Genomic DNA, 144,179 nt, shown 5'->3' with positions numbered 1-144,179 from the left:
GTAATAAGGCATATTCTTAATTTCTTAGAAATCATGAAGTATATCATTGATATAATTAAAGGCAATATTGTTTTTAAATGGACAAAAAAAGGAAAGATAGCCTTTTAATCAGATGAAATCATCCATAGCCGATGCTCCAATATTTTCTTACCTAGATTTTAATAGAGATTTCAATATCCACTATTAAGCATCTGATATGATTTTGTCTTCCATCCTAATCTAATGTGAGGAGGAGAAAATAAAAATACCATTCACTTTCATGCGCATTCCATTGAAGAAGAATGAGATAAAATATTCTCCAATAGAAAATCAAGAATATTCTATGGTTATAGCCATAAATCAATTCTAGTTTTACATATTAAATCCCATTCTACCATTTATGTGTTAGACATAGCTATGAAAACCATTCCTACTCAATAGTAGATAGGGTTGAACAAAAGAGATACATAGATTGTTAAAGCCTAAGAATATGACATCTACATCAAGACAAATAAGTTCATAAAGGGGAGAGGATTGTATAAAGTAATGGTAGAAAACCAATTAGAAGACCTAGATCCACAAAACCTCGAATTCCCCCTAGTCTTCTTTGTTGACACCACAAATGAGTGGTTTTAAATATTATGTACTTTCTCACATGTAGAGAATGTCTTGCACACTTTTCTTCAAAATAAAAAAAAGTATTATCAAGTTGAAAGTGATCAAGTATACCATTTGGAGTGACGTCTCTACAAGAAAGGGATTGATGGAACTTTCCTAAGGTGTCTTGACAAGGAACAACAAGAGAATATACTCCAATGTTTCCATAATGAAGCCAATAGATGATATTTATCTTCCTTAGTAACAACCACCAAGATCCTAACAAATTATTATTATTGGCCAGGAATGTTCAAAGATGCAAATGAATGGGTCAAGAGTGTAAAAAATATCTACAATTTAAAGGAAAAGTTAAGCTTTTTGCACTTTTTTTGAAACTTGTGGTGATTGGAGAGCTATTTCAACAATGGAGCCTTGATTTTATCAATTTGATAAATCCAAACTTTAGTGCCAATTTCTCATATATCTTGGTAGCCATAGACTATTTCATGAAATGGATAGAAGAAATTATAGTGAAGCATCCAACCTTAGAAGTGGTTTGTAATTTCATCAAGGAGAACAATCAGGTAAGGTTCAATATTCCTCATAAATTGAGATTGACAATGATATGAATTTTTCTTCTCATGAATTATCTACATTTTTCTATGTAATTATGGTATCATCCTAGGCATGCATCTAATTATTAACCTCATGGTAATGGTCAAGATGAAGTTAGTAATAAGAACATCATTACCATTATTCGCAAGTTTCTTGAAGAAAACCAAAGAAGTTGGCATAAAAAGTTATATGATGCACTATGGGCAGAGAAGACTGTTGGAATCCAATAACACTGAGAGGGGGGGTGAATCAATGTTCTATCAGTATAATCAATTTTAACCTTATTAACAATGCACTTCAATAACTGGTAACCATCAAAGAATACAACATCAAATAGAAACAAATCAACCACAAGAGAATGCACCATAACACAGAGATTTATACATGGAAAACCTCAAAGAGGAAAAACCACAGTGGGATTGGTGACCCACAATATCTATCCACTGGCCAAATGAATAAATATTATAATAAGGTCCTCCACATGCAGGAAGACCAACATCCTAGAGAACACTACTCATCACAAAAGGAGCCTCACTGACTACAAACACCAAATATGGAGTTACAAACAAAATTTTGAACTCTGAGATTGCATCTACTATGCTAGATGAGTTCCAGTTAAAGCACAGTCTGTACCGGTTTACACTATGTCCTTCCTTATCGGTATCTTGCTTTGCTTCCTGAACCTTTAAACCAATATCCAAGACTGACTATAGAATATTACATTTGCATTTTGTTTATCAAGACTGCTCGCATAATATTACATCACTATAATTCATTACCTTGTCTATATCTTCAAAATAACCTAACCGGACTGATTTAAATACCCTTCCCAAACACAAACATAAATGCCTTATGTCAGATTACAATGATATTACAATTTATTTACATGTCAGCCTAAGAAAAAATAAATTAATTAAACTCCAAGACCGTTTCCTTTGATCGTTGCAATGTAGACCTGCCGGATCAATCTCCCATGTCGGCCTCATATACTGGTTCCTAGTTTGCCGGTTTCCTTTGTCTATTGATGCTGGTTTGCCAAACAATGTATACCGGTGAGTATCGGTTAAGTGACCAACCCAAAATGGTGTGTGTTTCCATCAATGACAACATAACTAAGCCAGATGAGTGTCAATTACCAACAATCTCCCCCTTTGGCATTGATGGAAACACTCATGTGAAAATGGATTGCTGAAGTGTTGTTCCGGTTCCCTACGAAAAAATCCAAAACTAACCTCAAAAATTGTTGGAAGATTGCCCCCCTTGAGCTATACATTACTTCTCATTTCCCAATCATTTTTCACATCAACCTCTCCCCCTTTGACAACAATGCTAAAGACTAGGGCAAAAAAAAGAAAGAATAAGAAATGAAATTTTGTACAAACCAAAATGTGAATACTGGATCTAGGTATACTTGAAAATATCTGGGTAGGCATTCTTCAAAAATCCTAAGTATGTTTTCCAACCTATCTTCAATGTGCTCAAAATGGATACAAAACCATTGAGAATATATGCATGAAGCTCTTCTTTTGATAGGTCTACCAAAGTAGGTTTATTCATTCTCTATACTTTCCCTCTTATGAAGTAACAAAGTGTTCAACTAGGGACTCACCAAAACTCTTAATTCCCTTGTACGCCGGATTATCCTATCCATGTCCTTCTCTAATCCATAAATCTCAGAATCTGTTATCAAAATCTGACCATCAATGATACTGGTCAGTGTCTGAGTACCATCAAAACTGTTAGCCAAATGTTCTAACTAGGCCTTTGCCACCTTCAATTTCACCTCAAGGTCCGCTGTTAGTTTGTCAGTGTTACTAAAGGACCAATATATATTTCTACACTCATTTAGAGCCTCATTAATCTTTTTATGTCATTTGTTAGCTTAGCCTTGTCAAATGAGATCATGTTGTCACAAGTGACCTTCTGGGCTGCATTGTACTGAAGAGTTTTAAACTCTTTGGAAATATGCTCTGTCAAAACTTTCAGTTTGCTTGATGGGCTTCCAATCTGATCTACATTATATTCTAGTGCAAGATACTATAAAACTGGAATGGCCTTCTCAATAACCTGGTTATCTTTAGTCCCTTGCTTCCTTAACTTCTAAGCTACAACATACATCAATTCAAAACTGCTCAGCTGCTCAATATTCTTCTATGGAATACCAAATTGATCGGATGAGTCAAGTGCCAACAATGAATGACTATCCAAAATATTCTTGGAGTATTCAACTCTTTACTTCCACTGGTGGTTTCACCACTTGGTGTATTAATCTTTTCAACCTTAACCTCTTCAATATGTATATTTGGTGTCTGAGGTTCAATATCCTCAACCTAATTATTTTTTGTATCCACATCAATAACCTCTATATCCAAAATGATTTATTCTAGTGTATCCTTCTTATCATGTACAGTTTCAATATTATCTTCCAGTATCTCTAAATTTGGTACAAGTGGTTCTACCGGAGGAATATCCTCTATTAATTTCTGATCCAAAACTGGTGTATCCATTCCCAATATACCTTTCCCCTTATCATCTACTAGGATGTATGGAGTGTTAGATTTTTGAGGGACTTCTGATGATGTAAAGAATCCAGGTTTATCTACAAATAATTTTACCCAAGCCTCATGAGTCTCCTTAACTATCTCATTTACTCTACCTACCATGAGACTCACATGTCGGTGTTTGCTCCAAAAAATTGTTTTATTTGCAAACTCTAAACACTGTTGCATCTCTTCATCAGTTATAGCACCATAAATAGTTAACAATTCCTGTACCTTTATATGTCTATCCTCTTCAACTGTAGATAACCTTCTAGCATCTGGTTTACCATACAAAGTCTGTCAGTATCTATTTTTCAATCTCTAAAAGTGCTTTCTTATATATATATAAGTACAACAAAACTAATTTCTCTATCTCCATTTGCTCCTTATCATCCATATGTACATATTAATGTTGTATAATTGCTCAAAATTCCATCTTTAGTTATTTGATCAATCAACTCAACAACTTAAAGAGGAGGAATGACTTCAATACTCTTACTAGATTCAAGAGCTATATCTACATCCGATTTATTCTTCTTGTCGGGAGTAGAAGTAGACTCCTTAATCAGTTTTTCCTCTTCTTTGTGGGCTTCCTCTTTGAAATTTTCTCAAGTGTTGCTGGAGGGGTAGCCTTCACTCTCTTCTTCTTTACTTCCTCACCCTTCTTCCTTGGTATCCTGAAGAAATTTTTGGGAATATATGAGGGCACAACATCAGTATCAGAACTGGATGTAACAGGGGCAATATAAGTCTCTAGTTTCTTCCTCTTTACTACACCCTTGTCAGTTGCTACTGCTGGTTAGGCTTGAACTGCTATCGGAGAAGATCCTTCAGCTAGTCCAATAATATGTTTGATTTCAGAAGACATCTTCTATATAGCTTCCCCAACCTTCTTGATCTTTCCTTCCCTTTTCTTCTTACTGAATCCAATTTCAACTTCATATTCTTTTTGCTTTGCAGTCCCAAAGGATTTCTCTACTTCATCAACTAGGGAATCAATAAGAGTCTTGGCATACAAGTCCAAGATCTCAACATCTACCTCATAGCCCATCTCTATGATCCAGATCTTCCATGGTTGCACTACCTCCATCAGTGTTTCATCCTTCTTTACTATAAAACAAATTTCACTTGAGTATATGTCTACAATATGCTTTATAACTCTTTCTCTCTTCTTCATTGATTTCTAGAATGATTTGAAAAAACCCCAAAGAATGGAGCCCCTATCCTATTCCATATTCCTTATAGCATCTTTGATTTTTTTTTTCTACCGGTATACCAAATGCCCATTGGGTCTTACTAGTTCCAAGTAACTCATTCAGAAAGAAACACATTAAATAGACAACAAGGTTGCCATACTGTAATCTTCCCTAGGTTTATTATCAATTCATCACACATCCATTGACATAGATCTAGCTTTTCATTCTCCTTAATCATTTTGTGAGCACATAAAATGCATGAACTAGAAACAGAGTTCAACCGATTTGATTGGGTTACCATGTAACCAATGATCATGCTTGCAAATTGATCTGCTTTGTCTTTGATAGTACTAATTCTCATTGACCGGCTGTCAGATGTTGCACCAGTTAACTTCTCCACCTCATTATTAGATATCTTCTTCCTTCCAGGGTTTGGATTGGTCTGGGGCAAACTGGTGATCACACAAATAGCCTCCTTGGTGATCTTGTGGGGCTGGTCTAGCCATATGAATTCGCCATGGACTCGGCTCAGTGCATACCAAATCAATTCATCTTCAAATTTTGACATCTCCAAAATGTCAGTAAAACCCCGATCCTTCAAAATTTGAAAATCCGGTTTCATCAACCCATCCTGGTTCAACAAAGTGCTAATATACATGTTCTTGATCTCAACAGAACCCAAATCCTCCAAAGTGCAATGAATATATGCACAAACATCTTTAACATACAAAAATCCTTCAGGAACCCTAGAAAATATATTGACTAAATTAAGGGGTCCAAAAAGTGGCGATCTGAAAAAAATAGCCTTCCTCACTCGCCTAAAAATGCGAAAATCCGTGTTGACTTTTTGCTTGGCCTGGGTGTCAGTACACCTTGGCCTGGTAATTAACTATGCAAATTGGATATCCGAGGATATCCAATTTTTATTTGTAATTTTAATTTAAAAAATATATTATATGTTACATATTATATAATATTATATTATATATTATAATATATATAATATAATACAATATGTATTATATAATATAATAATATATAATATATTATTATATTATATATGTTATTTAAAAATAATTTAAGTATAAAAATCGAATATCCAATTTTCTGAGACTTTTATATTTCGATAGTGACAGCTCGTGAGTCATTTTTAACTCACGGGTCACGCGATTTCATCAAAATCCGATGTCCGGTGCACCCAATATCTGGTGTTTTGGCAAAAAATTGCTAAAAAATAGATTGAGAGGTAAGAATTTTATCTTTTTCAATCATTTTCATTCATTTTTTATATTTTTTGTTAATGTTTATTTGATTTTTCATCGAAAATATGGTCTTTTCATATGAAAACTAGGTTTTTTAAAATCAAATACCTAATTGTTTAAATTTGGTAACTAAATTTAGTTGTTTACATTCAATTAGGTTAAAAATGGGGGATACCAATGAAAACCCTAACCAACCACAACTACAACAACCAAACCCTCATTTTCCAAACCCCCCCTCAATTTAGGATTTGATTACACAAAATTTGACTGAATTGAGGGGGATTCCAGAAGTATATCGTAGGATCCCTCGTCTAAACCCAATGTTTGATCCTCTCACGTCGATCATAAAAAGTATGGAAACCATGATTGAGGAGCACAATGCCACCCTTTTGTGGTGAGATTCTATGAGGGAAAAATATGCAGATGGCTTGTCATATAAGGATATCAAGGATCTCGAGATATCCAAAGCCGAAATCGCCTCATTGTTTGTCAATCCCCGTACTAGTCAGCCCATAGATCCCCAAAAAACAAAACTTTCTATTAAATGGTGCACAAATGATGGGATTGTGAAAATTTTTTGGGATCGTTGGTGGATGGTTTTCGACAAACCACCCAACAACAATCTTGATATCCCCTTCTATTTCATAAAAAAATTGTATGCTGAGTTTATTTTAAACAAACATGTGAACTACTTTGACATCCAACCTTTCCAGGGTGTAGGTTTAGGTATGCCCCAAAATAGACCTGGGGTAGTCAGAGTAGTCCAGGGCCCATATGTCCCCCATCCTCCTGTTGATCCCCCACCTGCAGTGCAACATCCTGATATCATTTGTGAGGCGGCTTCATGGACCATATTGGCTATTCACTCTTTGAGTATCATTTTGGTTTCTCAGACTACATCAGTAGCTCATCCTACTCTTGATGGTAGCGGTGCATCTGGTGTCGTTGACACACCATCCTCAACTCCACACATATGCATGCCCCATAGTTGTGTCATGTGTGGGCATGTATGCTTGGGTCCAGTTGGATAGCCCGTTGATCCTCCTGTGGATAGTGCAGATTATGAGGTGCATGAGATGCATGATGCACCAGATGTTATTACATAGACTAGAGGATACCCTGGGGAGTCCTCACATGCTAGAGGCGAGGAGGCACCATCATCATACATTGATAATGTAGTGGTAAGATTTGTATTTTCACAGTTCATGTTATATTTTAATTAAATATTTATAAATTAGATAATATTAAGTACTAATTTTTATTTACATTGTCTATTTAATAGTTGATGACCGAGGATGAGTTGAGATAGATTCAAGAGGGCACCTTGTCGTCCATTTCATTTGTCCTTGATAGCTTGATGGTACATATATTATTGCACCTAGTCATTTGTATTTTATTGTACATACATGCTCATCATTTATATTGGTATTAATTAGATTATGTAGTAACTTGCATGTATATCTTATTTTACTCTTGTAGGGCACAAGCAGCACGAGTGCGGGCAGTGTGATTTAGGATCTGGTAGTGCAATTGGAGACAAGGGAAAGGTAATTGAATGCAAATATGATTGAATGAATAATTTAAATAACTTATAGTGATTATACATGTCTAGACATAGATTGATAGTTTCATATACTTCTTGTGTATATATACAGAGAATTCTTGGCTTCACATCCTCGATGACTACACACAGTATACCTGAAGAAGAAGAAGAGATGCCTCGAGTAGAAGTGTGTTTATTTTATTTTTTGATTAGTAGATATAATTTGTTATTATTAGTGACAATTATATGCTAACTTGTATCAATGTCATGTTTCTGAACATATGTAGGTTGTGTATGAAAATATTCAAAGCATACCTCCTCTACCGAAGACATACATCAAGAGTCCTGCAAAGCTGAAGAGAAAATGTGGAGATGAGGTAAACATGAATAGTTTAATTATAGTTCATTTTTATGTTAACTTTTCGAATGTGAATTATATAATATAACTAATATTAATCATGGTTTGTTTTTCTTGCGCAGGATTCTTCAAAGCCGAGCAATGCGGCGAAGAGGATCGATTTTGATGATCCATCAACAACTTAGGATGTTATAGATAGTTTTGGGATTCTTACATGTCTAGTTGGCATGTATATTTTGTATATGGACATACATTCACATATTTAGACATACATTTTGTTTCAATTGGTGTTTATGCCATATTTGTGTATGGACATACAATTGTAATCATTTGACATTTTTTATATATACAAAAGTTGATATTCGATCATATAAATTGTTTCTCATCTGTGTGTGGTGTCATCATGGAAATCTTTAATCTTCATTCCAATAATTAACAATGGCTAATAATGGCTATTTAATGAACAATACAATTCATTTCATTTCATCGTGTGTTGTTTTTATAATGAACAATATAATTCATTTAATGAACAATACAATACAATTCATTTAATAAAAAATACAATTTATGAACAATACAATTTATTTAATCAACAATACAATACAATTCATTCAATGAACAATACAATTCATTTAATGAACAATACAATACAATTCATTTAATGAACAATACAATACAATTCATTTAATGAACAATACTTGATACAATTCATTATTACCCTATGCATGGTCCTATTTTTCCCCCCACCTCGGTCGAACGCTCAAGGTTTTATTAGGGCAGCAATTTTTTGGTTGGCGAAAAAATTGTCAGTCTCACTCAATCGAATGTTGTCGTGTGGCCGATTTCTCGTTCTGCTCATCGCGATGATGAACCGTTGGCTCCAACATGTCTAGTTAGGCATTATTATCCTACACATGCTCCTATTTTTCCCCCCCACTTGATCCAACGCTCGGGGTCATACCCTACCGGCATCGTCCCTTGAGTGCCCTAAGTGCTCAAAATTATCAAACTTTGACGGGCCCTAACTCGGAATCCATGGCACCTGTGAACAATCCATTTGAACCTACGGGGCCACGAGAGGGGTCCCTACAAAATCCTATCTCGGTTTCTCAATTTTCCCTATGGTTTTATTAGGGCAGCAATTTTTCGGTTGCCGAAAAAATCGTCAGTCTGACTCAATCGAATGTTGTCGCGTGGCCAATTTCTCGTTCTGCTTGTCACAATGACAAACCATCAACTCCAACATGTCTAGTTAGGCATTATTACCCTATGCATGCTCCTATTTTTCCCCCCACTCGATCCAACGCTCGAGGTCATACCCCACCGGCGTCGTCCCTTGAGCTCGCTAAGTGCTCAAAATTGTCAAACTTTGATGGGCCCTAACTCAGAATCTGTGGCACCTACAAACAATCTGTTTAAAACTATAGGGCCACGAGAAGGGTCCCTACAAAGCCTATCTTGTTTTTTCAAGTTTCCCTATGGTTTTATTAGGGCAGCAATTTTTATGCTGGCAAAAAAATCGTCAGTCTCACTCAATCGAATGTTGTTGCGTGGCCGATTTCTCATTTTTCTCAACGCGATGACAAACCGTTGGCTCCAACATGTCTAGTTAGGCATTATTACCCTATGCATGCTCCTATTTCCCCCCCCCACTCAATGCAATTCTCGGGGTCATACCCTACTGGCGTCGTCCCTTGAGTGCCCTAAGTGCTCAGAAATGTTAAACTTTGATGGGCCCTAACTCAAAATACATGGCACCTACGAATGATCCATTTGAACATACGGGGCCATGAGAGGGGTTGCTACAAAATCCTATCTCAGTTTTTCAATTTTCCCTACGGTTTTATTAGGGCAACAATTTTTCTGTTGGCAAAAAAATCGCCAGTCTAACTCAATCGAATGTTGTCGCATGGCCGATTTCTTGTTCTGCTCATCATGATGATGAACCATCGGCTCCAAAATGTCCAGTTAGGCATTATTACCCTACGCATGCTCCTATTTTTCCCCCCAACTCGATCCAATGCTCGGGGTCTTACCCTACTAGCGTTGTCCCTTAAGCACCTTAAGTGCTCAAAATTGTCAAATTTTGATGGGCCCTAACTTGGAATCCATGGCACCTGCGAATGATCCATTTGAACCTACGGGGCCACTAGAAGGGTCCCTAGAAAAGCCTATCTTTTTTTTTCAATTTTCCCTATAGTTTTATTAGGGCAGCAATTTTTTTGTTGGCAAAAAAATTGTCGGTCTCACTCAATCGAATGTTGTCGCATGGCCAATTTCTCGTTCTATTCATCGCGATGACAAGCCATTGGCTCCAAAATGTCCAGTTAGACATTATTACCCTACACATTCTCCTATTTTTCCCCCCACTCGATCCAACACTCGGGGTCATACCCTACCAACGTCGTCCCTTGAGCGCCTTAAGTGCTCAAAATTGTCAAACATTGATGGGCCCTAACTCAGAATTTGTGGCACCTGCAAATGATCCATTTGAACCTATGGGGCCATGAGAGGGGTCCCTACAAAATCCTATCTCAATTTTTCAATTTTCCCTACGATTTTATTAGGGCAGCAATTTTTTGATTGGCAAAAAAATCGTCAGTCTCACTCAATCGAATGTTGTCACGTGGCCGATTTCTTGTTCTTCTCATCGTGATGACAAACCATCAGCTCTGACATGTCTATTTAGGCATTATTACCCTACACATGCTCCTATTTTCCCCCCCCACTCAATTTAATGCTCGGGGTCATACCCTACCGGCATCGTCCCTTGAGCACCCTAAGTGCTCAAAATTGTCAAACTTTGACGGGCCCTATCTCAGAATCTGTGGCACCTGCAAACAATCCATTTGAACCTATGGGGCCATGAGAGGAGTCCCTACAAAAGCCTATCTCAGTTTTTCAATTTTCCCTACGGTTTTATTAGGGCAGCAATTTTTCGGTTGGCAAAAAAATCATTAGTCTCACTCAATCGAATGTTGTCACGTGGCCGATTTCTCATTCTGCTTGTCACGATGATGAACTGTTAGCTCTGACATGTCCAGTTAGGCATTATTACCTATGCATACTCCTATTTTTCCCCCTTATTCGATCCAACGCTCGGGGTCATACCCTACCAGCGTCGTCCCTTGAGCACTAAAATTATATATAAAGAAGCATTACACTGTAGACACATAATATTCATCAATATTTCCATGTATTGTATACACATAATTACCATTACACTTGCATGTGACATCCATGAAGGGATATGCAAACATGATTTTGTTTTTCATTATCAATACAACTACACCAATGTACTCATGTACAGATACATGGACATTCTCATCAATATAACTAAACCAATTCGCTCATGGACATTGTATATCATCATAACAATGTTACATCAATTCACATCCATATATCATCAATAAAGACCTGCATGAGCATAAAGGTTTTGCGATAATTATATCATCAAAAATTGTAAAACTCATCAAATGCATGATAATAAGTCGTGTTGCAAAAATACGTCCCTTCCGATTATATTGTGTACCCGCAATGTGCATGTAAAAACCACGTTGCCAAAAAAAACGTTCATTAATAGACCTGCATTTTCAAAGATATCCTTAATATACACGTAACAAACTTGATCATTAAGGTTTAATGATCATTGTTGGAAATGAAATACATGATTAAAAAAATAAGGCACCATTAAAGACCTACTCCTCAAGTGTTCCTGAAGGGTCATCTTTTTGTTTAAGAGTATCCAGTATTGCTTCATGATCAACATTAGTCACTGTCCATAGCTCTTTGGTCTTTAGTTTTGCTTGATGCTTCAACAACTTGACATCTATAGCTATAATAAGGTGTGAATACATTATAATGGTTTTGTGTTTCTCATAGTCTTCAAATGCAGGTATGCCATTCTTTCTAATCATGAATGTTCACAACCAAGTTCCCACAACAACAATTGAACCTGTAGGATATGTGAATCCATCATCATCTATCATTGGTTGTGTTAGCTTTTGTTTTCCCTGTACACATCATGCCAACCAATATTATGATCTCTCTTCATTCCCTTGCAGTGCAACAACTACAAAAACATGTCCTGGTTGTACAAGATCTGATAGACGATCATACTCAAGTGAACTTTCCATGTCATCATTTGACAAGGATATTGTTTGAGATAAAGGAGTTAGATAGTGGGGAACCCACGCATCAACCCACTCACTTGACTCGCACTGATCCCAATCACACCAAACACAACTCTGACAAAAACAAGCCAATGCTCATGTCCAAATGGTCCAGGTACTTGCATCTGAGTTGAGAAATGAATGCATCTTTGAAGAATCTTTAATTGTTTGACAATCCAATCTATCTCCCACTATTCCCTCCTCAACCAACCAAAAGAATCTGCTCACTGCTGAATCAAGAGTACCTCAATGTGACAATGCTGAACTACACCAATCAACAATAGAAGGTGCATCAGAGAAATTTGCACCTAAAATCCTCAATTGCTCCTTAGCTAGAGCTCTCTTCAAACATGCACCTGCTCCATCATTCTCTCCCTTCCCATGCCATGCCTCAAAAAAACACCAAATATGAGGTATACGCCTCTCCACATGCATTCTACTCAACCAATAAAACATACAGGCATTCTTGAATTGACCCATATAGTTATCTGACCATATTATATGTCGGTCAATTGCAATATCTTTCTCATGCAAGAACTCAAAAAAATTCTCGAAAGAATGTTGCACATACTCGGAGGAGTGTGATCTATAATCACTCATATAAAAATGATACTCCCTGATTATCTTCCTATCCTCTTCTGTACTATTAGGAGCATGTGTATATGTAATGTGAACAAAAATAGCAATTTGGATTGAATTGCAGTACTGACACTGTACCTCATTCTGTGGTTGCAATGTATAGTTCTTTGCAAAATCAACCACCGATACAATAGTGCCAATTGGGAAAGAGTTCTTACACATCCTGAACTATTGATCCAACCACTGAGACCTATGGGTGTGCCTTGCATACTTGTATAAAAGATTTTCCTTAAAATCCAAAATAAAATCAGCAATACTCACTTCTCTTGAGACTAATTTGCATCTAGAACCTTCACCTCCACTCTTCAAAGTATATTTCACTGTCTCGTATCTTTTTCTCTCAACATAAATATTTCCAAACTCATGTTTGCTGCCCTCATGAAAATATGAAACAAACTTTGACAACCCACCGCATTCTGAGCACTTCTCATTCAAACAATCATTTCTATAGAAATAGCAGCCATCATCTCTAGGGCATAAAAATAGATCTTGCAAGTCTCTTGATGATCTCGGAAATAGCATTGCACCACACTCCTGCAATATCTCATTAGTATGCATCATAGAATGAATATGACATAAAAGTTCATGGTGCATTGAAAACTCCACATGGTACTTGCAACAATAGGTATTGTGAATCTTAAGAGGAACACAATAAAATGGTTTCAAAGATTCAAAGGCCCTTTGTGATATTTGCAAAGTTGGATGTAATTCACAAAATTTTTTGTACAACATTGTTTGGCTTGATTCCAAGAAATGTTTGGGATGCTGTGTGGGGTCTTAGTTGCCAATTCTTAATTTCAAAATGTCCTTTACATTGGGTGACACTCTAGAATTAGAGTGCCAAAATTGTTGAATCTCTTCCTTCACATTGTTAGTCAACTTTCTATCAACACATGGAAGCCTCCCACCAAATGCCCATGTATCTTGTTGAAGTGGATCATCAAGTCTTTATCTTCGTGCAAGTGCTCTATCCAAAGTTTAATGATTTATGTTAAAATCAACACAAGTTTGTCTCATTTGACGAGCCTTCCTCAATTGATGGCTTACTAAGGAGGTTGTAATCACTCTTCGAGCGAATTTCTTATCTCTTTCTTTGGTATTCTTTCCAATAGAATTGAGAGCGTCAAATAGAGTTTTTGCAATAGTAGAATTTCTCTCCATCTTCTTGTTCATACGAATCTTCAATTTGTTTAGCAATGGCCTCATATTTATCATCTTTAGCAATTGAACAAAGAGTTGGCATTGCTCAGTCAATGTCTTATTGCTAAAATTTTGGTTGAAAAGTTGTGTAGCCCACAACTGAATGGTTCTTGTTCACCTCTTACCTTCAAGATTCGCAATAATGTTCTCATCGATTTCAAATAACCATTTTGGGGTTCTTGAAGGTCTTGGATTTGGAATTTGTCTTTCATCCATGAGAAGGTCTTCATTTCTAAAGTAATTAGGTGTTACATATGGTTCACTTGGTTGAGAAATTCCACATTCAATGTTAAAGTTTTTCACATTTTCACCTCCTATGTCAAAATTTTGCACATGTTGATAATTTTCATTATTTTCACTTTCAAAATCTACATTTTTATTTTTAAAAACTTGTGGCACATTTTCAAATTCAATTTCCTCTTTAGTTGAAGTAACATTAGCAATATTTAACATACCTTGTCTTCTCCTCCTATGACATTCTCTATCTCTTTCTCTATACACTTCAATTTGGTCATTTGAAAGTTTCCTTTTGCGTTTAGACTTCCGATGACTACTACTCCCCATTTCCCTCCACACATGCTCCTTCATGATTGATAATGTAAGTTTTCACTTTAAGAATCTCCCAAAAGCACAAATTTGTCTCTAGCTATCTGAAAACCTATGATCCTCGACAGAAAATAGAATATGCAAACTGTGGGCCGCTGGAATCTACAAAATGGCCCACAAACCCTTTTTTCTTGGTTTTTTGTACTAAAATCGAATATCCGATTTTAGTACAAAAATTTGTGGTCCCCAAAAAATTTCCCATTGCCGCCATTTATTTAGTAAACTGCCACATGGCAGAAATCTGATATTGGATTAAATTGGATATCATATTTTAGAGAGAGAGAGAGAGAAGGAGACAGAGAGAGGGAGAAAGAGAGAGAGAGAGAGAGAGAGAGAGAGAGAGAGAGAGAGAGAGAGAGGAGGAGGAGGAGAGGGAGAGAGAGAGAGAGGAGAGGGACAGAGGGAGAGAGAGAGAGAGAGAGGAGGAGAGAGATAGAGGAGAGGGAGAGAGAGGGTCATATGGTGTCTTGGGACACCATAGGACCCCTTAAGACACCAAGTCATGTCGTTAGGGGTCATATGGTGTCCATATGACCCCTAATGACACTATATTGGGTTGCTTTGGGTCATATTGTGTCCTAAGGGGTCATATTGTGGCCTACGACCCCTTAGGACACCATATGACCCCTAACGACATGATTTGGTGTCTTAAGGAGTCTTATGGTGTCGTTAGGGGTCATATGGTGTTGATAATGGTGTCATAATTGGTTGTATGGTGTCCCAAGACACCATATGACCCCTATGGACAACATAGGGCCCCTTAAGACACCAAATCATGTCGTTAGGGGTCATATGGTGTCCTAAGGGGTCATATGGTGTCCCATGAACCCTTATGACCTCTTAGGACACCATATGACCCCTAATGACACCATATTGGGTCACTTTGGGTAATATTGTGTCCTAAGGGGTCCTATGGTGTCCGAAGACACCATAGGACCCCTATGGACACCATATGACCCCTAGCGACACCATAGGACCCCTTAAGACACCAAATCATGTTGTTAGGGGTTATATTGTGTCCTACGACACCTTATGACACCATATGACCCCTAACGACATGATTTGGTGTCTTAAGGGGTCCTATGGTGTCATTAGGGGTCATATGGTGTCCATAGGGGTCATATGCTGTCTTGGGACACCATAGGACCCCTTAAGACACCAAATTGTGTCAATAGGGGTCATATTGTGTCTTAAGGGGTCATAAGACACAATATGACCCCTAACAACATGATTTGGTGTCTTAAGGGGTCCTATGGTGTTGTTAGGGGTCATATGGGGCCCATAAGGGTCATATGGTGTCTTGGGACACCATAAGACCCCTTAGGGCACAATATTACCCCTTAGGACACAATATGACCCAAAGCAACCCAATATGGTGTTATTAGGGGTCATATGGTGTCCTAAGAGGTCATAAAGGTTCATGATGTCTTAATATCTCTCTATCTCTCGCTCTCCCCTAATCTCATAAGGGTTCATGATGTCTTAATGTCATAAGGGTTCATGATGTCCTATGATGTCTTAATTTCTCTCTCTCCCCCTCTCCCCTAATCTCTCTCTCTCTCCCCTAATCTCTCTCTCCCTCTCCCTCTCTTTCTCTCCTTATCTCTCTCTCCCGTAATCTCTCTCTATCCTTCTCCCCTAATCTATCCATATATCTCTCTCTCTCCTAATCTCTCTCTATCTCTCTCCCTTCCCCCTCCCCATCTCTCTCCCTCTATCTCTGTCTCTGTCTTTGTCTCTTTGTCTCTGTCTCTGTCTCTCTCTATCTCTGTCTCTATCTCTGTCTCTCTCTCTCTCTCTCCGCTAACCTCTTTATCTCTCTCTACCTTCCCTCCCCTCCCTACCTCTCTCTCCATCTCTCTCTCCCTTTCCCCCCTCTCTCTCTCTTTGTCTTTGTCTCTCTCTCTCTCTCTCTCTCTCTCTCCCCTAAACTCTCTCTCCCCTTATCTCTCTCTGTCCCTCTCCCCTATTCTCTCCATCTCTCTCTCTTTCTCTCTATATGTATCTCTCTCCCTCTCCCTACCCATGTCTTCTTTCCCCTCTCTCTCTCTCTCTCTCTCTCTCTCTCTCTCTCTCTCTCTCTCTCTCTCTCTCTCTCTCTCTCTCTCTCTCTCTCTCTCTCTCTCTCTCTCTCTCTCTCTCTCTTCCTCTCTCTTTCTCCCTCTCTCCCTCTCCTTCTCTCTCTCTCTCTCTCTAAAATATGACTAATAAAATCCGATATTAGATTTTATTGGATATTGGATTTCTGCCAACGCCATTAATCTGGCAGTTTAGTAAATAAAAGGTAGCAATGGGAAAATTTTTGGGGACCACAAATTTATATATTAAAATCAGATATCCAATTTTTGTAGTCAAATTTTCAAATTTCAAATTTTGGCTCAGGAATGCTTTGGTATTTGGCTTGGAAGTGACAAGCCTGGAAAGTCAACTGAAAAAATGTGTTTTTCAGTATTCCTTGATTTTCCAGACTTTACATTGGTGGCTGACGACTTTTTTTGTAGCCAAAATTGATAAAACGAAAAGGGTTTTTTAAGGAAGTTCCCAGCTTTCCAACAATATAAGGCTTGTCTTATTTTGACTTTAATAAATAATTATTATTTATTTTCTAATTGAATTTTGACAATAGTCCTGATTGATATACTGATTGAAAAACACTCATAACTTTCAAACAGTATAACATTTTTTGAATCCGAAACATGTGTCACATCCTATGCTTCATCTAATATAGGGAAAAATTTTAAAAAATTAAATTTCATAAGGTTTTGACCAAGTTAAGGTGGTCAGACGTAGGAGTTTTTGAATTTCTGAAAAGTTGTAGTAAATGATTAAAAAAAATATGTGTCACATTCGGACATGAGTCTAATACTTATACTATAAATATTATAAAAAAATATTATGATTTAATTGTGTTAGGGTGGTCAGACATACGTCTACTTATTTTTTTCCTAAAATTTTAGTACCACTGCATTGAAATTTGAAATTTTCATCATATAGGATTTTTTTTTCCAAAAAACAACTAGTAGCTTAGAAACTACATTCAATTTTCTATACATTGTCTTCTTACATATTTTAAAAATAATGTTCACAACTTATTCAAATTTTCATGTGAAGTTGCATAACTCTGATTTTCTGAAATCTCATTGCCACTTAAGGGCCTGTTTTGGCACACCATGATCCTACACATACCCTGGATAGGATCAAGGAACACTAGACCAGGAGGGTAAAGTAATTGTCTGGTATAGAAAGGCCAAACATAGATAATTCAATGTTAATGATCTTGTTTTTCTTTGGGATAAATATAGGATAAATGAAAGGAGCTAAATGAAAACCATGACAAGTTCAACTCCTTATGGAAAGGGCCATTTCAAATCAGGAAATATTGTGGAGAAAACTCATTTTACTTAGCCTACATGGATTGTACATATATTCCCTTCCCTACAGTGGGCAACATTTGATGATTTGTAATCAATGAAGGTGATTGTTTTCCCCATTTATAAATAGGTTAATTAGGAGTTTTTTGGTTTGTTTATTAGTCACTCTTTTCATTTTGTGTCTTTTGTTTTGCATTCATCCTTTGTGGAATTATGTCTCCCATCCCTTATTTGTGACTCTATTTCCCATTGGGTAACATACTTATCTTTCAAGAGATTCTAGATTCATCTTGAATCCTTTGCAATCCTTATCCCTAGTTAGATCTAGTTGTTTCTATGATTTTTCTACCTATGTTCAACACCATTGTCTTGATCACTTGTGTCAATCGAATGAATTCCTAGAAGTCTCAAACATCTCAAATAATGCATCTATGTTCTAATAAGTCCCTGTAAAATCTTAATGCTTAGCCATTTTTGTGTTTAGTTAGACATTACATGTGGTTTCAACACCACCATCAAACTTCGATGGGATTCTCATAATGTGCTCGGAGCCCAATGAAGCCTTTGTTTTAGTCTAGCCCAATAGGGTTCTCAAAACTCTTGTGTGGTCCCAACGAGTCTTTCTTCTTTAAAGCTATTCAAACCAATCAAAGTTTTTTAATTTTCTAAAGTGATGAACATATGACGAGTTTCAAAAACTTGGTTAGAGGCCACCAAGGTTTTCAAAACTTGGTGTTTCTACAAAATATTTCTTTCATTATAAAGTTTTCAAAGAAAATGAGAGAAGAAAGAAGGAAAGTCTCTTTTAAGGAAATGAAGATTGGGAGTTTTAGAACTAGTGTTAGAGGCCGACAAGGTTTCCACAACTGAAGCAGTCACTAGTGAGGAGGGACCTCAAGGAGATCAGTTCAAAGTAGTCAACAAGAGTAAACACAATGGAAACACACAAACATGATGGAGGCAATGCAGAACAAATAGTTTTATTATATGAAATTTGATTACTTCCAATTAGTAACAACTAGGTTACAATGTACTGGCACACAGGCCTAGTAGAATAGGTCACAACCGGGACCTTGAATTGAAAGATCTATCTTCTAGGAATAGCCTATCTCTAATTGATCCAAATTGATCTTCTCTTGATTCTAATTGATTATATTCTAAAGCATGATTACAAATATATATCAATCCAAAGGATCTAGTCGACCCAAAAGGGATCAAAAACTAAAGAACAAGGTCGGTCTCCACCAAGAGATTCCTCCGAAAAATCCAAAGGATGAAATGTAGAAGGTCGGGCACACATCAAGAAACATCAAGATCAATGTCCAAGGCTCCACAAGCTTTAGAATGGGTTTCCATAGATCACCATAATAGGTCTTAGGCAACTGGTAACAAAGGAACAACCGATAACAAGAAACTGTCATGGAAACTACTGGGACTAATTAAAACTGAGTCAAGTTTATAGGCCCATTTCAAAAATTTGCCCTGCATTTCCGAATGATTAAAATAAGTCAGTTTGAATGGCCTAGTTAGCAAGGGGGTAAAATGGAGCCAGTTGATTTTCAGAGGGTAAGGCTCGGGATTCATGTCCCACACCTTTCATTTGGCCTAATCAGTGATGTGCAACTTTCAGAATTTAGTTTGGAGAAGTTTATGAGGTACCCATTTTGAGGGGTGAGCTGGAAGTGCATTTTAGGCACAAATGCAGATTTGATTGAGTAGCCTACTTTGAGTGATTATATATTTTGCCCTGTTGATCGTCATGAAGAAATTAAAAGTGGATTCAATTCTATGCATAAATTTGAGTGAGATTGCAAAATTTCAAGTCTTGACAAATCCATTTGTTCAGTTTTCATAGCCAATTCCGTTTGCAGTTTGTGTGTTTTGGCAAGTCCCTGTTTCAATAGCTAGTCGGAGCCCTGTTTCGCACAAGTGTAAAAGTTGCCACAGTGAGCATCATGTCAGAATGTTTATTCTGGGCTAATGTCAGTATAAATGATGAGCTACGTTTCAAATTTCAAGCCTTTATCAATCCGTTTGATCGGTTTTCAAAAGAGCTCATTTTGCCATCATTTTCAGTTATCCGCACTCCAGTGTTATATCAGTTAATGTAGCCGTTTTGGTGAGTGCACTGTTTGCATCCTGTCAGTCTGGTGATCAAACTGAGGATTCAAATATTTAATATGTACTTCAAGGTACCTATGCTTCAAATTTGAGGGCCTACAGAGGTCGTTTGATATTTTTGAGAAAGGCATCATGTGTTGCCAGGACATTGACTTCATCAGGTCTGCAGTGTCGACAAAGCCAGTTGGGCATTTTCGGAAATTATTATCTCTTCGCTCGGGACTCGTCTTGAGAAACTGCTTGGTAGAAGTAATCCTTGTATATCAGAGTATACGCCTGTTAGATGGCAAGCTCCAGAAAGGTGTTTTGACAAGTTTGAAAATTACGTCTTCGTGATTAAATGCGAAAATTGTGGCGTAATCGCCTGGAGGTTGCAAATTTCAGTTGGACGATCTGAAAATTATGCCGATCATTTCCAGAGGTATGTTTGAGGTTCATGAAGCATTTCAAAGGCCAGTTGCTTGAAATCAAAATTTTTTTTAGTCGAACCCACTTTGGGTCACGACCTGGCCTATGCCTGCGCAGTGTTATTTTATTGGCGACTTGGCCCTATGAGAATTTCCAGAATAATGTTGACATCCATGGATGGAGTACCATATTTGTATGTTTCCCACTAGAAGATAATGCAAAATGGGAATGCCTTTTGTAGTCAAAACAACCAAAGCATTTTACGTGTTCATGGTAAACATGCAAATACCAGTGCAATTTTGAAATGGGATGTGGCAAGTAATGGAAATTCATCACTACCGAAACTATTGGGCTTGTTATGGACTTTGAAAGGTAAGCCAATACCGAGATTCACCATCCCGATGATACCCATCTCAAGCATCGGCTCTTAGACTACATTATGGTGTTTTTTTTCCCTACGCTCTCAAGTGCCACGCTATGTATGGATTAGATATCTAATGTGATTTAGAAAGGTTCCTTCTAGAAATTGATATATCTGTTGTTCTTAGTTCATAGCATCCATCTCATTGTATTATTTAGTTTATGTCCGACGGTTTGAGGTAGCTGTACTTGAATGATCATGAACGCCATAGTTTTGATTCACATTTATCTCAATTCGATGAGAGTGTTGCTGTTTGCCAAAGTCTCATCGAAGCACCGATTCCACTATCTTACACTCGTCTAAAATCAAGGTTTATAACCCTCTATTAAATGAAAGTAACTCCCTCTGTGTAGTTCTCCCCTCACGTGCTGTGGCTAGTGAAGAAAGGGTTTCAGAAGACTCCCAAGGTAGACGTACGGTTGGAACATCTTCTCCCCTGTGGAGTGGCCATAAGGATTTTAAGCTTCAAGAAAATGCATGTGAAGTGCTGAGGTTAAGTGAAGTAGTGAATGTTTTAATTAAATGCATTAAGTGATTTTGGTTTCAAATCGCCCCCCCTCACATGGTCTCAGCAGCAACCAAGGACCTCCAAGGTGGATGTGTAGCTAGTAAGATTGCACAAAATTCCATTTAAATGCAAACCAGCGACCAAGTCTAGCATGGTGTATGAAATTCCCTGGCGGTGGATGTGTTTTCTAGGCGTTGAAAGCATGATCCAAAGCAAAGGCTTCCAATGGAAATTGGTACGCAAATTTTGGAGCTCCCTTCCACATCGTCCTCCCTTCACGTAGCATGGTGGAAGACTGAAGTTTTCAAAACTCAGCAAGGTGCTTGGTGTTGAATCCCTTTCGTGGAGCATGGTGGGAGAAGACAATGCAAAATGCATCCATGTACGTGGCTTTGGAGTGTAATAAAATTCTGAGTAATGCCCCTGCGTAGAAGCCTTTGGAGCAGCGTAGGAGACTGGGGAGGGACGTGGAAAGTAGCAAGGCATTGAAACTCCATCATCCTCCCTCTCTATCATAGCGTGGTGTATGGAGTTATCTAGTGGTGGCTCCTCCCTCACACTCCTCCTCCCTCTGCATGGCTTGGAATTAGAAGAACCTGCATGGTAATGGAGCTGAACTTGGTGGCAGTGTTAAAGTTTATTGCAACAAATGCAAACGCCATTGATTCCTCCAGATCCTTCAGTGTGGCATGTGAAGGAGGCAAACTCAGAAGCTTTCAACCAAATCGCATTGGCAAATGAGACTTCCAGGTAGTCACTCAGAGAAGGCTTTAAAATGAAGCTCCAGGCTTAATATCATTATCCCACATGCACTGGGAAGTCTTTTTTTTTAATGTTTATATTCAATGCTCCATAGTAATATAATGTCTAAGCCTTAAAGGCTTTTGACGGATGGTGCTTGATGGCACCCAAGGTGGGCCCATGCGCAAGCATGCTTTCCGAGGTGACAGAGGAGATGACTGAGCGACGGCTAGGTGGACCCCGCACAGGCATGCTTCTTGAGGCAGATAGGCAAAATTTTACAGAGGAAGGCCGGCTTAACGAGTGAGCAAGTTCGAGAGAGATCAATGGCTCGTGCTATTTCGTGAAAGGAAGATGCACGCGAGTTACACCCCATGAAGTTGCGAAAGCTAGGTGGTGGGTATAGTCAGATGTCCAGCAGGCGGGTCCCGGTGAGGTGGCAGTGACGTAGCACTGAGGTGGTATACACGTGGTAGCCAAGTGACAGATGAGCAAGCAAACATGTGGCAGTGATGAGGTGTCATCCCAGGTGGCATTTGGTCAACCCCATTGACCAATCAGAGGCTGCCACATGGCAAAGCGTCAGAGCACATCGGGGGTAAAAATTAAAATTAAAATTGTTTATTATATAGTTTAAACTATATTAATAAATGAAAAATTTAAATGATGGTGCACATTGGGTAATTAATTCGCCCAGGACTCAATTTTTGGCCAAGGTATAAAGTGTTATATATTTTCGGAAAGCTCTCGGAATGAGGAATTTGATTATGAAGTTAATTTTGACAAATGTGGGATATTTTGGAAGCAGTTTGGCCGGGAGAAAAATTCAGTTAGAGAGGAAACACTTGGCAATTGAGTTGCAGATTTGATTTGGTTCCCCCTCCTTTTTATTCCGAATTCTTCTCAGTTGTAAGGGTTCCAGAAATTTGGAGAATGGCTCCATTTTTTCATGGCTTCCAATTCTGAGTATTCTTCAAGATTGTACAGAGCAGGGCTATCCTTTCAGTAATGGAGTTCAATTCCTTGCTATAAGTGTTCTTAGTTGCAGATTCTTGTGTATGTAAGGCATGCACAAATTCACACAGAAGTTGTCTCTGGATTTGTATTTTCATTACATTCAAATCAAATCCTCAAGGAGGCTGAGATTTGTTATCTCAAGGAGGTAATTGTGATTGTTTGCAGGGATTCTTCAAGGAAGAATTTAAATTCTGTAATAGATCATGAATAATGCAATATAGTTTCTGGATTTGATATTTTCTATGAATGAGCTGAGTAATGCATTTATGCAAGGCATTAAATGCATGAATATTTAGTAATGAAGATGGATTTGTAGTATAAGCTTTCATTTATAGTTTAATGAGTGACTCTGTTGTCCTTGGATAAGGCACTGGTCTTGCAAGTTTGGGGATGTTTCTCAGATATACATTTTAAAAGACAAATCTATTTCCCTTTATGTTTAGGGGTGTGTTCTTCTCATTCCAAGCTCTGTTTTCTTTTATGATTTATACAAATCTAGCCAATCTATAGTGTGTTCCTAATTTGATGAGCTTGTGGAATGATTTGTTTTCTTATTGTTGATGCAGTCTTATGTTTGTGATTGTTGTATTTAATGCATCAAAAGGGTGTCCCCTCCTAGGTCTAGCAGAACCTGAAGTGCAGGAGGATCGTTAGGATCCTATGTTATGTTGTCCAAGCCCTGAGGTGTTTCATTGATTGAGATTGGCTATCTCATAGATAGATTTGCAGGTCTCTTGGGTTATCACTTTTGGTGAACAACAGAAATCGGTAACAATATCTTGCTGGAAGTGATCCAAAAGAGATGCGGTTTGAAAGAAAGAAAGATGATCAAGTCTTCAAGTAGAATCCAACTCCATAGGATTTGATGAGCCAAAATTAGGACATACAAAAAGGAACACTGAAACTGCAAACAAAAACAAAACAAATAAGAAAATGTTTTTGGTTTATGCAAGATTGTTGTGAACTGGGGATGCTCTTGCATCAAACATCTAGGGTTAATGAAAAAGTGAGCCTCTCACTTTGTTGGGGTAAGAGGGAAACCAAGGTGATCTACCTTTGCCTAAGAAATCCAAGATGAATCTTCAACTGGTCTGCTCTTCGACTTCACAAGATATTCTTCGTACTGACTATTCCAGGTACTATGCCTAGTCCTATTGTGCAAAATCTCTTCAATCTGATCTAGTTTTGTTAGACACAATGCACCATTGAGAGGGGGGTGAATCAGTGGTTGTCAATATTTTCCCTTTAACTACCTTATGTGTGTATACCGGTTATCAGATCTAACTTAATGCAGACTTACCGGTTAATAGGGAGACCAACACAAATCCATTCACACACAAGGAGACATCTCATAACACTAGCATATACGAGGAAAACCCAAGATGGAAAAAACCTCAGTGAGAAATGTTGTTGGAGTCTATTGCTCCAATCCAGCTTCACAATGAATCTCTAATTACAATGTTTAGGGCACCAACCCAAGGAGCACCAACCCCAGATTTTAGGGCACCAAACCAAGGAGCACCAACCCCTGATTTAGGGCACCATGATAACTTAATGATGAACGAATAGTACCAAACTGGTACTGAGAGGGGGGGGTTGAATCAGTATAGGCAAAAACCCAACCTTAAACTGGTTTGTCAACTAATACTTATGCAGTGATAGACAAACAGCAGCACCGGTCCTTCAACAGAGTTCAATTGGCAAAACCCAGTATAACTGAGACAAACAAAGACCGATTGACACTTATCTTCTCATATAATCTAACTGTTCATTCCCATTTCACCCTAATGCATGAACAAGAAATCTACCATCAAAGATGTACATATTATAGTCAGATCAACATGCATCACCACTTAATCAGAAAACAATCATAACATCACATGAAGAAAGCATCACAAATGACACACACATTTTTCACATGGAAACCCAACTGGGAAAAACCATGGTGGGGATGAATACCCACAAGCTATTTTTGAAGTCCGCTCTCTTAGAAGCCTTGTCTAGTTAAAGACAAATACAATAGATTATATTAGGAACCTATCCTGTTAGGGATCACTCGGTTAAGGGATAGCTACAATACCCGGTTAAGGGTTAAACCCTGTTAAGGGTACCTTGTTAGAGGATTTCAAGAACTCAATAGCTAAAGGATATCAATGACTTAGTAGCTTCAAGTTACCCTGTTAGAGGATTTTCAACAAGCTAGTTAAGGCTACCCTATTAGGGGATTTCACAATGGTTGAAGTGGTTAAAGATCAACAGGTATATCAATGACTTGATAATAGCACTCAATGCCAATACAGATCTGCTTAAGCTCCTCTTCACCTTCTGCACTTACACTATGCAGATATGACTTCTCTCCTCTGGTCTGGCAAGAATCATGTATCTCTTCTCTTAGATACACACACACAACTTTTGCCAACAACCTCTGAAAGAATCACAACATCGACCTTATAGGACAATAGATAGGTCGGTAGCATAAACCTTAAACCCTAAACCTGTTAGGTTAAGCAATTCAAATGGTTCAATCCTGACCATTGAACATACTACATTAAATGCAACAGATCTTGAATAAATCTCAAGACATTCTCAATCATTCAATATCCACCAATTTCATGGTGGCTGATAATCCATCACATGTTTTCACCGTTTACAAACTTCGCACATTCCCAAGGTATATAGGGATAGTCTTCTTCATGCAAGATCCTTCATGCACACAAGGCTAACATGGCAATGCAATCTATTCTTTGTTATATTGCTAACTCATCACACAAAGATCACCGATTGAGTCACACAGGCTTGAGGTACTCCAACTAGAAATCCTGAAGTGGAAACTACCTACCAACCGGTAGTCATACAATGCTTCCATGTGTTGGTTCCCATGACTACATGTCGGTTCACCTTGACATGTCGGTTCACCTTGAACAAATATACCAATTTTCTTTGGCATATATATCAGTTCTCACATATGCCGATTCTCTCTTCATATCACATATTGACATCAATGACAACATACAATATCATTATGTCCTCATACTGGTTCACATAATGCCAACAATCACCCCCTTTGGCATTAATGGCAATATACAAAGATATCTCTCTGCTAACTCATCTTCTCCCCAATTTCTACAGATATTTTCTCCGCTACACTTCTTCTCCCCCTTTGACAACAATGCCAAAGTGGAGGCACACACATCCCTATTCCATTATGCTGCTCCCCCTGAGGAGTAGCATCCTTCAACACATCAATCAACAAAAAAAATGACTATGCAATACCTGACTGATGTGGAACAAATACTTTTAATTTACCTCCTGAACAATTCACCTCTTAAATACACAAATGTAGTCTTTGGGAGAGGCTTGGTGAATATGTCTGCTAACTGCTCCTTACTTGAAACATGTTCCAGTGCAATCTCTTTATTTTGAACCTTTTCCCTCAAGAAATGATACTTAAGCTCAAAATGCTTGGTTCTAGAATGTAAAACCAGATTCTTTGAAATATTGATAACACTTGTATTATCACAGAATATACTTACCGGTTTAGATATAAGGATTTTGAAGCCATCTAACACATGCTTCATCCAGATTGTCTGAGTGTAGTTCATGAAAGCTGCAACATACTCCACTTCTGCTGTAGACTAAGAGATACAACTCTACTTCTTACTCATCCATGAGACCAGTCTACCACCGAGAAAGACTGTACCACCGATTGTGCTTTTCCGATCATCCACATTACCTACCCAATCAGCATCTGTGAATACTTTCAGGTTGAAATCATTGTTGTATGGGTACCACAATCCATAGTCAGTTGTTCCCTTTAGATACCTAAGAATCCACTTGAATGCAACCAAGTGGGATTCTCTTGGACTTTTCTGGAACCTTGCAGTAATGCCAACTGCATGTGCAATATCTGGTCTGCTATGCACTACATAATGCAACTTACCAATCATTGATCAGTATTCCTTCTCATCAACCAATGCAGAATCATCCTCTTTTGATAATTTGCAACCGGTCACCATCAATGTACCAACCGGTTTGCTATCTTCCATGCCAAAGGTCTTCAACACCTCTTTGACATATTTGGACTGAGTGATAAATATTCCATCTTTCATCTACTAGATCTGCAGCCCAATGAAGAACTTAATCTCCCCTATGAGTGACATCTCAAACTCTTCCTTCATCTCATCAGCAAACTCATGACTCATCTTGTCATCTCCACCAAAGATAATGTCATCAACAAAAACCTCATAGATCAAGATCTAATCTCCTTTAGATTTCAAGTAGATATTACTATCTTCACTTGTTCTCTCAAATCCAATCTTCATAAGATGGGAATGTAGATGTTCATACCATGCTCTAGGTGCTTGCTTTAGACCATATAAGGCTTTATGTAGCCTGCACACCATATCACTGTCTTCAGATAGGGAAAACACATCTGGTTGCTCTATATACACCTCCTGTTCAAGTACACCATTTAGAAATGCAGATTTTACATCCATTTGATATACCTTGAATCCTTTAAAAGCTGCATATGCAAGAAGCATACGAACTCCTTCTAATCTAGCTACAGGAGCAAAGGTTTCTCCATAGTCTTCTCCTTATTCTTGAGCATATCCTTTGCACACCAATCTGGCTTTGTTCCTAATCACTGTGCCATCCTCATTCAACTTGTTCCTGAACACCCATTTGGTGCCAATGACATTTTTATGCTCTGGTCTGGGTACCAAGGACCATGTACCATTTTTCTCTATCTGGTCAAGTTCCTCTTCCATTGCCTTGATCCAGTCTTCATCTTTATGAGCCTCTTTGAATGATTTAGTCTCAAATTCAGAGATCATACATGAGTTTTCTCTGATCTTTCTTCTTGTAAGGATTCCTAAATCCTTATCTCCTATGATCTACTTAGGATCATGATTCAGCTTGACATACTAAGGAATAGTCTTGACTGGTTCTTCTTGCTTTTCCTCTTCATCCTCATCTTCATCAGTATCAACATTCACTGGTTTAGGAACACTGTTACTAGTACTTGGTTGACTGACAACTAGTTCCCAGAAGGTTGCAACCAATTCATTTACAGCTTGTTCACTACTAGTTTCCTCTAGTTTCTTAGAGGTTTCATCAACTCTCACATTGATACTTTCCATAATTCTCTGAGTCCTATTGTTGAAACACTTGAGAGATTTACTCTTGGTGGAATAGCCTAGGAATATTCCCTCATCACATTTAGCTTCAAACTTGCCCTGATGTTCACTCCTCTTGATGTAACATTTGCTACCAAATACCCTAAAGTAGCTAACCATAGGTGTCTTACCTGTCCAATACTCATAAGGAGTTTTGTCCTTACCTTTCTTGATGAGTACTTGGATCATTGTGTAGACTGCAGTGCTTACCGCTTCTCTCCAAAAGGTATGAGCTACCTTTCCTTGAATAAACATGGTTCTAGCTGCTTCAACCACAGTTTGGTTATTCCTCTCTGCTAGGCCATTCTGCTGTGGAGTCCAGGGGGCAGATAGTTGCCTCTTGATGCCAAATTCTTCACAATACTTGTTGAATTCATTGGAAGTGAATTCCCCTCCTTGATCAGTTCTGAGGCACTTGATCCTTTTACCGCTTTCCTTCTCCACTAATGCTCTGAAAGCTTTGAACATCACAAAGGCTTCAGACTTGTCTTTCAAGAATGTGACCCACATCATTCTTGAGCAGTCATCAGTGAGAATCATGAAGTACCTATCACCCTGCACACTTCTAGTTTTCATAGGACCACACAAATTAGTATGCACAAGATCAAGCAAGTTGTAAGCAGTGAAAGATTTACCTTTAAAGGTTGGGGAAGACATTTTCCCCAATTGACACTCTCTGCATAAGGTATTATCCAGTTTGCTTAGCACCGACAACCCTCTAACTGCTTTGATCTTACTGGCCTTTACAATGTTATCAAAGTTTACATGGTAGAGTCTCCTATGCCATATCCAGCTATTATCAAATTTAGCCATAAGACATGTACTTATATTTGCATTCAGCTGAAATAGGTTACCTTTGGTCTGCATGCTGGTGGCCACCAATTCACCATCTTTTCCTTTGATTCTGCAAATTCCATTCTTGAATTCCAGAGTGAGGCCACTGTCATTTAGCTGGGCAACACTCAGAAGGTTGTGTCTGAGACCATCAACCCAATACACATTGTCAGCACTACTCTTTCCATTCAGAGAGATGGACCCTTTTCCTTTAACCATACATGGTGCATCATTGCCAAAATGAACCACACCACCATCATACTCTTCCAATGATAGAAACTTGCTTCGGTCACTAGTCACATGGTGAGAGCAACCACTGTCAATAATCCACTCATTGGAATTATCAAAGCGGGAGACAAGAGCCTTCTTGTCTAGCACATCTTCCTTTATAGCAACAAACATGATGTCTTCATTCTCTTCATCTTCTGATTCCTCATCTATGACACCTTCATCAACTGCAACAAAATAGTTTCTCCGGTTTCCTCCTTTGAATTTCCTGAATCTTTTTAGTTTATCCTTGTTGTCACTATTAGGACAGTTCATAGCAATATGTCCTATCCAGTTACATGAGAAAAATTTCAAAGGGAGCTTACCTCTGTATTTACCAGTTCCTTTTGGAAGTTTCCTAGCAAGAAGAGCTTCAAATTCCATCAGAAACTCCTCATCATCCATTACTCTGCTCTATCTTGGTTCACCACTAGTGCTTGCTTCTTTTCCTTTCCTAGATGGTATAGCAGAAGCTCTAAAAGCTGATTCAGTCTTTTGAACAGTGCCATCAAAACTATTTAGCTCATAGGCTATCAACTTTGCTATGATGGAGTCCAAGGATACCTTAGTCTTGTCTATTGATCTCAGCTCCTAAATAGCAGCAACCCTTATTGCATAGACCGACAATAGGGATCTCAGGACTTTGCTTACCACAGTGGAATCTTCCATTTTACCACCTGCACTCTTGATATCTCCAACAACAATTTTGATTCTAATACCATACTATTGAATAGTTTCACCTTCAACCATTCGCATGTCTTCAAACTTTCCTTTAAGGCTTTCTTCCTTAGCTTGTTTTACATGCTCATCACCTCCATAGATATTTTCAAGAGCATCCCATACCTCTTTGGGATTTACCTTATCTTGGACATCAATGAACTCAATATCAAATAAACTACTAATTAGGGCTTCCATGACTTGCCCATCCTCCTGTATCTCTCTCTTTTGATCATCGGTGAGAGTATCAGTAGGGGCAACATAGGGATTCTCAAAATAGCTCTAGTGTTGAGCACCCATTCTTCTGATGTATATCTTCATTCTGTCTTTCCATAAACTAAAATTTTCTTTGTTAAACTTTGGACCTTCCCTCTTCATCATTACAACAAGATCTTTCCCTCAAGCGGTTAAGCTTACAACACAGAGGACCTAGAGGATGCTTTGATACCAATTAATAACTTAATGATGAATGAATAGTACCAAATTGGTATAGAGAGGGGGGGGGTGAATCAATTCAGGCAAAAACCCAACCTTAAACCGGTTTGTCAACTAATACTTATGCACTGACAGACAAATAGCAGCATCAGTCCTTCAACAAAGTTCAACCGGAAAAACCTAGTATAACTGAGACAAACAAAGACCGGTTGACACTTATCTTCTCATATAATCTAACTCTTCATTCCCATTTCACCCTAATGCATGAACAGGAAATCTACCATCAAAGATGTACATATTACAGTAAGATCAACATGCATCACCACTTAATCAGAAAAAAATCATAACATCACATGAAGAAAGCATCACACATGACAAACACATTTTTCACGTGGAAACCCAACTGGGAAAAACCACGATGGGGATGAATACCCACAAGTTTTTTTTGAACTCTTTAGAAGTCCGCTCTATTAGAAGCCTTGTCCAGTTAAAGATAGATACAATAGGTTCTATTAGGAACCGATCCTATTAGGGATCACCTGGTTAAGGGATGGCTACAATACCCGGTTAAGGGTTAAACCCTGTTAAGGGTACCTTGTTAGAGGATTTCAAGAACTCAATAGCTAAAGGATATCAATGACTCAGTAGCTTCGAGTTACCCTGTTAGAGGATTTTCAACAAGCCGGTTAAGGCTACCCTATTGGGGGATTTCACAACTGTTGAAGTGGTTAAATATCAATAGGTATATCAATGACCTGATAATAGCACTCAATGCCAATGCAGATCCGCTTAAGCTCCTCTTCACCTTCTCCACTTACACTCTACAGATATGACATCTCTCCTCTGGTTTGGTAAGAATCACGTATCTCTTCTCTTAGATACACACACACAACTTTTGCCAACAACCTCTGAAAGAATCACGACATCGACCTTATAGGATAACAGATAGGTCTGTAGCATAAACCCTAAACCCTAAACCTGTTAGGTTAAGTAATTCAAATAATTCAATCTTGACCATTGAACATACTACATTAAATGCAATAGATCTTGAATAAATCTCAAGACATTCTCCATCATTCAATATCCACCGATTTCATGGCGGCTCATAATCCATCACGCATTTTCACCATTTACAAACTTCGCACATTCCCAAGGTAGATAGGGGTAGTCTTCTTCATGCAAGATCCTTCACGCGCACAAGGTTGACATGGCAACATGATTTGTTCTTTGTTATACTGCTAACTCATCACACAAAGATCACTGATTGAGTCACACAGGCTTGAGGTACTCCAACCAAAAATCCTGAAGTGGAAACTACCTACCAACCGATAGTCATACAATACTTCCATGTGCCGGTTCCTATGACTACATGTTAGTTCACCTTGACATGTCGGTTCACCTTGAACAAATATACCGCTTTACTTTGTCATATATATCGGTTCTCACATATGCCGATTCTCTCTTCATATCACATATTGACATCAATGACAACATACAATATCATTATGTCCTCATACCCATTCACATAAGGCCAACACACCAACCCAAGGTGCTACAACCCCTGCACCGAGCTCCAACTCAGTGAATACAAAACATAATCATTTACAAGTTAATAGCCTTGTTACAAATGGATTTGGTAACTCTTATTCAAAACTCTCTACTGGATCTTCTATCCAGTTCACTGCAGGTTCTCTTTCTCACCCTCACTACTACAACCTTATCTCTTGCTGCAACCTTATCGGTTCAACCTCTTCTCCTTCTCTACCAGTTCTTTCTTTGTCAGTTGTCTCACTTCTGGTTGTCTCACCTCTCAACTTCTCTACTTCTCTCCACCACCAGTCTTGATAACCTAGTCAAATATCTACCATCTGATTCCTGTTGGTCCTCAGATTCCCTTCTTTACAATCTGCTATGCCTCTTCTCTACTGGTTTAGTCACCACTAGTATACTTCTCTCATAGACTCACTTGTAGACTACCAGTTCCTCACTATTGCCAGTTGATTCTTTCAACTTAATTCTCTCTCACACTCAGTCTCTCTTTTGATACTTGTTGAGTACTTGACTGATCTCTTCTCAAATGCAACAACACTCTCTCATACAACAACACAAACAATATCTTTGGCTCAAATACATATGGCCATATTTTCCTGCCAAGACGTGATTTTGAAATTGGCACCATTAGGGTTTCTTCCACTGAACATGAGGCACATCAGATCCAATCAGATCTCATTTGACCTAATCTCCAAGACAACTATCTACACATCACTGCCATTAACTTTCCTTCCAATATACATTTTCTCTATTTAGCAAACATGACCCTATATATCGACTTGCATTTGTAAAACACCATAAATGTCTCAGTTGTTTTCTTTGACAAACAAGCACCAAGATCAGATCATCCTTCCTTGATCAACTCACCAACTTGCTCCTTCAATCTGCTTCGAGCCACGAACCTCCATTGCACATCTCATGAATCACCTAGCCAACATAAATGTCGACTTGTCACTATCTACCTTGTCGCCTGACACATCATTAACTCAACATGCCGACCTATGCATACATGCCATCTCATTACCATGTGGCATATATGTCGATGTCCATCATAGAAAAAACCTGTGTTGGCCTAGATAGGTTCACCGACCAATTCTATTACTGGGTTCATCTACCGACTCTCTAACCCTGCTAGTTATACCCTAACCGATCTTCCATTACCTTGCACTTGGATTCTCTTCTGGTGGAACACCTTTGTCAGTTGCCTTCATGTCTGCACTTTGCTAATCTATCGGTGTAACAACTTAACTAGTCACTAGACATGCCTACCCATAGCATGCTCATCCTCATTAGGTAGGAACACATCACTTAGCCTTTTTGATTCCTTACTGGTTCTCATGCTCACCAGTAGTCATTCTGATGAAACCACTACTAGTTGCACTCTCTCTGCAGCTGCTCCACTTTTCCCTCTTCATTATTAGTCGAGACATTATCACAGTTGGTTTGTCAAGGTGACAAACCCATCACTTCTTTACTCTTCTTTTTCTATCCCGTTGGCTTATCATGTCTTCTATGTCGGTCCAGTGCATATCTTTGAATTCATGCACTTGAGGCATTCTTTGATTTATCGGTAGATCCGATGTGAGCCTTCAATCACCTACCTTCTACTTCTATCTTATCTCACAGAACGAAGATGCATACTTTGCATAATAGGAGATAGCTCCACTTACTGGTGGGAGTGAATCCTTGTCATCTGCATCTTGAAATGCACTCTTGTGGCTTCCCTATTTATGCAACATGTCTTCAAACAGACACATGTGATCCAATTTAGGCGCACTCAGTATCAGTCATCTCTTCACATTGTGACTCCATCTTCATCCGGTGGAAGTCTTGCTACATAACATACAACTCTTACTGGTGGACTTCACATGCTTCACCTCCGGTGTTGGTGTGGTTCACGTAACATTCCAATTGGCAGCCACTCAAAGCCAACACATTACTTATCGGTCATCATACCATAATAGTCTCCAATGCATGCCAACACTGACTTGTGTACCAGTGACATGCAATACTTTACTGACATCAATATCACCAATACACTTCAATCTCCCACACCGGTTATGCAATATCGGTTGACATCAATGACAACACAATGCCAACAGGTTCCTTCCAAGGCAATTGTTTCTTAAGGTCTACAACACTATCCTCACTGAATTTTGGTTCATGGTACTCATAAAGATCTACAATGTTGAATATAGGTGAAATACTTAGACTATTCAGTAGCTTTAATTCATATGCATTTATAGAACTTTACTTCCTTAAAATCTTACAGGGTCCAAACATCTTCATTTGCAACTTATTATAAGTTCCAACCAAGAATCTCTCTTTTCTCAAGTATACCATCACCTCATTGCCAAATTCAAATTCCTTAGGTCTCCTCTTCTCATTTGCCTTCTCCTTATATTTTTTATTCATGTCCTCCAAATGTTGTTTAACCTGAATATGCAATGCTTCCATATGATCTGCAAACTCTTCTTCTTTTGAACTCTTCCAGTCTTCATTGCTAATGTCTCTCAATTCTACTATTCCTGTAGGATGCACTCTAGTAACAATCTCAAAAGGTGTTTTTCTGGTACTTCTATTCACTGAATTGTTATAGGAAAATTCTGCTTGTGCAAGGATCAAATCACAACTTCCAGGTTTATCTCTCACCAAACATCTCAACAAGTTTCCCAAACTCTGGTTAACTACTTCGGTATGTCCATTAGTTCATGGATGAAAAGTAGAACTAAAATTTAAATTTGTCTTCATCTTCTTCCAAAGTCTTCTCTAAAAATAGCCAACAAACTTAGTATCTATGTCTGAAACTATTCTCTTAGGTAATCCATGCAATCTCACCACTTCTTTGAAAAATAGGTCTGCTACATGCAGTGCATCTGATGTCTTCTTACAAGGTATGAAATGAGTCATCTTTAAAAATATATCCACTACCACAAATATAAAATCATTCCCTCTCAGTGTCTTAGGCAATCTAGGTACAAAATCCATGCTTATATCCTCCCAAGGTCTTACCAGTACTGTCAAAGGTTTATACAATCCCACATTCTTACTACTACCTTTTGAAACTTGCAAACTCTACAAATCTGCACATATCTCTTAACATCCTTATGAATCTGGGGCCAAAAGTACCACTCACAAAAACAACTATTTTATCAATGTCAAAATGTCCAACTAAACCTCCACTACGCTTCTCTTTGATTAGGTTCTCTCTCATGGAACTGTTAGGTATGCATAACTGAACTCCTTTGAATAACATCCCATCCTATAAGAAATAATCCAACCATTTGCTTCTATCAACCATAATAGGTTCTCTACATGCTTTCCAAGGTTCTGCAAAATCTGGGTCTTTATCATACAAGGTCTTCAAATCTTCAAAACCTAATACTGCCACTCTCATCTTTGTCAGCAAATTCCTTCTCCTAATCAATGCATCATCAACTTTATTAGATTTCCCACTTCTATGCTTCAACACAAAGGCATAACTCTGCAAGAATTCTACCCATCTCATATGTCTCTAATTCAACTTACTCTGATTGTTCAAATACTACAAAGCTTGATGATCTATGTACAACACAAACTCCTTAGGCAACAAGTAATGTCTCCATTTCTTCAAGGCTTGAACTATGGCATAAAATTCCTGATCATACACTGAATATCTCTTCCAAGCATCATTCAATTTCTCACTGAAATATGCTATTGCTCCCCCTTCTTGACTCAAAACTGCTCCTATTGCTGTTCTACTTGCATCATAATCCACTTGAAATACCTTATTGAATCTGATAAAGCCAACACAGGCTGCTTAATCACTTTCTATTTCAACAATTGAAAAAATTTGTTTGCTTTGGTGGTCCACTTGAATTCCTTCCGATCCCCTCTCATGGTCTCAGTCATAGGGTTACAAATTGAACTAAAATTTCTGATAAACTTCCAGTAAAAACTAGCCAATCCATGAAATGATCTTACCTCTACAATTCTTTTCGGTGTAGGCCACTCAACAATGGCTTTCACTTTCTCAGAGCCCATCTTCAAACCATCCTTAGATATCACAAAGCCCAAATAGACTAACTCATCCTTCATGAAAGTTCACTTCTTGATATTGATCAACAACTTTTCTTCTCTCAACCTTTGCAAAACTTGTCTTAACTACAACAAGTGCTCCTCTTTTGTTCTACTAAAAATCAGAATTTCATCCAAATACACAATAACAAACTTACCCAATAATTTCTTTAATACTTCATTCATCAGCCTCATGAAAGTACGCGGTGCATTAGTCAATCCAAAATGCATCACCAACCATCCATTTAGTCCTTCATTTGTCTTAAATGCTGTCTCCCACTCATCACCTTCTCTGATCTTGATCTGATGATATCCACTCTTCAAATCTATCTTTGTAAAGTTTTTTTCTCCACTCAAACAGTCCATTATGTCTTCCATCCTAGGAAAAAGAAACTGATATTTCACTATGATCTTGTTTATTTCTCTTGAATCGGTACACATCCTCCATTCTCCATTCTTCTTAGGTGCTAATAATGTTGGTACTGCACAAGGGCTCAGACTTTCCTTAATCAAACCTTTCTTCAATAGCTCATGCACTTGTCTATTTAGTTCTTCATTCTCTAATGGTGTCAACCGATGTGCAGCTTTGTTAGGGAAACTAGCTTCAGGGACCAAGTCCATGCAATGAATAATACTTCTAATAGGTGGAAATCCATCAGGTACATTATTTGAAATGATGTCCTCATATTCTGTCAACAAATATCTTATCTTTGTTGGGTGTTCTCCTTCCGGTTCCGGTCTCTCAGTCTTCTTAGGAATTAAGGCAAAACACACATTCTCATGTCTCAGTCCATCCATGAATTTCCTTCCATCTACTAAACAGATTATGATATTCATACAAACTTTATTCTTCAAAGGTTCCTCCAAAGGTAACAAGGTTTGCTTCATCCCATTGGCCACAATAGTGTATGTATTCTTCCTCCCATCATGTATTGCCTATCTATCAAACTGCCAAGGTCTTCCCAACAAAAGATGACAAATATCCATAGGCATAATATCACACAGAACTTCATCATGATAATTTCCAATTTTCAATTCTACCAAACATTGTTCACTTACTAATAGCTTATGTTCATCCTGAATCCATGCTATCTCATAAGGCTTAGGGTGTTTCAATCTCTCAAATTTAAACTTATTCACCATCTCTTCTGAAACAAGATTATCTGAACTACCACTATCAATAACAACTGTATAAAACTTACTGGATACCTTACATCTGGTCTTGAATAGGTTCTTCCTCTGCAAGGGTTCTTCATTTCCTCTGATATAACACAAAGCTCTCCTCATCATCAACAATTCTCCATCTTCTGGTTTATTGTCTGATTCAATGGGGTTTTCTTCCACTACTGTTTCTCTTCTGGTAGCCTCTATCTTCTTACATTAAAATGCATGGTGTCCTCCTCCACATTTAAAGTAGGTTCCTCTAAATTTCCTCTTGTCTTGTCTTCCAAAGTTCTCATTTTGGTAACCATTCGGTTCTCTCCTTTGGTAGAAATTTATATCATCCTTTTGGTATGAATTACCTTCTTTGCTCACTTCCTTGTCCTTGTTTTGATCTATACTGGTTTCTCTTCCTTCAGTATATCCTCTTCCTCCTTGAAATATTCCTCTAGTAAACCTTCCACCTCTACCTCTTTGTCTTTGCTCAGGTCTTTTGTTCAATTTCTCTTCAGCCTTTATTGCATACTAGTAAGCCTCTCCAACAATCTCCAATTTGATCATACTGAGTTCATCTTGTATAGACATCCGCAATCCATTCAAATATATTTCAATCTAATCAACTTCATCATCAACATGTTTGGATCTGATGTTCAACTTCTAAAATGCTTCAGAGTACTCCTTCACACTATATTCCTTCTATCTTAGATTCTGCAATTTCCAGAATAAATCCACTTGATAATTCATTGGGACAAACTTTGATTTTAACTTAGCAATCATCCTATCCCATGTCTTAATCTTTTCTTTACCTCTTCTCTATCTATCAACTCGCAAATTCTCCCACCAAAGAGATGCATGACCTTTCAACCGGGTATAGACATATTTCACCTTCCTGTCTTCTGTAGTGTTTACAAGTCCAAAATACTTCTCCATCTCCAAGATCCAATCCATCAATTCATCCAAATTGAACTTCCCATCATATTCTGGTGGGGTAAAATGAGGTTTATTGTTCACCCTACTCAAAACCCTTAAAAAACCTTTCTTCATCCGGATCAACTGCCAGTAGGTTCACTTGTTCTGTTGGGGCTTCTTCTCCTTCATCTTCACTTACATCTTCAATATGTCAGTCTTTTCTCTGGGTTGTCTCCATAGCTTCTAACTAGGCCGCTATTCCTTGCAACATCTCCATCACAATAGAGTTTGCATTCCCATGCGCTCCACCATTCCTAGTTCCTCTTTGCGCTATTGATTCATGATAGTCCTCTGCAATTGCAAGTAGGATCCACAATCCACCACCCTACAACAAAGTGTAGGACACGCAACCTCCAGAACAAAACTTGCCTCTGATACCACTTGAAGCAGTCACCGGTGAGGAGGGACCTCAAGGAGATCATTCCAAACCGGTCAGCAAGAGTAAACACAATGGAAACACACATACATGATGGAGGCAATGCAAAACAGATAGTTTTATTGTATGAAATTTTATTACATCCAACTAGTAACAACTAGGTTACAACATACCATGACACAGGCCTGGTAAAATAGGTCACAACCGGGACCTTGAATCAAAAGATCTATCTTCTAGGCATAGTCTATCTCTGATTGATCATAATTGATCTTCTCTTGATTCTAATTGATTATATTCTAAAGAATGAATATAAATATATATATCAATCCAAAGGATCTAGTCGCCCCAAAAGGGATCAAAACTCAAACAACAAGACCTAACGTGGAAAATGAATAAGGTCAACCTCCGCCAAGAGATTCCTCTAGAAAATCCGAAGGATGAAATGTAGAAGGTTGGCCACATGCCAAGAAACATCAAGATCAATGTGCAAGGCTCTGCAAGCTTTGAAATGGGTTCCTGTAGATCACCAGAATAGGTCTCAGGCAACTGGTAACAAAGGAACAACTGGTAACAAGAAACTATCATGGAAACCGGTAGCGATATCTTGCCAGAAAGTGATCCAAAAGAGATGTAGTTTGAGATCAAGAGAGATGATCAGGTCTTCAAGTATAATCCAACTCCACAGGATCCGGTGAGACAAAACCGGGACACATAGAAAGGAATACTGAAATTGCAAATAGAAAATAAAACAAAAAAGAAAATGTTTTTGTTTGATGCAAGATTGCTGTGAACGGAGGATGCTCCTGCATTAGACATTTGGCTTGATATACTGGTTCCTAGTTTACCCGTTTCCTTTGTCTATCGGTGTTGGTTTGTGAAACAATGTATATTGGTGAGTACTAGTTAAGTGACCAACTCAAAATGGTGTGTGTTTCCATCAATGACAAAACAACTAAGTTGGATCAGTGTCAATTGCCAACAAAGACAACTAAGAAGTGAGTGATTGGTATGTCTCCTTTTGAATTACTATATGGAACTCAAGCAAAACTACCAAATCCATTAGAGCTCTCATATTTACACCTTCATAATGTATTAGAAGACTACATGTTAACAGATTCATTAAAGAAAATTAATTTTGTATCTAACTATAATGGAAGAACAAAGAGAGATAGTGGTGGATAGGATCAAGGAACACTAGACCAGGGTAAAGTAATTGTCTGATATAAAAAGGCCAAACATAGATAGCTCAAAGCTAATGATCTTATTTTTCTTTGGGATAAATATAGGATATGAAAGGAGCCAAATGAAAACCATGACAAGTTCAACTCCTTATGGAAAGGGCCATTTCAAATCAAGAAATCTTGTGGAGAAAACTCATTTTACATAGCCTACATGGATGGTATGTATATTCCCTTCCCTATAGTTTGTTTTTTGGTTTGTTTATTAGTCATTCTTTTCATTTTGTGTCTTTTGTTTTGCATTCATCCTTTGTGGAATTATGTCTTCCATCCCTTATTTGTGACTCTATTTCCCATTGGATAACATACTTATCTTTCAAGAGATTCTAGATTCATCTTGAATCCTTTGCAATCCTTATTTCTAGTCAGAGCTAGTTGTTTCTATGATTTTTCTATGTATGTTCAAAACCATTGTCTTGCTCATTTTTGTCAATCAAATGAATTCCTAGAAGTCTCAAACAATGCATCTATGTTCTAATAAGTCCTTGTAAAATCTTAATGCTTAGCCATTTTTGTGTTTAGTTAGACATTACATGTGGTTTCAACACCACCATCAAACTTCGATGGGATTATCACAACATGCTCAGAGCCTAATGAAGCCCTTTTTATTAGTCTAGCCCAATAGGGTTCTCACAACTCTTTTGTGGTCCCAATGAGTCTTTCTTCTTTGAAGCTATTCAAAACAATCAGAATTTTTTTATTTTCTAAAGTGGTGAATATAAGACGAGTTTCAAAAACATGGTTAGAGGCCATCATAGTTTTCAAAATTTGGTGTTTCTACAAAATATTTCTTCATTAAAAGGTTTTCAAAGAAAATGAGAGAAGAAAGAAGGAAAGGCTCTTTTAAGGAAATGAAGATTGGGAGTTTTATAACCAATGTTAGAGGCCGATAAGTTTTCCACAACCTTGTAGGGTTTCATCAAGAAACTCAAAAGAAAAGGAAGAGACAACAAAAGAATAAATAAGAAAGGAAAAATAAGAAAGGCAAGTATTTAATGTAGGAAAATGAGAGATTGTAACAACCTTGTTGGTTAACGAAAAGGTTTTTACAACTTAGTTGGTAGTTGACAAATGATTAAAAGGTGATTTTCAAATGTTTTTAAAAGAGACTAGAGTAAGAAAATTCCCAGCAATCTAAAGTGATCAATGATTTTTGGCAACAACAATGAAGGGAAAAATGACAGTGTCGGGGGGGGGGGGGGGGGGGGGGTGAATCAAATTTCACTGGATCAAACAATTTAAGCACAACTTTATATCTAATCAATTGTAGTAGGAACAAGGATAAACACAATAACAACAACACACATAACACCAAGGTTTTGATGTGGAAAACCCAGTGAAGGGAAAAACCATGGTGGGAACCTACCCACAATAAAATGATACTCTATAGGACTATGTGTAAATATTACAATGGTGAATGCACATGCATTCAGGCACACTGCCTAGAGTTCACTACTCAAAAACAAGAAGGGCTACAACCCTGAGGAAGGCTCATTGCCTTACAAAGATCAGACAACAATCTAGATTACATGAACTGAAAGAATAGAATATCCAAATGCCTAATGACAGTTTCAGTTAAGCACATTTGTCCCCTCTCCAACACTCTCTACTCTACACCTAAAGATGAATTCACTTCTTAGCATATACACCACTCTCTAATAATGCAGACATAACACCGATCACCAAATTACATGAATATGACACCTATTTATACAAATCATCAACCTTGACTACAAGGTCGGCTCAACCCTTAAGACCTAATTAAAAAATTACATCACATGATACATAAATAAACCACTAGACCAATACAATGCAATGACAACATAGCATGGACCCAAATCAAATCCTTGAACACGCTACACCACCAAAAATCTCACCAAGATCATCCACAACACGCTACACCATAAAAATTTTTGCATAACATGGAGAACATCACCAGACCCATAAGATCCTCAATAACATGCATAATGATCAATATGGACCAGAAAAATAAATAAGAAATAATTAGGAAACACCGACAAGCATGTTAGAACCATCCACAATAGCTACACCAATACTGCTTAATCAAATCTTCATTGATCAACATGTCGATACTCAAGATCACTCAATAGAAACAATTGGGACTAGAAAGATAACTTACAGAGCACCAAATCATGAATCATCTTAATTGAAGATACACATGAACATTCCAAATAGTTTCCCAAATCCGCAACTCAAGATATAATCATTTTGGAGCAGGACAGATCAAATACCAGAATACTACAATATTGAACACTGAAAGACCAATCCTCATACTGAAATCTATAACTTGATCAAATCACCACATCGCATCATGAGACCAACATTGAATCAACTAGAGATACTTCATTACTGAAATCACAAATCCTCTCCATCACATATGCAACATACCAACTGAAACAACCAAATCAACTCTCTACAATACAGGAACACATGAATATGTTGACATCAATGATATCAACATATCCTAGAAGTAGAAATATCCAACAATATCCCCCTTTGGAATTGATGGGAACATATGAATGTGAAAAACAATTAATGCAAAGAAAGAAATCAATACCAGCAATCTCCCCTTGAGATCATGCACACAAAGATTCCAAGATAAGGCAGTTTTTCACATGCTTCTCTCCCCCTTTGACAACAATGCTAAAGACACATAAAAATCATGTATCTCTCCCACAAACACAAATCATTGAACCACATACTAACTACTCCTACTGAGTAGCATTACCCACTCATCAATCCGTATAAGAAGATAAGACTATGAAGTCCACCAGATTGATGCATCTTAATGCATCTAGTTCTGATCGGGAGGGGAAGAGACCCATAGCTTATCTCTCAGATATACAAATGTATTTGTAGGGAAAGGCTTAGTAAAATATCTCCAATTTGATCCTTTGTAGATACATACTCCAAATTTGAGTTCTTCCTCACTGACTTTCTCCCTTAAGAAATGAGACCTGATTGATATATGCTTTGTTTTAGAATGTAGTACCAGATTCTTGGAAATATTAATAGCACTTGAATTATCACAATATATAACAATAGGCTCATCATAGACAGTTATAATGTCCCTCAACATTCACTTCATCCAAACTACCCGAGTACAGTTGCTAGCAACAACAATGTATTTAGCTTCTGTAGTAGATAGAGAAATATCATCTTGCTTCTTACTTTCCCAAGAAACCAACTTCTTTCCCAAAAATAATGCACCACCGAAGGTACTCTTATGGTCATCAACATCACCTACCCAATCAACATCAATAAGCACATGACATGAAATCATCATTCTTCAGATACCGCAAACCATAGTCAACCGTCTCCATCAAGTATCTGAAAAATCCTCTTTACAACAGTGACATGATTTTCTTTAGGATCAACTTGAATTCTTGCACAAAGACAAACAACATTCATAATATCTGGTCTACTTCGAGTCAAGTATAGTAGTCCACCAGCCATAGATCTATACAAGGTATGATTAACTTTCAGAGATTCATCATGCTTAGACAACTTGCATCCAGTCAACATAGGAGTTCCAATAGGTTTGGAGTTATCTAACCCAAAAAATTTCAACAATCCCTTCACGTACTTAGATTGAGAAATAAAAATAACTTTACTAGTCTATGTAACCTGCAATCCTAAGAAGAATTTCATCTCACATAGCATAGACATCTCAAATTATTTTTGCATATCATTAGCAAACGTCATACTCAAATCATCATCTCCTCCAAAAATAATTTCATCAACAAAAACTTCAACAATCAAAATTTTATCATTATCAACCTCAAAGTATAAATTACTATCAGCAGTACCTTTACAAAATCCCATCTTCATCAAATACTTATCCAATCTAGCATACCAAGCTCTAGGGGCTTGTTTCAGTCCATACAATGCTTTCTTCAATCTGCATACCATGTCTCCTTCATCTGATAATGAAAAACCATCAGGTTGCTCAATGTAGACTTCCTCTTCCAAATCACCAGTCAAAAAGGCTGACCTCACATCCATCTGATATACCTTAAAATTCTTATAAGCGACATATGCAAGAAGTAATCTAACAGCTTCATTTCTAGATACCAAAAAAAAAGTCTCCTCATAATCAATTCCTTCCATCTGTGAGCATCCTTTACATACCAATCTTGCTTTGTTTCTAACCACTTCACTGACTTCATTCAATTTATTTCTGAATACCCATTTTGTACCATCACATTCTTGTCTTTTGGTCTCAGAACAAGTTCCTATGTATTGTTCTTCTCAATATGATTCAACTATTCTTCCATAGCTTTTATCCAATTCTCATCTTTACAAGCTTTAGAAACATCTTTAGGTTCAATATTGGAAATAAAAAATATCTCTTCAACAACAATCCTTCTCCTAGTCATCACACCTTTATTTTTATCACCAATAATCTGATTTTCTGAATGATTTAATCTCACATACCTCAAAGGCTTTTGATTATTCTGATTCTTAGGTTCTTGAACTTCTTCACCAGTAGCAACAATATCTGGATTCACTATCTCTACTAGATCATTCTGCTTTAGGCTCTTAGTATGCACTTTCTTTGAAATAACATCTTGATCATCAAACTCATATCCACATGCTCTGATCTGCTTTCCATGACATTCATCAACCTTCACATTCACACTTTCCACAATCTTTTTCAACCTCTCATTGTAACAGCAGCAGGCCTTGATCTTAGTAGAATAACCCAAGAAGATTCGTTCATCACATCTTGCATCAAACTCATCTCTTTTGATGGGTATGTGCAGGATCATGGTGTGCCAAAACAGGCCCTTAAGTGGCAATGAAATTTCAGAAAATCAGAGTTACGCAACTTGACATGAAAATTTGAATAAGTTGTGAACATTATTTTTAAAATATGTAAGAAGATAATATATAAAAAATTGAATTTAGTTTCTAAGCTACTAGTTGTTTTTTGGAAAAAAAAAATCCTATTTGATGAAAATTTAAAATTTCAATACAGTGGTACTAAAATTTTAGGAAAAAAATAAGAAGTAGACGTATGTCTGACCACCCTAATAACAATCAAATAATAATATTTTTTTATAATATTTATAATATAAGTATTAGACTCATGTCTGGATGTGACACATATTTTTTTTAAATTTTTTATAAAGTAAATAATTATTTATGAATTTTTTACTACAGCTTTTCAGAAATTCAGAAACTCGTACGTCTGACCACCTTAACTTGGTCAAAACCTTATGAAATTTAATTTTTTTAAATTTTTCCCTATAGTAGACGAATCATAGGATGTGACGCATGTTTCAGATTCAAAAAATGTTATACTGTTTGAAAGTTATGAGTGTTTTTCAATCAGTATATCAATCAGGACTATTGTCAAAATTCAATTAGAAAATAAATAATAATTATTTATTAAAGTCAAAATAAGACAAGCCTTATATTGTTGGAAAGTTGGGAACATCCTTAAAAAACCCTTTTCGTTTTATCAATTTTGGCTACAAAAAAAGTCGTCAGCCACTAGTGTAAAGTTTGGAAAGTCAAGGAATACTGAAAAACACATTTTTTCAGTTGACTTTCCAGGCTTGTCACTTCCAAGCCAAACACCAAAGCATTCCCGAGCCAAAATTTGAAATTTGAAAATTTGACTACAAAAATCAGATATCCGATTTTAATATATAAATTTGTGGTCCCCAAAACTTTTCTCGTTGCCGCCTTTTATTTACTGAACTGCCGCATTAATGGCGCTGGTAGAAATCCGATATCTGATAAAATTTGATATCGGATTTTATTAGTCATATTTTAGAGAGAGAGAGAGATAAGGAGAGGGAGAGAGGGAGAAAGAGAGAGGAGGAGAGAGAGAGAGAGAGAGAGAGAGAGAGAGAGAGAGAGAGAGAGAGAGAGAGAGAGAGAGATATTAGGGGAGAGGGAGAGAGAGAGGGAGAGAGAGGGAGAGAGAGAGAGAGAGAGAGAGAGAGAGAGATTAGGGGAGAGGGAGAGAGAGAGAGGGAGAGGGAGAGAGAGAGAGGGAGAGAGAGAGAGAGAGAGATTAGGGGAGAGAGAGAGAGGAGAGAGAGAGGGGGGAGAGAGAGAGGGAGTTTAGGGGGGAGAGAGAGAGATAGAGAGAGAGCGGGGGGAGTGCAGGGAGAGAGAGAGGGAGGGAGGGGGAGGGATAGAGAGATCTTAGGTGAGAGAGAGATGGGGAGGGGAAAGGGAAAGATGGGTAGGGGGAGAGAGAGAGAGAGAGAGAGAGAGAGAGAGAGAGAGAGAGAGTGAGAGAGAGATTAGGAGAGAGGGAGAGAGAGAGGGAGAGATTAGGGGAGAGAGAGAGGGAGAGATTAGAGGAGAGAGAGAGAGAGAGAGAGAGAGAGATTAGGGGAGAGAGAGAGAGAGAGAGAGAGAGAGAGAGAGAGAGAGAGATTAGGGGAGAGAGAGAGGAGGAGAGAGAGAGGGAGTTTAGGGGGGAGAGAGAGAGATAGAGAGAGAGAGAGAGCGGGGGGGAGTGCAGGGAGAGAGAGAGGGAGGGAGGGGGAGGGATAGAGAGATCTTAGGTGAGAGAGAGATGGGGAGGGGAAAGGGAGAGATGGGTAGGGGGAGAGAGAGAGAGAGAGAGAGAGAGAGAGAGAGAGAGAGAGAGATGGAGAGAGAGAGATGGAGAGAATAGGGGAGAGAGAGAGAGAGAGAGAGAGAGAGAGAGAGAGAGAGAGAGAGATAAATGGAGAGAATAGGGGAGAGGGATAGAGAGAGATTAGGGGAGAGAGAGAGAGAGAGAGAGGTGGGGGGAAAGGGAGAGAGAGAGGGAGGGAGGGAGGGAGGGGAGGGAAGGTAGATAGAGATAAAGAGATTAGTGGAGAGGGAGAGAGAGAGAGAGAAAGAGAGTGAGAGAGTGAGAGAGAGAGAGAGAGGGAGGGAGAGATATGGGGAGGGGGAAGGGAGAGAGAGATAGAGAGAGATTAGGGGAGAGAGAGATAGATGGAGAGATTAGGGGAGAGGGATAGAGAGAGATTAGGGGCGAGAGAGAGAGAAGGAGAGAAGGAGAGGGAGAGGCAGAGAGAGATTAGGGGAGAGAGAGAGAGATTAGGGGAGAAGGGGAGAGAGAGATTAAGACATCATAGGACATCATGAACCCTTATGACATTAAGACATCATGAACCCTTATGAGATTAGGGGAGAGAGAGAGATATTAAGACATCATGAACCCTTATGACCTCTTAGGACACCATATGACCCCTAATGACACCATATTGGGTCGCTTTGGGTCATATTGTGTCCTAAGGGGTCATATTGTGTCCTAAGGGGTCTTATAGTGTCCCAAGACACCATATGACCCCTATGGACACCATATGACCCCTAACGACACCATAGGACCCCTTAAGACACCAAATCATGTCATTAGGGGTCATATTGTGTCTTACAACCCCTTAGGACACAATATGACCCCTAACGACACAATTTGGTGTCTTAAGAGGTCCTATGGTGTCCCAAGACACCATATGACCCCTAACAACACCATAGGACCCCTTAAGACACCAAATCATGTCATTAGGGGTTATATGGTGTCCTAAGGGGTCATAGGACAAAATATGACCCCTAACGACATGATTTAGTGTCTTAAGGGGTCCTATGGTGTCGTTAGGGGTCATATGGTGTCCATAGGGGTCATATGGTGTCCATAGGGGTCATATGGTGTCTTCAGACACCATAGGGCCCCTTAGGACACAATATGACCCCTTAGGACACAATATTACTTAAAGCAACCCAATATGGTGTCATTAGGGGTCATATGGTGTCCTAAGAGGCCATAAGGGTTCATGGGACACCATATGACCCCTTAGGACACCATATGACCCCTAACGACATGATTTGGTGTCTTAAGGGGTCCTATGTTGTCCATAGGGGTCATATGGTTTATTCAAACACTATACGACCCATTATGACACTGTTATGGACACCATATGACCCCTTAAGACACCAAATCATGTCGTTAGGGGTCATATGGTGTCCTAAGGGGTCATAGGCCACAATATGACCCCTTAGGACACAAAATGACCCAAAGCGACCCAATATGGTGTCATTAGGGGTCATATGGACACCATATGACCCCTAACGACATGATTTGGTGTCTTAAGGGGTCCTATGGTATCCCAAGACACCATATGACCCCTATGGACACCATATGACCCCTTAAGACACCAAATCATGTCATCAGGGGTCATATAGTCTCTCTCTCTCTCCTCTCTCTCTCTCCCACTCTCCCACTCCTTCTCTCTCTCTCTCTCTCCCTCTCTCTCTCCCTCTCTCTCTCTCTCCCCTAATCTCTCTCTCCCTCTCTCTCCCTCTCTCTCTCTCCCTCTCTCCCTCTCCTTCTCTCTCTCTCTCTCTCTCCCTCCCTCTTCTCCTCTCTCTCTCTCTCCTTCTCTCTCTCTCTCTAAAATATGACTAATAAAATCTGATATCTGATTTAATCGGATATCAGATTTCTGCCATGTGGCAGTTTACTAAATAAATGGTGGCAATGAGAATTTTTTTGGGGACCACAAATTTTTGTACTAAAATCGGATATCCAATTTTAGTACAAAAAACCAGGAAAAAAGGGTTTGTGGTCCATTTTGTAGATTCCAACGGCCCACAGTCTGCATATTCCATTTTCTATTGAGGATCATGGGTTTTCAGACAACTAGAGACAAATTTGTGCTTTTGGGAGATTCTTAAAGTGAAAACTTACATTATCAATCATGAAGGAGCATGTGTGGAGGGAAATGGGAAGTAGTAGTCGTCGGAAGTCTAAATGCAAAAGAAAACTTTCAAATGACCAAATTGAAGTGTATAGAGAAAGAGATAGAGAATGTCATAGGAGGAGAAGACAAGGTATGTTAAATATTTCTAATGTTACTTCAACTGAAGGGGAAATTGAATTTGAAAATGTGCCACAAGTTATTGAAAATGAAAAATGTAGATTTTGAAAGTGATAATGAAAATGCTCAACATGTGGAAAATTTTGACATAGGAGGTGAAAATATGGAAAACTTTAACATTGAAGGTGGAATTGCTCAACCAAGTGAACCATATGTAACACCTAATTACTTTAGAAATGAAGACCCTCTCATAGATGAAAGACAAATTCCAAATCCAAGACCTTCAAGAACCCCCAAATGGTTATTTGAAATCGATGAGAACATTATTGTGAATCTTGAAGGCAAGAGGCCAACAAGAACCGTTTGGTTGTGGGCTACACAACTTTTCAACCAAAATTTTAGCAATAAGACATTGACCGAGCAATGCCAACTCTTTGTTCAATTGCTAAAGATGATAAAGATGAGACCATTGCTAAACAAATTGAAGATTTGTATGAACAAGAAGATGGAGAGAAATTCTATTATTGCAAAAAATCTATTTGACGCTCTCAATTCTATTGGAAAGAATACCAAAGAAAGAGATAAGAGAGCTGCTTGAAGAGTGATTATAACCTCCTTAGTAAGCCATCAATTAAGGAAGGCTCATCAAATGAGACAAACTTGTGTTGATTTTAACATAAACCATAAAACTTTGGATAGATAACTTGCACGAAGACAAAGACTTGACAATCCACTTCAACAAGATACATGGGAATTTGGTGGGAGGCTTCCACGTGTTGATAGAAAGTTGACTGACAATGTGAAGGAAGAGATTCAACAATTTTGGCACTCTAATTCTAGAGTATCACCCAATGTAAAGGATATCTTGAAATTAAGAATCGGCAATCAAGACCGCACACTGCATCCCAAACATTTCTTGGAATCAAGCCAAACAATGTTGTACAAATTTTTTTGTGAATTACATCCAACTTTGCAAATATCACAAAGGGCCTTTGAATCTTTGAAACCATTTTATTGTGTTCCTCTTAAGATTCACAATACCTGTTGTTGCAAGTACCATGTGGAGTTTTCAATGTACCATGAACTTTTATGTCATATTCGTTCTACAATGCATACTAATGAGATGTTGCATTAGTGTGGTGCAATGCTATTTCCGAGATCATCAAGAGACTTGCAAGATCTATTTTTATGCCCTACAGATGATGGCTGCTATTTTTATAGAAATGATTGTTTGAATGAGAAGTGCTTAGAATGCAGTGGGTTGTCAAAGTTTGTTTCATGTTTTCATGAGGGCAACGAACACGAGTTTGGAAATAATTATGTTGAGAAAAAAAGATATGAGACAGTGAAATATACTTTGAAGAGTGGAGGTGAAGGTTCTAGATGCAAATTAGTCTCAATCGAAGTGAGTATTGCTGATTTTATTTTGGATTTTAAGGAAAATCTTTTCTACAAGTACGCAAGGCACACCCATAGGTCTCAGTGGTTGGATCAATAGTTCAGGATGTGTAAGAACTCTTTCCCGATTGGCACTATTGTATTGGTGGTTGATTTTGTAGAGAACTATACATTTCAACCACATATGAGGTACAGTCTCAGTACTACAATTCAGTCTAGATTTGCTATTTTTGTTCACATTACATATAGACATGCTCTTGATAGTACAGAAGAGGACAAGAAGATAATCAGGGAGTATCAATTTTGTATGAGTGATGATAGATCACACTCCTCCGAGTATGTGCAACATTCTTTCGAGAATTTTTTTGAGTTATTGCATGAGAAAGATATTGCAATTGACCGACATATAATATGGTTAGATAACTATACGGGTCAATTCCAGAATGCCTGTATGTTTTATTAGTTGAGTAGAATGCATGTGGAGAGGTGTATACCTCATATTTGGTGTTTTTTTGAGGTGGGGAATGGGAAGGGAGAGCATGATGGAGCAGGTGCATGTTTGAAGAGAGCTCTAGTTAAGGAGCAATTAAGGATTTCAGGTGCAAATTTCTCTGATGCACGTTCTATTTTTGATTGGTGTAGTTCAGCATTGTCACATGGAGGTACTCTTGATTCAGCAGTGAGCAAATTCTTTTGGTTGGTTGAGGAGGGAACAGTGGGAAATAGATTGGATTGTCAAACAATTAAAGATTCTTCAAAGATGTATTCATTTCTCAGCTCAGATGCAAGTACATGGACCATTTGGACATGAACATTGGCTTATTTTTGTCAGAGTTATGTTTGGTATGATTGGGATCAGTGTGAGTCAAGTGAGTGGGTTGATACGTGGGTTCACCACTATCTAACTCCTTTATCTCAAACAATATTCTTGTCAAATGATGACATGGAAAGTTCACTTGAGTATGATCGTCTATCAGATCTTGTACAACCAGGACATGTTTTTGTAGTTGTTGCACTACAAGGTAATGAAGAGAGATTAGAATATTGGTTGGCACGATGTGTATAGGGAAAACAAAAGCTAACACAACCAGTGACAGATGATTATGGGTTCACATATCCTACAGGTTCAGTTGTTGTTGTGGGAATTTGGTTGCGAACATACATGATTAGAAAGAATGGCATACCTTCATTTGAAGAATATGAGAGACACAAAACCATTATAATGTATTCATACCTTATTATAGCTACAAATGTCAAGTTGTTGAAGCATCAAGAAAAACCAAAGACCAAAGAGCTATGGACAGTGACTACTACTGATCATGAAGCAATATTGGATACTCTTAAACAAAGAGATGACCCTTCAGGCACACTTGAGTAGTAGGTCTTTAATGGTGCCTTATTTTTTTTATCATGCATTTCATTTCAAACAATGATCATTAAACCTTAATGATCAAGTTTGTTACGTGTATATTAAGGATGTCTTGAAAATGCAGGTCTATTGATGAATGTTTTTTCTTGGCAACACAATTTTTGCATGCACATAGTAGGTAGATGATATGATCGGAAGGGACGTATTTTTTCAACACAACTTATTATCATGCATTTGATGAGTTTTACAATTTTTGATGATATAATTATCACAAAAACTTTATGCTCATGCAGGTCTTTATTGATGATATACAATAGTACATCACATTATGATTTTTGATGATATATAGGTTCATGCTAGATCATTCGCCATTGACAAGACCCTCTCTTGGTGATGGTACATATTCTTTTGTGCATTATTGAGATAAAATTTTGTGCATAAAAATTAAGTTAAGTGAATGTATTGCTATTTAGAAATGACCATATCTACCATCATCTTCAACCATGTAGAGAAATGCAGTGAGAAGGGCTTTAATCAACATGCATCTTTCTTCAAAGTTATGCTTGTATACTTTGCAGAGAAACTGGTAAGTTTCGTAATGATACAATCTTGCGCATCTTAAAAATGTTTGAAATGATCTATTTATAATTTGCCAAACTAATTTGTATTAAGTGTTATAATTTGTTTCTTGTAGCACATTCATTCCGCATAAAAAGGTTACTTATTTTGGTCTTCATTTATATGCAGGCATTGCTGTACGTAAGCTTTTCTCTCAGGACATGAGGATGTCTGATGTAGATGAAGTGGGATGTTGTATTTGTATATGGATGTGAATTTATGTAACATTGTTATGATGATATACAATGTCCATGAGAAAATTGGTTTTGTTATATTGATGATAATGTCCATGTATCTGTACATGAGTACATTAGTGTAGTTGTATTGATAATGAAAAAAAAATAATGTTTGCATATCCCTTCATGGATGTCACATGCAAGTGTAGTGGCAATTATGTGTATACAATACATGGAAATATTGATGATCATTATGCATCTACAGTGTAATGGTTGTTTATATATAATTTTAGCGCTCAAGGGACGATGCCGGTAGGGTATGACCCCGAGTGTTGGATCGAATGGGGGGGCAAAATAGGAGCATGTGTAGGGTAATAATGCCTAACTGGACATGTGGGAGCCAACGGTTCATCATCACAACAAGCAAAACAAGAAATCAACCACACGACAACATTCGATTGAGTGAGACTGACAATTTTTTTGCCAACCAAAAAATTGCTGCCCTAATAAAACCGTAGGGCAACTTGAAAAACTGAGATAGAATTTTGTAGGGACCCCTCTCATGGCCCCATAGGTTCAAATGGATTGTTCGTAGGTGCCATGGATTTTGAGTTAGGGCCCATCAAAGTTTGACAATTTTGAGCACTTAGGGCACTCAAGGGACGACACCGGTAGGGTATGACCCCGAGCTTTGAATCGAGTGGGCGGGAAAAATAGGAGCATGCATAGGGTAATAATGCCTAAATGGACATGTCAGAGCCCACGGTTCATCATCGCGATGAGCGAAATGAGAAATCGGCCACGCGACAACATTCAATTGAGTGAGACTAACGATTTTTTTGCCAACTGAAAAATTGCTACCCTAATAAAACCATAGGGAAACTTGAAAAACTAAGATAGGCTTTTTTAGGGACCCCTCTTGTGGCCCCATAGGTTCAAATGGATCATTTGCAGGTGCCACAGATTCTGAGTTATTGCCTGTCAAAGTTTGACAATTCTGAGCACTTAGGGTGCTCAAGGGATGACGCAGGTAGGGTATGACCCCGAGTGTTGGATTGAGTGGGGGGGGAAAATAGGAGCATGAATAGGGTAATAATGCCTAATTGGACATGTTAAAGCTAATGGTTCATCATCGCGACAAGCAGAATGAGAAATTGGCCACGCGACAACATTCGATTGAGTGAGACTAATGATTTTTTTGACAACAGAAAAATTGCTGCCCTAATTAAACCGTAGGGCAACTTGAAAAGCTGAGGTAGGCTTTTGTAGGGACCCCTCTCATGGACCCGTAGGTTCAAATGGATCATTCGTAGGTGCCATAGATTCTGAGTTAGGGCCCATCAAAGTTTGACAATTTTGAGCACTTAGGGCGCTCAAGGGACGATGTTGGTAGGGTATGACCCTGAACATTGGATCGAGTGGGGGGGAAAAATAGGAGCATGCGTAGGGTAATAATGCCTAACTAGACATTTCAGAGCCGACAATTCATCATTGCAACAAGCAGAACGAGAAATTGGCCACGCAACAACATTCGATTGAGTGAGACTAACGATTTTTTTTGCAACAGAAAAATTGCTGCCCTAATAAAACCATAGGGCAAATTGAAAAACCAAGATAGGATTTTCTAGGGACCCCTCTCATGGCCCTGTAGGTTCAAATGGATCATTTGTAGGTGCCACAGATTCTGAGTTAGGGTCCGTCAAAGTTTGACAATTTTGAGCACTTAGGGCACTCAAGGGACGACGCCGGTAGGGTATGACCCCAAGTATTGGATCGAGTGGGGGAGAAAAATAGGAGAATTCGTAGGGTAATAATGCCTAACTAGACATGTCAGAGCTGAAGGTTCATCATCATGATGAGAAGAACGAGAAATCGGCCATGTGACAACATTTGATTGAATGAGACTGATGATTTTTTCGTAACCAGAAAAATTGCTGCCCTAATAAAACCGTAGGGAAAATTGAAAAACTGAGATAGGATTTTGTAGGGACCCCTCTCGTGGCCCCGTAGGTTCAAACAGATCATTCACAGGTGCCATAGATTCTAAGTTAGTGCCCTTCAAAGTTTGACAATTTTGAGCACTTAGGGCGCTCAAGGGATGACGTCGGTAGGGTATGACCCCGAGCGTTGGATCGAGTGGGGGGGAAAAATAGGAGCATGGGTAGAGTAATAATGCCTAACTAGACATGTTGGAGCTGATGGTTCATCATCGCGATGAGTAGAATGAGAAATTGGCCATGCAATAACATTCGATTGAGTGACACTGACGATTATTTCGCCAACCAAAAAATTATTGCCCTAATAAAACCGTAGGGAAACTTGAAAAACTGAGATAGGCTTTTGTAGGGACCCCTCTTATGGCCCCATAAGTTTAAATAGATCCTTCATAGGTGCCACAGATTCTGAGTTAGGGCCCGTCAATGTTTGATAATTTTGAGCACTTAGGGCACTCAAGGGACAACGCCGGTAGGGTATGACACCGAGCATTGGATCGAGCGGGGGGGGGGGGGGAATAGGAGCATACGTAGGGTAATAATGCCTAATTGGACATGTCAGAGCTGATGGTTCATCATCGCTACGAGAAGAATGAGAAATCAGCCACGTGACAACATTCGATTGAGTGAGACTGACGATTTTTTCGCCAACTGAAAAATTGCTGCCCTAATAAAACCCCAAGCGTTCGACTGAGGTGGGGGGCAAATAGGACCATGCATAGGGTAATAATGAATTGTATCAAGTATTGTTCATTAAATGAATTGTATTGTTCATGAATTGTATTGTTCATTGAATGAATTGTATTGTATTGTTGATTAAATGAATTGTATTGTTCATTAAATGAATTGTATTGTATTGTTCATTAAATGAATTGTATTGTATTGTTCATTAAATGAATTATATTGTTCATTATAAAAACAACACTTACGATGAAATGAAATGAATTGTATTGTTCATGAAATAGCCATTATTAACCATTGTTAATTATTGGAATGAAGATTAAAGATTTCCATGATAACACCACGCACAAATGAGCAACAATTTATATGATCGAATATCAACTTTTGTATATATAAAAATGTCAAATGATTACAAATGTATGTCCATACACAAATATGGCATAAATGCCAACTGAAACAAAATGTATGTCTAAATACATGAATGTATGTCCATATACAAAATATACATGCCAACTAGACATGTAAGCATCCCAGAACTATCTATAACATCCTAAGCTGCTGATGGATCATCAAAATTGATCCTCTTCGCCGCATTGCTCGGCTCTGAAGGATCCTACACAAGAAAAACAAGCCATGATTAATATTAGTTATATTATATAATTCACATTCAAAAAGTTAACATAAAAATGAACTATAATTGAACTATTCATGTTTACCTCATCTCCACATTTTCTCTTCAGCACTACCAGATCCTAAATCACACTACCCCACACTCATGCTGCTTGTGCCCTACAAGAGTAAAATAAGATATACATGCAAGTTACTACATAATCTAATTATACCAATATAAATGATGAGCATGTATGTACAATAAAATACAAACGACTAGGTTCAATAATATATGTACTGTCAAGCTATCAAGGCCAAATGAAATGGCCGACAAGGTGCCCTCCTGAATCTATCTCAACTCATCCTCAGTCATCAATTGTTAAATAGACCATGTAAATAAAAATTAGTACTTAATATTATCTAATTTATAAATATTTAATTAAAATATAACATGATCTATAAAAATACAAATCTTACCACTACATCATCAATGTATGATGACGGTGCCTCCTTGCCTCTAGCATGTGAGGACTCCCCAGGGTATCCTCCAGTTTGTGTAATAACATTTGGTGCATCATGCATCTCATGCACCTCATAATCTGCATTGTCCACAGGAAGATCAACGGGCTATCCAACTAGACCCAAACATACGTGCCCACACATGACACAACTATGGGGCACGCATATGTGTGGAGCTGAGGATGATGTGTTAATGACACCAGATGCACTGCTACCATCAAGAGTAGGATGAGCTACTGACGTAGCCTAAGAAACCAAAAGGCTACTCAAAGAGTGAATAGCCGATATGGTCGGTGAAGCCGCCTCACAAATGATATTAGGATGTTGCACTACAGGTGGGGGATCAACAAAAGGAGGGGGGACATATGGGCCCTGGACTACTCTGACTGCCCCAGGTCTATTTTGGGGCATACCTAAACCTACACCCTAGAAAGGTTGGATGTCAAAGTAGTTCACATGTTTGTTTAAAACAAACTCAGCATACAATTTTTTTATGAAATAGAAGGGGATATCAAGATTGTTGTTGGGTGGTTTGTTGAAAACCATCCACCAACGATCCCAAATTTTTTTCACAATCCTATCATTTGTGCACCATTTAATAGAAAGTTTTGATTTTTTGGCATCTACGGGCTAACCAGTATGGGGATTGACAAACAATGAGGCGATTTCGGCTTTGGATATCTCGAGATCCTTGATATCCTTATACGACAAGCCATCTGCATATTTTTCCCTCATAGAATCTCACCACAAAAGGGTGACATTGTGCTCCTTAGTCATGGTTTCCATACTTTTTATGATCGACGTGAGAGGATCAAACATTGGGTTTAGACGAGGGATCCTACGATATACTTTTGCAATCCCCCTCAATTCATTCAAATTTTGTGCAATCAAATCTTGAATTGAGGGGGGGTTTGGTAAATGAGGGTTTGATTGTTGCAGTTGTGGTTGGTCAGGGTTTTCATTGTTATCCCCTATTTTTAACCTAATTGAATGTAAACAATTAAATTTAGTTAACAAATTTAAACAATTAGGTATTTGATTTAAAAAAACCTAGTTTTCATATGAAAAAACCATATTTTCAATGAAAAATCAAATAAACATTAACAAAAAATACAAAAAATGAATGAAAATGATTGAAAACCATAAAATTCTTACCTCTCAATCTATTTTTTAGCAATTTTTTGCCAAAACACCGGATATCGGGTGCACCGGATATCGGATTTTGATGAAATCGCGTGGACCGTGAGTTAAAAATGACTCACGGGTTGTCATTGTTGAAATATAGAAGTCTCAGAAAATCGGATATCTGATAAAATACGTATTGTTATATTATTATATTATATAATACGTATTGTATTATATTATATATATTATAATATATAATATAATACAATATTATATTATATTATATTATATATTATATAATATAATATAATATTATATTATATTATATTATATTATATATTATATAATATAATATAATATTGTATTATATAATACGTATTATATAATATATTATTATATTTAATAATACATATTGTATTATATTATATATATTATAATATATAATATAATATTATATATAATATAATATAATATAATATTTTATTATATTATACGTATTATATAATATATTATTGTATTATAATATAATATAATAATATATTATATAATACGTATTATATAATATGTAACATATAATATATTTTTTAAATTAAAATTACAAATAAAAATCGGATATCCAATTTGCATAGGTAATTACTAGGCCAAGGTGTACTGACACCTAGGCCAAGCAAAAAGTCAACACAGATTTTTGTGTTTTTAGGCAAGTGAGGAAGGCTATTTTTTTCACATCGCCACTTTTTGGCCCCACTTGATCCTGCACTAACCCTGATATAACATTTGCTTCCATAAATTCTGAAATGTCTAACTATAAGAACATGACCAAACCATAACTCATAAGGAGTCTTACCGGAATCACCTTTTATATGCACCCATTTGAATGTGTATATAATAGTGCTAACAAATTCTCTCCAAAAGGTCTTCAAAACATTCCCTTCAATCAACATAGTCCTAACAACATCCAAAATAGTTTTGTTCTTCCTTTCAACAACTCCATTCTACTGAGGGGTTCTAGGAGCAGATAACTGTCTTCTAATTCCATGCTTTTCACAAAATGAATCAAACTCAATGGATGTGGATTATGCTCCTCTGTCAGATATCAGACATTTCAGCTTCAATCATGTCTATGTCTCCACCTTAGCTTTTAATATCTTGAATTTCTCCAATGCTTTTGATTTCTCCCTTAGAAAAGTAACCCACATCATTCTAGAATAGTCATCAATCAACAACATAAAATATCCGTCACCCTGCGCACTTCTTACTCTTGTAGGACCACACAAATTAGTATGCACAAGATCTAATAGTCCATTAAATATATACTTCTTACTCTTGAATGAAATTATTATTTGCTTTCCCAATTGACATTCTTTACATACTGGATTAGAAGGTTTCACAATCTTAGGCAAATCTCTAACAACTTGAATATAAATTATCTTAATCATGCAATCAAAATTAACATGAACCATCCTTCTATGCCACAACCAAATTTCATCTATCTGAGCAATCAAACAAATTTTCTCACCAGCATTCAAATGAGAGATATTACCTTTAGTATTAGTTCCTGATGCAATCTCTATATAGGAGGCATTCAAAATCTTGCATTTACCATTCTTGAATTGCAAATCATATCCCTTATCAACCATCTCTCCAACACTCAAAAGATTATGCTTCAAACCTTCAACATATAACACATCATCAGTATTATGCTTACCATCAAGTGAAATAGAACCTCTACCACAAATTACACAAGCTTTATCATCTCCAAATATTACTATACCACCATCATACTTCTCCATATTCAAAAAATTACTTTTGTCACCTATCATATGATGTGAAAAACTATTTTCTATTACCCAGTCTTCTTTCTCTTCAATCTTAAAAGCCAAACCTTTCTCCTCAATAATGTAGCTTGTAGCATCCACTAGTACCAGATTATCTTCCTTGATAGCAATAAATACAAATTCATCTTCTGAATTCCCATTCTCAGACTCTTCATCTATAAAACCTTCATCAATAGCATACTAACATTTCTTCTAATATTTGTACTTCCAGGTAGGCTTATAAGGCTTATAATACTTGTCATACTTATCATATTTATCATGCTTATCAAATTTATCATGCTTATCATACTTTGACATTCTTTCTGGACACCTAGAAGAAAAATTTCCTATCTTATTACAAGAGAAACATTTCAAAAGTAACTTCCCATCATACTTACTGGCTCCTTGATGTAGGAGCATCCTCGGTTCATAGCAATCTTGCATCAACCAGAATATTTCCTTTTTGTTTTGCTTTCTGTTTGCACTTTCAACATTTCTTTCTGTGTGTCCCCGATTTGGCTCACCGGAACCCGTGGAGTTGGATTTTACTTAAAGACTTGATAATCTTCCTTATTTTCAAACCTTGGAACATTTGGATCATTTTCTGGCAAGTTATCGCTACCAGTTTCCAAGACAGTTTCCTATTACCGGTTGATAGTTATTGATTAACTGGACCTATTTGCATTCGTGATCTATTGGATCCCTTTTGTAGCTTGAAGAGCCCTGAGTGTTTATTTTGATGTTCCTTGGCATGTGGCCAACCTTTTCAGATGATCTACACTTCATCATTTTGATTTTTTGGAGGAAATTCCTTGGTGGAGGCCTACCTTGTTGGTTTTGCACGTTAGGTCTTGTTCTTTAGGTTTTGATCCCTCTTTGGGCCGACTGAATACCATTGGATCATATAAATCATTGTAATAGAGCATTAAAATGTAACCAAGAAGTTAGACTAAGCATAGAAGATAGATCTTTAGATTTGAGGTCCCGGTTGTGACCTATTTTATACTTTGAGCATGTTTTAGTAGGCCTGTGAACCAGTTTTTGTAACCCGGTTGTTACCTGTTGGTTGTAATCAATTTTCATGTTATAATGCAATTTGTTCTACATTTCCTCCATCATGTCCTTATGTTTCCATTGTGCTTACTTTTGCCGACCAGTCTAGATTGATCTCTTTGAGGTCCCTCCTAACGAGTGACTGCTTCAAGTGGTATCAGAGCAAGTTTTCATTCCAGAGGTTGCAATGTCCCAAGAATTTTGTTGTAGGGTGGTGGATTGTGGATCTGACCTACAACTACAGAGGAATGGCATAAAGATAGCATGAAGATGAACTAGGAATGGTGGAGCGTGTGAGAATGCAGACCCTGTTGTGATGTAAATGTTGCGAGGAATAGAAGCTCAGTTGGAAGTCATGGAGATAGTGTTGGAATTGTGGATGAATTGATTATGTGTTGCATTGATGTTTTGTCATTGATGTCAACACTAGCTGTTATGGATGGTTACCGACAGACAGGTTATCGGTAGAAAAAATTGTCTGCTGACACTTTCAACATGTTTGGATCAATGAAGTATATTTGATTTCATGTGTTATATGCTCCATGAGAATGTTTTGGTTAGTTGGTATTGGCTTGGCAATCAGATGTTATCATACACTCTGGTAAACCCTTACCGACACTGGTTTAAGGCTTAACCAGTAGATATTTCATTGAGGAATTGTGACATAATGCATAATTGGTGTTGGTGCAGCTTCTAGATGGATTTTCAGATGCTGAAGATGTCTGTTTATCATGCTTCAATTGCTTGAAGACGTTGCTTTGGCATGGTGGACCCATAATAGGTTCGGTACCTATCTAGGTTATGGACCGCTATCATACTAACGTGTACTCTACATGTTACTTGGATGTTTTGAGATGTTTTATGGATTTGTTATTATTGTTTTGGTCTTAATCCAACATGGCATATCATTGTAATAAGGAATTATGTAATGATTTGTTGTAATATGTTTAGGTGGCCAACCTAATTGGTTTAGGCCTTAGGGTTTGTATAAATAAGAGGTAGAAACTCTTTGTAAAGTATCATGGTTATTAAAAAGGTCATGGTCAAGGAATGTAATGTGCGAATATTGTAATATCACTCACATAGAGGAGTTGATTGATCATTGGTGATCGAATTGGATTCAGAAGATGATTTAGTCCTCCGACATTGAGCTTAACCGGGATTGTAATTAGGCATAGTAGATGCTATTTCCAACAGTTCACTCTAGTGGATTTTTGTCCACTTATCTTGAGAAGGTTGTAGCCTCTCTGTAGTCAGTGAGACTCTTTTGTAATGAACAGTACGCTCTAGGTAGTGTGCCTTCTTGCAAGTGCATGCCTCTCATTGTAACACATACTTTCTGTAGAAGTATCATCTAACTGTGGGTAGGTTCCCACCGTGGTTTTTCCCTTTCTATTTTTTCCACATACAAATAATGGTGTTATATGGTATGGTTGCTTTACATTGACTATCTGGTTAATTGTTAAGTTGTATTATTTACCTGTATATGTTCCTACCGGCATCTATTTATGCTTTACTGGTACTTGATTTGTTTAAGGTCATATTGTGGATGAAAAGTTATAATATGTCAACAACTGATTCACCCCCCCTCAGTTGTTCACCAGTTATGCTAACAATTGGTATTAGATATTTGGTCCTCTTTTGCAAAAGGTTAACCACTTGAGGTAGATCTTATGGGAACTAACGTAACTAATCCACCGACAACTATTTTCAGAAGAGAAATCACTGAGCTTGATGGAAAAAATTATGGGATATAGAAAATTTGAATGGAGACTCATCTTAGATGTTTGGGCAATGATATTTGGGAGATCACTGAGAAATGATACACACCTTATGATCCGACATCTGGCAATCCTGCTCCTACAGACTTGGATAAGAATATTGAAAATGATTACAGAGATAAAGAAGCCCTCCCATGTGCACTTACTGATCAGCAAATCATGGGATTGACTGACAAATCATCGGCTAAGGTTATGTGGGATAAATTGCAAACTCTGAATGAAGGTGACCCTACTGTCAAAATTTCTAAACTTGATGGTTACCGGGTAAGATATTAAAACTTGAAGATGGAAGATAATGAAAGAATTGTTGTGTTTATGAAAAGAGTAAATGAGATTGTTATGGGAATTCAATGTTGTGGAGGATTTCTAAGTGAAGATGAAATAGTTTCCAAAGTCTTGAGAGCCCTTCCACCGGCTTGCAAGATGAAGGTTGTTGGTATTATGGATGTGTTACATTAGTTTTTTCATTGATGTCAACACTTATCCTTCTAGCGATCTTTGGTTATATTGAACCAATACATTGTATTCACTAACAAGTTCAGTGACTTATGCACAGTCACTGGTATACCACTCACAGGCATGTTATATTGTTCACCAACACTAAGGATGACTTGTTATCATCTGGAGATCACTTGGTTATGTCAAAGACATGGTTTGGACACTCGGTTTTGGTATTTTGGTTATTGGTCTAATCAGGTTGACATATTGGTTGTTACCATAAAATTGGTCTAGGGTATGGATCGACATGCATTATCTATTCCAGATCAACATGACACGTTATGGAGATGATTTATCAATTGGATATTGTTGTAATTGTATTGAGCCCACATGATGCATCGCATCTTGACTTATTTGTAATTGATTTAATTGTAATATTCTTAATTAGCCAACCTACACATTTGGTCTTAGGTTTTGGTATATATGTAAGATCTCATTTGTGAGGTGACATATGATGGTATGTAAGGGTAATGGTATTGTAACATGGTATGAGCAAATATTGAAGATCATATGAGAAGACCATAGGGAAGATTTGAAGGTGATTATCTAAGCTTAACCGGTACTGAATCCAGCATTGGAGATGCTATTTTGTGCAGTACATCATCATTGGATTTAGCCATCCAATTATAGTTAGTGTGACTCCTATTTTGGGTTTGAGCAATGAGCTCTAGACGGTTGGCCTTTCTGCATGTGCAGAACCTCATTTGTGTACACATACTATCTGCAGTAGTGTCATCTGATTGTGGGTAAGGTTTCCCACTATGGTTTTTCCCCTTACAGGATTTCCACATACAAATCTCTGTGTTATGTGTTGTGGATGTTGTTTCTTTTTCTATTCCATGCATTAAGTTTCACCGGTATTAATATTAATTGCTAATCTGTCAACTGACATTAAGTTTGGTTTATTGGTATTATGTATCAAGTTTGATTAAGTTATATTTGGGTTGAAATTAATTGACAATTGATTCACCCCCCCTCTTAGTTGGCTCCGGGTCCTAACAATTGGTATCAGAGCTAAGTCGTCTTTTTGCAGAAGTTTAACAACTTGAGGAGATTTCACGACAACTAACTTTTTCAGGAAGGATAGTTTGAAACTTGATGGAACTAACTATGGTATATGGAAGATCAGAATGCAGACACATCTGAATTGCATTGGAAAAGACATATGGGATGTTACAAAGAATGACTATGTTGGTCCTACACCAAATCAATCTAATCGACCAACATTGGGTAAGGATCAAGAGAATGATTGCAAAGCAAGAGAAGCACTCTTGAGCGCCTTGTTAGATTAGCAAATTATGAGACTATTAGACCGATCTACTACTAAAGCTATTTGGGATAAATTGTAGACATTGAATGAAGGAGATACCATTGTCAAAATTGCAAAACTGGAATGCTTTCGGGTCAGGTATGAAAATCTGAAAATGGAAGAAGATGAAAGAATTTATGCTTTTATGGAAAGGGTAAATGAAATTGTTTTGGGAATACAATGTTGTGGAGGTTCCTTAAGTGAAGATGAAATTGTTTCTTAAGTTTTGCGAGCATTTCCACCAGCATACAAAATGAAAGTAACTGCTATTAATGAGTTGAGAACAATGCCTAATACATAAATATCTAGAGGTACCTTGGTTGGAAAACTTTTAGAATTTGAGCTTGAGGAATTTGGTCCTATTGCTACAATTAAGATAGATTTAGCCTTCAAAGCATCATCATCTGATAAATCTGATTGGAAAGCACTTTATTCAAGAGAACTTGAAGATATTAGGAAGGAAAATGAAGAACTAGAAGAGCTTGAAGTGCTATTTGTAAGGAAAATGCCAAAAGGTTCTATTGGAAGTAAGTATGAAGGTAAAGCACCATTTAAATGTTTTAATTGCAATAAAGTTGGTCATATGGCATCTATATGTCCTAATAGACATGCAAGATTAAGAGAAGAAGCTAAAAGAACATATAAGCCTAACCCTGAATATCAGAGATACAGATTTAAGAAGAATAGAGACAAATCATGTTACTATGCTGATGAAGGATTTACTGATGATTCTGATGAAGAACCAACAGACAATGGGTGGGATTTTGTTGCAATAATAGAAGATCAACCAACACCTACTATTCCACCGGTAGAGAAATCCCTAGTAGCTAAAATTGAAGAAAAGAATGAATGGATTATAGATTCTAGATGTTGACATCATATGACTAGTGATAAAAGTAAATTCTTATCTCTTCAGGAATACAATAGAAGTCTAGTAAGATTTAGGGATGACAAAGCTTGTTTGATCAGAGGAAAAGGCACTATATCTTTTGATGGTAAGCACAATACTGACAACGTTTATTATGTTGAAGGTTTGAAGCATAATATTTTGAGTGTTGGTCAATTAGTTGAAAAAGTATTTCAGTTACAATTCAAGAATGGTAAATGCAAAATCTTGAATAGAACTGGTTTGGAGATTGCAACCGGTAATCAGACTAGACGTAATATCTTTCATTTGAATAACAATGAAAAGACATGCTTGATTGTACATACTGATGAAAGTTGGTTATGGCATAAAAGACTCTATCATGTGAATTTTGATTGCATTATAAAGATTAGTTCAACTAAGGCAGTAAGGGATTTACCTAAGATTGTAAAACCTCATAATCCGATATGTAAGGAATGTCAAATGGGAAAGAAAGTTAAACAACTTTTAAGAGTATTTATGAGAAATCCAATAATGATCTTGATTTAATTCATATAGACTTATGTGGTCCGGCAAGAACTAGAAGTCTACAAGGAGATAGATACTTTATGCTAATCATTGATGATTATTCTAGAATGTGTTGGGTTACTTTTCTCAGGTAGAAATCAGAAAATTTTGGGAAATTCAAACTATTGAAGGCAATGGTAGAGAATGAAACTAGTAAGAAAATCAAATGTTTAAGATCAGATCAAGGAGGTGAATTTACATCTAAGGAGTTTAATACATTTTGTGATGTGAATAGAATTAAAAGACAACTATCAACACCCCGGACACCTCAGCAAAATAGAGTTGTGGAAAGAAAGAACATAACTATTCTGGATGCAGCTAGAAGCATGATATCAAAAGAAAATTTACCTCTTGTGTACTAGAGAGAAGCAGTGAATACAACAGTTTACACTTTCAGCAGAGTTCACATCAAAGGTGAAACCAGTAAGACCCCTTATGAATTATGGTTTGGTAATACTCCTACTCTTAAATATTTCAGAATATTTGGAAGAAAATGCTACATTAGGAGAGATAAGTATATTGGTAAATTTGATCTTAGAAGTGATGAAGGAATATTTCTTGGTTATTCATCTAAGAGCAAAGCATATAGATGTTTTAATAAAAGATTGCAGAAAATCATTGAGAGTGGAAATGTGAAGATAGATGAACATTTTAGAGGAAATTCAAGGTCTATGGTTTTGAACCGGCAGTTGAGATGATCATAAATGAACCTATACAGAGTGCACCAGTACAAAATGTGGATCCAGTCACACCGACATCATTAGAGAATTCCACTATGACTGAAGAACAACATCAAGTAAACACACCCAAGTATGTAAGACTAAATCACTCTAAAAGTCAGATAATTGGTAATAAATATCAAGGTGTTATGAAAAGAGGAAGACTGGAAAATGAAGAGGTATGTTTAATTTCTCTAATTGAACCAGCATCTGTTATTGAGGTATGTGAAGATAAATATTGGATTAAAGCTATGGAAGATGAATTGGAACAAATTGAAAAGAACAATACATGGACATTGGTTCCCTGACCTAAAGATAAAAATGTAATTGGAATTAAATGGGTATTCAGAAATAAACTTAATGAAGATGGTAAGGTAATCAGAAACAAAGAAATATTAGTGTGTAAACGATATTCACAGAAAGAGGGAATTGAATACAATGAAACCTTTGCACTGGTAGCTAGAATTGAGGCAGACAGATTATTTCTTGCATTTGCAGTACACACGAACTATAAACTATATCAAATGGATGTAAAATGTGCATTTCCTAATGGTGATCTTGAAGAAGAAGTTTACATTTAACAGCCAGATGGATTTTCATTGACAAATGATAAAGATATGGTTTGTAGATTAAAGAAAGCTTTATATGGATTATTTCAAGATTTCAGAGTAATCCTAGAGAAAATCATGAATCAACAGTGAAAAGGATTTTCCGGTATCTTCAAGGCACAACAAATATTGGCTTATGGTATCCTAAAGATGAAAATTTTGATTTATGTGCATACACTGATGCAAATTGGGTAGGAGATGTAGATGATAGAAAGATCAACACCAGCGGGGCATTCTTTCTTGGTAGCAGATTGATTTCATGGTTGAGAAAGAAACAGAGTTGTACATCATTATCAACAACAAAATCGAAATATGTTGTAGCAACAACTAATTGTACTTAGGTATTATGGATTAAGCAAATGTTGAAGGACATAAAGGTAAAATGTGAAGAACCTTTAATCATTTATTGTGATAATTCAGCAGCAATTGATATATCTAAGAATCTGGTATTTCACTCTAAAACTAAACATGTTTCTATCAAATATAATTTTCTAAAAGAGAATGTTGAAGCAAAAGAAGTGAGATTGGTTTATGTAAATACTAAAGAGTAGACTGTAGATATTTTTACTAAGCCTTTGCCTAAGGAAGCTTTTGAATATCTCAGAGAGCAGCTTGGGGTTATACCCTCACCGGTAGAGACTTAGACAGTTTATGATTGTCATAAAACCGATAGAATTAATAGAGAAATCTTTTTTCGGCTTTGATGGAGGAGAGCTACTTCTCAGGGGGAGTAGTTGGATATTATGTTGGTTGTATATTTTGGTATTTGTATTGCTTTGGCATTTGATGTCAAACTGGGAAACATAACTATTGAAAAACATACATTATCCTTTGGGGATAGATTATTCATATGCAGAGTGATATATACTCTCTGCATTTGTATTTTGATTTCTGGTATTGATCTATTTTGGAGATTGTTGGTTTTTATTTTTTGGCATTCTATTTTGGCACTTAGATGTTTTTCCATCTTGTGTTACCATCAATGCCAAAGGGGAGATTGTTGGTATTATGGATGTTTTCCATTGGTTTTTTCATTGATGTCAACACTTATCAACACTTATCCTTATGGAGATCTTTAGTTATGTTGAACCAGCACATTGTGTTCACTGACAAGTTCAGTGACTTATGCATAGTCATCGATATACCACTCATGGGCAGGTTATATTGTTCACCGGCACTAAGGATGACTTGTTATCATCTGGAGATCACTTGGTTATGTTGAAGACATGGTTTGGACCCTTGGTTTTGGTATTTTGGTTATTGGTCTAATCAGGTTGACATATTTGTTGCTACCGACAAATTGGTCTAGGTCATGGACTGACATGCATTATCTATTCCAGATCAACACGACACATTATGGAGATGATTTATTAATTAGATATTGTTGTAATTGTATTGAACTAACATGATGCATCGCATCTTGAATTATTTGTAATTGATTTAATTGTAATATTCTTAATTAGCCGACCTACACATTTGGTCTTAGGTTTTGGTATATATGTAAGATCTCATTTGTGAGATGACATATGATGATATGTAAGGGTAATGGTACTGTAACATGGTATGAGTGAATATTGAAGATAATATGAGCAGACCATAGGGAAGATTTGAAGGTGATTATCTGAGCTTAATCGGTACTGAATCCAGCATTGGAGATGCTATGTTGTGCAGTACATCATCATTGGATTTAAGCATCCAATTGTAGTCAGTGTGACTCCTATTTTGTGTTTGAGTAGTGATCTCTAGGCAGTTGGCCTTTCTGCATGTGTAGAACCCCATTTGTATACACATACTATCTACAGTAAGGTTTCCCACCATGGTTTTTCCCCTTATAGGGTTTCCATGTACAAATCTCCATGTTATGTGTTGTGGATGTTGTTTCTCTTTCTATTTCATGCATTAAGTTTCACCAGTATTAATATTAACTACTAATTTGTCAACCGACATTAAGTTTGGTTTACCAGTATTATGTATCAAGTTTGATTAAGTTATATTTGGGTTGAAATTAATTGACAACCGATTCACCCCCCTCTCAGTTGCCTCTAGGTCCTAATAATTGGTATCAGAGCTAAGTTCTCTTTTTCCAAAATTTAAACAACTTGACGAGATTTCATGGCAACTAAGTTTTTCAGGAAGGACAGTCCAAAATTTGATGGAACTAACTATGGTATATGGAAGATCAGAATGGAGACACATCTGAATTGCATTGGAAAAGACATATGGGATGTTATAAAGAATGGCTATGTTGGTCCTACACCGAATAAACCTAATCGACCAACATTGGGTAAGGATCAAGAGAATGATTGCAAAGCAAGAGAAGCACTCTTGAGCGCCTTGTCAGATCAGCATATTATGGGACTATCAGACCGATCTACTAATAAAGCTATTTGGGATAAATTCAAGACATTGAATAAAGGAGACACCACTGTCAAAATTGTAAAACTGGAATACTTCCGCATTAGATATGAAAATCTGAAAATGGAAGAAGATGAAAGAATTTATGCTTTTATAGAAAGGGTAAATGAAATTGTTTTGGGAATACAATGTTGTGGAGGTTCCTTAAGTGAAGATGAAATTGTTTCTAAAGTTTTGAGACCATTGCCACCGACATACAAAATGAAAGTAACTACTATTAATGAGTTGAGAACAATGCCTAATACATAAGTATCTAGAGATACCTTGGTTGGAAAACTTTCAACATTTGAGCTTGAGGAATTTGGTCCTATTGCTACAATTAAGATAGATTTAGTCTTCAAAGCATCATCATCTACAACATCATCATTATCATCTGATAAATTTGATTGGAAAGCACTTTATGCAAGAGAACTTGAAGATATTAGGAAGGAAAATGAAGAACTAGAAGAACTCGAAGCACTATTTGCAAGGAAAATGCCAAAAGGTCCTATTGAGAGTAAGTAAGAAGGTAAAGCAATATTTAAATGTTTTAACTACAATATAGTTAGTCATATGTCATTTAGATGTCTTGATAGACATGAAAGATTAAGAGAAGAAGCTAAAAGAACATATAAGCCTAACCTTGAATATCAGAGATACAAATTTAAGAAGAATAGAGACAAATCATGTTACTATGCTGATGAAGGAGTTACTGATGATTCTAATGAAGAACTGATAGACAATGGATGGGATTTTGTTGCAATAATAGAAGATCAACCGACACCTACTGTTCCAATGGTAGAGCAAGCCCTCGAAGCTAAAATTGAAGAAAATGATCAATGGATTATAGATTTTGGATGTTCACATTATATGACTGGTGATAAAAGTAAATTCTTATCTCTTCAGGAATACAATGGAGGTCTAGTAAGATTTGGGGATGACAAAGCTTGTTTGATGAGAGGAAAAGGCACTATATCTTTTGATGGTAAGCACAATACTGACAACATTTATTATGTTCAAGGTTTGAAGCATAATCTTTTGAGTGTTGGTCAATTAGTTGAAAAGGGATTCTAGTTACAATTCAAGAATGGTAAATGCAAAATCATGAATAGAACTCGTTTGGAGTTTGCAACCGATAATCAGACTACAGGTAATATCTTTCATTTGAATAACAATGAAAAGACATGCTTGATTGCACATATTGATGAAAGTTGGTTATGGCATAAAAGAATCTATCATGTGAATTTTAATTGCATTATAAAGACTAGTTCAACTAAGGCAGTAAGGGATTTACCTAAGATTGTAAAACCTCATAATCGGGTATGTAAGGAATGTCAAATGGGAAAGCAAGTTAAAAAAACTTTTAAGAGTATTTCTGAGAAATTCAATAATGCTCTTGATTTAATTCATATTGACTTGTGTGGTTCAGAAAGTACTAGAAGTCTACAGGGAGATAGATACTTTATGCTAATCATTGATGATTATTATAGAATGTGTTGGGTTACTTTTCTCAGGGAGAAATCAAAAGCTTTTGGGAAATTCAAACTATTCAAGGCAATGGTAGAGAATGAAACTAGTAAGAAAATCAAATGTTTAAGATCAGATCAAGGAGGTGAATTTACATCTAAGGAGTTTAATACATTTTGTGAAGTGAATGGAATTAAAAGACAACTATCAACACCCTAGACACCTCAGCAAAATGGAGTTGTGGAAAGAAAGAACAAAACTATTCTGGATGCAGCTAGAAGCATGATATCAAAAGCAAATCTACCTCATGTATATTGCAGAGAAGCAATGAATACAATGGTTTACACTTTCAACAGAGTTCACATCAAAGGTGAAACCAATAAGACCCCTTATGAATTATGGTTTGGTAGTACTCCTACTCTTAAATACTTTAGAATACTTGGAAGTAAATGCTACATTAGGAGAGATGAGTATATTGGTAAATTTGATCCTAGAAGTGATGAAGGAATATTTCTTGGTTATTCATCTAAGAGCAAAGCATATAGATGTTTTAATAAAAGATTGCAGAAAATCATTGAGAGTGAAAATGTGAAGATAGATGAACATTTTAGAGGAAATTCAAGGTCTATGGTTTTTGAACCGACAGTTGAGATGATCATAAATGAACCTATACAGAGTACACCAGTACAAAATTTGGATCCAGTCACATCGACATCATTAGAGAATTCCACTATGACTGAAGAACAACATCAAGTAAACACACCCAAGTATGTAAGACTAAATCACTCTGAAAGTCAGATAATTGGTAATAAATATCAAGGTGTTATGAAAAGAGGAAGATTGAAAAATGAAGAGGTATGTTTAATTTCTCATATTGAACCAGCATCTGTTATTGAGGCATGTGAAGATAAACATTGGATTAAAGCTATGGAAGATGAATTGGAACAAATTGAAAAGAACAATACATGGACATTGGTTCCCTGACCTAAAGATAAAAATGTAATTGGAACTAAATGGGTATTCAGAAATAAACTTAATGAAGATGGTAAGGTAATCAGAAACAAAGCAAGATTAGTGTGTAAAGGATATTCACAGAAAGAGGGAATTGACTACAATGAAACCTTTGCACCGGTAGCTAGAATTGAGGCATTTAGATTATTTCTTGCATTTCTAGCACACAAAAACTATAAAGTATATCAAATGGATGTAAAATATGTATTTATGAATGTTGATCTTGAAGAAGAAGTTTACATTGAACAACCAGATGGATTTTCATTGACAAATGATAAAGATATGGTTTGCAGATTAAGGAAAGCTTTATATGGACTGAAGCAAGCTCTTAGAGTTTGGTATGCTAGATTGGACAAAAATCTTTTGAAGCTTGGTTACACTAAAGGTAATGCAGACAACAACTTATATTTCAAAGTAACTAATGAAGACATCTTGGTTATTGAAGTTTTTGTTGATGACATCATTTTTGGGGGAGAAGATGGATTGTGTAAAGACTTTGCTAATAAGATGCAGGAAGAATTTGAAATGTCTTTGATTTGGGAGATAAAATTCTTCTTAGGATTGCAGATTTCATAGACTGACAAAGGTATATTCATATGTCAAACAAAGTACTTGAAGGAATTACTAAAGAAATTTGGTATGGAAAACTCTAAACCGGTAAGTACTCCTATGACTACAATTGATAAATTGTCATTGAAGGATGATTCAACTCTTGTTAATCTGCCAAGATACAAATCTATGATTGGAGGTTTACTGTATTTGACATAAACAAGACCTGATATAATGAATGTAGTTTGTATTGTTTCAAGATTTCAGAGTAATCCTTGAGAAAATCATGAATCAACAGTGAAAAGGATTTTCCAGTATGTACAAGGCACAACAAATCTTGGCTTATGGTATCCTAAAGATATTTTTTTAAATTTTTGTTCATACACCAATGCAAATTGGGTAGGAGATGTAGATGACAGAAAGAACACCACCGAAAGGCATTCTTTCTTGGTAGCAGATTGATTTCATGGTTGAGCAAGAAACAGAGTTGTACATCATTATCAATAGAAGAATCAAAATATCTTGCATCAGCAACTAATTGTACTAAGGTATTATGGATTAAGCAAATGTTGAAGGACATAAATGTAAAATGTGAAGAACCTATAATCATTTATTGTGATAATTCAACAATAATTGATGTATCTAAGAATCTGGCATTTCACTCTAAAACTAAACATGTTTCTATCAAATATAATATTTTGAAAGAGAATGTTGAAGCAAAAGAAGTGAGATTGGTTTATGTAAATACTAAAGAGTAGATTGTAGATATTTTTACTAAGCCTTTGCCTAAGGAAACTTTTGAATATCTCAGAGAGAAGCTTGGGGTTATATCCTCACCAGTAGAGACTTAGACAATTGATGATTGGCATCAAACCAACAGAATTAACAGAAAAACCTTTTTATGGCTTTGATGGAGGAGAGCTACTTCTCAAGGGGAGTAGTTGGATATTATGTTGGTTGTATATTTTGGTATTTGTATTGCTTTGGCATTTGATGTCAAAGGGGGAGAGATATCTATGGAAAAACATACATTATCCTTTGGGGAGAGATTATTCATTGGGGGAGTGATATATACTCTCTGCATTTGTATTTTGATTTCTGGTATTGATCTATTCTGAAGATTGTTGGTTTTTAGTTTTTGGCATTCTATTTTGGCACTTAGATGTTTTTCCATCTTGTGTTTCCATCAATGCCAAAGGGGGATATTGTTGGTATTATGGATGTGTTGCATTGGTTTTTTCATTGATGTCAACACTTATCAACACTTATCCTTCTAGAGATCTTTGGTTATGTTGAACCGACACATTGTGTTCACCGGCAAGTTTAGTGACTTATGCACAGTCATCGGTATACCACTCATCGGAAGGTTATATTATTCATCAGCACTAAGGATGACTTGTTATCATCTAGATATCACTTGGTTATGTCGAAGACATGGTTTGGACACTTGGTTTTGGTATTTTGGTTATTGGTCTAATTGGGTTGACATATTTGTTGTTACTGGCAAATTGGTCTAGGTTATGGACCGACATGCATTATCTATTCTAGATCAACACGACACGTTATGGAGATGATTTATTAATTGGATATTGTTGTAATTGTATTGAGCCGACATGATGGATTGCATCTTGACTTATTTGTAATTGATTTAATTGTAATATTCTTAATTAGCCGACCTACACATTTGGTCTTAGGTTTTGGTATATATTTAAGATCTCATTTGTGAGATGACATATAATGGTATGCAAGGGTAATGATATTGTAACATGGTATGACCGAATTTTGAAGATCATATGAGAAAACCATAGGGAAGATTTGAAGGTGATTATCTAAGCTCAACTGATACTGAATCTTGCATTGGAGATGCTATTTTGTGCAATACATCATCATTGGATTTAAGCATCCAATTGTAGTCAGTGTGACTCCTATTTTGTGTTTGAGTAGTGAGCTCTAGGCGGTTGGCCTTTCTACATGTGTAGAACCCCATTTGTATACACATACTATCTACAATAGTATCATCTAATTGTGGGTAAGGTTTCCCACCATGGTTTATCCCCTTACAGGGTTTCCACGTACAAATTTGTGTGTTATGTGTTGTGGATGTTGTTTCTCTTTTTGTTTCATGCATTAAGTTTCACTGGTATTAATATTAACTGCCAATCTATCAACCGACATTAAGTTTGGTTTACCAATATTATGTATCAAGTTTGATTAACCGGTATTATGTATCAAGTTTGATTAAGTTATAGTTGGGTTGAAATTAATTGAAAACTGATTCACCCCCCCTCTTAGTTGCCTCCGGGTCCTAACAAAGGTAATTGCAATTAATGAGTTAAGAACAATGACAAACACTTCAGTTAACAGAGGTATTCTGATTGAGAGATTATCTACTTTTGAGCTTGAAGAATTTGGATCTTCTAGAGTTGTAAAGTTTGAACCTGCTTTTTGTGCATCATCATCAACATCTATCGACATCTATCGGCAAGAGTGATTGGAGAGCCCTATATTGAAAAGAACTGGAAGACATGAGGAAAGAAGATGCAGAGCTTGAGCAACTTGAAGCCTTATTTGCTAGAAGAGTACCTAAAGGACCAACTGGAAGTAAGTATGAAGAAAAGCATCTTTTAAATATTTTGCATGTAATAAGATTGGTAATTTTGCAGCTAGATGTCCTGAAAGGAATGCAAGGTTTGAGGAAAGAGTTAAGAATTTTTTTAAGCCTAACCAGAATAGATATAGATTCAAGAAAAACAAAAATTGCTACATAGCAGATGAGGAAGGAGTAACAAATGACTCTGGAGATGAACCAATGGAAGACTCTTCTAGTATATTCAACAATGGAAAAAAATGGGTGTTCTATGCTTTGAAGGAAGATGAACCGAAACCGGCTATCAAAAATGAAGAAAATGCCTTGGAAGAAAAAGTTGAAGATAAAGATGGATGGGTAATTGATAGTGGATGCTCACACCATATGACTAGAGATAAAAGGAAATTTTTGTCCTTGCAAGAATACAATGGTGTTCAAGTCAGATTTGGAGATGACAAGGCATGTATGATCAAAGGTAGACTTATTATTTCTTTGGATGGCAAGCATAATACTGACAATGTCTATTATGTAGAAGGTTTGAAGCATAATATTTTGAGTGTTGGACAATTAGTTGATAAGGGTTTTCAACTTCAGTTTAAAGATAGAAAATACAAAATCATTAACAAGACTGGTTTGGAAATTGCAACCGATATTCAGACTGTAAGTAACATCTTTCACTTGAACAATGATAATAAGACATGTTTGATTTCTCATATTGATGAGAGTTGGCTATGGCATAAGAGATTGTGTGATGTTAATTTTGATTGCATTGTTAAGATCATTTCAACTAAGGAAGTTAGAGATATACCTAAGATTATGTCGCCTCATAATCCAGTATGTAAGGAATGTCAATTGCATAAGAAAATTAGAAGTTCTTTTAAGAGCATACATGATAAAGCTAATGATGTACTTGATTTCATTCACACTGACTTATGTGGTCCAACAAGGACTAGAAGCTTTCAAGGTGATAGGTATTTCATGTTAATTATTGATAACTATTATAGAATGATGTGGGTGACTTTTCTGGGGGAGAAGTCTAAAGCTTTTGCGAAATTGAAGATCTTTAAAGAAAAGGTTGAAACAAAAACTGGATTGAAAATTAAATGTCTAAGATCAGATCATGGCGGTGAGTTCACTTCTCATTAATTTAATAGTTATTGCAAGACAAATGGAATCAGGAGACAACTATCTACACCTAGGAATCAGCAAAATGGAGTAGTTTAAAGGAAGAATAGAACCATTTTGGATACAGCTAGATCCATGATAATGGAAGGCAAATTACCTCATATCTACTGGAGAGAAGAAGTGAGTACAACAATCTACATATTGAACAAAGTTCACATCAAAGGTGAAACTGGTAAGACCCCTTATGAATTATGGTTTGGACATACACCTACTATTAAGTATTTCAGAATTTTTGGAAGTAAATGCTATATTACAAGAGATGATTCAATTGGAAAGTTTGATCCTAGATGTGTTGAAGGAATATTTCTTGGTTACTCAATTCAAAGAAAATCATATAGATGCTATAACAAAAGATTGCAGAAAATTATGGAGAGTGCTAATCTGAAAGTAGATGAATAGTACAGAAATCATTCTATATCATATTACAAGGAACTAATAGTGGAAATGATCATAATAGAACCGATAATGCCTCAGCCAGTACAGGAAGCTGAAACAGTTACACCGACACAATCAAAACATTCAACTGTGACTGATGATCAGAGTGGTGAACCTAAAGTTCAAAAGACACCTAGGTATGTAAGATTAAATCATTCTGAAGATCAAATTATTGGAGATAGAAATAAGGGAGTTATTGTGTGTGTGAAAAGTGGAATAAGAAGCTATATTTGCAATACACAACACTTCAATTTAGTCATTATATGCATGGTTAGTCAGATATAAGCATTAATAAGAAAACCATGACAAATCGACCAATTGCCTTCTAAATGATACGAGTATAAGATTGCTCTCAGATTGTTATAAGCAATACCAGTGACTAGACTACACCAAGACGAAGGATTTAATCTATATGATATTAAGCTATATGGATGCAAGCAATAATGAATAATTCAAGCAAAAATCAATTCAAGCAATGATGGATGCAAATAATCTAAAAAAAAGCATAATATATCAATGACTCCAGAGCAAAATCAGTATAATAATGACATCTTCTCAAAAATCTTTGGGGTAAATTGGAATGAGAGCTGAAGACTGAATTTATAGAGAATCATAAGAGAGATGATGAAAAAGCTTAATTTAGAATTAATTGAGATAATTGAGAAATCGGGTTGAGTTAACCTTGAGATAGATTCCAATTATAGCTTAATTGAAATGCATTCAAATTAGAAGTTCAAGTTGCATTGGAAAATAATATTAAATTAATTCCATGCATTTGTGATAAAAATAGATAATTCTTTGTTTTATTCAAGAAAAAGATCTTTTTAATGCAACTGAACTTCTTTTTCTGAAAAGCTTTGAGTTCCAATTTAAGAGAATATTCAATAATTCAATTAATTGCTTTTCTGATTTCAAGTTCTCAATTTAGAAAAAGAAATAATATCTCAAGTTTGATTTCTCTCTCAATTCAATTATTTTTGTTTTATTTTCAATTCAACTCTTTGTTTTGTAATAAATTCTTCTTTTTATAGTAAATTAATTCTTTTTTGCATGATTGAATGGCAAATTTATTAATTAATTAAATATGCAAAGATATTTAATAAATTAAAAAAGGATAATTGATCAAAATGAATATTCTTGGAATAATTCAATTAATTAAATAAATATTTAATTAATATTGGGTAATTGATTTTGCCATGTGATATTTGATGATTAAAGAATTAATTATGTGCTCAAGATTGATTTAATTGCCTTTTGGTTAGGACCTTGGTGATGTTGTCGAGATTAGGGGCCCATGGTTTAGATGACCATTTTTAGGGTATTACATTTGCCCCTCTTTGAATTAATGTGTGAGCAACGTGTTGGTTCAAAGAATGTGTGATGTCTAGGAGATGCCAGTTCTGAACTTGATTGATCACGAACTAGATAAAGAGCAAGGTGTTAGCTTGATTCGAAGCGACAAAGCTAAATGAAGTCTGATTAAAGCAATACCAATCCCAAACTTGATTGAACTGAGGAATGATAGAAAACAAAGATACCGAACTTGAACTTGATTGATCAAGAAGCAGATCTTACTGATCTAGAACGTGATTGAACTTAGGTACAGTGAGTGATGATAAAAAAATATCGATCTTGAACTTGATTGATCAAGACATGATGAAGATAAATTGTTCAGCTTGATCAAGAAATGAATACTGAACACCTGCTTAGATTGAGTGTGATCAAAGATACTCTTTAAACTTTTGATTGAGTTTAAACAAATAATCAGCTTGATTTGAAGCAATGAAACTATTTAACATTAAGAGATTAATTCAGATGAAGACAAATATCAGCTTGATTTGAAGCGATGAAACTAATATGCCCCTAGCGATTGATTCGATTTAGATGATCGAGATATCTCAACTTGATGTGAAGCGATGAAGCTGAGATGCCCCTTAACAATAAGAATTGATTTTATTTTAATTGAAGAGATTTTTCTCAACTTTTGATGAAAATTTGAAAAATTTCTTGACATTTTGAAGAATGTGAAGTCATAAGGTCACAAGTATGCCCCCTCGGGAGCGAAATTGAAAGATAGCGAGGGTAGTTGATTTTAGGCAATTATGCAATGAGTAGTCATTTGAGCGCAAATTGATTTTGAAGAATATTGAAGATTTGGTAATGATTGAATTGATCACAAAGTTGACTGGTAGAATTGAAATTGATATTCAGCATTGATTGTTGAGAAATTGAGCACAACTTGAAGACAGAATAAGCATTTGATGAAAAGAGCGCTAAGTGGTCCAAATTGTGAAATTGACTAGCAAGATGATCTCAATTTTCGATTTCGATCCCGAAAATGGAATCAGAGCAGGCACATTAGCCAAGGGTGCAATTTTTGTGTCCATTGGAGCAAGTTGAAAAATTAGGTTTTTGGCTATATATAGGACAAAAGTGTCATTTTCAATTCATTTTAACCCTCCAAGTTTGAAAATTTGAAAAACCCTTCTACGAAGAAAATGGTGGTCCCTACTCATCAGCATCGATTTGAGCACCAGAGAAGACATAATCGACCCTGAAACTATGAGCCAGCGATAAGTGATCGATCTTAAGCCTGTTTATGTTTCCAATTTTGATTTTTTTTAATTCATTTTTCATGTTTTTCATGGGTTTTGGGTTGGGTGTCGCAGTTTATCGTGTGAGACAGGATCCTGTCTCGTACAAGAAACTAGCAAATTTTATTTTATCGTTTGAAGACATTAGATTTGTCGTACGGGATCCACCCTTGTGTCGTATGACAGGTCGGTTAGAAGACCATTTTGTCATGCTAAGTCCAATAAAGTATTGTTTGAGGCTATTTTTTTCATACGAGAGCCATTCCTGACTTGTACGAGATGCTACTTAACTGTGTTTTGTTGTTAAAAAAACAGTGACCATTTTTGAAAGTGTAAACATGAAATTTTGGTTTGTCATTTGACTTAGTTGGATTTGCGTGATGTTTAACTTCTCTTGTAGGCTCATTTGGAATGTTTTTTTATGCTTCATTGTTGGATTGTTGCAGGTGTGCTTACCTCCTGTGCTCTTTAGATGCGTATATCCTCCCACTATGGCTTTAGTTCATGATTTGTCTGAGGTTGAGCAGGCTCATATTGACATGTGTGGTTTTACTCATCTGATGAGGTTACCTGATATCCATGTGAATCATAGGATGCTCATGGCGTTGGTAGAGCAATTTCATTCAAAGCATAACACCTTTCATTTTCCAGTTGGGGAGTTGACTATCACTCCTGAGGATGTGTATAGGATCCTTCATATCCCTTGTGCCAAGGATAAGGTGGATTATGATACTGCATTGTTACCTAGGCTACAGGCTCTTAGGAATGTATTCAGGGATCCTGATATCTTGACTCATTCTATGAGTTGGGATATATTGATGGGCAGGTATAGTGAGGAGTATCCGCTGGCATGTGTCCTAGCAGGTTTCATTGGTTGCTTCCTGATGCCAGATAGAGGGCAATAGGGTTTTTAGAGTGGATGGCGCCGTATGCTGAAGAGGTTGATAGAGACCCATCAGAGACTAGGCTGGGGCTCTTGTTTATTGGCTCACATGTATCAAGAGATGCATGAGATTGTTTACAGGGATGGGTAGAGCATGGCTGTAGGGGTGTGCATTTTACAGGTGTGGGCTTGGGAGCACCTTCCCATTTGTCGGCTGATAGTGATAAACAATAGAGAGCCAGGGCAGCCGATCATTTATAGGTATGCCAGATATATCACACAGCCCCATCTGGGCAAGACAAACTTTTGGAGATGGTAGCTTGATGATCTGATGGCTTTCGTATGGAGACCATACAGAGGATTAGAGTCGTAGGATGAATGGTGGGTGGTTCGCAGGGGCCTATTTGTTACATGCCCACTGATTGGGAGATCGCAGACTGTTGTGGAGCAATTCATCATTTCACAGGTGATGAGGCAGTACGGTCGGCCTCAGGGGATCTCTCAGGAGTATACAGCGTATGCTTGATATGCCGGTGAGGAGAGACAGGGATGGTCACCTAGGCTATCTTATGCTTTAGCGATGTAGGAGAGGACAAGTTTACACCACCTGAGGTGGAATTACCTGGATGATATAGCAGATGCAGGGGTATTGCCCTAGTATAGAGATTATTTTTAGCAACATCCTTTCTCACAGTTTACAGACCTAGGTGATCAGGCTCCTCAGATTGAGGATGTTGAGGAGGATGCCCCCGCACCAGCACAAGGACAGGGCCAAAGACAGGGCCAGAGGCAGGGTCAAGCACAAAGAGCTGAGGCTCCGTGATGAGGTAGTGATGATCCAAGTGCTAGTAGTAGTAGGGTGCCAACTTAGGGTAGGCAACAAAGGGGTGAGGGTGGATCCCTAGGGTGAGTGGGTGAGGTAGAGGAGGAGCAAGCAGCTCCTAGATAGGTGTGACAACACTGGGATGAGCAGGGTGGAGGTGGAGATGGGGGTGGAGATGGGGGTCCTGTGAGAGAGTAGGGGATAGACACCAAATGGTCGATGAGGGCACACCTTACAGAGCTGCAGTCACAGTTGACAATGGCACAGACTCAGCTGGCGGAGCGAGATCGACAGCTGGCCGAGATGAGGACTGATCAGGATCACCAGCTTGCTAAGGTGAGGGCTGAGCGAGATCATCAGATTGTGGCTTTGAGAGCAGAGGTGAGAGCTGAGATTGAGTCTCTATGACAAGAGGTCCTTCTCTAGAGTAGTAGGGCATCGTATTACATAGTAGCGTATAGTGTTGTAGTTCTTGTTGCACAGCAGGTGCAACCCTATTCATAGTATATGGCAAGATCAGAGGGAGCACAAGCACCTCAACAGGATCCTGGGCATTAGGCTCCTCCTCCTCCACCAGGCAATGAGGGAGAGGGTGCTAGCTAGATGATTCTTTTTGTAGCTGGGATATTTTTTTGTAGATACACATTTTTTTGTAGCCGATACGATTCTTGCTTTGATGGGAGTTTGTACATGTCATTGGACATCATTTTGTACCCTTAGACTTGATATGATATATATACGAGATCCGATTGGACTTCATTGTACTTGTGTCAATCGATTATGAGATGTTTCTATATGCTTTATTCTACATGTATGCATTTATTTTAGCATGAATGTATGCAAATGGAATATTGGTGTCTATTTTTCTTTCTTTTCATATGCAAATAAATGAATGAAAATGAATAGTGCCATTTTAAAAAAAAAAATTAATGCAATAAGATGAATGCAAATGATTAATAATGAAACGAATGAATCTATATAAGATGTTTATGTATGCAGCTAACATCTCAAAACACAAGTACTCGATCGAAGAAATGGTGAAGAGGAGACCACTTAGCAGAGAAATGATGAAGCTTCTAGCTCTTATTCAGCAAATAAAGAGATCATTATTATCACACCAAAATCACTCTAAAGTCACAAAATGCAAAATGAAATGCAAAATGAGATGCGAAATGCAACCTAAACCTAGTCACTAGATTTAAAATGCTTAAGATTCATCACTGAGCATAACGAACACAACAGGTAGGTTAGAGTTCCTTTCTTTTTCAATGTGCAATATGTATTATCTTGTCCGCAATGACCCTTTTTTCATTCATATCCTTGGACTGATTTCACAGGGACCCGAATTACATCATAAAGAAATTCCCTCAAAACAGACAAAGAAATGATATGGACCTCCCTGTAGCATACAAATAAGTGGAGTCGAGGTATGTGAGGTGATTTCACCTTGATGTAAAGGCTCTTATCATAGACACCCAGCTAATTTATATGTTTCCAGATCATTGGGATCATTCCTACAAGTAGAAAACAAAGAAAATATTATGCCCCCAATCCTTGCACCTCTTAGTCAATACAGACTTCCTCGAGTTACTCAGGGGGATAATAATTGAAAACCAATATAAAAGATAGCATACAAAGAAAATTTTCATGCATAGCTCAAACTGTTTAGTGGTTGTTTTCCGTTATGTTGTTTTGCTTGTTAACTTAGTGATAAAAACTCTATAGTAGTCAAGAGACAGATGACTGAATCAGAGTGGACAACCGGTTTTCACTGACGGGAAAATGACTTGTTTGATACTGCTTAGGACATAGGATGTGCTCTGTCGATTTTCCTAAGACTAGGGCATTGATCAGCTTCAAGTCATGTGGGTTCCAACGAACCAAGGTGTCATGAAAGTGATTGCAAAATATGTACAAGCGAAAGCAAAGATGTATGAAAGCGGGAAATGCCAACGTTGCGTTGATAGATGGAGCGCTTGAGTACAAGAGGTGCATGTTTACCAGGTTTTCACCTGCTTGGCAGAGAATCAAATTTTTTATTTACCAAGGTGCCTATTTACTAGGTTTTCACCAGTGCATTTTCTCTCTTTATATTTGTTTTTTCTTTTCCTTTTTTTTTTTTGAATTTTTTCAGGACTTTTTATGATTTTTTTTTTTAGTACTTTTTTCAGGACTTTTTCAACTGTACAATTCGCTGGAGTAGAGAATGCTAAGTAGAGAATCTTTTCAGGTGGATGGTGTTAATCGGTTCTTGGAGCTATTCTCCTTCTGATGTTGGGAGTTGATAGGCACCGGAGCTGAAGACTGCAATAATGATATAGGGACCCAGCCAGTTGGGTTCAAACTTCCTTTTGTTGTCTCAAAACTGTTGATTTTTTGGATTTTCTCTTAGTACTAGGTCTCCAACCTGAAATTCTCTTTGTCTAACCTTCTTGTTATATCCTCTGGACATTCTCTTTTGGTACACTTTGAGATGATCAAATGCCACTTGCCGATGTTCATCCAGCAATTCAAGTTCTTGCAATCTAGATATTCTATGATCTTCATCAGTAACAAGACCTTGCAATGAAACTCTTAGAGATGGTATTTCTACTTCAATAGGAAATACTGCTTTAGACCCATACACCAAAGAAAAAGGTGTAGCCCCAGTAGGTGTTCTGATACTTGTTCTGTAAGCCCATAATGCAGGATTGATCTGCAGATGCCAATCCTTGCCTGATTTGTTCACTATTCTGTGCAAGATAGTTAATAGGTTCTTATTAGATGCCTCGACCTATCCATTTCCTTGAGGATAATATACTAATGACCAGTGTTGTTTGATTTTAAATTTCTCGCAAAGTTCATGCAGGTCTTTTTTCTTGAACTATCCTCTGTTATCAGTCATAATGAAGGAAGGTATTCCATACCTATAGATGATATAGTTTAAGATGAACAAGGCGACTTGTTTACCAATTGCTTTGATGAGTGGAACCACCTCTACCCATTTGGTGAAATATTCAGTTGCAGTTATGATAAATTTATGTCTGTTGGATGAAGTAGGGTAAATCTGGCCAATAAGATCAAAGGCCCATTGCTGAAAAGGCCAGTGTGTAGTAAATGGTATGAGATCCTAAGCTGGAGCATGTATGAGGTTCCCATGTAGTTGACATTTTTCACAAGTCTTAGCAAATTTTATGGTGTCTTTTTCTATATCTAGCCAGTAGTAGCCAGCCCGTAATAATTTCCATGCTAAAGTTAGGCCATTTGAATGAGATCCACAAATACCTCCATGGACTTCCGATAATGCACGTTTAGACTCTTCAATTTCTAGACATCTAAGCAATGTACTATCCAAACCTCATCTAAATAAATCGTTAGCTATGATAACATACCGTGAAGCATTTCAAGTTAGGTTTCTTTTCTCGTTATGAGTAAGGTTTTCAGGGATAACTTGGTCACGTAAATAGGAGTAGATGTGGTTGTGTCGGGATGAGTCATGTCCAATAATGGAACAGACTATTTGGGTCTTAGGGGAATCATAAGTTGGGTAACGTAACTCTTCCACTAGGAATTCAAAGCAAGCATTAAACTCTTGTAACTTAGGTATGGATGCGAGTGTGGCCATAGCATCTACTACTCTATTAGTGGACCTTGGAATCTACTGGAATGACACAAAAGCAAAGTACTTCTTGAGATCGTCCACCATTCTCTTGTAAGGCATCAACTTCTCATCTCGATTCTAGTATGTATCATTGATTTGATTGACTACCAGCTGAGAATCTCCATAAATATGCAATTCAACAACCTTCCATTCAACGGCTAGCTTTATCCCATTTACCAAGGCTTCATATTCTGCAATATTGTTTGTGCAGGGAAATAAAATCTTGTAAGATTTTGGGATGGAATACTTTTGAGGAGTAATGAATAATATGCCAGCACGTGAACCAGTTTGAGTAAAGGACCCATCGAAGAACATCTTCCAGGGTTGTTGAGTAAGATGCATTATTGAGTCATCTAGGAACTTGATGTGTAGTGGTTGAGTATCTTCTATTGGAGCTTCAAAAAGTTGATCAGCAATTACCTATCCCTTTATGGCTTTATGTTCCACATATTCAATGTCAAATTCTGTAAGGATCATGACCCATTTTGCCAATCTTCTTGTGAGTGTTGCCTTGCAAAGAAGATACTTGAGTGGATCAATTTTAGCCACCAACTTGACTGAGTGTGCTAGCATGTAGTGTCATAGTTTTTGTGATGCAAAGACCAATGCTAAGAATGCTTTTTCTATTATACTATAGCTCATTTCATAAGACACCAATGTCCTGTTGATGTAATAGATAGCTCTTTCCTTTTCATTGTCATCCTATTGTGCCAGAAGTGCCCCCAATGATGAATCAGTTGCTGATATATATAAGATTAGTGGTTTACCCTGAATAGGTGGCATCAATTTCGGTGGCTTAGACAGGTACTCTTTGATTTGCTGAAGATGTTGCTCACATTCTTGATCCTAATTATATAATACGCCTTTCCTTAGTACCTTCGTGAAAGGTTGAGCCTTGTCTGCTAGCTGAGAAATGAACCTTCTAATGGATTGGAGACATCCCTATAGACTTCTCATTTGACTGATATACTTGGGAGGTGGCATTTCCATTATGGCTTGGACTTTCTTAGGATCAAATTTGATTCCTTTTTTCAAAATGATGATTCCAAGTAGTTTACCAGACGTCACTCCGAATGCACACTTCTTTGGATTTAACTAAAGTTTGAACGTTTCCATTCTGTCAAGGATAGGACCTAACTCTTGAATATGTGTTGATCTTTTCATAGTTTTCACTAAAGTATCATCAACGTAGTCTTCCATATTCTTGTGCATCATATCATGAAAAATAGTAGTGACTGCTCTTTGATAGGTTGCTCCTGCGTTCTTTAGCCCAAATGGCATGACGTTCCAGCAAAATTTTCCCCATGCATAGGTGAAAGCCATCTTTTCTTGATCACCAGGAGAAATTTTAATCTGATTGTAGCTAGAAAATCTGTCCATTAGCGAGTAGATCTCATATCCAGCTATCATGTCGACTATCATATCAATATTCGGCAATGGAAAGTCGTCTTTTGGACATGCTTTGTTGAGATCTCTAAAGTTTGTACAAACTCTGATAGATTTATCTACCTTTGACACAGGTACTATTTTGGAAATCCATTCAGCATAATCTATTGCTCTGATAAATCCAGCTTTGAGCAGCTTCTCTAATTCAGCTTTGACTAATAGTGCCACATGTGGGTGCTTCTTACGGAGTTTTTGCTTAACTGGTTTTACTCCTGGTGTGATTGAGAGATAGTGCATAATGAGATCAGGATCCAAGCCTGGCATATTAGAATACGTCCATGCAAAATTTATTTTCTTTTCTGAGAATAGCTGAGTGAAATCCTTCAATTCCTCTTCTGATAGTGGTTGAGCTAAGTGAATTATTTGTGGTGTCTCTTGACTCCCGATGTTCACTAGCTGAGTTGGCTTGATCAATATGGAGGATCTTTCCTGAAAATGACTTGGCAGTTTATCAAGAATCTCACCTTTAGGCACCTCAAAGAGGTTTTCACCTTCAGGTACATCCTTTATTTTCTCTTTTTTAGATTCTGACACCGCCACAATGTGGTTTTCACCATCAGATCTTTTATTTTTATTTTTCTTGTTTTTGTGACTAAGATACTTGATATCTGCTTCAGTCATATTTTCACTTTGTTCACAGGTGGAAGAGTCTATAGGTTCGACTACATTGAGATAATAGGATAATGTATAGTCATTGGCAAAAGTAGGTATATTCATGGGTTGGTTCTGTAAAGTACATTCAATCAATTCGGGATGTACTAAGGATAAATTTTGGATAGGTTCAAGAGCGTTCACGGTATTGTTATCACAGCTGCGGATCGAAAAATCAAGTTCTAGAAGTATACCTTGCGTAAGTGTCTTGAGACTGGGAAAAGTCAGATCATGATTATTAGAGTTCATGTTAATATTTAATCAATCTAATCCAATAGACATACTTGTAACATCGTTTACTATGCCAGACTAGACTTCATATCGTGGTTTAACAACAATAAGACTAGTAGGCAACTTTTCATTGTTTGCATCTGATGATTTTGATTGTGAGGCTGAGTGGATATAATCCTGAATAGGATTGTCATCAGAGTCATCAGAGTCATCAGATAAAGTTTCCAAGCCTCTTTCAAGTGATTTAGTAAGCACATGTATGGTATCAATGCCGACATCTTTAATGCTACAAGTCCCTTCATGTTGTGGTTCATTTGTCATTTGTATCTAACAAACCTGTTGACATGATCTCATTGTTTCTATAATTTGTTGTCATCTACTCCATTCATCTTCTTTTGGACTGATGACTGGTTCTTGTTCTGTAGCTTCCAACTCTTTGTGTGTAGTGCTATATCTAATTTGTTCTATTTTAGGATACGGGCACATAGATGAGAAGCTTTCTCGTATTCTTCCTTCTTTCAATCCTTGTTCATAATTTGCTTGCCTCTTTTGTCTAATTTCTTGTATTTTCTTCTCTAGTTTTATGCGCATCAGCTCTTGAGTATCATCTATGACACCACTAGATTCTTCTCAAGTTTCTTTAGTGGATGTGTCTGAAAGGTAGTCAGGACCCCATTCATACTCGTTTGAATCAGTCTCTGAATCATCTACTTGTTGCCTACCAATATATGTGAATGGAACTTTTAATGGTGTGAACAATTCTCTGATTCTCACTTCATCTCTTATATCCTCAGGAACCTCAACTTCTTGTATTATCGTAGTTGATACCATCGAAGCTTGAGCACTGACTATTTCTTCTTTCTTGACTGTTGATTCCTCTTTCTCTTCTCTACACTCTACTTTTGTTTTTTTAGTGTCTGCTTCATGTAATGTTAAAGGCAATATCTTTTTCGAGCACTTAGACTTAGAAACATGTTTTTGGTCTGATGTCTTTTTCATTTTATATCCCAGTCCAACCTTGTCATTTGTGGATTTGGTTTGTAGCTGGATTGGTTCGGTAATACCTTCCTTTTGTTTGCCCAGAGGACCAATACCTGAGTATCCAATACGTTGAATCATTTTGTAACTAGGACCATACTGAGTAGGAGAAATCTCATAGTGTCATACCTCTTCATGTTGGTTGTCTTCCTTAAAAAGCCAGTTAAGAACTGCATCCCCTTCTATTTCATCTGCCAAGGAAGTGGAAGATTGTACAAAGAGACCATCATATATGACATTAGGAGTTGAATTCTATGTTCTCATGTTCTCTGATGGCTTGCCCAACTGTTTTGGTGATGGGGGAAGAGAAACTAATGATAGTACCAGTTCTATCTTGTAGCCATCCATGCTAGTATCTGTAATCTTCAATCTCTTTTCTAAGTCTCTCATCAATGTTTCTGGATCTTCATTTGGAGAGGCTGCCCTATTATGAGGCACAAAAGTATTTGTACCTTTTGTCAATGCATTACAGATGACATTTGTATCAGTGGGAATACTAACTTCAGCTCCATTATAAGGAAACTTTAAACATTGGTGATATATTGATGGTACTGCCTTCATTTCATGAATCCATGGCCTGCCTAGTAAAATATTGTATGACAATGGAATATCAAGAACTTGGAAAAGGACATCTCTCTCTATTGGTCCCACTCTGATTGGTAATGATACCAGACTTTTGGAGGTCCTTTCTTCTTCATCATAGGCTTTAATTGTTATTTTCTTGCCTGGATCAATGACATTTTTCAGAGAATCCTAGTTGTGTAAGCAAATGGTAAGTACAGATATTCAACCCCGCGCCTCCATCTATAAAAACATGTTTGACTCTATGTTTGTGGATCATGGCCTCAATATGTAATGGCTGGTTATGTAGATGATTTAATGAATTGTCATCTTCTTCAGAGAAGGTCAAATAGTGAGGTGAAGTCAGATGACCCACCATAGACTGAAACCGATCAATGTCTAAATCTTTTGGAACATTGGTAGTGAGAAATGCTTTGTCTAGGATTTCCTTGTGAGCAGATGAGACTTGTAGCAATTCAAAAATTGAAATTTGAGCATTTTTCCTTTTTAACTGTTCAACTACGTTGTATCCAGAGGATGATGACGAAGTTAACCTTTTAAATTTGTCGAAGGTTGATTCCTTTTGTTTATTTGGTAAGGCTGTTGAGTTTTCTTGAGCCAGAGTGGAAGAACTAGCTCCTTGGAGAGTGACTTTCTTTTGAGATCAGGTCAGAGCTCTTGCATATTGTGATTCATTTGGTTTATCTTTAAATATAATCACATTGCAATATTCTAAGTGTGAAGGTTCAATCATGTTGATAACATTGTCCTAATTTACTTTGGCACCTCCTTTGGTCTTTGATGAATCACCTTGTTCATAAATAGGTAAAGGATCTTTGAATGCTTTGTGATCAACATTGGTCGGGTGATTTCTGACAATGATTTTACTAGCATCTATTAGATCTTGAATCTCATGTTTTAGTTTCAGGCAATTGTTTATGTTATGACCCTTGTTTCGATGAAAGTCATAGTATTCATTTTCTCTCCACCATCTTGGTTTGACTTCCGGATCGTATGGTCTGGAGTTATCTGGTAGTATTATCAGGTTGTTTGCCAATAGAGTCTTGAAAGAAGATTCATATGATTCTTCGAGAGGAGTGAAATCATGCTTAGGTTTAGAGAGCCAAGGTTTCTCTTTGAACCATTCTTTTTTCTTAGGAGCATTCTCTGCTGCAGTTTTAGCAACTTTGAGTGCTTGTGTACCACTAGCCAAGTTGAATATTGTGGGCTGTGAGGTGGTTTTAACAGTATCTACTACTATGTCATTAACAACATTCTTATTGTTGTCCTTGCCAAATTTCCAATACTTGTTCTTCTCTTTAGAGCTAGATCTTGGTTGTGTTTCCTTCCAAGGTGAAATATCCCCTTTTTTGATGAGCACATCTTCCATTCGAATGGCATTATCTACCATTTTGTTAAATGATGGGTGTACTTGCATTTGAATACTATATTTCAGTTTTGGGACCAAGTTATTGACAAATATATCCATTTTCTTAGAGTCTGGGATAGGTCATGGATACCTAGAGATCATCCTTCTCCAACGCTGGAGAAAAGTGAGAAAAGGTTCTCCCGTCTTCTATTTAGTATTGCAAAGATAGATCATAGTCATAGGATGTTGAATGTTGTATGAGTATTGTTGCAAGAATAGTTGGACTAGTTCTTCAAATGATTTTATTCCTTGAGGTAGACTTGAGAACCATTCCATGACTTGTCCTCCCAGACTCCTTGGGAAAAGATGCATGAGATAGGTGTGATCATGCATGAATTCCATACAGGCAGCACAAAACTCTCTGACATGATCTTGGGGATCTAAGATACCATCATATTTGTCAAATTTTGGGATTTCAATTCATGAAGGAAATGGAGGCATGTATAGATTCTTGTCAAATGGAAATGAGAATATTGTCTCCAGGGAATATTGCTTTGGGGATTTATCCTTATTCTTCAATTTTGTGATCTCAGTTTTCAAAGCTAGTAGTTGTTTGTGTACTGCGAGGATAGGTGAATCTTCCTTTTTGGTGACAAGTGTCTGAACATCATATCCAACAGGAAGTTTGGCACCTTGTCTTGCTAATCTTAAGATATAGTCTTCCTTCTCTCTAGCTAGGATAGCATTCATCACTTTTCTAAAGTCTTTGTCCTTTTGCAAGTCAAGAATTTCTTTTTCGAAAGGTTCAACATCTTGATCAGCATCACTGGAGGAGGAATCATCACTTTCATGAACATTATCATTGTCCTCATTTTTGTTGTCATATACTATCTCATATATAGGAGGGGGTCGAGGTTCATAAAAAATCGGTATTCCTGAGGACGAAGGCATGTCAGTGAATGGGTCTTCTTGATAAAATGGATTATGCTGGTATGTGAAGACCGGTTCCTTGCGTTTGGCTTCTTTCTTACAGGAACTCCTAGTTTGTATAGGCATCTTTACAGATTAGTGTGATCCAAAGCTTGTTTTTGATGCAGAGGTCAAGATCAATTTTAGTTCTAGTTTGTTCAGTTTAAGTATTGTTTGAGAGAAACAACTAAGATTTAGTCTGGTTTCAGGAAAGATCTATCCTATATAAGATGTTTACCTGGGTTGATTCTAAAATAGTAACTAAGATTTAGTCTGATTCAAGAATGATATATCCTATGTAAGACATTATCTAAGTGACTTGAGTTTGATAGGTAGTTTGATTGAACTAGCTAAAGGGTGATCAACCAAATCGTGCAACAAAAAATAGCAGAGGTACACTATCTTGATCTGTTTTATGCTCAGGAAAATTTGATAACCAGTATTATGTTCGCGGTAGACTGTGTTTTTGGCAAGTTTGACTGTTTTGTCTGACAAAACCAAAGGCTCGTATGACTGGGTTTTTTGAACTGGATGACAATTTAGCAGTTATAGGATGATAGAAGTTCTGTTTCGTACGAGTTGCTACCTTATACCATATGACTGATGGGCATGTGCAGGACGACAAAAGACTGAGGTCAATTCTATTTCATACGAGATAGTATACAGTGCAGGACGATAAATGATGTAGACTCGTACAATAGAGAATCTGCTATAAGATGACAAATCAGTAAACTCGTACGACACAGGACTAGTGCAGCATGATAAATTAGCAGACTCATTCGACTGTTCATAGGGCAGAGACTAAAAATTATGAGTTTTCTGACTGCTAAGTATTGACAACGAAGTATGACAAATTCTGAGATGGCCTGATTTTTGACTGGGATCGACTGATTTTGGATAGAATTTTGACTTGGTATAGACTAGTTCTGACACAGACAGATTTTCGACTTAGGATAGACTAGTTTCTGACACGGACAAAGTTTTGAATTAGGAGAGACTAGTTTTTGACATGGACAAAGTTTCGACTTAGGATGGACTAGTTTCTGACACAGACAGAGTTTCAAATCATTGAGTTGTTTCTTGTCTTCTCCAATTTTGGTATTCCAATTTTTGTTTCAGGGATGAAAACATAGAAAACAGGTAGTATGTATAGTAACTCCAATCAAAACATGCAGACCCTAAGGAATTTGGTGAGGAAAGAAAACCTTTTCTTGTAGACTCAGGTACACACCCAATAGCTAATCAGAATACGGCCACTGAGTCTCATGCAATGGATTCTCAACGCCGTATTATCCGACTCCAAATGCTAATGGGGGCACTAAATGACAAGTATAATGTAATGCCCCTACCCTAGTCGAACTTGTAAAACCTGTTTGACCTTGGTTGACTTCCTATGTGGCATTCTTGAATGGTAGGTTAACCGTGATGCAATGTGTAGTTTAGATAATATAAATAATCGTGCAAACCTATTATTGTGCTCTTGCATCGATTCTTGTGTAAATGTAATTGTTTCCTAACTCTTGTGATAAATCTCGAGCTAACACCTTCATTGAATATGTATATGTATATGTATGCTTGCGTGATTCATGGGTGCAGGAGATTGCAGGTACAACACCGCCTAGGGCGAGGTTCATCTCCTTCGGGATTCGCAGGGTTGAGTAAACCTCCTCCATCCTCAGAATTCGGATTTGGGGGTCATAAAACTCTCGTCTTGCCTTAGCCATGGTCAAGTGAGCATCGTGTGTGGTTCATGGGGATTTCTTTTCATTAGGTTGCGTGTCGTGTGATTTGGTGGACTTCCTCGATTTGCATGCCTTACGTAGGGTAAGTGGAGTTTGTTATCCTAAGTATTTAATCCAATTTAATGTGAGGATGTACGCATTTGTAATTTAGAAATTTAAAATAGGTAGTTTTCTTTTATATGATTAATCGTTAATTTAAGAGATCGCTTTATTTATATTTGTAGCAAGCTTAAGCATTTAAATTGAAATAATGTGTTCATTTATGCATTAATAGTTGAGGAATTAAAATAAATAGGTTCCTTCATGAGATTAGTCATTTATTAAAAAGGTCACTTTATTATGTTATAGCGAGTTAATTTAATAGCTAATTTTAACAATAACAAAATTCAATGAGTTATGCATTTTAGAAAGGAAAGATTTAAAGTCATTTGGGAAATAGAAATAAATTAATCATTTTCGCATTTTGGAAAAGAAAGGGTAAATTTTATTATTTAAAGGAAATTATTCTTTTTACTTGTAAAGTTGATATAGTATAAAGGATTGGTTTTTTGAAATTTAAATTAATTTAAATACCTTACCCTTGTTAATAGTTCAGAATAGAAATGTTGGCTAAAGTAATATGGAGAAATTAAAATTAGGATTAAATAAGAAATAGAAGCATTTTAATTTTAATAAGAAAAAAAATAAAAAAATGGATAAGATGTATTGAATAGTGGAAAGGAATGATTTCCATTTTCATTTTCTTTTATTTTAAAAATAAATGCCTAAATTTGAAATTGAAAATTAGGTCAAAAAAAAGGGGTTTCTCATTTAACCTAGTCTTTGGGAAATATTTTGGGGGGCTCTCTTTTTGGGATCTTTTGGAAATGGAGATGGGGAATTTTTTTTGGAGAAAATGGAGTTTTTTGCTTTGAGTTGCAGGTGGAGCTCTCCTTCAAGTCTTGCCCGGAATGCATTATGAGGTAGGATTCCAACCTACCCTTTTATTTATTTGTTGAATCAAAAACAAATTGGTGTTTGAATGTTCTCCATGAAATGCTGGAAAAACAGAAATGATACTACCCATGAATGTTCTTAAGATTTAGTTTTCAGTTTTTTTTGAAAGCTTGGTTGTTCTTGGATTCAAGATTTGTCATGGTTTCTTGGACATTTTGAAAGGAGAAAATCTTCCCCATTCTATTGCTTAAACATCCTAAAAAAAAGATAAAAAGGGGATAAAAATTAAAAAAATAAAAATATCAAATAAATGGCTATGGCTGTGACTGTGTATGGTTTTTCTTTCAGTATCCTCTTTCAAAAAAAAATTGTCTTAGTTTTAAACTGTGAATCTTCCATATATATATAAAAAAAATGTTTATTAAAAAAAAAATAATAATCAAAAAAAAATTTAGCGGCTAGGTTTGGAGGGCGGAGGAGCCGAGGGCTCTACCCATGCCCTCCTCCCCACAGGCTACAGGGACCTGCAGCCACTAAGTGGGCCGCAGGGATCCCTGCGTTCACTGTGGCCGCAGGGTAAAACTTGCGACCACAGTGGCCGCAGGGAAACCCTGCGTCCACAGTGGCCGCATGGGGAGTCCCTGTGCCCACCATTTGGCAGCAAGGGAGCTGGGGTTCCCGCCTCTTCCATGTTGGAAGGTGGGCCCCGCAGTGTCTCCTCCTTTTTTTAATTTTTTTTTTAGTTTTTTTTTTGTGTTTTATTTTTTTTTTATCATAAAGAAAATAAAAATAAAATATAATAGTACAATAAAATGAAAAAAAGAAAATTGATTTTAATGACAGTGTTTTTTTTTAATATAGTTTTTTTAGTTAATAATTAATTTGTTTTATTGATGCATATATTTAACGTGAAGGTTAATTTTTGTATCAATAAATAATTAATTTGAAATCGTACGTTATTGAACCATACTATTAATATATATATTTTTAAAGAGATTTATATATATTTATATGTTGAATAGTATTTTATAATTAGTGATTTAAAAAAAAAATAATATAGTATTCAGGAAACACATAGTGATTCTATCTGAGCATTCTGTGAACTTAGAAATAGGAATAAAAAATGTTAAAGTATTTTGAGTTCGTCATGGAAATTTTGAAAACTCAAATAATATGCTAACAAGATCATCAGAAACTTAATAATGTGTCGATTGGAAGTTTGGAAGAAAATGATACCTCCTTTTAGTAAAATAAATAGTTTAGTTATTTCTTCCCGATGATGTGAAATAGAAAATGGAAAAGATGGCAAGTTTATTTTATGTTTTCGCTTGTGTTAAGTACTAGCAAGGCTTTGCTAGGTTTGTTTGGACCCTGTCATCTGGTTACTTGTGTTGGTCATAGCCGGTTACGTTCCTAGTCAGAGTATCATCAATCAATAGAAACCGTAATTGTTTTGAAGTGTTTAGTTGGATCCGCTTCAAAAGGGATCATTATGTAAATTCCGACCGAGGTGTCTATTGTTTATTGGTTGTGTTCGCCTAAGTGGAAAAGATGTAAAAGACTTATAAATTATGTATTCCTAACGATATTAATACCAAAGGGGTTTTGCAGTTGAGCAGACTCGGAGATGTAGCCCTTTGGGGGTGAACTCCGAGATCATATCCGTGTTATGCGATGTCTTGTTTCTTTATTTCATATTATAAGTTATCATGTATGGTTTCTTTTCATAAGTGTATGATGGGAATTTAATGAAGCTAAATCCAAGTGTATAAAATTATTCTTCTTGATAAATGTAGTAATCAGGTTCATAAAACATTGTAATTATGATTATGAAAAAATATTTTGTTTATGTCAATTAGAAGTAGTAATAGTGGAAAGAATCTTGCTAGGTTACCATCATTGGATTAACTTGTTATTAAGCATGTAAATTGAACGAATGTGAATGGGAAACAAAGTTAGAATTAATGTTATAATTTCTAGGTTGAAATCTAAAGGATGAACCTCATATAGGTATTTACCTTCTTATCTTAGTAAATGAGTATTGCCATGTTAATTATGTTTCACTATATTGGATGAATTTGTTTAGTTATTTCACGTTTTAATCTTAACAGATAATCCTTACCAAACTAACTTGATAATTGGGTGAACTCAACTATTTATCCATAATTATAACCCTAATAAAAGAATCTCTTATGATTGCTAAAATTGAATAGAAAAGGGAAGTAGGGAAGTATTTGTATAGTTAATCTTAGTAAATGTATATTTTCATATTAACTTCATTTAACTAAGAGGAGTGACATGCAATAAGATAGTTATATTCTAATCCTAATGGAAGAACGTCACTATGAACTTATATTTTAATCCTGTAATAATGAATATCATCTTGCTAACTATATTTTAATCTAAAGGATGAACTCATGTGTTCCTAATACATTTTCACCTTAATGAATTTTAGTCCATCTATTAGCATTATCAAAACTTCAATGAATGAATTCTATGGCTACTCACATTTTATCCTCCATAAAAGAACTACGACTCTTTAGTTTGGTTATGCTTAAACTTTAATGAGGGAACCTCACTCTATTAAATGTAGTTTAATCCTTAATGAATGAATCTCATCTTATTAGACATACCTTTAATATTAAAGGATGATATCAATTGTGGGTGGTTACCTTAAACCCAAATGAATGAACTTTGTTATATTAAATGCTTTGAACCTTTTGGGAGGCCTCTTAATGTAATTATGATTTAAAGTGCAATGAGTAAATAACCTCGCGATGGCCTCCTATCCACCTGAAATAAATGAATGCTTCCTAAAATTCTAAGATGTCAAACCATTGAACATATATATAATCATGTCTTATGTGTTATCTCGTAATTAAGATATCTGGCTTATTGGATCAATTGATGCGAGTTGAGTTAGGTGTAGGGTTATGTAATCGCGTTGGGAAACTCCTTAGGATCGTTTAGCCTTCCGCTGTGCTATCTAAGTTTTGTTAACTCTAGATTATCTTAAGGTTGTAACTTATTAGTAACGTTCGTAATTATTATTATTAAAAAAAAAATATTTACACTCTATTTGAGTGTTTTTAACTTAAACCCTTAGGGGTTTCCTGGCGGCGCATTACATATCTTGGGAGAGTTACTATCTCTCTTGCACAAAGATTATCTTCCTTTCGGAGGTGAACTGGGTAGCTTCTAATTTTAATTGGATTTAGTAAGGGGTCTGTTCGGCGCGTTGAGGTATAAACTCAATTAAGAGGTCTCCCAGCCTTGAAAACCAAGGTTTAATATACCTAAAGGTATAGAGGAGAGCTATTCCCGAGCACTGCCGTTGACTTGATTTTCATCAAATCACATTTATTTTATAGTGGGTTGGAGTACTTGGTGTCTAGCCGTTCCCACTTAGGTCATTCCCCTCTCACCAGCCCTAAAGGCTATAGAGTTATTAGCTCCTCGGGAGGGCAGGCCTCCTAAAGATGTTGCAATCAATCTTAAGAAAGCACTTCAAGGGTCTGGATTTCTGATTGTCTAAAAGAAGACAAGAGCATACTCTCCTACCTCTCAGATTTTTCTAGAACACGAAAGACAAAATTTGTTCATTAACCAGATAGCAAGTTAGGTGCCTAAAAATGAATTTAAAGAATACATGATGTTTAGTCAATTCTCCTTAGGCAACTTGCAAAGACAATGAATCAGTAGTCATATTGTCTTTGTGCGACAAGCATATTCTTCGATGGGCATCCTGCAAAAACTAGTTAGGCTGCAAAAAATTCTGAGACAGACAGATAAACAGTCAAGGTCAGTCATCAGAGTAATTAAAAAAAATGATAAAATCATGAAATTTGCCTCTTTACTAGAGAATACAGAATCATACGATAGAGTCTCGACTCGTACGAGATAGGATTCGGTACTGCACGAAATAGGATTGCTAATGATGTTTGCTCATACGATGGAGGATCTCTGCTCGTACGACAGAATATCTACTCGTACGATATAATATTGTCATTCGTATGACACCTGCAGTTTATTGTTTCAGCTATAAAAATTGTCGTACGAGATGACACAGAGGCTATACGACCAAAAATCTGAAAAGTCAAAAAACTTGAAAAAAAAAATTAAAAAAAAATCAATCTTGGAGGCTGAAAAATGTAGTCTTGGGCCCCACGGTGGGCGCCAGAAATGTGTGTGTGAAAAGTGGAATAAGAAGTTGTATCTAAAATACACAACACTTCAATTTAGTCATTATATGCATGGTTAGTCAAATATAAACATTAATAAGAAAACCATGACAAATCGACCAATTGCCTTCTAAATGATGAGAGTATAAGATTGCTCTCAGATTGTTATAAGCAATACTAGTGACTAGACTACACCAAGATGAAGGATTTAATCTATATGATATTAAGCTATATGGATGCAAGCAATAATGAATAATTCAAGCGAAAATCTATTCAGGCAATGATGGATGCAAATAATCTAAAAAAAAAGCACAATATATCAATGACTCCAGAGCAAAATTAGTATAATAATGACGTATTCTCAAAAATCTTTGGGGTAAATTGGAATGAGAGCTGAAGACTGAATTTATAGAGAATCACAAGAGAGATGATGAAAAAGCTCAATTTAGAATTAATTGAGATAATTGGGAAATCAGGTTGAGTTAACCTTGAGATAGATTCCAATTATAGTTTAATTGAAATGCATTCAAATTAGAAGTTCAAGTTGCATTGGAAAATAATATTAAATTAATTCCATGCATTTGTGATAAAAATAGATAATTCTTTGTTTTATTCAAGAAAAAGATCTTTTTAATGCAACTGAACTTCTTTTTCTGAAAAGCTTTGAGTTCCAATTTAAGAGAATATTCAATAATTCAATTAATTGCTTTTCTGATTTCAAGTTCTCAATTTAGAAAGAGAAATAATATCTCAAGTTTGATTTCTCTCTCAATTCAATTATTTTTGTTTTATTTTCAATTCAACTCTTTGTTTTGTAATAAATTCTTCTTTTTATAGTAAATTAATTCTTTTTTGCATGATTGAATGGCAAATTTATTAATTAATTAAATATGCAAAGATATTTAATAAATTAAAAAAGGATAATTGATCAAAATGAATATTCTTGGAATAATTCAATTAATTAAATAAATATTTAATTAATATTGGGTAATTGATTTTGCCATGTGATATTTGATGATTAAAGAATTAATTATGTGCTCAAGATTGATTTAATTGCCTTTTGGTTAGGACCTTGGTGATGTTGTCGAGATTAGGGGCCCATGGTTTAGATGACCATTTTTAGGGTATTATAGTTATGACAAGAAGAAAACTGGCAAATGAAGAGGTATGTCTTATTTCTCAAGTTGAACTGACAAATGTTATTGAAGCTTGTAAGGATAAACATTGATTAAAAGCTATAGAAGATGAATTAGATCAGATAGAAAAGAATGAAACTTGGTCTTTAATTCCCCGACCTAAAAATAAGAATTTCATCAGAACTAAATGGGGTTTTAGGAATAAACTGAATGAGGATGGTCAAGTTATAAGAAACAAGGCTAGATTGGTTTGTAAAGGATATTCTCAAATAGAAGGAATTGATTATGGTGAGATATCTGCATCTGTAGCTATAATTGAAGTTGTTAGACTATTTCTTGCCTATGCAACTTATAAGAACTATAAGGTTTATCAAATGGATGTCAAATGTGCATTTTTGAATGGTGAGCTTGAGGAAGAAGTTTACATTGAGCAACCTGATGGATTTTCAGTGACAAATGATAAAGATATGGTTTGCAGATTGAAGAAAGCTTTATATGGTTTGAAACAAGCTCCTAGAGCTTGGTATGTAAGGTTGGATAAATATCTTTTGAAGCTTGGTTTTACTAAAGGCAGTGCTGATAGTAATCTATACTATAAGATCATTGATAGTGATATTCTGATTATTGAATTTTTTGTTGATGATATCTTTTTTGGAGGAGAAGATAAATCGTGCATGGAATTTGCTAACAACATGAAAAATGAATTTGAAATGTCCATCATTGATGAGATGAAATTTTTCTTAGGTTTGCAGATTACTCAAACTGACAAAGGTATTTTTATTTGTCAAACTAAGTATTTGAGGGAATTGTTGAAAAAGTTTGGTATGGATAATTCCAAACCGGTAAGTACTCCTATGGCTACAAGTGAGAAATTATCTATCAAGGATACTTCTACACTGGTAAATCCGACAAGGTATAAATCTATGATTGGTGGTCTATTATATCTAACTCAGACTAGACCTGATATTATGAATGTAGTAAGTATTGTTTCAAGATATTAAAGTAATCCTAAAGAAAATCATGAATGTGTAGTAAAGAGAATATTCCAGTGTTTGCAAGGAATAACAAATTATGGTTTATGGTATTCCAGAGATGATGATTTCACTTTATGTGCATATACTGGCTTAGATTGGGCAGTTGTTACTGATGATAGGAAGAGCACTTCTGGTGGAGCTTTCTTTCTAGGAAAGAAACTAGTTTCTTGGATCAACAAAAAATAGTCATGCATTTCTTTATCTACTGCAGAAGCTGAGTATGTTGCAACATCAACTGTTTGCACTCAATTTGTGGATGAAGCAAATGATGAAGGATATCAGGGTAAATTGTAGTGAACCGGTAGTTATCTACTATGATAACTCTATAACTATTGACATGTCTAAGAATTCTATATTTCACTCTAAGACTAAACATATTTCAATAAAGTATAACTTTTTGAAGGACAAGGTAGAAGAAAAGAAAGTCAAATTGGTTTATGTGAACACTAAAGAATAGATTGCAGACATATTCACTAAACCACTATCTAAGGAATCATTTGAATATTTGAGAGACAGGTTAGGGATTTCTGCCCCTCTGATAGAGACTTGATTGATGAAGTTTGTCATCAGTCTAGTATGCATTATCAGAAACATTATTTATTCTGGCACTGATGAATGGAGCTGCTACTTAGGGGGAGTAGTCAGCTTTGAGATTCAAAGGTTTATATCATTGCTTTGATATTTTTGTTAGGTTTCTGGCATTTATGTCAAAGGGGGAGAGATATTGATGTGCAAATAAAGAAAAAGAAGTTGTATACATTAGGGGGGAGATTTGTTCAGAGCCTCACAGGGATATCATTCTCAGGGGAAGACTTGTTTTGGCACTTCTTGGTACTTAGATGTTTTTCACATCTAGTGTTTCCATCAATACCAAAGGGGGAGATTGTTGGCATTGTGGATGAATTGATTATGTGTTGCTTTGATGTTTTGTCATTGATGTCAACACTATCTGTTATGGATGGTTACTGACATACAGGTTACAAGTAGAAGATCTAGTGTTACTGGTAGAAGAAATTGTCCGTTGACACTTCCGACATATTTAGATTAGTGAGGTATATTTGATTTCATGTGTTATATGCTCCATGAGCATGTTTTGGTCAGTTGGTATTGGCTTGGAAATTGGATGTTATCATACACTCTGGTAAACCCTTAATGACATTGGTTTAAGGCTTTACCGACAGAGCTTTCATTGAGGAATCGTGACAAGATGCATAATTGGTGTTGGTGCAGCTTCTAGATGGATTTCAGGATGCTAAAGATGTTCGTTGATCATGCTTCAATTGTTTGAAGACATTTCTTTGGCACGGTGGACTCAGAATAGGTCCGGTACCTATCTACGTTATGAACTGCTATCATACTAACGTGTACTCTACATGTTACCTAGATGTTTCAAGATGTTTTATGGATTTGTTATTATTGTTTTGGTCTTAAGCCAACATGGCATATCATTATAATAAGAAATTATGTAATGATCTTATTGTAATATATTTAGGTGGCCGACCTAATTGGTTTAGGCCTTAGGGTTTGTATAAATAAGAGGTAGAAACTCTTTGTAAAGTATCATGGTTATTAAAAAGTTCATGGTCAAGGAATTTAATGTGCGAATATTGTAATATCATTCATGTAGAGGAGTTGATCGATCATTGGTGATAGAATTGGATTTAGAAGAGGATTTAGTCCTCCGAAATTGAGCTTAACTGGGACTGTAATTAGGCATAGTAGATGCTATTTCCAGCAGTTCACTCTATTGGATTGTTGTCCACTTATCTTGAGAAGGTTGTATCCTCTCTGTAGTCAGTGAGACTCTTTTGTAATGAGCAGTATGCTCTAGGTAGTGTGCCTTTCTGCAAGTGCAGGCCCCTCATTGTAACACATACTATCTGCACAAGTATCATCTGACTGTGGGTAGGTTTCCCACCATGGTTTTTCCTTTTCTATGTTTTTCACGTATAAATCATGGTGTTATATGGTATGGTTGCTTTACATTGATTATTTGGTTAATTGTTAAGTTGTACTATTTACCGGTATCTGTTCCTATCAGCATATGTCTGTGCTTTACTGATACTTGATTTATTTAAGGTCATATTGTGGATTAAAAGTTATAATTTGTTAACAACTAATTCACCCCCCTCTCAGTTGTTCACTAGTTATTCTAATAGATAGCCCAAAAAAAAGGACAACACATTGAAGATATAAGTGAAGATGAAGGAGAAGAAGCCCCAACAGAACAAGTAAACCCATCGACAGTTGATTCAGATGAGGAAAGGTTTTTGAGGGTTTTGAGTAGGGCGAATACTAAACATCATTTTACCCCAGCAGAATATGATGGAAAGTTGGATTCAGATGAATTGATGGTTAGGATCTTGAAGATAGAGAAATATTTTGATTTTGAAAAAACTACAAAAGAAAGGAAGGTGAAATATGCCTGTACCCGGTTGAAAGGTCATGCTTGTCTTTGGTGGGAGCATTTATAGGTTGATAGATAGAGAAGAGGTAAAGAGAAGATCAAGACATGGAATCAGATGATTTCTAAGCTGAAATCAAAATTTATGCCAGTTGATTATCAAGTGATTATGTTCCAAAAATTGTAGAATTTGAGACAAAAGGAATCTAGTGTGAAGGAATACATCGAAGCATTTTACAAGTAGAATATTAGATCTGGAAATGTTGATAATGAATTTGAATGGATTGTGGGTGTCTATACAAGATTAACTCAGCTTGATCAAATTATAGGGTATTGAAGAGGCTTACCAATATGCCCTAAAGGCAGAAGAAAAGATAAACAAAAGACATGAGCAGAGGCAGAGAGACAAAGGTGGAAGGTAGAGGAACCTGTACAGAACAAAACAAGGACAAGCAAGTAAGCAAAGAAGGTAATTCATACCAGAAAGATGATATAAATTTATACTGGAGGAGAGAACCAAATGGCTACCAGGATGAGAATTTTGGAAGACAAGACAAGAGAACATTTAGAGTAATTTACTTTAAGTGTGGAGGAGAAGGACATCATGCTTTCGAGTGTAAGAAGATAGAATGTCGAAAGAGCAGCAGTGGTGGAAGAAAACCCCATTGGATCATATAATAAACCAGAAGATGGAGAACTACTAATGATGAGGAGAGCTTTGTGTCATACCAGGAGAGATGAAGATCCATTGCAGAGGAAGAATTTGTTCAAGACCAGATGTAAGGTATCTGATAAATGTTGTATAGTTGTTATTGATAGTGGTAGTTCAGATAATCTTATTTCAGAAGAGATGGTGAATAAGTTGAATTTGGAAAGATTGAAACACCCTAAGCCTTATCAGATAGCATGGATTCAGGATAAACATAAGTTGTTAGTAAGTGAGCAATGTTTGGTGAAATTGAAAATTGGGAATTATCATTATGAAGTCTTGTGTGATATTATGCCTATGGATATTTGTCATCTTTTGTTGGGTAGACCTTGGCAGTTTAATAGACAAACAATACATGAAGGGAGGAAGAATACCTACACTATTGTGGCCAATGGGATGAAGCAAACCTTGTTTCCCTTGGAGGAACCTTTGAAGGGTGAAGTCTATATGAATACTAGAATCTGTTTGGTGGATGGAAGGAAATTCCTCGATGGATTGAGACATGAGAATGTGTGTTTTTCCTTAATTCCTAAGAAGAATGAGAATCTAGAGCATGAAGAGGAACAACTGAAAGAGATAAAATATTTTTTGATAGAATATGAAGACATCATTTTAGATAATGTACCTGATGGATTGCCACACGTGAGAAGTATCAGTCATTGCATGGACCTAGTTCCCGGAGATAGTTTGCCTAGCAAAGTTACACATCAGATGACATCGGTAGAGAATGAAGAACTAAATAGACAAGTGCGGGAGATATTGAAGAAAGGTTTGATTAGAGAAAGTATGAGCCCTTGTGCAGTATCAATAATATTAGCACCTAAGAAGAATGGACAATATGTACCATTTCCATAGAAATAAACAAGATCACAGTGAAATACCGGTTTACTTTTCCTAAGATGGATGACATAATGGACTGTTTGAGCGGAGATAAATAATTTACAAAGATATATTTGAAGAATGGATATCATCATATCAAGATTAGAGAAGGAGACAAGTGGAAGACAACATTCAAGACAAATGAAGGATTGTATGAATGGTTGGTGATGCCTTTTTGGTTAACTCATGCATCGAGTACTTTCTAGAGGTTGATGAATGAGGTATCGAAGAAATCCTTGGGTAAGTTTGTTATTGTATATTTGGATGACAGTCTAATTTTCAGCATGATAAAAGAGGAGCATTTGTTGCATTTGAGACAAGCTTTGTAGAGGTTGAGAGAAGAAAAGTTGCTGATAAATCTTAAGAAGTGTACTTTCATGAAAGATGAGTTAGTCTATTTGGGATTTGTGATATCTGAGGATGGTTTGAAGATGAACCCTAAAAAAGTAAAAGCAATTGTTGAGTGGCCTGCACCAGAAAGCATTGGAGAGGTAAGATCATTTCATGGATTGTGTAGTTTCTACCAGAAGTTCATGAGAAATTTTAGTTCAGTTTGTAACCCTATGACTAAGACCATGAGGGGAGATGGGAAGGAATTCAAGTGGACCACCAGAGAAAACAAAAGTTTTGAGTTGTTGAAAAGGAAAGTGACTAAGTAGCATGTGTCAGCTTTACCGGATTTCAATAAAGTATTTAAAGTGGATTGTGATGCAAGTGGAACAACAATAGGAGCAATCTTGAGTTAGGAAGGGAGAGAAGTAGCTTATTTTAGTGAGAAATTGAATGATGCCCAGAGGAGATATTCAGTGTATGATCAAGAGTTTTATGCCATAGTTCAAGCCTTGAAGAAGTGGAGACATTACCTATTGCCTAAGGAGTTTGTGTTGTATACGAATCATCAAGCCTTGCAGTATTTGAACAGTCAGAGTAAGTTGAATTAGAGACATATGAGATGGGTAGAATTTTTGTAGAGTTACACCTTTGTGTTGAAGCATAGAAGTGGGAAATCTAACAAAGTTGTTGATGCTCTGAGTAGGAGAAGGAATTTACTGATAGAGATGAGAGTGACAGTACTAGGATTTGAGGAATTGAAGACCTTGTATGATGATGACCCATATTTTGCAGAACCTTGGAGAGCATGTAGAGAATTAGTTATGATAGATAGAAGCAAGTGGTTGGATTACTTCATTCTAGATAGGATGTTATTCAGAGGAGTTCAGTTGTGCATACCTAAGAATTCTATGAGAGAGAATCTAATAAAGGAGAAACACAATGGAGGATTAGCTAGACATTTAAGTATTGACAAAACAATAGCATTAGTGAGTGAGCATTACTTTTGGCCCAAGATTCATAAGGATACTAGGAAATATGTGCAAAGTTGTAGAGTTTGTCAAGTTGCAAAGGGTAGTAGTCAGAATGTGGGATTGTATAAACCTTTGACAATACCGGTAAGACCTTGGGAGGATATAAACAAGGATTTCATACTTGGATTGCCTAAAACATCGAGAGGGAATGATTCTATATTTGTGGTAGTGGATAGATTTTTGAAGATGACTCATTTTGTACCTTGTAAGTAGACATTAGATGCACTACATGTAGTAGACCTATGTTTCAAGGAAGTAGTGAGATTGTATGGGTTACCTAAGAGCATAGCTTCAAACAGAGACACTAAGTTTGTTGGCTATTTTTGGAGAACACTTTGGAAGAAGATGAAAATAGATTTGAAGTTCATTCCTACTTTTCATCCATAGACTGATGGACAGACATAAGTAGTTAACCAGAGCTTGGGAAAATTGTTGAGATGTTTAGTTGGAGATAAAACCGAAAGCTGGGATTTGATTCTTGTACAAGCAGAGTTTGCCTATAATAATTCAGTAAACAGGAGTATTGGAAGAACACATTTTGAGATTTTTACCAGAGTGCATCTTAGAGGTATATCAAAATTTAGAGATATATTTTTAGTGAAGACCAAAGAAGTTTAGAAGTAGAGGAATTTGCAGATCACATGAAGGACTTACATAGTCAAGTTAAGCAACATTTGGAGGAAATGAATAGCAAGTATAAGGAGAAGGTAGATGAGAAGAGGAGACATAAGTAATTTGAATTTGGCGATGAAGTGATGTTGTATCTAAGAAAAGAAAGATCCCTGGTTGGAACTTATAACAAATTGCAGATGAGAAAGTTTGGACCTTGTAGGATTTTGAGAAAGTTCAGTTTTGGGAATGCATATAAGTGGAGTTACTGGATAGTCTACGTATTTCACCTATGTTTAACATTGTAGATCTTCATGAGTATCTTGAACCAGAATTTAGTGAGGAAAGTATTGTAGATTTGGAGAAACTATTGCCCGGAAGGAACCAGATCAGATTGAAGACATTTTGGATAGTAGGATTGGGTGTAGTATCCAGAGCAGTCAGTATAAGGAGTATCTTATGAAGTGGAAGGATGGACAAGTTGAAGATTCATCTTGGATTTATCAAGCAGAGGTAGACCACCTTGGTTTTCCTCTAACCCTAGAAAATTAAGAGACTCACCTTTTTTTGCAACAACCCTGTATGTCTGATGGAGGAGTATCCTCGGTTCATAGCAATCTTGCATCAAGCAAAAATATTTCCTTTTTGTTTTGCTTTATGTTTGCAATTTCAGCATTTCTTTCAATGTGTCCTAGATTTGGCTCACTGGAACTTGTGGAGTTGGATTTTACTTGAAGAATTGATCATCTTCCTTATTCCCAAACCTTGGAGCATTTGGATCATTTTCTGGCAAGTTATTGCTATCGGTTTAGGAGACAATTTCTTGTAACTAGTTGATAGTTTCCTGTTACCAGTTGCTTGGACCTATTTGCATTGGTGATCTACAAGATCCCTTTCATAGCTTGCAGATCCTTGAGTGTTGATTCCAATGTTCCTTGTAATGTGGCCAACCTTTTCCCATGATCTACTCTTCATCCTTTGGATTTTTTGGAGAAACTTCCTTGGTGGAGGCTGACCTTGTTGGTTTTGCACGTTAGGTCTTGTTCTTTGGGTTTTGATCCCTCTTTGGGCCGACCGGATCCCCTTGGATCGCATAAATCATTATAATAGAGCATTAGAATATAACCAAGAAGTTAGACTAAGCATAGAAGATAGATCTTGATATTTGAGGTCCCGGTTGTGACCTATCCTATACTCTAAGCATGTTTTAGCAGGCCTGTGAGCTGGTTTCTATAACCCAGTTGTTATCAGATGGTTGTAATCAGTTTTCATGTTATAATTCAATTTGTTCTGCATTACCTCCATCATCTCCTTATGTTTCGGTTGTGTTTACTCTTGTTGACCGGTCTAGATTGATCTCTTTGAGGTCCCTCCTAATCAGTGACTGCTTCACTCCCTTAGGTCTCCAAGCAATAAGTTCTTAAAGCTCTTCCAACTCTCTTTCCTATTCTTCCATCTCACTCATTTCTCTTTCATATCTGGAAACCCTAGATGAAATTTCTCCCAGATCATACTTCTGCTTCTCGGATATAGAGGCTTTAAATGCAGTCTCAAATTTACCATGTGATTTTTTAAGTTCACTCAACTCAAAAGCAGCAAGTTTACCAACCAAAATGTCTCTTATCATAGCGGTCATAGTTCAAATCTTATCAATAGAAACAACTTTAGATTTGTAAGCAAGAGGCAAGGATCTCAACACTTTAGCAACAATCTCATCTTCTTCAATAATTCCATTGGCACATCTAATGTTCATGACAAGTTCATTCACTTTATCCATAAAGGATGATATGTTCTCATCTTCTCCCATCTTGAGCATCTCATACTTTCCTTTCAAACTCTATAGTTTATCAGCTTTGACATGTTTATCTCCTTCATACAAGGTATCTAACTTTTCCCAGATCTCATGTGCAATCTATAATCCCATCGCATTAGTCATCTCTGAATTGGTTAGGGCACTCCGCATTGCTTCTTTATCTCTTATATTATGTTCAACATCCTTGATCTTGTTGGAAAATTCACACTCCAATGAGAAATTGTAGGTGATTGAAGGTATTGTCATTGATGACAACCTTACAATCATGTGATATCAGCAGGCAGACTCAAGCACCGATGACAAACTCTACATTGACATATAGAACACTGACACCGAAAAGGAAGAATACCAGCATCTTGGCTGACAATAATTTTGTATAAACATATTTTGTAATTAATTGTAAAATCTTTTTTAAGCTGACATGGCGGATTGTAATATGACTCATATATGTATGAGATCATTGTAGATCATTTCAGAGAGAATATAGAAGGTGATTGATGAAAGGAATATAGTAGACCTAATGGGAAAATTATTAGGTTAAGGGTTTATGTATGTAGAAGAGCTTAAACTGGTACTGAATATGGCATAGCAGATGCTAATCTGAAGTAGTACAAGACATTGGATTAGTATAATCCATTTTTGTAAGTCAGTGTGACTTCTTTTGTAACTGAGCAGTGAGCTCTAGGCACTTGGTCTTCCTACATGTGCAGGCCCCTATTGTAAGTAGTAATATTCTCTTATTGCCCAGTAAGTGAATATTGTGGGTCACAAATCCCACAGAGGTTTTTCCCACACTAGGTTTCCTCGTTAAATATTGTGTTATGGTGTGCTTTTCATGTTCTGGTTGTTATTCTTATTTGCTGCAATATTTCTAGTTTACCAGTACATAATTTTAATATGTTTTTCATGTTATAAGTTGAGAAAATTCTATAACCGGTCAGATACTGATTCACCCCCCCCTCTTAGTATCTTTGGGAATCCTAACAATTGGTATCAAGGCTTGTCCTCTATTTTCAAAAGCCTAACAGCTTGAGGAAGATCTTGTCACTGGTAGAGATGGAAAACTTGAGAAAACAACTGGAAATAGCTCTTTCAAACTATGATGCAGAAAAAGTGAAGAATATCAAACTTGAAGATAATCTAAAGGCTGCTCAGGATATTGTTCGAGGACTTCAAGAAAATTTCACTATAGCAAGAAATAAAAGAAGAGAACTTTGTGAGAAGATGCAAAAAGAGGAAGATGAAAAGGAAACTCTTAATGATCTAGTGAACCAACTGAGACAAGATAACTGCATAATGAAGAATGAGATGCAAGATATGACTATGAGATTTTGTAAAGAAATTGAAGATAGAAAGAATAATGAAGATGATTTGACTAGAAGACTAAATGATGCTGGAAATGAAAACACAAGACTTGGTCATGAGAATGATATGTTGAAGATAGATCTGATGCATACACAAAATGATAGAACTGAACTCATGAGACAGAAAGGAATCTTGGAGAATGAATTGATTGCTGCAAATCAACACAAAGAGAAATTCAAGAAAAGTTCAGAAGAACTTGTTGACATGCTGAAGAATCAGAAACCTAATGGTGATAAAAATGGCCTTGGCTTTGAAACTGGTGAAAGCTCTGGTACTGCAAACAATCATGATATTAGCAAACCGGTAAGACAACCTAATGCTTAGAAATTCAATGGGAAATGCTTTAACTATAACAAGTATGGTCATAGAGAAAATCAGTGTAGATCTAGAAATTATCAGAACACTAATACACCCACCGGTCAATGTTCTAAATGCAACAAAATTGGTCATAACTCAGAAAATTGTAGAATGAATGTAAGATGTTATGTTTGTGGAAGATTTGGACATCTATCTAATCAATGCAGAACACATACTAGCATAGGATATGGGAAAGCTATTCAAAAAAACAATGTGACTTGTTATGCTTGTAACAAAATTGGACATATTGCAAAATTTTGTAGAAGTAAGACCCCATCGGCAAATAACAAAGGTCCTAGCTTGAAAGGTAAAGAAAAGGTTGAAGAGGTAAAGAAAGAATTCTCAAAACAATGGATTAAAAAGTCAAATCAAAATGTTGATGGAATACTCCTCCACCGGTAGAACAGAGTAACACTCCATCGGTAGGAGACTCTTCATCTAACTAAAGGAAAATCCTTTGGGGGGTTAGCAACAAATTGAAAAACATGCTATTATACCCTCGGTTGATGGTAAGAAGTTGATATTACTTCTATACTGGCAGATTAGTTAAGTTGTGACTTAACCAGCAAGCATTAAATGTGGTAGTTGGAGATAATAACATTATAAAGAAAGTGTTTTGGCTCCCTTTTCATTCACTGAGCATTCAAATCTTTGAGAGCGTGAAAATTTCTGAGCGAAGACATCCTTAGCAAAAAAGTGAAGCAACTCATCCAAGCATTCATCCTTAAGGCAGATTGAGGTATTTATAACTATGGCTTCTTCATCCACTCCTGAATTTATTGCAAACCCTACTGTGATTGATGTTATTAAGCACCCTAGACCTGTTTTCAAACTGGTTCCTGAAATTGTGAAGAAAGATGATAACACAGGTGCATTCTCTCAAATTCCTAAGGGAGTAGTATATGCTAAAGACCCTAGGATATACATACATTTTCATATAGAGGAATTAGGTGATGATGAGATCAAAAACATGTATAGGACTGTGATTTGTGATATAGATGGTAATGTCAAGCCGGAACATAAGGTAGTAGAAACCCTAGGCTTCGTGGATATTCTTAGCATTCCTGATTTTCCCGAAGATGTAATAAGAATAGTCCTAAGCAGAGTCCATGGTGAATTCTTTTGGTTGGATTCAATTCACAAAATCACCAAAGAAGCAATAAAAGAAGTAATAGGGTTACCCTCCACCGGTAGCAGACCTGACAAAATAAAGAAAGTCCCAAATGACACAGTGATGAAACTAACCAGTGCAACTTTTGACAAAGGGTCTCTAAGGGTAAATGATGTAAAGGACATCAATGTCAGATTTATCAGTATGATCTTAGGTTACAAAGCCACACATGCAAATAGGTTGAACTCAGTTTCTAGCCTATGTATCAAAAGTGCATATGACATGGTAAATGATAATGCTAGAATAGATGTGTGTGAATGGCTCAAAGATGAATTGATAGACAATCTAAAGAAGATTAAAGGAGATAAGAAAGGAACCTTTAGATTTGGAAATTTGCTTGTTTGCCTAATGTTGTACATTACTAAGAAAGTTCCCGATATTGGTAGAAGAGATTTTGGCTTTGATATACCAGTAGGAAAGCAACTATTGGATCTATTGAACAACATGGGAGAAGACAGAGAGAAAAACATAAAAAAACATTTTCAAGCATTGAAGGCTCGAATGAAAACAAGAGTAAGATTATCATAGGAAATTGTGGATAAATATCAGAAGGAAATATGTTTTATAATCAAGAAAGATGAAATTTGGATGGAGGCAGTTGTCCCTAGAACTATATGGGTAACTAAAATGGGCTATGAAATAGATGATAATATCATGGAAACTTATGCAAAAGCCCTCCTTGAAGCACCAAAGGAACCCATTGAGAAAGTCTTTGGAAATGCTGAAACTATTGAAAGTGGAATTCAGTCAAGAAAAAGGGTTAAGAAGGTTGAAGAAATAGTAAGGAAAGGAACTTGACAAGCAAAGGCAATTAAGGAAGATGTCTTGAAACAAACTGGTATAAAAGAAAGTGAGTTGGAAGGACTTCAACTGGAAGCTCACCTTTCACTGGTCGGAACCTCCTCTGAAAGTGATGTGCCAACAGTATTCAAAAGGGTAGAAAGGAAAAGAAAACCCTCACCAGTACCCTCACCCACTCCTAGAAAAACAAGACAAAAGAAACAGGTAGTGAGGCCTCCAGTAAAGAAGTTAACTCCTTAGAAGAAGAAGAAGGTAAATCAAGATATTGCTCCACTAGATAAACTCTTAAGTGAAATAACTAAAGATGGAAAGTTGAAAAACATTAGCAAACTGTACAACACACTATCTGCTGATGACAAAGAAAGCATAGAGAATAGTGTAATTTTACACTTGGACATTCACAAGAAATTTCTGATGGAAATTGTTGATGAAATACCAAATGATCTGTATAGAAGACTAGAAGCTAGAAGGGTAGCTATTGTTGAGCGGGATAAGAAAATAAAAATTGAAAAATTGCAGTGCATCTAGTTAACTCACCTGATGAAATAGATAAATTAATCAGTGAAGCTAATCAGACAGTATTTTCAACTGCTCACTAACATGTAGCATTGATGGTAGGTAGATTGAATGAAGTCTCTAAGGAAACAATAGATGCATGGGACATATTCTTTGTAGAAAAAGAGAAACATGAAGAGTTACTAAGACCCAAGACTATCAGAGTATACCAAAAGGACATGGATAAGGGAAAAGGTAAGGTAGGTGGACCTCCAAGCCTTAAAATAACTAATAATGTGCTCCCACCTCCTTTGGATACTCCACTGGTAGATACTACAGACAGTCAACTAGCCACTGAGAGTATGCAGACTCCACTTGAGGATACTAATCCTGAATCTAAAATTTTGTACACTGTAAATATAGACACACAGGAAGTAAATGTTGTGGTTGACAGAGAAACCACTGAGGATAAGAAGGAAGAAGTGACTACTGAGTCATCGGCTATAGATGTTGAGGTTGAGGTTAATGATACTGTAAACATAAGAACATAAAAACCTACTCAAACAGAGAAACTGATAGAGCACAACATTGGTAAAACACTAGAAGAACTAGTAGATAAAACTAAAAACAACCAGGAGAACCAAAAATGAACAGTGCAGAGGTACAAATTGAGAAACTAGAAGTGCATATAGAGATTACATCTAAGAAACTGGCTGTTGAGAGCTTAGAGAAACCCTCTGAGACACATATGGAGGAACTGGAACAAAAATAGGTTGAGACATAAGTTCAGACAGAGACAGTGCCATCAGCTAAAAGTGAAAAGCCTAAACCTTTTCTAGTAGAGATGCAAACACAGACTGACCTACCAGAGTTCGAATCAAGCAAGGTAATTACTACAACTGGTAGCATGGATATTGTGAAAGTAGTTGGGTAGACATCTGGTACTTCAATATCAGAATTCTGGCCTACAAATATAATAGAGGTCTTATTGGATTCAATAAAGAAGATCACAGAGTGCAATGCACAAGCCAATAAGGCTATAGATGATACATTCCCTATTATTAAACTGGTAGCACCTAAATGCATAGTGGATAATAAAGAATTATTTAGGTCAACTAGACACATTGTCTAAGTTCATCACCGGCAACATTTTGATAGTTGATCAAATAAATGAGGACACATTTAAGGAGAGATTGATTAAAGAAAAAGAGAAATTCTTTGAGGAAATTGTGAAGAAGAACAAGGAGAAAATGGACACCTTATTACCAGATCTAGGGAAAAAAAATTGGATTTTAAGAAAATGTACAAGAATACTTGCAAAACAGACATTTTGATATAGGATATAGATTCAGAGATCAGCAAAACTCAAACTGAAATAAACAATGTTGCTGACAATCTGATAGGTACATCCGATTCATTTTTGGAGATAGAAAATAAAATTGCAGATCTAGAAGAGAAAATTAAGAAGTTAGAGAAGGACAAAGAGAAAGTTAAGCTTAAGGCAAAGAGCTTAAAATGTAAACTTGGTCCAAAACTAGACTACCTCATTTCTTTGAGAAAATAAATCTTTGAGGCTCTGGTTCCCAAACTTAAGACACCAGAAGAGAAAATGCACATACTCACTGGTACAGTTCAGAGAGCCCAAGAGGCATTACAGGAAAACATAAGATTCAGCGACAACTTAAAACTAATTTTGACAGATATATTCCAGATTGTAACCCATCAGTTACAAAAATCTAGGCATGAACCACACTCCACTGACAGCGAATGACAACCTTTTCCATTGACGTCAAAGGGGGAGTAGTGTGTGATGAGAAAAATGACTAGAATAGGACATCATCAGCTCAGGGGGAGCATACATTTTTGGGTACAAAATTTTGGTATGTCAAATTTTAGCAGATTCTTTTTTAACATCTTTTTGGACACTTTTTGATTTTTCTCATGAGTGTTGCCATCAATGCCAAAGGGGGAGATTGTTGGAAAATGCACACTCCAATGAGAAATTGTAGGTGATTGAAGGTATTGTCATTGATGACAACCTTACAATCATGTGATATTGGCAGGTAGACTCAAGCACCGGCACCGACAGACTCTACACCGACATACAAAACACCGACACCGAAAAGGAAGAATACCGACATCTTGGCTGACAACAATTTTGTATAAACATATTTTGTAATTAATTGTAAAATCTTTTGTAAGTTGACATGGCAGATTGTAATATGACTCATATGTGTATGAGATCATTGTAGATCACTTAGGAGAGAATATAGAAGGTGATTGATGAAAGTAATATAGCAGACCTAATGTGCGAATTATTAGGTTAAGGGTTTATGTATGCAGCAAAGCTTAAATCGGTACTGAATCTGGCATAGAAGATGTTAATCTGAAGCAGTACTTGACATTGGATTAGTATAATCCATTTTTGTAAGTCAGTGTGACTTATTTTGTAACTGAGTAGTGAGCTCTAGGCACTTGGCCTTCATGCACGTGCAGGCCCCTATTGTAAGTAGAAGATTCCAGGATAAAGGTTCACACATTGTGTTCCAACCGATATTGATTGTTTTAATCGGTATCCATTTTTGTGATGAGTTACTAGCACCATTTGTTTGGCGGTCATTTTTGTGATGAGTTATGTTTAAATGTATAGATACACTACACCTAGGAAATTATGTTCCTATGGCCGACATAAGATTTGTATGTCTATTTAAAGACATCTTAGTGAATCATTCAAAAAGAGAGAACTGATATAGAAGAGGTGATCTATGCGAATACTGATATGCATAAAGAGAGAAATCTTTTGCTGAAGAGCGATAAGTGTTTAGATGGAGAGCAGTGTTGAATGTACTTAGAATTATCTGATCAAACAAGTCTTGTGCTACTCAGAACATATCAAATCTTTCTTGTTGTTTTCTAATCATTACAACTGAATCAAATCCCCTAACTGGGTAAGCTCTAACAAGCTTCATTGTACAAATCCTCTAACAAGGTGATCCATTAGTTTGGATTCTAAAACTCTCCAACAAGGTTACCTTTAATAGGGTAGTACTCTTAACAGGGTATAAGCTTCTAATAAAGCTTGGGATCTCTAACAAGATTCGCTCCTAGCAGAGCACTTTGTAAGACCTTAACCGGTCAATTTTCTATTACTACAAATAGTTAACTTGTGAGTTCCATCTCATTATGGTTTTTACCTATTTGGGTTTTCCACGTATAAACACGTGTTATGGTGGATGTTCTACTTTATGTGGATGCTATTATTTCATTTTGGATACCATGTATTTTGTTCAAATTATTAGTTAAGTTCGTCTACCAGTTAGTGTTTAAAGTTGTGCATGTTTTGGTGTCACTGATTCACCCCCCCTCTCAGTGCTTTTCAAGACCATCAATTGGTATCATAGACTAACTTCTTTGAAGCCTAACCACTTAGAAGGAAATCCTGAAACTACCATGGGTGAGAGAAGCTACTTTAAGATGGTTAGAGAGCTAGAAGTTAGCAGAAATGAGATTGAATCCCTTAGGGGCAAACTGTAGTACCCCTACTCGTTTGAACTCATTAGAATCATATTTTATTATTGTTTGTTTTCAGTGGATACATTACACTGATGTGTTATTCAGACTTTTATGATATTATTTCATGCTTTATCTAGATATGACATGCATAATTTATTTGCAATATTTCCGTACTTGAGATTTATGGCATTTTATGGATTATTGCTATGTACTAACACTTTACTTTATCTATGCAATGTGGAATTATATGTGGTGTGTTTGAGAGTGTATTGGATGCAAGGGGATGATTTTCCTTCACTCATTTTGACGGGGAACATCACGATTCTCCTTCATCAATGTGTATGTCATGCTTTCTATATTGTATATATGCATGTGTGGTTCGGTGATGCAGGATATTGCAGGTACAAGTACCGGGTAGGTATGGGGTATCGTCTCCACCTGGCTTCACAAGTCTGAGCGTGCCTTATATTCTTTGATGGAAGTGGAGGAGATAGTAGTTGACCCTATTTTACTCATTTACACTTGTGTGAGTGTCGTTAGTTGGTCGTCCAGTCAGTTAGTTCAGCCTTCGTATTTTGTCGTTTGATCTTTTTATGAGTATTTGCTTGATATTTGTTCAGTTTGTGTGTTTTAGTGGATTTGATTAATTAATTAAGTTTATGGAGTTATCTCATAGTTGAATTATGCATGCATTGAGATTATAAATTTAATTAATTAAAAGAAGTTATTAAATTAAGTTGCAAGCTGCATGATATTAGAAATATATTTTATTTAAATTTAGTGAAAAATAAATTAGATTAATTTCATTTATTGTTTCCTAGAATTTTAAATAAATAGAATAAAAGAATAAATAAATGAATAAAAGAATTCATTAAAATTATAACATTGCTTCAATTTCTTTATTTAGAAAATTAATTAATTTGCATGAGAAAAGAAAAGAATGAATAATGATTTTTTTATCCCTTTGTTAGAAAATTGAAAAAGAAAATAAAATATCTTTTATTACTAAAATTAAATTTAGGTTTTTGGGAGAAATATATTCAACCTAGAATTTTAGTTTAAAAAGGGGAATAGGTCTTTATTTTAGAGGGACATAGGAAACAGGTCACGAATTTAGGTGAAGAAATTTATTGGAAGCTTGTTGAAAAGATTAGGGCTCTTCTACAGATTTCTTCCAAGAAAGCTATACCAGGTTGGGTTGCTTCTTTTGATTGTTGTTTTAAGAAAATAATTGTATTTCTTCTATCTTTTGAATGATGTGTGTTAAGATGATTGTCATATCCTGTCTGATTAATTGTGTTCTCAGCTAAAGTCCATACCTAAAGTTAATTTCTAGTTTAATGGAACGAAGTTATTTCTGAGTGTTGTGGATTAAATTTTGGGAGAAAATGGGTTTTACCAGATAAAATATTCCTTTGGTTTGGTATTGGATTTGATATTTTGCTATGGTTGTTCTTGGTATATTGGTGCATCTCTGTATTTTTAGTAGTATATCAAGTTCATGGGAAAATCTATATTAATTAATTGGTATTAACTAGATTTCCTGAAAATATATTTTATTGAAAAATAAAATTTAATATTTGGTTGGGTTATTGAAATTTTAATATTTTAAATTATTTAAATTTAATTTTATTGAATTTAAAAAAAAATGATGGTAGTAGGCTACCGACAGTAGCAATGGCTACCGTAAGGTAGTAGGCTACCTACGGTAGTACCTACTATTGTGCGGTAGCAGTGCTACCAACAGTAGCAGTGGCTACCGTAAGGTAGCAGGCTACCTACGGTAGTACCTGCTACCGTGCAGTAGCACTTGTTACCGTAAGGTAGCATGTACTACCGGCGGTAGTACTTGCTACCTTATGGTAGCAAGGGGGGTTTGATTTTTACTGTTCCCTAAAACTGATTTCGTGCAAACTAAAAAAAAAAAACTTTCGGATTTCCATGCCAGAGGTATTAAATTTGGTTTTTAATTTAAATTATTATATATATATATATATGTATATGTATATATTAATATATAGCTTCATTTTAAATGTTTTGGACATTATATTATTTTAGTATTTTAAATATGGTGGAAATTAATTCTGAGATGACATATATATTTTGGTAATATAATTATAAGTATATTGTATATATACGATATATATGTAGGTATTCATATAATTATATTATACATATATAATTAATTTATAGTTTGGATGTTTACAAAAAAAAGCTAGTAAATTTAGAGAGTTTATATTTATGCTTGGCGACATTAGGAGATTAATTTTTATGTGCTTGATTTAAACCTTATTGGACAAATGACAAAATTGATTTATTTGTATTAATATAGTTTTATTTTCTTATTTTCTGAAAAATCTTTAATTGCAAGTTATTTATGCATTTGGTTGTTTTAAGGAAAGATTGCCTGTATTAGGATCTTGTGTAAATGGTGTTGCAGTCAAGCTTAATTCCATTGCAATTTTGGTTGAGTTGTCATTATGTCCTATGTTTTTATATCTCCTTGGTCAGGTGTTGTTGTATAACCTTATTGATGTGAGCCATTGTGTGTTTTGTCCAAATGGTCAATCTTGGGTTAGTGATTGTGTATCCTTCACCTGTGGTTTGTCAGGATTAGTTATGGCTATCTATTTCTCCATAGAGTTCTAGTAGAGAGACCTTTCCTGTTAGTGTCCTATGAGAGAGAGCGGCTTTTGAGCGGGGGCCATGCCCAAAGTGGATGACAGGATAACCCATCGAAAGTCAGTTAAAAAGTGATAACCTAATAATTGATTAGGGGGTGGGTAGAATAAATATTAATTAAGATAATGTACCTTGTGCATAGGTGTAGTGCTTGTATACGGCTCATAATGTTACGAGAAGGCTTGGAATGGCAAACTTAATAGCTTGTCTTCATGAAAGAATTGGTAGGGTTTGCATGAGACTTAGTTGGAGCCGGAAGCCAGGAGAGGTTACCGGGATAGAGAGTCAGGACCTAGGAGGCCTACCATGGTAATCATCAAGCTATGTGATGACACTCTCTCCTTAGAGTCACTAGTGTTTTGTGAGTTGAGTCACATGGATGGTTGCAGAGTCATGTAGTTCTTTCATACTTGTCTTATTTTTCTTGCTTGAGGGTTTTCTACTATCTCCTAGCACAGTGGGGTGGTTCCATTTTGGGATCACATGGTCGGGTGGTAGTGCCACTTCCCATCGAATGTTCTAGATTGTATCTTTAGGTGAGGAAAGGCCTCGCTGGTGTTTCTTGGTTTGTGGTTTATGTACCAGCTCATGTTCATGATCTTTGTTCAGTTGAGACCTTGTGGTCATTGTATCAAACTTTTATGTAACTTTGATATTGTACTTTGGATTCTATGGTATTTTTTGAAGCCATGTATCATGGATATTGTAATATTATCTCAGTGGAATGTATGTTGATTCAGTTGCTTTTATCTTATGCATAAATGAAATATGGATAAATAAATGCAATGGAATACTTTGATTTCTTTCGTTGTGGAATTTAGATGTATGTGTAGTTTTGAACTTAAGCATTTACTTTATCTAATTAAATGGACAATTGGATTAACCATGGTGTTAATATAATCTATGATTAATATTTGTTGGTAACCCTTAGGAAATCATGTGTTAGTCTTCTACTGTGTTATTAGACGTGCAATGGATATAATTAATGTACTTTATCTTAAATTTTTTTTATTTCACCCTTTAGTTGCCTAGTCGTTTTGTTTCCTTTAGGGTTCCTAGCAGGGCATTACATTTGGTATCAAAGCCCAAGTGTCAACACTGGGTACTCTGGGTTTGTAGTGTGCCTTTTAGTTGACCATCTTGCTTAGGTCATAATGTTTGTATCTCTCTTGTCTTATCCTTCACAATCCTTCACCACCACCTAGAGGAGGTAGAGGTGGAGGACGGGGCCGTGGTTCTGATCATCACAGTACTTCACAACCACCCACTCATGTGAGTGCTAAGATGCAATATTCAGTTCATCAGGAGCTAGAACAGTCTGTTCATCAGAATTCTCAGCATGCAGGAGAACAGGTTCCCAAAAGGGAAGAGCCGAGATAGATGTTTCATGAGGTTATGGCTAGGTTAGGCCAAAGGCTTGAGTTTGAGCAGCCTATTCATGCTCAGGTCAAGGATCCGCATCAACAGGTTCTAGAGGAGAGAGAGAGGGAGAGATCACCCAAGAGGAGGCAGATTCTAGCTGTTCGAGATCCACCCTCCTTGGGTCACATAAAGGACTTGATGAGGTCCAATCCTCCTTACTTTGATGGTATGGGTACCGGTCTCGAGGCAGAGACCTGGCTCATCGGTTTGGACCAGTGTTTCACTATGTTTCCATACAGTAGAAACACCAAGGTGAGATGTGCTATTATGTGTCTCAATAATTTTGCTTCAATATGGTGGAGATTAGAGGAAGAGAAGATCAGTGTATACATTAACACCGTTACATGGGAGCTATTTTTGGAGAGATTTAGGGCACAATTTCTCTCACCCCAGTGGAGGTAGACTCGAGCAGATGAGTTCTATGCCTTGTGTCAGTATGGAATGATAGTAGACCAGTATGAGAATAGGTTCTATGAGCTCAAACAGTATGTCAGGATTGGAAATGATGAAGCTATGCTTGTACAACACTTCTTGAGGGGGTTGAATGACTGCATTAGTGGAGTGAGGGTGTTTGAGCCACCTTTAGTTGAGATAGCCATGGCAAAAGCCAGATTGGTTGAGTTGAACCTTAGTTGTGCACTTGGTGATCAGACAAGTGTGCAGATAGGGAGTGCACCTTCTAGTGGGAATAGAGCTCAAAGAAATCAGTCTCAGTCAGTTGCACCATTTAGGACTCCTTAGACACCTGCTAAGGGTGGATAGAAGCAGCAACAACCATCGAAACCAAAATAGTTCTAGGGTCAGCAAGGTGGAAACTCTTAATATAAAAAGAATAGGAACTGGCAAAAGGGCAAACAGAGCCCTACAGGGCAGTCCTCGTAGAATGCATCTTACGCCCCTAGTCAGGGAAGTTTCCAGTAGTCTAGTGGGCTGACAGGTAATAGAGGAGCTTGTTTCTGTTATGGAAAATTTGGTCATAGAGCTGTGCAGTGCCCTCAGCATTTACACATTACAAGTAGTCAGAGGCCAACAACATCTGAATCTACAATGGGAGATCCAGGGAGATCCCATAGAGTGTTTGTAGCGGTAGATGACCACCAAGCTGATCATCAAGGTACAGTCATTGAGGCAGTAGGTATATTGCATGGAATCCATATCTCTGTACTTTTTGATTCCAATGCTTTAGATTCTTTCATTTCTTCATCCATTATGGAGCGGTGCGGACTTACATCTGCTAAGCAGGTAGATAGGTGGCAAGTAGAGTTGGCTACAAGTGTCCATGTTTCTATAGATGCTTTCATTTCCAGTTGTAAGTTGGACCTAGGAACCATAGTTACCTAAGTTGACCTTCGAGTTATTCCTTTGGGTTCTTATAGAGTTGTATTGGGGATGGATTGGCTATCATCTCATAGTTCTCATGTAGATTGTCGCAAGAAGATAGCAGAGTGTTTAGATGACCTTGGCAAAGAAGTGGAGATTGTTGGACTATAGAGGTTGATATCCCTACGTATGATCTCAGCTATGCAACTTAAGTGGTGCATGCGTAGAGGGTGTCATCTTTTTATAGTTTCTCTTGAGGATGTGGATGAGTCAAAGAGTTGAGAAATAACTCTTGATAGTCACCCTATTCTAGGGGAGTATGCCGATGTGTTTCCATTGGATATTCTTGGTATGCCTCCGAAGTGGGACATAGACTTTCGTGTCGATTTGGTTCCAAGTGTGGAACCGATTTTGAGAGCTCCATATCAGATGAATACTCAGGAGTTGAGTGAGTTGAAATTGTAGATAGAAGAATTGTTGGCCAAGGGATTCATTCATCCTAGTGTTTCCCCTTGGGGTGCGCCTGTTATCTTTGTTAAGAAGAAAGATGGTTCTCTTCGGTTATGCATTGATTACCAACAGCTGAATAAGGTAACCATTTGGAATAGATATCCATTGCCTCATATAGATGACCTTTTAGATTGGGTTAAGGGAGCCAAGTTGTTCTCTGAGATTGACTTGAAGTCTGGATACCATCAGTTGCACATTCAAGATGCAGACATTCATAAGGCAGTGTTTCGTACTCATTATGGTCACTATGAGTTCAGAGTGGTGCCATTCGGGTTGACGAACATGCCTTTGGTTTTCATGAGATTAATGAATGGAGTTTTTTGAACCTACCTTGATCATTTCGTCATTGTATTATTAGATGACATTTTGATTTATTTTAGATCTATGGAGGAGCATGAGGGTCACTTACGTCGGGTATTGCAGTGCTTGAGGGAGAGTCAACTTTATGCCAATTTGGTGAAGTTTGACTTCTTCCAGACTGAGGTGAACTATCTTGGTCATGTGGTTTCGAGAGAAGGTATATCTGTGGATCCTTCAAAGATCCAAGCCATTGTTGATTGGCCAGCACTGACCAACGTTTCAGAAGTTAGGAGTTTTATGGGTTTGGTCGTATATTACCGTCGCTTTGTTGAAGGCTTTTCTTGGATAGGACACCCAATTACTTCTCTTTAGAGAAAAGGGAAGAAGTTTGTTTGGTCATAACAGTGTGAAGCAGCTTTTAGGACCTTGAAGGAACTCCTTGTCAGTGCTCTGATTTTGGCAGTTCTTGATCCATCTAGAGATTTTATGGTATGCATAGATGCCTCTTTGGAAGGTATAGGTGCAATACTTATGCAAGATGGATGTGTGGTTGCTTATGAGTCTCAGAAACTCAAGAAACATGAGTTGAACTATCCAGTTCATGATTTAGAGTTGGCAGTTGTAGTTCATACTTTGGTTAGATGGCGGCATTTCTTGTTAGGGCATCGGTTTGAGCTACATAGTGATCATCATAGTCTGTAGTATATATTCACACAAACGAACTTGAATGCTCGACAGTGGAGATGGATGGAATTCTTTTGTGAGTATGATTTTGAGGTTTGTTATATTAAGGGGAAAGAGAACATAGTGGAAGATGCTTTGAGTCGTAGGAGGCATGAAGTTTCAACATTGTCCCTTGGAGTAGACTTCCTCAAGATACTTGGTATCAGGATGTTAGAAGAGTGATAGAGTTTGGAAGGCCTTTAGAGGGTAGATTTTTTGGATATAACCTTGAGGAAAATGGACTTCTTCATCACTAGGGATAGATCTATGTACCTCCTTTAGAGGGTCTTCATGTTTTGATAATGACTGAAGCCCATCATGCACCTTATTTGGCACATCCAGGTGTCAAGAAGATGCACACAGATCTTAGATAGATTTATCATTGGGCTGGTATGAAATGAGACATTGTTGATTTTGTGTCAAAGTGTTTAGAATGTCAGCAAGTGAAGGCAGAGCATCAGCACCCGACAGGGCTTTTATAGCCTAATTTGGTACCGTATTGGAAATGGGATATCATTTCCATGGATTTCATTATTGGATTTCCTGTCTCTTCGCGTTGTCATGATGCTATCATGGTCATAGTTGATAGATTGACTAAGGTTTCTCATTTTGTTCCTATTTGAGCTTCCTATATGACAGCAGTGGTGGCATGAGTCTTCTTGGAAGATGTAGTGAGATTGCATGGGATTCCGAGGTGGATTATATCTGATAGAGATCATGTCTTTACCTCAAAATTGTGGACCTCACTTCAGCATGCTTTGGGGACTCAGTTGAGCTTTAGTTTAGCTTATCACCCAGAGATAGATGGTCAGACAGAGTGAGTGAATCAGGCGTTAGAGGACATGCTTCGCATGTATGTGATGGACCAGCAGTCATGCTAGGAGGACTATATCTATCTAGTGGAGTTTGCTTATAATAATGGATATCATAGCTCCATAGGTATGTCCCCTTTTCAAGCATTGTATGGTCATCCTTTCTGCACTCCTTTGAGTTGGGATCAGCTAGAGGACAGAATGCTTATAGGACCGGATATTCTTTGAGAGATGGAGCAGCAGGTAGAGCGGATTCATGAGCATTTGGTAGCTGCACATGATAGGCAGGAGAAGTATGCAGATGCTCATAGGATAGATCGTCAGTTTTCTATTGGCGACCATGTGTTCTTGAGAATGCATCCATGGAAGAGTCTGATCCATTATGGAAAGGGTTCTAAGTTGGCACCTCAATTTGTTGGACCTTTTGAGATCCTTGAGAGGATAGGACCTGTTGCCTACCGTCTAGCCTTGCCATCGAGACTATCCCGCATCCACAATGTCTTTCATGTTTTAGTTCTTTGACCTTATCATCTTGATGTGACACATGTTCTTGATTGGAACTCTTTGCAGGTTGAGGACGAGCAGCTTTCCATGGAGCCCATGCACATTCTTCAGCGTCAGGATTCGATCCTCAGGGGTCGCACCATCGACCAGGTAAGGGTCCTATGGGACCCAAATGATGAGACCTTGGTGACTTGGGAGGATGCAGCGAAGATGAGAGAGTTGTATTGTTATTTGTTTTAGGCTTCCAGGAGTAAGCCTAGTTTTGGGGGGGAGAATGTAGTACCCCTACTCATTTGAACTCATTAGACTCATAGTTTATTATTGTTTGTTTTCAATGGATACATTACCATGATGTGTTATTCAGACTTTTATTACATTATTTCATGCTTTATCTGGATATGAGATGCATAATTTATTTGCAGTATTTCAGTACTTGTGATTTATGACATTTTATGGATTATTGCTATGTACTGACACTTTACTTTATCTATGCAATGTGGAATTATATGTGGTGTGTTTAAGAGTGCATTCGATGCAAGGGGACGATTTTCCTTCACTCATTTTGGTGAGACAGGGAACACCGCGATTCTCCTTCATCAGTGTGTATGTCATGCTTTCTATATTGTATATGTGCATGCGTGGTTCAGTAATGTAGGATATTGCAGGTACAAGTACCGGGTAGGTATGGGGTATCATCTCCACCTGGCTTCACAGATCTGAGCATGCCTTATATTTTCTTATGGAAGTGGAGGAGATAGTAGTTGACCCTACTTTACTCATTTACACTCATGTGAGTGTCGTCAGTTGGTCGTCTAGTCAGTTAGTTCGGCCTTCGTATTTTGTTGTTTGATCTTTTTATGAGTAATTGCTTGATATTTGTTCAGTTTGTGTGTTTTAGTGGATTTGATTAATTAATTAAGTTTATGGAGTTATCTCATAGTTGAATTATGTATGCATTGAGATTATAAATTTAATTAATTAAAAGAAGTTATTAAATTAAGTTGCAAGCTGCATGATATTAGAAATATATTTTATTTAAATTTAGTGAAAAATAAATTAGATTAATTTCATTTATTGTTTCCTAGAATTTTAAATAAATAGAATAAAAGAATGAATAAAAGAATAAAAGAATTCATTAAAAATATAGCATTGCTTTAATTTATTTATTTAGAAAATTAATTAATCTGTATGGGAAAAGAAAAGAATGAATAATGATTTTTTTATCCCTTTGTTAGAAAATTGAAAATAAAAATAAAATTGCTTTTATTACTAAAATTAAATGTAGGTTTTTGGGAAAAATATATTCAACCTAGAATTTTAGTTTAAAAAGGGGAATAGGTCTTTATTTTAGAGGGACACAGGAAACATGTCAGGAATTTAGGTGACGAAATTTATTGGAAGCTTGTTGAAAAGATTAGGGCTCTTCTACAGATTTCTTCCACGAAAGCTATACCAGGTTGGGTGGCTTCTTTTGATTGTTGTTTTAAGAAAATAATTGTATTTCTTCTATCTTCTGAATGATGTGTGTGTTAAGATGATTGTCATATCCTGTCTAATTAATTAGTTTCTTAGCTAAAGTCTATACCTGAAGTTAATTTCTATTTTAATGGAAGAAGTTATTTCTAAGTGTTGTGGATTAAATTTTGGGAGAAAATGGGTTTTACCAAATAAAATATTCCTTTGGTTTGGTATTGGATTTGATATTTTTCTATGGCCGTTCTTGGTATATTGGTGCATCTCTATATTTTTAGTAGTATATCAAGTTCATGGGAAAATCTATATTAATTAATTGGTATTAATTAGATTTCCTGGAAATATATTTTATTGAAAAATAAAATTTTATATTTGTTTGGGTTATTGAAATTTTAATATTTTAAATTATTTAAATTTAATTTTATTTAATTTAAAAAAAAAATTAAAAAAATAATGGCAGTAGTAGGCTACTGATGGTAATAGTGGCTATTGTAAGGTAGCATGCTACCTATGGTAGTACCTGCTACCGTGTGGTAGCAGGCTACCTACGGTAGTACCTGCTACCATGCGGTAGCAGTGCTACCAGCTATAGCACTAGCTACCGTAAGGTAGCATGTACTACCGGCGGTAGTACCTGCTATCGTACGTAGCAGGGGGTTTGATTTTTACTGTTCCCTAAAACCAATTTCGTGCAAATCGAAAAAAAATGCTTTTGGATTTTCATGCCAGAGGTATTAAATTTGGTTTTTAATTTAAATTATTATATATATAAATATATATATGTGTGTATATATATATATTAATATATAAGTTTATTTTAAATGTTTTGGACATTATATTATTTTAGTATTTTAAATACGGAGGAAATTAATTATGAGAAGACATATATATTTTGGTAATATAATTATAAGTATATTGTATATATACAGGTATTCATATAATTATATTATATATATATAATTAATTTATAGTTTGGCTATTTTCAGAAAAAAAAACTAGTAAATTTAGAGAGTTATATATTTATGCTTGGAGACATTAGGAGATTAATTTTTATGTGCTTGATTTAAACCTTATTGGACAAATGACAAAATTGATTTATTTGTATTAATATAGTTGTATTTTCTTATTTTCTGAAAAAATCTTCAATTGCAAGTTATTTATGCATTTGGTTGTTTTAATGAAAGATTGTCTATATTAGGATCTTGTGTAAATGGTGTTGCAGTCAAGTTTAATTCCGTTGCAATTTTGGTTGAGTTGTCATTGTGTCCTATGTTTTTATATCTCCTTGGTCAGGTGTTGTTGTATAACCTTATTGATGTGAGCCATTGTGTGTTTTGTCCAAATGGTCAATCTTGGGTTAGTGATTGTGTATCCTTCACTTGTGGTTTGTCAGGATTAGTTATGGCTATCTGTTTTGCCATTGAGTTCTTGTAGAGAGACCTTTCCTGTTAGTGTCCTATGAGAGAGAGTGGCTTTCGAGTGGGGGCCGTGCTCGAAGTGGATGACAGGATAACCCATCAAAATTCAGTTAAAAAGTGATAACCTAATAATTGATTAGGGGGTGGGTAGAATAAATATTAATTAAGATAATGTACCTCGTGCATAGGTGTAGTACTTGTACAGGGCTCATAATGTTACGAGAAGGCCTGGAATGGCAAACTTATCACCTTGTCTTCATGAAAGGATTGGTAGGGTCTGCATGAGACTTAGTTGGAGACGGAAGCCGGGAGAGGTTACCAAGATAGAGAGTCGGGACCTAGGAGGCCTACCATGGTAACCATCAAGCTATGCGATGGCACTCTCTCCTTAGAGTCACTAGTGTTTTGTGAGTTGAGTCACATGGATGTTTGCAGAGTCATGTAGTTCTTTCGTACTTGTCTTATTTTTCTTGCTTGAGGGTTTTCTACTATCTCCTAACATGGTGGGGTGGTTCCATTTTGGGATCACATGGTCAGGTGGTAGTGCCACTTCCCATCGGATGTTCTGGATTGTATCTTTAGGTGAGGAAAGGCTTCGCTGGTGTTTCTTGGTTCATGCTTTATGTACCAGCTCATGTTTGTAATCTTTGTTCAGTTGAGACCTTGTGGTCATTGTATCAAACTTTTATGTAATCTTGCTATTGTACTTTGGATTCTGTGGTATTTTTGGAAGCCATGTATTATGGATATTGTAATATTATGTTAGTGGAATGTATGTTGATTTAGTTGCTTTGATCTTATGTATAAATGAAATATGGATAAATAAATGCATTGGAATACTTTGATTTCTTTCATTGTGGAATTTAGATGTATGTGTAGTTTTGAACTTAAGCATTTACTTTATCTAATTAAATGGACAATTGGATTAACCATGGTGTTAATATAATCTACAATTGATCTTTTTTGGTAACCCTTAGGAAGTCATGTGTTAGTCTTCCACTATGTTATTAGATGTGCAATGGATATAATTAATTTACTTGATCTTAAAAAAAAATTATTTCACCCTTTAGTTGCCTAGTTGTGTTGTTTTCCTTTAGGGTTCATGGCGGGGCATTACACAAAGTAAAAGTCTCTCAAGCCAAAAGGAGAGAGTTATCTAAAAAACTACTAGAAATATCTGATAACAGTTCTTCAGATGAAGCCAATATTGTGCATTTAGCTGATGAAGTTGAAAAGGTGAACGATGAAAAACTGAATCTAAGAAGAGAACTAGAAGGTCTCACTATTTGCATGAGTTAGGAACTAGAAGCCAGAAGAGCTGTTGAAGATCTTATCAAGGTAAGAGATCAAGAGATCATAAAGATCAAATGGGAAAAAGATACTATACATGAAGACTTGATTGCTAAAACAAAAGAAAAGGAAAACCTAAAGCTAGATCTTGAGTTGGCATCATCTCTGCAAGAGAACTTGTCCAAGCATAATGAAGATCTTGTCAAAAAGATTACTAAAGACAATGAGAAATTGGAGAAGTTTGTCAAAAGTTCTACCATGCTGGAAGAACAAATTCAATCACAGAGAATGAAGGGTGATATCTCTGGACTTGGTTTTGATACAACTAAAAAAGGTGAATCCTCCGATACAAAGAACAAAACTACTTTTAAAGTCAATAAGACTACCAGTAAGAAGGCTTTTAAACCTGTCTGCTTTGTCTGTCACAAGCCTGGTCATACTACAAACATTTGTAGGAACAAACCTAACAGAAATGCAAGTTACAATACTAATGCTAGGTATGTGTCTAGAAAGTTTGAAGATCATTGCTACATATGTGGAATGTATGGGAATAAACATATTGAGTGCAGATATGGATAAAACAATCTTGTATCACACATGCATCCTAGAGCAAATTGTGACTTGATAAGGAATTTTGATAACCGGGTAAATTGAAACTGGCAAAGATCCTATGGCAACCGGTTTAGTCCATTCGAAATGGAAAAGACAACAAATGTTGTTTGCACCTTTTGTAATAACTTTGGTCATGTGGCTATGAACTGCAAAAAAGAATAGGAAGAGGAAATGCAAGACTTTGGAGATCATTTGGTATGGTCTGTTACCACTGTAACAAACTGGGGCACTTGGCAAATTTTTGCAGATCAAGGAATAGTAAACGGGACAACTCTTTCAAGGATTAGAAAGGCAAGCAGAAAATTGATGTTGAGGAAACCAGAGAAGATATGAACCGGACTTGGAAGAAGAAAAGTGAAGAATTGCCTGTAGAGGAAACCATTGCTTCACCTAGTGAAGAAAGTCCAGCACCAGTGACTTAAGTTTGTCTAACATGGCTAAGGGGAGCGTAACGGTAAAACATTTCTGGACCCCTTTGTAAAATGAGTGGGAAAGAAATTTTTGAATTTTAAATTTTGGTAACTTTTTGCTGACATGTTATCGACTGGTATTTCACTTAAGCGATAAATAAATAAAAAATTAGGTTTTGTAACCTAAAAGTGTGAGCATTGCGGTCGGTAAAGTGGATAAAAACAAGTTTTACTCTATCCTTTTAAACCTAACTCTTTCAAAAACAAAATTTGAAGCGATTGTAGAGCAAAACAAGATTGTCTTGGTGCAAATTGGTGAATTGCTTTGTGATTAGGGAAATCAAGCCAAATCGAAAGTTGTAGAAAGGCGAATGGGTGTGCATTTGAAAATTTCAACCAAAAAATGGAGCGATGTGCAAGATACAAGGTATTTCTTTGTATACCGCTTCAAAATTTGTTAATCTAGAATGACATCTGCTTCTAAATCTATAGAGAGGTTGATGATCACTGCTGAGCCTGAGGAAGATCTAAAGGCAGATGAAATTTTGTCTTATAATGCATTATCACAAGTTCTAAGTGGTATTGTGGTCAAAGGTGACTTGTCCAGCTATATAGATTGCAAAATAGAAGATTTAGGAACTCTACACATCTATACTCAGCTGAAATCACTTTGTGATAAAGAATGGAAAAATAGAAGCAAAATATGCTAGGGTTTTTGAAAAAGGGTTTCATAATGCCACATATTTTCTTGAAGACTTTGAGGATGAACACATAAGAATTATCCTAAGTTGAGTCCATGGAGAGAATATGTATTTGGAAAGTACCCATATGATAACTAAGGAGGCTATTAGGGCTATAATGGGTTATTGCTCAATCGGTGAAATTCTTGTGTTGGGAAGAATTTCAAAGGATACTGCCTTCCAGCTAATCGGTTCTAGATCTGATAAGTGTACTTTCTCTATCAACACTATTAGAGACCCTACGGTGAAACTTGCAGCAATGGTGATAATGTAAGGCCTTCCCCAAAACCAAGCTTTGATTAACTTAGTTGACCATGTTTGACCCTATTTATAAATACTATATAATACAATAGAATGGACTGTGTTAGACCGATAGATTTGTGAGAAAAGAAATTGAACCAAGTTATAGAGTTATTTCACCCGGTGGTGTATACTTTGATGTATTATGAATTGAAATCCTAAAAGATCTAGTGATTGGATAATCTTGATTTGACGTATGTCACCTATATCTAGATTTAGAACTTATCGGATTCCATGATTCGGATAACAATGATGTAGGATTGATGCTTCATTTATATGCTTATGATATAGGACTCTACATGATTCTAGAATAGGATGAATTTGAGATGGTGTATGTTAGTATTGGAATTGTAGGACTTTACTATGATGATAGAAATAGAATGTATGTTTTATGTATGGAGTAAAATTATGAGAATTGTGATAATTGCTTATGTGGATTTATTTGGATATAAGATGTATTGGTTTGTGTAAGTGTATATTGTATGCAGAATGTTTGATGTGTATTTTTATTCATGTGCTTTATATAAGGTTATTTGAAATTATTAATGTGTGTTTGAGTTGCGCAGGAAAAGTTATCCATGTGACCATGGAAATATTACGGAGAACCAAACCTAGACGTATGTATGTTCGTAAAAGCAGGGTTTGTCTATTTGGAGAGAACACCCCGTTTGTGTCGTATTTTATTCGTAATAGTAAAATGATGCATGTGTGTTAAATGTTATTTAATTGATTTATTTAAATCCAACAAGAGACACGATTTCATGTATAATTTTGTAAAAGTATTTTCTGTGTCACTTGACACATGTGTGGATTTATGTTTGAGTTTTTAAATTTGTCTCTTGGAGGGAATTGTTTAACTATAGCTTTTTCAATTAATGTAATGTGATTCCATAAATGCCTTGGGTAAAGAATCTTTGGGATGGTCAACATAGGTTTGACCCGAAAATAAACTTTAGAGGGGTTAAAAAAGGGTTAAATGGACACCTAGGGGTAGTTTAATAGGGTTTCCTAAAGCCCATAAGGTATACCTAAGGGTTAGGGGTAATTTTAGGCAAGTTTCTACTCCCATGTGACCTTTTAGACACCCTAAAAAGTGACTTTTCTAAGTTGTTGGAAAATTGAAATAAGAAGGCTTGAGCTAAGTTGTTAACCTTCCTTTTTGAATGAAAGTTTCGTTTTCCCATTTTACCTTACCTTCCTTTTCAGTTTTAGAAACTAGTGAGAACTCTGACTAGTGTCTTCTTAAGCAAGAAAGAGAGGTTTTGTGGGTAATCACCCACTCTCCATTTTTGGAGACAAAAGAACTTTGAAAAGAAAAAGATAGATTTGGGATATAGAATTTGGCTAAGGGTAGAAAGCAAAGACTTGTGGAATTGGGCTGCTCATCCTCAACAAAACTAGCATACCTTTGGGCAGTTTAAGGTTGGTTCTACCTTTCTTGTAATGTTTTCTTATTGCATGTTGGATTGAAAGAATTGCTTGTGTTAAAGGCTAGTTTGCCTTACATGTATTCCTTGGAAATTTATTTGGTGTTTTGTGATTATGCAATTTATGTGTTTTGGGAGTAATCAAGACCTCCTACTCTTGGGAGAGAGGATGTTCTTGTGGGTGGTAGAAGTGACAGCTCTCGAGTGAGAGGCTCTTGTTATGAGAGTGATCACAAGGGATTTTATGTGACCCTTGCTGCAAGGCTTGTTTATGCATTGGGGGTCATAAGGAGGGAAATAAGGCATGAATGCCTTGGGGGGCATAAGGAATGTGGGGTTGTTATACTTGATGTATTCGGTTTGCCATGAGGTGGCTATATGTTTTACCATACTTGTAGTCTCCTTAGGGTACTTGGTCCACTACCACCCTTGAAAAGACATCACAATGTGTTGTGCAGTGTAGCCCTAGGTTGGGAATGTGATTGTGTTTTCCCTTGTATTTTGTGTTTGCATGTGTGTTACCTGTCTAGGGCTTGGTTCTCTAAGCTCGGGGGTGGCTACTAGTTAGCCTAGGCTAGGAGGTGAGCACTCCATGGTCATCTCTTTGATTATATTTGCAGGTTGATGAAAAGAAAGGATTGGGACAGTGGAAAATCAATGGAGTTATTTGTTGCGGGAATCTGATTTGAAATATTTTTATTTTTTTTGTTTTAAAAAGTCCTCATCTTTAATAATAAGAGACCCATTTGTAATATGATGATAGTGTCTTTGAAATATGTTGTAAAGAAATGTAATAATTATTTGTGCTAGACTACAGAAAATGAATAAGTAATTTCTGGTTTTTAATTTCTTATGGTTCTGAAAAAAAAATATAACATTTGTTGTGTATAGAATAATTTGAAAAGAAAGTAAATTGTTTATTTCCGTTACGCATATAAAACAAATTATTACAAAGGAGATGAAAATGAGATTTGCATGCATATAGTAGGCTGGTAATAAAACATTTGATCTATACATGGAAATGTTAAATTTAGTTTATTTAAATCTGTTATTTAAATTATTTGCAGAAAATAAAATCAAAAATATTATATCCATCTCTAAGGTTTTATTTAATAAATTATAGGTTATTCTAGTTGTAGTTAAATTTAGTAAATTTTGTCATTTAAACAGTTGCTGTTAGATTTATCAAATTTTGTCATTTGTTTATTGCAGAAATAAATTCTATAGTTAATCAGATTTATTGAAATAAATAATTTCTTAAGATGCTGTTCTAAGTATATTAATACTGTTAATTACTTTATTTTTGTAGAAAGAAAAGCCATATTTAGATAGCCTAACTATTTCTTTTGGCAACTAGGATGTTAAATAAAGGAAATATTTAAAATGATTAAAATTGAAGAAATTATCTATTCTGTATTATATGTTTCAGAATAAAAATACCTGCATATATTTACAAAAAAAAAATTGCCTAGATACAATATGATTATATATATATATATATATATATATATATATATATATATATATATATATATATATATATATATATATATATATATATATATATATACAAAATGATAAACTTAGAAATGAATTCATCCCTTAAAATTAAACTAAATGATAAACTTATCTGATTAATATAAATATATTTTATCATTTAAAATGAACAACAAAAAAAAATACTATTAAAATCTTTATTTAAAAATAAATAAAAATATAGCAGCGCTTAGGGTTCGGGCCGAACCCACTGTGCGAAGCACAGTGGTCGGCGGAGAAGCCGAACCACTATGGTCTGCATAGTGGTCGGCGTGACCTGAGCCGCCACTATGGGCTTCCATAGTGGACGGCGCCATTGTGGCGTCCCACAGTGGATGGCCCAAGAGTTGCCATTGTGGGCAACCATAGTGGATGCCGCCACTGTGGAAACCCATAGTGAGCGGCACCCCTGGGAACATCGCCACCCACCACCTCAAGAAACCCTCGCCTTGCTGCCATGGCCGCCATGGGTGAGCCCGTCCCTCCAACACAAGGATAAAACCCTAGCCCAGTTAGGGCTACGGTAGAAGAAAGATTGAAAGATAATAAAGAAATATGAATGAATAAAATAAAAAGGGCTCTATTAATATATAAATAAAATTAGGGTTTCATGGATTTTCTTTAATAGAAAAATACAAATTGTATATATATATATATATATAAGCATAGACATAGAGAGAGCTATAATATGAACAAAGTTGGGTAAGGTGTTAATAACTCTGGTTAAGGAAAATATATGCAATTTAATTATATATATTAAAGAGTTTTATAATTTATTATTCATATTAATGTTATTTTAATTTAAAAATATTTATTAATAATGTTGCTTAAGGGCAAGTGGTAGGTCTACTATTTTATTAGTGATTTAATTTTGTTAAAAATATGTTTTCTTGTAAACGTAAGGTTACATTAAAATTAAAAAAAAGGGTTTTAGATTTTATTATTATTTTGGAGTTTGACCTAAATATAGATTTTAGAGATTAAACTTATGAGACAAATTCCGTTATGTATTTAATGGAAATTTATAAACTAAGTGTCAGAACTAATTTAATTAGCTCCTAAAAATAATTAATGACTATTGGAGATTAATTATAACCTTGTCAAATATTTTAGAGAATTTTGATTTAATCAATCTATTGACTAAATTTGATGAGATAATAAATTAACTTAATTAGTATTCCACATTTAAATTAAATTATTAAGAAAGGATGTATTAACGGGATGATGGGAACTTGATATTTATTAAATAATTGGTATCAGACCAAGCAATTTTATTAATGTCTATTTAGTGGAAATGGATCTAATTAAGTACTAATAGATGCAACTGAAATGATAAGGACTTTTGAGTGAAATTATTATTACTCTTATAACATTTATTTGTTCCGCTTGTTAATAGGAATTATCATGATAGTATTTAATATCATTTAAGATATCGCTTGGAACAACTTGTTAAGATGTCTCAACTAGTTAAGCATTGGTTGCATGTAACTTTAGTGTTTTAAAAATAAAGTGTTTAAAAAAAAATAAAAAATTGTTGGTTGTGTTTTGCCCTCAAAGTTTGGGCATGACAGATAAGCTATCGGGTCTTCTACTCTAGTAGACTTAACATTGTTCCATCTGCAACAATTCACACAGCACATAGAATGATTGTTGATAATGTAGACTATGATATTTGTGAAGCTATCAGAGACCAATTATTTCAAAATTTGAAATCCATTAAGAAGGAAAATTCACAAAAGTTCAAATATGGTCAGCTATTAGTTGGGTTATTTTTCTACTTTCAAAACTTCCTACCAGGTATTGGTGATATTGAATGGTCCAAGAAACAACCGATCAATGCACAGATCAAGAACAACATTAAGGCTGTGAAGAATACTTTTTCAACTACCACAAACAAGTATTTTAATGAATTCCAAAAAAGGATGAGCATGAGAGTGCGGTTACCTGAAGATGTGGTTAAACACTTTGCAAAAGAAATAGTCTTCATGGTTACCACTAACTTCTGCTTAATGCAAGCAATTGAACCTAGAGAAGAAGAAATCAAAGATATGAGCTACGAGGTCAATCATGACTTACAGGTTGGCTATGCTAATGCCCTGTTAGCATCTCCCAAAGATAAAAAGAAGACAAAATTGGACATCTTAGTAGTCCAATTTGCACCAACTGAAACTGATACTGCACCTATAGCTAAAGTGAAAGGAAAGCAAAAGAAATGTGATGAAAAATATACTGTGAAAAATGCTACAAGGGTGACTCGGAGTGTCCTAACCAAAAAGGAACCAACACCTAAAGTATATGAAAAGAAGGAGAGCACACCAAAGAAGAGAAATAGGAAACTGATTTTGCAACCAAAGTCTAAGGGTACAGATTCTGAAGAAGAACCAAAGAAGGAAAAATCAACTGGCAGAACACCTAAGAAGGTAAAGGTAGTGCCAAAGGCAACTACACCTATAGATATTGGTACCTACAAACCTGACATAATCTTTGAGAGAACAATGAAGTCATTGGGAAGAAACGGGTTTAACAATGTCAAAGAACATTGTGATTCCTTTACTGAAGATGAGCAGAAGCAAGTAATCCAACAGGTAATAACCTATTTGGGTCATTACAATAGATTTCCGCATGATTTGAAGAAAGATATTTTAGTCTCTTTGTATAATACTTTGTTAGATAAATGGGAAGAAGCCATTCAATTAGAAAAGAAGATTATAGATGAAGTATTTGTACAGTATTTTCCCAATCTATCATCAAATGGAATTAGTGCTTTAACTGAGGAATACAAAGCATATTTTAATTTTAAAGTAAGAAGACAGAAGCTTCTTAATGAAAAAAGGTTAGTTGTTGAGTCTGAGACACATTGGCTAGCCTGTATAATCAAAAAGAGGGAAGAAGTCATACACTCTAGCAATAAGGTTGATACTGCAGACGATGTTCCTCGATCAGAAGTGGATGAAGAGGAAATTGTTCAAGCTAACGTAGTCTATCCAAACAAGAAGAAGGATGATTCCATTATTCTTGTTGATCAAGATATTCAGGAGAAAGTAGACCTATCTGGAGACATCATTGCACCAGATATGGATCCTCCTACAATCACAAAAGTACATGTTACATCAGTTGATCAACTGGGTAATCAACTAAAAGTGGTCAGTGAACCGGCAATTGAACAACTGGAGAAACCCCAATTTCCACCGGTCATTGAGATTACTCAAAAGGAGTCCACTAAGGAAGCTATTACTTAGCAAACTGAAGATACAACATAGAAAAGCCCTGAAAGAGCCATCATTAAGAGTATAACCCCTGAACTGACAAAGCAAATACTACTTGATGATGATGATGATGAATATTCTTTAAGTATCTCAGGACCTACTAACATGAACACCTTGAGTGCATCAGAAATGATGAAGATTGCTAATGTTATGCAATCTCGAGCACACAAGAAGTGACTCAAAGAGAAGAGGATTGAAGCAGAGACAATCCAGAATGCAGTAGAAATTTTGTCTGGTTTACTACTAGAATCCTCTATCACACATCTTCCCACTCCTATCAACAAATTTGGTCAGTTAGTTGCAGATGCATCTGATCAAATCAAATCAAATCACTCGAAGATGCTTCTCAAATATTTGCTGAGAAGAGCCACAATAAGGCATATGGAGATAAACTGGCTAAGCACATTGAAAATAGCAAAATGGCTTTATCTCATAATGGAAATCTGTTAAAGAAAGCTATTGAATCTGGAGTGAAGTATCTTGCCTCTACCTCCAATATTACTTTCTTTTATTCTGATATTTCTAAGAATCAAGTTGAAACTGAGAAGGAAATAGAAAGGTTATCCAAGGCATATGTCCCACTCTAGGACTCCATTCATGCCTTCAACCGGTCTATAGATGAATTGCATGAAAGATTGAATAGGAATGATAATGAGAGAGCTAAGAGATTCTGATCTCTAAGAGAGCTCAAGAGTCAACTCACCTCACAGGTTGACATTCACCAGAGAGACTACTCCAGTGCAGAAGCTATTCTTGCTATTCCTGAAACCTACACGCTTGACTCAATGGAAGAATTCTATTCCCAGTTGTTGTCTACCTCTGAGTATACGGTTAACATACTAGAATCATGGGAGAATGTTCTATCCCAAATGAAGCAGAATTTCAATAATATTTTCATGAGAATAGCCAATGCATGAACTTGTTTAAAATTGTAATATATGATGAACACTTTGATGCAAATTTTCTATATATGTGTATATATTTTATTTATCATTTTGGCATTTTTGTCAAAGGGGGAGTAATAATATGTATGTGTGTTTTTGAAAATTTTGTATTTATGCATGCATTAAGAGGGAGTATTGCATTTAAGGGGAATATGAGTACATATGTAAATATGTTGTGTATGCACACTTAGCGGTATTGTATTACTCATTTTTTTTCTGAGTGTTGTCATCAATGCCAAAGGGGGAGATTGTTGGCTTGATGATGATTATCATGTATTCATCACTACTTGTCATTGATGAAACACTCTCACACACACATATGATTACATTGACTACCGATGTAACTTCATTGATTTACACTGTTAATCGGTATGTTTAAGGTCTATCTCTAACTGGTACTCTGTGTCAACCGGTATGTGCCTAAGAGATAACCTGTGGTTACATTAAGTTGGCATCAATGAAGGTAAAGTTGAAGATGAAGATCAAGTGGAAGATTCTAGGATAACGGTTCATATATTGTGTTCCAACCAGTATTGACTGTTTTAACCGGTATCTATTTTTGTGATGAGTTACTAGCATCATTTGTTTGGTGGTCATTTTTGTGATGAGTTATGTTTAAATGTCTAGATACACTGCACCTAGGAAATTGTGCTCCTATGACTGACATAAGATTTGTATGTCTATTTAAAGACATCTTAGTGAATTATTCAAAAAGAGAGAAGTGATATAGAAGAGGTGATCTATGCAAATACTGATATGCATAAAGAGAAAAATCTTTTGCTGAAGAGCGATAAGTGTTTAGATGGAGAGCAGTGTTGAATGTACATAGAATGATCTGATCAAGCAAGTCTTGTGCTACTCGAAACATATCTAATCTTTCTTGTTGTTTTCTAATCTATACAATAGAATCAAATCCCCTAACCAGGTAAGCTCTAACAAGCTTCATTATACAAATCCTCTAACAAGGTGATCCATTAGTTTGGATTCTAAAATCCTCCAACAAGGTTACTATTAATAGGGTAGTACTCTTAACAGGGTATAAGCTTATAATCAAGCTTGGGATCTCCAACAAGATTCTCTCCTAGCAGAGCACTTTGTAAGACCTTAACCAGTCAGTTTTCTATTACTATAGATAGTTAACTTGTGAGTTCCATCTCACCATGGTTTTTACCTATTTGGGTTTTCCACATATAAACACTTGTGTTATGGTGGATTTTCTACTTTATGTGGATGTTGTTATTTCATTTTGGATAGCATGTATTTTCTTCAAATTCTTAGTTAAGTTAATCTATTGGTTAGTGTTTAAAGTTGTGTATGTTTTGGTGTCACTGATTGACCCCCCCTCCTCTTAGTGCTTTTCAAGACCATCAGAAACAACATAGGCATTCTTAGTAATCTTCCAATAATGTTCTCCAAGACATTTCAAATGCACCTCCATCCGTCTCTTCCACATAGTATAGTTCCTTCCATCAAACCTTAGACTGTCCTTCTCAAAAAGAATACCTTGAGCTACCATCCCGAATCTCCTCAAGAGATTAAGCTCTGATACCAATTGTTACTTGAAATCAAGAAGGAAGACTGAGAGGGCGGGGGGGGGGGGGGGGGGTGAATCAGTCTTCACCAAATCACAATAAATTAAAATCCAAAACATAAACTGCAGCAACAAATAGATAAGCAAATTAACAACACAACACAAAACACCAATATTTTGGCGTGGAAAACCCGGTTAAGGGAAAAACCATGGTGAGATCGTACCCATAGTAAGATGATACTCTATAGTTTTATGTGAAAATATTACAATGGGGAATGCACATGCATTCAGGCACACTGCCTAGAGATCATTGCTCAAAAGATATTTTCCTAGAGGGCTACAACCCTTAGGGAAGTCTCATTGACTTACAATATTCTTCGAATTACAATCTGAAAGAAATGAACTGCAATGATAGCATCTACAAATGCCTGAAGATAGTTCCAGTTAAGCACAATTGTCTGCTCCATAACACCAATCTCACCTCAACACTTCATCAAATGATAACTCTCTTGTTCACACAATCACCTCTCTCTAATAATGCAGACATAATACTGACACCTAAATTACAAAAGCATCTCACCTATATGTACAAATCATCAACCTTGATAACAAGGTCGGATAAACCCTCAACACTCAACTTATAATTATAAAAATTACATTGCACGATACAAATATTGACCAGCAGACCAATATTATGATTTACATTACATAAATTCAACTTAATTCAAATTCCCAAACGATTTCATCCACCGAAAATCCTGCCAAGATCAACTGCAACACGCTACACCACCAGAAATAACACATAACATGAAAATCATCACCATTTCATAGAAATCACCAAAAACTCACACAACGATCAATTCAAATCACCAAAAAAAAAAGGAAATGTCTAGGAAACACTAGAAAGCATCTTAGAATCATCTAGACCAATTACACTAACACCTCTTTTCAAATCTTCATCGGTCAACATCTCAAAGCTCAAGAACACAACCAATCAACAACTGTCACAAGGAAAGATAACTTGCGGAGCACCAAATCATGAACCATATGAAAATGAAGATATACAAGATCATCCCAAACAATAATCCAAAGTATCAACACAAGGTCTAATCATACTGAAATATAATGGAGAAAATATCGGATTCTGTTAAACATTGATCAACAAAACCAAACTACAAAACTAGATCAAAAAATCTTTTCAAACTCTCTAGAATAACTCATAGGAATATGTTGACATCAATGACAACAACATATCCTAGCAGCAGCAATGAACAACCAAATCCAACAATCTCCCCCTTTGGCATTGATGACACAATATGAATGTGAAAAAGAGTCAATGCAAAGAAAAAAAATATTATTAGGAAACTCTCCCTAAGATCAAGATGGATAATGTAGTTTTTCACACGATCTATCTCCCCCTTTGAAAACAATGCCAAAAATCTCCAAAATAGAAAACCAAAATCTCCCAAAACAAAAACATGAATCTGTCTCCCACTGGGATACACAACCAAATCACCAGACTACTCCAACAGAGGAGCAACACCAACTTGTCAATTCAGATAAAAGAATAAGGCTATGAAATTCATCAGATCGATGAAACTCAATGCATCTAGTTCTCTTCAGGAGGGGTGGATACCCCTAACTTGTCTCTCAAATAGACAAATGTATCTGTAGGCAAAGGTTTAGTGAAAATATTAGCAATTTGTTCCTTAGTAGATACATATTTGAGTTTCAGCAATTTGTTTCTTAGTAGATATAAAAGATATTTTTCTATCTCAAACTACTTCTTAGGTTCAACTTTAGAAATCAAACATACTTCTTCTGCAACTAACTTTCTTCTAGTCATCACACCTATATTCTTGTCACCAATAATCTGATTCTCAGAATGATTCAATCTTACATACCTTGGATTCTTTTGAATGTTCTGATCTTTAGGTTCCTACACATCATCACTAGCAACAACATCCAGATTAACAGTCTCTACCAGATCATTCTGCTTGCACTCATCAAGTTGAATAGGAGCTAAAACAACATGTTTACCATCATCATAAGCTCTGATCTCCTTCTCATGTTTCTTATCCACCTTCACATTTGCACTCTCAACCATTTTTATCAGTCTCTTGTTATACCACCAGTAGGCTTTGCTATTTGTAAAATATCTCAAAAAGATACCTTCATCACTTATAGCATCAAACTTTCCAATATCCTCATCTCTCTTGATATCACATTTGCTACCAAAAACTTTGAAATATTTTATAGTAGGAACATGACCAAACCAAATCTCATAAGGGGTCTTACCGGTATCACCTTTGATATGAACTCTATTGAATGTATAGACTACAATGCTAATAGCTTCTCTCTAGTAGACCTTTGAAACATTTCCTTCAATCAACGTGGTTCTTGCAACATCCAATATAGTACTATTCTTCCTTTCAACAATCCCATTCTATTGTGGGGTCCTAGGAGTAGATAGTTGTCTTCTAATTCCATGCATCTCATAGAAATAATTGAACTCACCAGAATAGAATTCTCCACCTCTATCAAATCTCAGACACTTGAACTTCAATCTGGACTTAGTTTCAACTTTAGCTATGAATATCTTGAATTTCTCAAATGATTTTGATTTTTCCTTCAAAAAGACAACCCACATTATTCTGGAATAATCATCAATTAGCAGCATAAAGTATCTATCACCCATTCACCCTTTTCTTCTACCTTAGCAACCAAACATTTATCCTCAACATAATAGCTAGTGGAATCAATAAGCATAGGTCTATCTTCTTCAATGGAAATAAACACAACTTCATCTCTTCTAATTGATCATCTATAACACCTTCATCTGCAACATAATAACAGTTCTTCTAGTTACTAAACTTCCGGTTAGACTTATAAGGTTTATCATACTTTTCATGCTTCTCATATCTATCATTCCTATCATGCTTATCAAACTTATCATGACTTTCATATTTAGCCATTCTCTCTGGACATCTAGAAGCAAAATGTCCTATTTTATTACAAGAAAAAAATTTCAAGGGCAACTTTCCATCATACTTATTGACACCTTTAGGCAATCTTCAGGAAATCAATGCTTCAAGCTCATCAAGCTCTCTTTCTTTCTTTGCTATCTCTCTTCTTTCTCTTTTATATCTGGATATTTTTCACTCATCAAGATCATATTTCTATCCTTTACCTTTGTCCACCTTAGTTACCTTAGCTTCTCCTGACAAAACATCCTTCTTCTCTCTCTTGTCCCCAATATCAGTCTGTTGAATCACAGGGGCTACAGAGCTATCTATCACTAGCAGATTGTCACTAGTCTCAACATCAATTGTGGTATTAAGTTGTTCTTTTGATTGATCTTCAGGCTGAGTCTCAACCTTCTGACTTCTAGATTCACCTTGCTTATTTTTCGACTGAGATGGTCTAAATGCATCTTTGTATAGAGGGTCATTTTGAATAATCTTTTTTCGTATTTCCTCTATTTCCTTCCTCACCTCCTCTACATTCCAAATCATTAATCTGTTGATTATGTTCTTACTTCTGAATTCCTTTTTGTTTTCTTCTTCAATTAACCTATTAACTTCGCTATGAGTAATACATGCACATCTATTTACTAGATCTCTCTCCTTCATTTCTCTATCAATTTTTCATACATTCATTCTTCTAGCATCTATTAAATTGTACAAGTCCTTTGGATTGGAATTTTCTAATTCAATTAATGTCTTACTAAAATTATGTAAGTATAATACTATTGCTTCCTCAACTTTCCTTTGGTCACCATCATCAAAATGCTCATATTTCATCTATCAATTGATCTATTGATAGTGGAGGAATGATTACATACTTACCTTGTATGTTAATGGACTTAAGGTCTTTGTCGAGTTGAATTTTGACCTGTCTATCTCTTTGGGATCTTCCACTAGGAGTAGGATCTAACTTAGTCTTTTTGCTTTGTTGTGCTCCACTGGATTGAGGCTTTCTCACTAGTCTAACAAAAGCTCCCTTTTTCTTAGCTCTTCCTGCCTCTTCCTCAGATTCAGTTTCTGAGGCCACTAGAGATACTACAACATACGTTCTTTTGGGTTTTTCTTTTTGCTTCAACACACCTTTTGCAGATGGGCTAGATTTTTTAGGTTGTGCCATCGAAATAGGAGCAAACTTAGTTTCCTTAGGTTTTTCCTTGGAGGGAACCAGATCAACCTTGGGTATCTTGGTTTCCTCTTTAGCCTCCTTTTGAGCATATTTTTCTCTTGCTTTCTTCACCTCCTCCTTGGTGAAACCCATTTGAGAAGCTACTTCTTTTTCCATCTTAGTGACTTTTCTCTTCCAAGCAGGAGTAGTGAACTACATATGTAAACTAAGGTCCTTTTCCTTGAATGTGTCAAATCTCCCTTCCTTGGGATCCACCAGTTGACTCAAAAGGTGTTGTGCATATGCCTCAAGTGTACTAGAGACAACTTCATACCCAAAGGGAATGATCCAGAGTATTTAGAGATCCACTAATTCCATCAAATACTGATCCTTATTAACCATGAAGTAAATGGTTTTCTCATATTTCTCAACTACCTCCTTTGGAATCCTCTCCATGTTCTTCATTGTAGCTTGGAAGGTTTTAAAATATCCCTAGAGGGTAGATATCCTCATGGTTGCATCACCAGCTCCACATAGACCTTCCTTGATCTGCATGGCCTCCAGTATATCATAGGCCCATTGGACCTTACCATTGATACTGGGTATCTCATTCAGGAAGTACACTACTAGACAAATAAGGAGTGTACCATATTTAAAAGTATGCTTTTATCTTGCTTAATTTTCTTCAGATTTCTCAATAATTCATTTAGAAGTATAGTGCACAGATCATACCTCTTATCTTCCTTGAGAATTTGGTATGCAAAGTAGATAGCAGTACTGAAGACAGATTTGTATTGGCTAGATTGGTAAACCTTGTATCCGACTACCATTGAAGAAAACTTCACATCATTCTCCAAAATGTCATTCATAGTCATGACTCTGTTGTCAAATTTGGATCAAGTGATATATATGACAGTGTCATTTGATACTTTTATTAAACTGGGTACATCACCTATTTCAGCTAAACTAGTTACAACATGGATTGCTTGCTTGGTGATTTTGTGAAGCCTATCAAGCCATATAAACTCATCATGTACACGACTAAGGATGTAGCGGATCCATTCCGCCTCATCAAACAAAGGGAAATGCATGAACTGTGAGAAACCCTTATCCTACAGCACCTTATATTTGGGTTTGAGATTTCCTAAACCATTAGGAAAATGCTTGTTGTATAGGTCTAACATGTTTGCATTCTCAAGCTCTTGAAGGTCACAATGAATGTAGGCCTTGATATCTTCATTGTACAACATGTCGTAGGGCACATATGAGAATACAACTTTTGGATCATCCTCGACCAATTTAAATGGATGTTTCTTAAAGAATGGATGAGCCCTATCCTTAATCTCAACCACTAGAGGAGTCACAATACCAGAAACTAAAGCCATTTTGAATTCTAGGGTTTACGAAAAACTAAAAATATGAATAGATAGATACCTTGCTTCACAACTAGGTGCAAAAATTCAATTAGAAGTTGCTGAAATTATTGTTGATATCACCAAGTTGCTTTTCTCTCTCCTCTACTCTTACTTGCTTGATTGCATTGCGACAAATGAAGTCTTGAGATACACTTTTATCCTTTGAAAAACCTAATATATCACTATAATAAATGTACCAATCGATTATCATGATTTTCATGAAATTTCATACTGAAGCACAAGATTCTTCAGAGACTTCCAGATATCATCTACACATATAATTTAGTCCTTCTACAATCTTCCAGAATCGATTGTAGACCATTAAAGAGGGGGATATTAGAATCTACATGAAAAGCTCCCCCTAAGGCATAAAGCCCTAGTTACTGATTGAAGATCCTGCACTGAATTTGGGTGCAGACCTGTTGTCAGCTCTAT

The sequence above is a fragment of the Cryptomeria japonica genome, chromosome 5, assembly GCF_030272615.1.
Source record: "Cryptomeria japonica chromosome 5, Sugi_1.0, whole genome shotgun sequence".
NCBI lineage: Eukaryota > Viridiplantae > Streptophyta > Pinopsida > Cupressales > Cupressaceae > Cryptomeria > Cryptomeria japonica.
Note: the sequence above shows the minus strand (reverse complement) of the source record.